At 44.0% G+C, this 125,834-nt stretch overlaps 8 protein-coding genes and 2 long non-coding RNA genes across 17 annotated transcripts; 1 reads left to right on the top strand and 9 right to left on the bottom strand.

The window, feature by feature from the left end:
- Window positions 1-7,499: 7,499 nt before the first annotated feature.
- LOC135445029 (uncharacterized) lies at window positions 7,500-15,630 on the bottom strand. Its single transcript, XR_010439436.1, has 3 exons — window positions 15,576-15,630; window positions 14,126-14,226; window positions 7,500-7,644 (listed from the first exon to the last, which is right to left on the bottom strand). It is a non-coding gene; the product is annotated as an uncharacterized LOC135445029 (long non-coding RNA).
- Window positions 15,631-31,027: 15,397 nt separating this feature from the next.
- DTD1 (D-aminoacyl-tRNA deacylase 1) lies at window positions 31,028-43,603 on the bottom strand. Of its 2 annotated transcripts, none has more exons than XM_064707060.1 (6): window positions 43,492-43,603; window positions 41,775-41,865; window positions 39,632-39,867; window positions 35,570-35,667; window positions 33,012-33,177; window positions 31,028-31,644 (listed from the first exon to the last, which is right to left on the bottom strand). In XM_064707060.1, the coding sequence occupies exons 1-5, from the start codon at window positions 43,532-43,534 to the stop codon at window positions 33,022-33,024; spliced, it is 624 nt and encodes a 207-aa protein (XP_064563130.1). In that variant the 5' UTR covers window positions 43,535-43,603; the 3' UTR covers window positions 31,028-31,644; window positions 33,012-33,021. The 2 variants fall into 2 exon arrangements, with proteins under 2 accessions (XP_064563130.1, XP_064563129.1); XM_064707059.1 differs by having other exon boundaries at window positions 33,001-33,177.
- A 984-nt stretch (window positions 43,604-44,587) lies between these two features.
- Window positions 44,588-45,966, bottom strand: SMIM26 (small integral membrane protein 26). Its single transcript, XM_064707061.1, has 2 exons — window positions 45,822-45,966; window positions 44,588-45,074 (listed from the first exon to the last, which is right to left on the bottom strand). The coding sequence occupies exons 1-2, from the start codon at window positions 45,943-45,945 to the stop codon at window positions 44,893-44,895; spliced, it is 306 nt and encodes a 101-aa protein (XP_064563131.1). The 5' UTR covers window positions 45,946-45,966; the 3' UTR covers window positions 44,588-44,892.
- Window positions 45,967-46,276: 310 nt separating this feature from the next.
- SEC23B (SEC23 homolog B, COPII coat complex component) lies at window positions 46,277-61,297 on the bottom strand. Of its 2 annotated transcripts, none has more exons than XM_064709408.1 (20): window positions 61,165-61,297; window positions 59,147-59,382; window positions 58,098-58,155; window positions 57,442-57,528; window positions 57,025-57,261; window positions 56,592-56,677; window positions 56,004-56,148; window positions 55,321-55,479; window positions 54,548-54,663; window positions 53,514-53,637; window positions 53,024-53,104; window positions 52,619-52,708; window positions 52,272-52,378; window positions 51,988-52,141; window positions 50,198-50,275; window positions 49,743-49,904; window positions 49,429-49,515; window positions 47,891-48,046; window positions 47,034-47,099; window positions 46,277-46,531 (listed from the first exon to the last, which is right to left on the bottom strand). In XM_064709408.1, exons 2-20 carry the CDS (start codon window positions 59,365-59,367, stop codon window positions 46,442-46,444), a joined length of 2,304 nt encoding a protein of 767 aa, XP_064565478.1. In that variant the 5' UTR covers window positions 59,368-59,382; window positions 61,165-61,297; the 3' UTR covers window positions 46,277-46,441. The 2 variants fall into 2 exon arrangements, with proteins under 2 accessions (XP_064565478.1, XP_064565479.1); XM_064709409.1 differs by lacking the exon at window positions 61,165-61,297 and adding an exon at window positions 61,060-61,102.
- A 4,788-nt stretch (window positions 61,298-66,085) lies between these two features.
- Window positions 66,086-73,123, bottom strand: POLR3F (RNA polymerase III subunit F). The gene is made up of 9 exons (XM_064709429.1): window positions 72,975-73,123; window positions 72,454-72,571; window positions 71,502-71,569; window positions 71,287-71,354; window positions 70,899-71,011; window positions 70,270-70,413; window positions 68,252-68,359; window positions 67,337-67,528; window positions 66,086-66,805 (listed from the first exon to the last, which is right to left on the bottom strand). Exons 1-9 carry the CDS (start codon window positions 73,028-73,030, stop codon window positions 66,728-66,730), a joined length of 945 nt encoding a protein of 314 aa, XP_064565499.1. The 5' UTR covers window positions 73,031-73,123; the 3' UTR covers window positions 66,086-66,727.
- Window positions 73,124-73,135: 12 nt separating this feature from the next.
- On the top strand, window positions 73,136-96,459 carry DZANK1 (double zinc ribbon and ankyrin repeat domains 1). Of its 5 annotated transcripts, none has more exons than XM_064709424.1 (21): window positions 73,136-73,192; window positions 75,658-75,782; window positions 76,411-76,564; window positions 77,631-77,748; window positions 78,038-78,134; window positions 78,879-78,991; window positions 79,549-79,634; window positions 80,913-81,030; window positions 82,006-82,119; window positions 83,070-83,162; window positions 85,109-85,231; window positions 85,953-86,114; window positions 86,734-86,962; window positions 90,386-90,489; window positions 91,650-91,721; window positions 92,628-92,724; window positions 93,522-93,610; window positions 94,673-94,753; window positions 95,285-95,412; window positions 95,758-95,832; window positions 95,980-96,459. In XM_064709424.1, exons 2-21 carry the CDS (start codon window positions 75,674-75,676, stop codon window positions 96,098-96,100), a joined length of 2,283 nt encoding a protein of 760 aa, XP_064565494.1. In that variant the 5' UTR covers window positions 73,136-73,192; window positions 75,658-75,673; the 3' UTR covers window positions 96,101-96,459. The 5 variants fall into 5 exon arrangements, 4 of the variants coding, with proteins under 4 accessions (XP_064565494.1, XP_064565496.1, XP_064565497.1 ...); XM_064709425.1 differs by lacking the exon at window positions 73,136-73,192 and adding an exon at window positions 74,999-75,085; XR_010439650.1 differs by lacking the exon at window positions 95,285-95,412.
- On the bottom strand, window positions 79,273-87,697 carry LOC135446033 (uncharacterized). The gene is made up of 3 exons (XR_010439651.1): window positions 87,653-87,697; window positions 80,069-80,227; window positions 79,273-79,717 (listed from the first exon to the last, which is right to left on the bottom strand). It is a non-coding gene; the product is annotated as an uncharacterized LOC135446033 (long non-coding RNA).
- A 113-nt stretch (window positions 96,460-96,572) lies between the features above and the next one.
- BIRC5 (baculoviral IAP repeat containing 5) lies at window positions 96,573-98,139 on the bottom strand. The gene is made up of 4 exons (XM_064709431.1): window positions 97,927-98,139; window positions 97,726-97,835; window positions 97,473-97,590; window positions 96,573-97,248 (listed from the first exon to the last, which is right to left on the bottom strand). The coding sequence occupies exons 1-4, from the start codon at window positions 98,038-98,040 to the stop codon at window positions 97,168-97,170; spliced, it is 423 nt and encodes a 140-aa protein (XP_064565501.1). The 5' UTR covers window positions 98,041-98,139; the 3' UTR covers window positions 96,573-97,167.
- A 701-nt stretch (window positions 98,140-98,840) lies between these two features.
- KAT14 (lysine acetyltransferase 14) lies at window positions 98,841-117,596 on the bottom strand. 2 transcript variants are annotated; one of them, XM_064709423.1, is made up of 10 exons: window positions 117,117-117,596; window positions 115,415-115,533; window positions 112,778-112,899; window positions 110,953-111,134; window positions 110,031-110,447; window positions 107,552-108,123; window positions 106,951-107,087; window positions 106,270-106,445; window positions 103,044-103,234; window positions 98,841-100,592 (listed from the first exon to the last, which is right to left on the bottom strand). In XM_064709423.1, the coding sequence occupies exons 1-10, from the start codon at window positions 117,370-117,372 to the stop codon at window positions 100,419-100,421; spliced, it is 2,346 nt and encodes a 781-aa protein (XP_064565493.1). In that variant the 5' UTR covers window positions 117,373-117,596; the 3' UTR covers window positions 98,841-100,418. The 2 variants fall into 2 exon arrangements, with proteins under 2 accessions (XP_064565493.1, XP_064565492.1); XM_064709422.1 differs by having other exon boundaries at window positions 110,031-110,450.
- A 32-nt stretch (window positions 117,597-117,628) lies between these two features.
- On the bottom strand, window positions 117,629-120,879 carry LOC135446032 (protein PET117 homolog, mitochondrial). The gene is made up of 2 exons (XM_064709432.1): window positions 120,738-120,879; window positions 117,629-117,780 (listed from the first exon to the last, which is right to left on the bottom strand). The coding sequence occupies exons 1-2, from the start codon at window positions 120,831-120,833 to the stop codon at window positions 117,631-117,633; spliced, it is 246 nt and encodes an 81-aa protein (XP_064565502.1). The 5' UTR covers window positions 120,834-120,879; the 3' UTR covers window positions 117,629-117,630.
- Between the last annotated feature and the right edge of the window lie 4,955 nt (window positions 120,880-125,834).

Consider the following 125,834-nt stretch of genomic DNA (forward strand, 5'->3'; position numbering starts at 1 on the left):
TTATATAGATTATATCCGCCATTATACAGTAAATATTTTATTGTATTTTTTTCTGCATTTTTCCGCCAGCATCCCTAATTTCTACATATTTAAAATTCAAACCAAGACATTGAGCAGTGAGCTTCAGAAAGCAAATACAGCCCTGGTACAGCTTTCCCTTCCTATTATTCGGGATTCAGAAATTATTCACATTAAAATTTTCTTGTGAGTGCTGAAGTCAGGGGACAAAATGCCAGCAGGCAGTTTACAGAAGCTGTTACCTCTGAAAGCCAGATAAACAACAGGATGTCTGTCCTGTGCTGAAGCTGCTCTGGGTGAGGGTTAACTGCACAGCAGCAAAGGATGGCCAACAAAAGCAAAATTTAAAAATTAAAATAAAAAAACCAAACCAAAACAAAACCCCAAAAAATAAAACAAACAAAAAGAAACACTGAAAGAAAAAGCTACAGGCCCCAAAATACATCTTCCCTGTACAAGGTATAAGACACAGGTGCATTTGCTAACATAGTTTTGTCCCATGACTCACCTATAAAGGGGTCTGCAGAGATCAATTATTCTTCATTCTGTTTCCATCCTAAAACTGGGGAGATTCCTTCCCTGCACCCCTCCTCCCCCAGCCTTCTCTAGCATAAGCTGCCAAGAAAATAAACCTTACCCCTTAAATTGGTATTTTCAGCAGGTATTTCAGATTAGACAGGACCTTGGCTTTTGGTGACCTCCTGGACTGTCAATAAGGCTTCTAATTAATCAATCAATCACTAATCCATGTAACCTGAACAGCAAGAGGAGCTCATTTGCTCTCCCTGCCCTCCCCAGAGGTATCCTGAGCAATAACCCTGCGCTCCCTGAGAAAGGAGTGGGGACCAGGCTTCACACTGAGATAAGGCTCCACATTAAATTAGAGCTCAGGGATTTGGTGCTAAACTGTCTCATCACTTGGTGGCTTAACTGACCTGAGAGCCTCAGCTTTCTGGGCTCAGAGATAAATGGCTTTAAATGCTTCACCCAAATTCCCTTCCCAGCATCCCAGGGCACATTTCACTGGCATCACCTGCTTTTTCAGCTACCTCAGCTAGAAACTGGATAGTGCACTTAGCCCAGTACAGTCTGCAGCAAATGACCAACATTACAGTGTCAGAGCATCTTCTCTTTATTACTTCCATCAGAAAATGATGGCTTTTGCTCTGAAATTGCAGAGGAGTAGCCAAGGCCCAGCATAGTGCTGTAAGTTACGTCTCTTTGGAGTAGAAACAGCTTTCTTCTGTTATTATTTCCAAACATCCTGTCACATCCTGCAGTGTTCAGGAGTGAAGTTCCACTCCATTGGTGCAGGACTCTTGGATGTTGCTGAGGCTTTTCAAGCAGAGGATCAGCACTACCTCACTCCTGCTTGAAAAACATCAGATTTGCCCCAATCTGCAGAGGCAGCAGAGCTCAGCCAGCAGAACCCAGGAGCATTGAATCCACAGGGCTGACACAGGTGCAAACAAAGCCCCTTTCAATAAGTGGGAAATGATGCTGGCAATTGATTTACAGACACAAACAGGACGGGGCTGCTATTAAGATTGTCTTGTGCAATTTATTTTTCAGCATCAGTTTCATTACATGATTATGATAATGGAAAGATGCTAACAGCTCAGAAATCTAGGAAGCAGGCTGGAAAACTTAATATTACAGCACACTTTATAACCTCTAAGCTAATTACATGCAGCAAAAGCACATTGACAGTAGTTCTGTCCAATCACCATAAGCACACGTAGCTTTGGTTAAAACAATGCTTGCTTATTTTTGAATGCAATACCTATTTATAAGAGACAACACACAGAGCACTATTCATAAGTTTAACCTTCTTAATATCTTGCTAGATAAACTTTTTGCAACTTAGAAAGCCTATACAAGCACTAATACACAGCTTTTATTGTTCTATTCACCCATGTCTTTTCTACAGCTTAAATAATTTTTCTGCTGCTTTAGCACTGTTCACAATTCTGCTGTATCTGAGGCCTGACTTTTGCAGTTTTCCTAAAACCCTCTGATTTTATGGATTCCCGCAGGAAATGGGAGAAATTGGAGGAAATTGGGTGCCAGCACTCCTCAGAGTGGGGAGCTCAGCTGACTTGGGGATGCCCAGTGCAAATGTAGCTCTGAGCACTGTGAGCAGCCAGGGCTGAGCGCTGCAGGCAGAAATAATGGCTGGCCTAAAAATATGGGGTGGGGAAAAAAAAAATAAGAGGGTGGTGGACACACCAAATATATCAACAAAGTCAGCAAAAATAAACTGTCTCTATGAAAGCACAGTGGTTAAAATCACTCCCAGCTGGGCTCCTGGGCTGTTGGATGGCAGAGGAAGAAGAGAGGATGTGCTGGCACTGCTACACATCTGCATGCAGAGCAGGGAACCCTCTAAAGGTGGTTTGTGGGGAAGTCTGAGCACAACCCTCTCCAGGGATAAATGTCCATGTATTCCTGCAAAAATACAGGCAAACAAGGCCAGAGGAATTCCAGGCCAAGGCCTCCAAGCACAGCTGGAGATCCCAGACAGGGCTGCACTGGCACAGCTCCTGCAGATTTACACAGCATGTGAAGAAAAAGTGGGATTTCTGCAACACACAGGGTGAGAGCTGTCAGAGCTGAGATTTACCACTGCAAACCCATTTTCCCTTCTGTTAAGGCACTAAGCATGGTGCTATTTCAGGCAAGCATCCCAAAGATAATACTTTTTGTTCCAGTGTGTATTACTTCTCTCATGTCTATTTTGCATTTCTAATGAAAGATCTGATCATTGCTTAGCTGAGCAAACCCTGATATCTTTTTCACTGGGGACTTGCTTGGATATATTCAATCCAATCCATGGTGCAAACATGTTCCCAAAGCCAATGATTTCTAGAGCAGCAAGGAGGAGAACAAAAGGAAACTGGGTGAAACAGCAGAGCACAGAATGCTGATCATGACTGTGAAAAACACCAATCGTTGTTTTTAAAATTTTAAAAGTTTAATAGGAATAAAATGGTTATAAAAATAGTAATATAATTAGAGTAATAATAATTTGGACAATTTGGATTAGGACAATATGAGACAATAAAAACAAAGAGTTACAGACAGTCCGGGTACCTTTTTCTGGGCAGCAGAAACCCGAAAAAGGACCCACGTTAACAGAGGATTAACCCTTAAAAGCAACAGCCTGTTGCATATTCATACACCTCACACATGATGCATAAATTCCATTCAAACACAGGATTCTGCCTGGTCAGTGTCGGCTTCTTCCTCTGAATCCTGACAGCGCCTTCAGGGCTGAGCGAGGTGGGAAGAAATTCATTTCTTCTGATAATGGAGCAATAAATTCTCTTTCTCTGAAAGATTCAGGTGTCCTGGGGCTGCTATCTCGATGCAAGTCCTCTCTTTAAAAAAAGTATCTTACACAGCATAGTTTCTATTTCAACATTATGTTATAACCCAAAACTATATTTAACACACTACTTAAGGGAATTAACACAGCATAACTTTCTAACATAACACATATAATATACATTTTAATATTTGCCAAAAGCCAATCATAAAGTACACATTTTTCACACGATGCCCTGGGGGTGGAAGGATTTTTCCTGCGGCCATCCCAGCGCTGGTACTGACAGGGAACCCCCATCCCTCTTCTCCTGATGGCTGACTGATCCCCCATGGCTGTTTGTGGATTTTCCAGCGTGGGAAGAGCTCCCCCAGGCTGCCGCTGCCCTGGGAGCACCCGGGGAAGGAAGAAGAGCCCTGCCGGCCCTGGGAGCCCCGCTGCTGGCCGAAGCCACGCCATGGCTTTAATTTCTGTGAAAAATGCGGATTTTATGATCGACTTTTCGCAAATATTGAAATGAATATTATATGTGTTATGTTAGAAAGTTATGCTCTATTTATTCTCTTAAGTAGTGTGTTAAATACTGTTTTAGGTTATAACACAATATTGAAATAGAAACTATGCTATGTAAGATACTTTTTTTAAAGAGAGGACTGGCACCAAGATAGCAGCCCCAGGACACTTGAATCTTTCAGAGAAAAAGAATTTATTGCTCTCTTATCGAGTTCTTCCTGCCTCGCTCAGCCCTGTAGGTGCTGTCAGGATTCAGAGGAAGAAGCTGACACTGACCAGACAGAATCCTGTGTTTGAATGGAATTTACGCATAATGGATGAGGTGTATGAATATGCAAAAGGCTGTTGCTTTTAAGGGTTAATCCTCTGTTAACCTGTGTCCTTTTACAGGCTTATTTTGCCCAGAAAGAGGTACCTGGACTGTCCATAACTCTTTGTTTTTATTGTCCCATGTTGTCCTAATCTCAATTGTCCAAATTTTTATTACTCCAATTATATTACTGTTTTTATAACCATTTTATTCCTATTAAACTTTTAAAATTTTAAAACCAAGTGATTGGCGTTTTTCACAATTTCTCTTTACCTTCCTCAGGCTTCTTTCAAGCTGCCAGGGATCTGCTGCTCCTCCCAGGCTCAGAATTGCCTCTCTCCTTCTGCCTTCCTGGATGTTTGCCATTGCTGGTTTGCAGCTCTCCTTTCCCTCTTCAGCTCCCCCAGCCCTTTCTCCCTGTTCTGTTTGTCAAGAGGAAATAATGAGTTATTCAGACACACACAAAAATCTATACATCTTCTGGATTAAATAAACACCAGGTCGTGTTTGACTCTTTATATATATATCCTGAACTTGCTGTCTCTTTAACATGGTATCCTAGGCAACCTGAATTATCACATTGGAGATACAACTATCCCAGCTTTTCTTCTTTTAATATAAAGATTAACCTTTGCACATCATCTGAAATTTTAAGAAAGTTCATAACCTGATTATGCCTAAACTCCATGAATTATTCATTTGTCTGGTAGTAAGTGAGATCAGATTTAATTACATTTGAGAGACATCTTCTAAAGAATTAAATGTTGAAATCCTCGTTTGTTGCAGCCTTAAACACAACACTGGCCTTTAAATGAGCACACATACACATGGCATTAGCTAAAAAGTTACATTAAAATTAGTTAAAAAGTTAAATTAAAAATACACCAATACCTCATACAACTAAACAATAGGCATGTTTACTTGTTTGTATATTAAACCAAACACAACTTTATCTCCTTTACTGAATATTAAACCAACAATAAATTAATACTACATTATGTAGAATGTGGCTGTGAGTCATATACAATATATATACCATGGGAGATCAATTTCTTAAACAGCTGTAGGCTGATATCAGCCATCAAAAAACAAGTATCAATAACAAAGTCAGAGCCTCTTGACATATTTGGCATGCCTAAATTCAAATTCAAAAGAGAGACTTTAATTGTAATCAATATTAGTTGTCTGTGCAAGCACTTTACAGAACAATTTTACTCTGAAACACTGATGAAAAGAATCTTACATGAGCAATAATAATAATAATATAAATGCTTCCACCCTTTCAAAGAAATTCATTACCAAAACCCAAGATATAATCAAGGTTTTCATCCCAACAGAATTTATTTTAAGGCCTGACACACCCCTGCATCTCATATACATCTCAATTTATACACATGTGTAACCCAGAAGATTTTGGTGTAGCCATTCCCCAATAAAACTAGAACTATATCCCAGTTAAGCCGCCCCATCATTTCTCTGTATTGAGAGCTTTAATTTTGGGGTTTATTTTATTTGGGACTGCTAATGCAAATCCAAATTTCCTGACAGCAAATTTCCTCTTGTTTGTAGGGCCTGGTGCACAGGCTGTTTCCCTTGGCAGCCAAAAAGGAGACACAGCCACATCACCTTATCCCTCACCCCCACAGCCTGAGATGAGACTTGGCAGGGGAAGAATTTGCACTGCCTCTCTTTTTCTGCCTGAAAGTTGATGACACAGATTTTTATTTTTTTTCCTACAGTATTTCAAGCCCTACTGAGAACAACCCTATTTAAAAGGCTGCCTCTTAAAGTGTGTCATTCCCAAGCCAAAAAGAGAGGTTGGTTTTACTTGTATTTCCTTTGATTTTCCTGGGTTTTTTTGCTTTGTTTAGCTCTGCTCTTTGCAAATGGAAATCAGCAGACCCTGCATGCCTGGGGACTGGGTTTGTGTGGGCAGGTTTTGGCTGTGGGGTGGGTACAGGAGTGCCGTGTCTGGCATCCATCCCACTGCAATCTGAAACTCTCCCTGGATATTTGCCATTCCCAAGGCACACTGAAAGGATCTGGAGAGCAAGCTCAGCACCCAATTCCTTCAAGCACCTCCCTTTGTCCAAATTTACACCTGCACTTGGAAAAACCCATTGGATTGCGAATCAAACATAACATTTAGTGACATAGAAAGGATAAGGCTTCCCAAGCCAGCAGCAGCCCCTGAACCTGCCATAACCAATGTGAACACACCAAAATCACCTGTTGTGGGTGGTTTATCCCAGGCTCCAATATAAAGTTTAAATGTGTGTGGCTGCAAAACCAGGACAGACCCTGAAAATTGCTCCCCTTCTCCTACCCAGCATCTTTTTTAAGCCCACAAAGCTTTACACATAAAATAATTTTCAAATCTACCCTGGTGGCTTTTTCCCTATGAGATGCCTTCTTGTGGTTTGCTCCTCATCGCAAGGCAGCTAAATGGATAACATTACATTTGAATACTTTAATACACAACATCTTATTGGTTAGTGAAATATTAATGAGTCCTCAATGCATCCTTATGTAACAACTGTAGGTGTCTAGACTGTCTGCTTACTTCAAAACTGCTATGCTGCATAAATTTAGGTTTTCTGTTACTTTTCCAAATGCATCATTTTCTTATGGGAACTCCTTGCCTCTGATAAATAAAAAGGCTTTATGGATGATTTTTTTCACATAGCAGCACTCTGAGCCCAGGGGTCTTTGAGTCCAAAGTCTTGCAGGGATCCACAGGAGGATTTCAGGATGCACAAAGATTACCCTGACTCCTGCAGTACCCCTGCTCCAGACATCTTTTATGAAAATCCTTTCCTTAGGATTTTTATCTCCTGAGAAGCTGAGAGGCCTCAGGAACAAAATGTAAACATTGATTATCTGCTGCTGTGGAATGCAACAGGTGCATCTGTGATTGGCCCATGTTGGATGTTTGTAATTAATGGCCAATCACAGTCAGCTGGCTCAGACAGAGAGCTGAGCCATAAGCCTTTGTTATCATTGTTTGCTATTCTATTCTTAGCTAGCCTTCTGATGAAACCTCTTCTTCTATTCTTTTAGTATAGTTTTAATGTAATATATATGATAAAATAATAAATCAAGCCTTCTGAAACATGAAGTCAGATCCTCATGTCTTCTCTCATCCAAGAACCCCTGTGAACACCATCACATACCCCAATAAATGTTATGTTCCCTCCTTTCACAAATCAGGATATTGCATTATATAAACATGCACTTTCAGAGGCCACAACTCAAACACACATTTAGCTAGGCACTCCAGCAACAAATTTATCACAAGCTAAAATCCCAGGGGTCTTACATTCATGCCTCAATGGGACTTAAAACATGTGCTTGGTGCTGAATCCATAACAGGCCTGGCAGAACTGAGACGGGTTCAGACATGGGCAGGGATGGCTCTCCCAAGCTGTGGGAGCTGCAGCTTTTCCCTGCTGACATCAGGGGGGGGCAAGAGAGGCACCTGCAGAGAAATTGTATGATTAGAGCCAGAACGTGCAGCAGAGCAAGAGTTTCACTCTGGTTTGGGGTTTGTTTTTCTTGCTTAAAGCAGATCAGTTTCTCTGGGTCTGGATTGAAGGCATTTGAGATGGTATTTCATGTTCTGACTCAGGTGTTTATTATTTCTTATCAGTAAAACAGTCTCACTACTGTGAGTTCAGCAGCAAGGCACAAAATGGCCAACAATCCCTTGTGACAAGGTCTTTTAAGATTAAACCATCCAGTTAAGGAAGGACACCCAGATTATTCTCCCTTTTAACCCAATAACTGATCCCAAAGACCTGCAATGGGGACTTTTCCACCCAATTACAAAATGCCACCCAAACCCATGAAGAAGAAGCATGAAGTAGAAACTCAGGATGACACCGTGTGCCCTCCATCTTGCTTCCATCCACAACACACTAAAAATCCCAAAATCTAAATTTCTCACCAAGTGATCCATCTACACTACTCTCTATAATCTATTTCACACTTTAGTGGGTTCTAGTCTATATTGAAGTCTGGGAAACTTTCTCCATGAGTGAGGGTCAAAGTCAGTGCTCCCCTGGGAGTCAGGGCACCCCAGAGCAGACAGAGAAATGTTCCCAGTGCCCTGGGTTTCCACACATATGGGAAATTTTGAATTTTCACATTTATCTGTTCAAAAAGACTCTCCACTTGCTTGGTGTCTCATTCCCAGTCCTTAATTATCCCAAATCCCAAGGTGTATTATTTTTCAGTGCACATAACACACACAATACATGAAAATTGTAAACAAATTTTCTGAGATTTTGACAGCAAAGAGCATCAAGTCTGTTAATCACCCTAGGACAAGAAAGGCTAAAAACCACCTACAAGACTTTAGAAGCCAAGGTGCTGCTTACATGTTCTGAAGGAAGAGTAGCTCTGAGATCTTTCAGTTAGCTTTTTCTGCTAAGAAAAGCTAAACCAGAGGCATTTCTTGCCACCTTGCAGGGGCAGTTTTCTTCTGTGAGCAGCTGCCCTGCTCCCTCAAGCTCCCTGTGCAGAGGATGCTCTGGTTTTGTGCATCCTTACCACTATAAAATTAAGATATGTACAACAAGGAGCACAGGGCAGACTCCTTCAAACTCAGTGCCTGCTTAGTGAAGAAATCCTCTCCTGGTTTTAAAGCATGGGATTGTTACCCTGGGGAGGCTTTTGACACCTTGAAAAGTCAGTTTATTGATGTCACCTGAAAATGGACAAAAAAATATAAAATGGGAGGCTCCTGACTCTATGATTTGTACAAGATCAAGCGGCCAGAAATAGTAAAGACTATCTCCTCTTCAAAAACACTCTCAAGCTGATGAAATTCAAGTATTTGAAAGCACTGACCAGAGCTGAGAGCAGAAAATTATGTCTAAAATTGTGCCTTTATGAGCCCACAAAAATCAATAGGATCCTGCCCATGTTTAGCTCAGAGCCTGGAAGATGGATTACCTTCCTGGGAGTGATCCTTCACAACAGAGCTGCCTGAGCAAAGCAAAGGGAGGAGTTATTTCCCCAGCAGATGTGTTCCCTGGCCAAATGCCCTGAGCTGCTCTCTCCTGCCACGCAGGCACAGCTGCCCTGTTTTCCAAAAACTTCCTGCAGGTGTGGGGGCTGCAGGTGAGCAGTTCTCACCCTGACCCTGAAAAGCTTTCCTCCTCTAAAAATACAAAAAGTCGAGATTAAAAAAAAATAATTAAAAAAAAATAACCCAGCATTTAGGAAGAAAATGGATAAGAGGAGTGAAAGGGATGCACAGCCATTCTCCTCAGTCTTTTGCCCTCCCCTCTGAGCAGCTGCTAATTTTTTCTGCAAACACTGTTATTCTGTGAGCAGTGCTGAGCTCCTCACTGTCTCTAGAATTAGAAGAGCTCACAGAAGTCACCTGGAGTTCATGCTGCTGGTTTTTAATCCCCTCTGATCTATTTCAGAGCCCCTGGTCGTGGTGCCATGAAAGTCACTCAAGCTTTGAGTTCACTTTTGTTGTATTTCCCCTGTGGATGGGTGGGAGCCCTGCTGAGGAGAGACCTGGAATGAACTCTGAGTGGCAATCCCTGAATTTTAACAGGGCTGAGTTCACTCAGGCTCTTCAGAAGCACCTTTCTGTATGGCAAACAATCCTGCAGAATTCAGAGGCTTCAGCTGAGCCCTCCCCAGAACTGGACATGTGGTATTTGCAGGGGGCCCCAGGATGAGGTGAGATGAGTGAATCTGACCCCATGTTCTTAGAAGGCTAATATATTATATAATATATATTAGATTATATATATACCATTATATATACCATATTGTATATATTATATATTATGTATAGTATATATAGTATATACAGCATATATTATATATATTACAGTATATAATATATAGTATACTATATTATATATTATAGCATATTATATTATATAATAGATAGTATATCATAGTATAAAATAGTATAAAATAATATTATAGTTTAAAATATAGTATAAAATAATATAATATAGTATACTATATTATAGTATATTATTTTATATTTTATATATTATATTATATTTTATATATTATATTATACTATACTAAAACTATACTAAAGAATAGAGAAAGGATACAGACAGAAGGCTTAACAAGAATGATAATGAAAAACTCGTGACTGCTTCCAGAGTCCTGACACAGCTGGCTGTGGTTCGTCATTAATTAAAAACAATTCACATGTTGGATAAGCAATCTCCAGACCACATTCCAAAGCAGCAAAACACAGGAGAAGCAATCAGATAATTACTGTTTTCATTTTTCTCTGAAGCTTCTCAGCTTCCCAGGAGAAGAAATCCCAGAAAAGGGATTTTTCAGAAAATATGACTGTGACATGGACACACTCCTTTCTTCAGTCCCTCCCTATCTCCACAGATTTGCACTCACTTTGTTTTGCACAATGCAGTTTGAGCACCACAAGTGAGGGCCCTGCCAGCCTTTCAATTTGGAGAATATCCTGTTGTCACCTGTCAGGACTCAGCTTTGAAGACACTGGAGATGGCAAACAAGAAAAAAGTGAAGACTCTGCTTCAGTTCAGAAACCTGGTCCAGCCCCAAATTCACTGACACAAACCACCTTTTGTAGGAAGAGGGCTGGAAACTGAAAAAAAGCCCTGAGGATGCTCACAAGGATTAACAACAGACTCAGGTGGAGAGGTGAAGGTGCTCAAAGGTGTTTCAGTAGGAACAGATTCAGCTTTTTGTTGGCTCCACAAGGCTGATATCATTCTTTGTGACATTGGGCTGGGAGTTTTATTCACACCTCCTGCCAATTCCTGTTATGCATGTTAGTTTTGGTTGCCTCTGGTTGGGTGTCTTGTTGATGTCACTTCTTTTCTGCAGTGCTCTGCCTGGAAGCATTTGGTTGGAAACTCAGCTTCTAAAAGCAAAACAACCTGAGAAGGTCGATCCAGGAGACACAGATCCACAACATGCAGAGGAGCAATGCAGAATTTTCCCCTGTCTTAAGGTGAATTTAAATACCTTGAGGGGGATGTTGTGAGCCAGCAAAACCACATGGGCAGAATATGAATAAAACCAAAAATAAAACTGCTCCTGTCACCAGTGGTGCAATAGCAATTAGGGACTGGGAAAGAGCATAAGGGGAAGTTTTAGAGTCATTCACTGGAGACATTAGGACAATATTATCCTAATCTTCAATTATAATGTCTTCCTTAATGACTGAGGCAGTGAGATCAAATGTTTTAGCACATTCTTAGCAATAATAGTGGGATTTCTTATGGTAGCCTCTAAAAAGCACTAAAACCTATTGCACTTTTGTAGTTTGGATGTTGTTTTCAAACAAAAAAAGGCAGCAGCTTCCCAAATGTAAACCTTAGCTCCAGCCTACTCCCCTAATGATCTGCATTCAGCTTTTTCCATTGATTCTACAAAACAACATCATTCAGTCACACCAGCAGTCAGAAAACATGAATAAAAGTTTTTAAAGTGATGTTTGTTTCACTCAGTTCAATCCTAATACTCAGATGTTTTACAGAATCTTTGGTGTTCTAAAATGAAAGTCTTGCCTTGGACTGCAGCAGAATTCAGCTTCTTGGGAAACAAACTCTTCCATTGAACATTTGCTATCTCCTTTCATAATATGAAACATGTCTTTGAAGACAACTGCATACACATCAAGTCCCTAAACAGTTCTTTTAAGGCACAAAAGAAGCTGGGGGTTGCACAGAAACTTTTAGATTTGTTATCAAACTTTAAAGTGTTGTCCAGCTCAAAAGTGATACATAATAAAAAGATGAGAGAGATCCTTTTGTCTTTCCTCTAAAAACACAGCCTTCTCTTCCTAAAAAAGCTCCAAGCTGAGAAGAAAATAAACTCATTCTTACAAGGATGATGGTGAGCAAAGTAACAGCTGCCAGAAGACAGCATCTCCTAGAAGCAAAACTTTTTAATTTTACAATATTGCAGGGTTCCAAAGAAATAGCTTTTCTAAAAAAAAAAAAAATTCATTATGTCACCTTTTACTCCCATATAGGTGGAGAAAAAAAAATCTGATTTCTGTTACAAAGGAGACACAATGGGCAGTAAATTCAGTGTGCCAGGGGCAGATGTCAGCTGGAGGTGTGAACACCAGTTCTTGAACTTGCCAGCACGAACACTCCACTTTTAATTTCCCATGCTCAGCCAAGGGATGAGCTCAGCTCAGCCCAAGCTCTGAGTCCTGGTGGGGTGGGAAAGGCTCAATCTCAGCAGAGCAGCTGCCCTCCCTACCTGCTGCTGCTTCAGCAAATGAAAAAGGGAAAAATTGGGGCTTTTCCTTTCCCTCCCTCCCTTTGGGTTTGGTCTCTGGAAGCTGAGCCTGCTGTGCAGAGACAGAGATGCTCACCTGCTGTAATTTCAGTGAATCTACCAAGGATGCTTCCCAAAAGCCTGGGCAATTCACATCCTTGCTTCTCCTCAAACATCTTCCTTAAAAATGTTAGTGATAGGCTCACTGTCACAGCTTCTGTGCAGAGGCAGGCAACTTGCATACACACAAAAACAATGGAAGGAGGTAATCATGTTTTTACATATGTAAAGTTTCAAATGGAAGTGGAAACAAAGAAAGAACTGTAATTAAATTTCCCCAGGCAACCCCCTTTGTCATTCCAAAAAAACTTACGCCAATTAATACTAGATATAACATTCCAAAGAAGTTCTAATAACATTAACACAGTTTTATCACCCTTCAAAGAAGAATTTTGTTAGATGTGAGGCAGTACTGAAGGCACAAGTTTTCAAGAACAATATATATAATGCATCATACTAAATCTTTTCTGGAGGGTGGCATTTGAAGACAAAGAGCCACTGAATCTTTTCCTTTTGGCTGACCTGGTTTTGATTATAGAATTGAAGCTGCAAATATTTATTATGATAATTTCTGCATTTTAGTTGCTACCAAGTGCTAAGATAGCAGGGTATATATAACACTTTGCTATAAATACAAATCAAATTCCAAAGTAATAAACAAAGTCAGTGGGATATTGCCTGGAAAAATGTAATCAAATAATACTCATTATCATCCCCCAAATTTTCTAAGAGGCTGAACACATCACATTAGGAAGGTGCAGTTTTCATTGACATTCCCTGGGTTTTCCCACGTGAACTCCTCTCCCCAGTTCCCAGAGTGACTCCCAGCTCCTTCTGGGTACCAGAGGTGGTCTCTAAAATCAAGACCATGGCACCATCTCCCAGTTTTCCCTCATTTAAGCTTGGAGCTGTGCTGGGAGCACAGGTTGATGTGTGTGCTCTCAGCATCACCTTGCCACACGTGCTGGGGCTCGTGTGACAGCATCTCAGAGCATTCAGCATGAGGCACACACATCACTTGTAGACACATATCAAAAATACCTCCTTTAATCATGATATGTATAAAATAAACACATTCAAATACCTTTTTTTTTCCCAGAGGTAACAGTTTCTGCCCCTCCCTGGGTTCTGGGTAATTCCAGTTGGTTATTTGATGTTCTGTTGCTATTGGGTAGGAGCACAAAGAGCTGTTTCCCACTTAGGTTCTGGGAATTGGGGCATGCAGAGGGGTTTTTGCCAACTTTACCCCTCACCAAAGGGACTGCTGGCAGCCCAGGCACCTTCCCCTACAGAGCCTGAAAGGTTTTGCTCCTCATCTGGAGGGAATCCCTCCCAGCTCATCACCTCCAAAATCAAATTAAGGGCATCCTTATCCACAGGGTAAATCCCACACAGCCAAACAGGCTCCTCTAAAATTTTGACACAAAATTTTGCACACAACAGCACTAAAATAATAAAGGAAACAATGCACAGACAGCTGTGCTATTTTTTAACAAATCCTTACCCAGCTTATATCCTAAGGACAATAAACCATCAAAAGCAATTCTAAAGTCAATTTGACAGCATCACCCTTGCTAATGCAATCAGATATCCCTCTGTTTCTTTTTGAAAGGAACTTAGGCTGGAAGGAAGTGTACCTGCTTTCCAAGGGGAATGCCTCAGCCTCAGGCAGCACCTTCCTCTGCAGAATTTTGCTCTCCCACTCCTAATTCCAGGCTCTCCTGCTACCAGGGAGGCACTTTTGGAGAAGAGGAGAGAAAAAAACCCTCAGATTAAGCATATTTAGCTTTTGGGATTTTGCTGGAGTTTTTTTTAATACAGAGCTAACAAGCATTTCAAAGTCTCCTTCCAACAGAGATTGCATTTGTACATATTCAGGAATTGGTCTAAAACTTACATTTCAGATTTTTAGAGTGTGTGAAGAACTTTTAATGATGGCTTGATTCGGGAACACTGTGGGTATGATCAACTTTTATGGTGTAATGTAAGATAAAAAGCCATGTCATTCCTGCCTAGATCTACAAACATTCCTGAATTTCCTCCTGAATGGGAAATGAAATGTGCTAAGTGAAAGAAAAAAAAATTAAAATATCAAACCAAAAATCTTTACTAATTTTCTATTTTCCAATAGATTTGTGTGAAAGGTTCTCCTGTGCACACTCCACCGTAGTTTTTTTAAATGGTTTCCCCTTTCCACGTTATGGGACTTCATGTTTGATTTCGACCAGAAGAAAATAACTTTTTAAGCGATGGCCAAAAAAATATACAGGGGAGAATCCCAAAAGCCCAGCTCTCTTTAGGAAAATGCTGGTTTTGTTTTGTCTCTGTTAACTGGTAAACTGCAAAAAACACAACAAGGTCTCATAAACATTTTTAAAAGTTAAATTTAGCTAAAAAAAATTTTACTGAAATACATTTGCCATCTCAATGGTATTGGAAATATAAATCAATATTTAAAACTATGTAAATCTTAAAATCCTGCATTTTTCATGGAACTGAATAATAATTTTATTGACATTATAAAGCTGAAATTATTTTGGTAAAAGCTTATAAATATGGAAGTTTAAGCATCTTTTCATGCATAAAAAACCAGAAGAAAACACAAATATGCCAAAATTTTAAATAAAAGCTTAATTCTATCAGGCCTTGTTAAGAGCTACACATTGCCACACAATTACTCCTGGTGATAAAATACCGAAATCAGACTGGAATTTTTGCCCTGTTGTTTTGTCTCACACAATCTCTAACAGAACCCATTTCCTTCTCTCCTGACCTTTGCTTTCATCTCCTGTACCTTCAGACCTCTTTCTGTGCATTTGAATAATGCATTTCTATGCATTATCCTTGTTGCTTAACCAAAGCTAGGGTCTAACACAAGATGCTTGATATAGGAATAGAGAAAAGATGCTTTTCTTCAGGGTGGTAATAAGTAATTTCTTCTATATGGCTTTCTTCCTATAGAGAGGGAACCAACTGAATATTTTGAAATTGAATTTTACTGAATTTAGCCTTCACACACTCACTTCTTTATTTCAGATTTTCCATAACCCTCACTAAACCCGATCCCAGTAATTAATTACCACACACCATCCTTTGAAAGCACACATTGGACCAGCCAGGCAAGAGGTTTGGAGATTAGCAGCCCTTATTTAAATAAGCAACACAGCTTTATCTGCTTACCAGGTGCCCTGCACAGTAAATTCACTGAATTAAAGCCACCTGACAGCAGATAAGGCAGCTGATCCTCGTGCTGCTCGTGGGCTTCTAGTGCATTACTGAGGAATCATCCAAATAAACTTCTGCTGTTACAAGGAGCATCCTAAATTACTCCAGAGCAGGGGGGTTGCATGTTTCAGGAGGATTTTAATTAAACCTAGGGACAGACAACACCGTGCCCACCTGCTTAGATTTCACCTTCAAGCTGTGCCACGTGAAATAAAGCCCTGGATCTCCAATACAGGGAGTGTCCTAATGCTGGGAGCTGGTTTAGGATTTGCATCCAGCTGAGCAGCCTTGCCTTCGTGCACAGCATGGCACACAGAGAAAGTCAGCCAGGATTTCTCACCAACCCGCCCTTCCTGAATGGAACCCAGCTAATTAAGAGTCAATTTGATTCAATTACAGCAGCAAGGCAAGTTCCCAGAAGACACAGATGAGGCTGATAAGGCCTTTTGGAAGCACAGAATCCAGACTGCAATTATGTTTTACAAGGCTCCCCTTCAAAGGGCTGGGCTTCCCACAGGAGAGGTCTCAGCAACGGGGGCTTGGCTCTTGCAGGTGGCCCCAGCCCCACACAACACCCAGGTATGAAATAAATACTGCCACCAGTATTAGCAATTCCAGGTAACTTCAAATATCTGGAGCCACTAATTATCTGGGAGATGTTATGGAACAACTAAATTTTAATTTTATTTTTTTTCTCATGACTGGGATTGCTTTGAAAAGGAGTATTTCTTATTCAGTAATATTCTCCTAACAACGTGTGCTTCAGCACTGATTTACATCTCTGACTGACTGTGTAAATTGCACTGCTCACAGGGGCTCAGGTGCCCCTAACACCCTGTTTTCCATTATTCTGAGTAGCCAAGCAATAAATGTGTTTTAATTGGAACCAGGAACACATATTTGATATGACCAGCAGCCCCTTTTGCAGTGGTGCTGGGTGCCCATGGTTTGCATTTAGATCCAGGCTTCCCTGGAGTGCAGAGGTGAGCATGTGAGCTGCAGCTAAAATTAATATTTCCTCCTTCTGAACACTGAGATATTGAAGCAGAAAAAATAATCTCATTCCATGCCTCACCCCTCTGACCTGCATCCTCCCCAGCTAACAAGGATGGGGGAGAGACACCCTGCTACTCATTTATTGATGCTGCTCAGAGATTCCAAACTTCATATTGTTGCAGAAGTTGCAAAGGCTGGTTTTGATTTAAAGAAATCAAAAACATTTCTGGCCCTGGCAACTTTGCCAGCCCATCTTTCACTCCTGAAGGGTTTGTGGAAAAGCCTCATCAGCCTGGTGAGAGCCCTCAGTCTGACACACAGCTTCAATGACAGCCCAGCCAAAGATCCCCTTTTTTTTAAGGGTTAAGATCAAGCATCTCCTCGTTATTTTGCAGTTTTAAACATTTTTTTGTCTGTATTAAATATATTTTCTCCTAAATGCTGCCAGTCATGTGCAAGTCATGGGATTCCAGGGTGAATTACTCTGCAGTAACATCCCAAGCAACCTTCCCAAAATCCACACCTGTGACATGTGACAACTCCTTTCTGTGTACTGAAGAATTACCCTACCTTCAAGGAATAGCATTTTCAAGATTTGGGGCTGTATAGTTCTCCAGACCAGCACAATGTCCTCACCCTGTAATTAAGTTAATAATAAAATATCTAAAAATTTAATCCTTTGGTGTTCATTGTTTCTGCTGCACTATTAAAACTGCACTAAAATAACATAATACAGAGGAGAATCACCTTCTCCATGTAGAGGACTCAGTGGTTTAATTCACATGCCAATAATCTTCCTCAGCTGACAGACTGTTGGGTTCATACAGACACATATTATTAGAGGCATATTCCCTGCTAATAATAAAAAAAATATGTGAGAAGTGGAGCTGTAAATCATATTCATGGCTCATTACTATCCACAGTCCTACTTAAGTGTTACATGTGGTTTTCTACTCCTCCTCCAAACAGTTCTGGACACCTGCTTGCAACTAGAATTAGATTGAAAACTCTGAAATTTGACATTGCAATGTCCAAAAGTACAACAAAACCTGTAAAACTGTATCTGATGATAAATCAGTGAAAGTCTGAAAACCCACGCTAAAGCAATGATAACCATCACCAAGGGCTGGGAACATTCTTAACTTCTCCAGCTTTGCACACTGAGCAGCAACAAACATGTAATTCAAAATTATCCTCCCATTCCTGAGCTGCTCCTTTATCCTGGATTGTTTTTATTTTATTTCAGGGACTTGTGTACCCCTAAAATAAGTTGGGGTTTTTTCCCCTGAAAAAAATGCTAGAGAACTGACACAGCCCCATTTTTCCCCACACACATTACAAACAGAAATCAGAAAAAAAATGCAGTATATTCAGAACTGTAAATATAACCTGAAAAATTGGTGGTGGAACAAATTAGACAAATTTAATTTCATTTTTCACATTTGCTCATTTAGCCAATAAGCAGAAATGGAACTCAAATGAGCTTATTAGAACCACTAAGTCAATACATTTCTGTCCTGGAAATGGGTCATGTGTCTCACTTATGAAGAGTTATTAAATAGAAACCTTTCTCAAAAAATTCTCTTAACAGATTCCCTTCCCAAACAGAACAAATGAACTCATAAATAGGCACAATATTCATAATGCCTAAAGAATTATTGCTGTTGTAGTCTCAATGCATTCGTTTAGTGCATTCCAACTCCATTAGCATTCAGACTGCCTTTACAGCTGGCAGGACAGGGCAGGAAAAAAATCACCTAACAATGGAAAAACTATACAAAATGTCATTCAGAATGTGGCATTACATGAAAATGGGGTGGGAGACTCCAAGACTACCTGACACAAAGCTTGGGGCATGGAATTTCATCCAACATCCATGTTGGAACAGGCCAGAATTCCGATGGGCTTTACCTATGTGCCCATTTTCAGCCCCTTCAAGGCCAACAGGAAAAAAGAAATCATTCTCATAAAGAAAATATAATTAAAGGATTCAGGGCACAACTCAATTTTTTTTTTCACTAAATTTTTACTGCAATAATCATAAGTTTTTTGCTTTTTTCTGTCACTTTATCCCCCAAAGCAAAACTAATTTGTCTTAAAGGATCACACAGTGCTGGTTTCCAACTCTGTGGTCTGGACTAAAAATCAAAAACAAACCCCCTCCCTGAATTCTAGTGGGTTCCATGCCAAACAAATTCTTTACAACATTGCTGTTAGGGACAGGACAAAATATTTCAGAGATGAAAACAAAGGTGTAGCCAGCGATGAGACAAAAGCCAAGCACATCCCACTCCCTTCAGGAGGCACAGCAGTAGAAATCACAGCTAAACTTATCAGTACCTGATTTCTTACCCCCAGAATTAAGGCACTTTATTTTAAATACACTCACTACATCCACTGACACTGAAATGTGGAAGTTTCTGCAAATCAGAAGAGGCACTCACTTGTGCAAAGCAGCCAGGATTAATGTTAAATTTACCATCTGATGATGTTTAAGGAGCACTTAGAACATCATTCTCTCTGTGTGTTCATGAGAAAATGCTGGTTTACTTATTAATTAGAATTTCATCTGATGGGTATAAATGGTAATTTGAAGCTGTAGGAACTTTTAGGCCTAGGCCTGGGATGGAATGGTCTGAGTATGTGGGGAGTAACAATTTGGGGCACACAGATCTTGCCTATAAAATTCCCGATTAACAAGGGGCTTTAGTTCTGATTTACACCATAGGTGGTGAGCACAGAATTAGAAAAAAAATCCTTATTTACCTTCACCTTAAAGAGAATGTGTAAAACATTCTTGCTGATACAAATCAAGATATAAATCAATATATAAAAAACACTTGGAAATTGTCAGGTCCCCAAAAAGCAATCGCTGAAAAGAAGGAGAAGCCCTTAAAATCACAGAATCATTAAGGTTGGAGAAAATCTCCAAGACCACCAAGCCCAATCTTTGACCAAACACCACCCTGGCAATTAAACCACAGCACTGAATGTCACATCCAGTATTTTATTAAACATTTCCAGGAATGGTGACTCCACCACTGTGGTGTTGTGAGGTTGCCAGGATGAGAGATGAGAATTTGACTCCATATTCTCAGAAGGATGATTTATATTATATTATATTATATTATATTATATTATATTATATTATATTATATTATATTATATTATATTATATTATATCTAAAGAAAGAGAAGGATGCATCAGAAGGCTACACACAAATGAATACTAAAAACCCATGACAGACTCAGAGAGTCCAACACAGCTGGCTGTGATTGGCCATTAATTAAAAACAATTCACATGTTTGGATAAACAATCTCCAGACCACGTTCCAGAGCAGTAAAACATGGAGAAACTGAGACTTCTCATCTTCCCAGGAGAAGAAATCCTGGTGAAGGGATTTTTCAGAAAATATCATAGTGACCCACCACACCTCCCTGGGCAGCCCATTCCAATGCTCGACAACACTTTCCATGAGCAAATATTCCCTGATGCTTAACCTGAACCACCCCTGGTGCATCTTGAGGCTGTGTCCCCTTGTCCTGGCTGTCTGGAAGAAGAGGACAGCCCACACCTTCCTTCCATGGATTAGAGCCTCCTTTTCTCCAGGATGAACGCCCCCAGCCTCTCCTCATAGGATTTATCTCTAGATCCTTCACCAGCTTTGTTGTCCTTCTCTGGACATGCTCCAGTGTCTCAAAATCCTGTTAAAATAGCAGAAATCCAACTACAGTTTTGGGTTGGTGGGCTGCATTTCTGGAGTTTATATAAGCACATGTCTGCGGGGGAAAAAACAAATAAACAAACAAAAAAACCCCAACCTACTGTTAGAAGTGTTTAAATGTAAAATTCAAAGTACTGGCAGCCAAAGCAAGAAGCAAGGAATTTACCAGAAATAGTTTGTGAAAGTTAAGAACCATCTGTTGGAAGCAGTCTTGTAACTCCAAGGAGTCTCTAAGGTACCAAAGAAGGCTTAGGTTTCACTGCAAGATCAATGAAGAATTAAAAGAAAATACAAGTGTAAGCAGAACTGTCCAGAAATCACCTGAAGTGAAGTTCTCCTGATGCAGCATTTCTCCTCCTTCAGTTTTGCTTCCAGGAGCATCTCCTGCTGCCAGCTGGAGCTGCTGCAGGGGTTCTGGCATCACAGGCTCTTGTCAAACACTTCTAAATTCAAGGGCCAAATAAAAGGGGGAGGAAAAATGAAAATAATAATAACCCATGTCATTTTCCCCATTTTTTTGTCCAAACATGTGTCTTGTATAACACAAGGAGCATTATCAGCTGGGGATGGTTGAAGATTCCCCACTTCCCACATAATTTAAGCTCTCATGGACCTAGTAGCAGAGATTAAAAAGGCAAATCTTGCAGCTGAGGCAAGGGGTTATTCTCATCTGATAAGACTTCTAGACACTGCCTGTGAGGTCCCCAGGACGAGGTGAGAGATGAGAATTTGACTCCATGCTCTCAGAAGGCTGATTTATTATTCTATTCTATTCTATTCTATTCTATTCTATTCTATTCTATTCTATTCTATTCTATTCTATTCTATTCTATTCTATTCTATTCTATTCTATTCTACTAAAGAAAGAGAAAGTATTCATCAGAAAACCTAGCAAGAATGACAATAAAATCTCATGACTGACTCCTCAGAGTCCAACACAGCTGGCCATGATTGGACATTAAGAAAAATCAATTCACATGGAACCAATCAAACATTCACCTGTGGGTAAACAATGTCCAAGCCACATTCCAAAGCAGCAAACACAGGGAGCAGCAATCCTTGAAAACAATGTTTATTAAATATGAAAACAATAATTATTGTTTTCATTCCTCTCTGAGGCTTCTCAGCTTCCCAGGAGAAAATCCTGGGCAAAGAGGATTTTTCAGAAAATATCATGGTGACACACTGCAGGCTTTCCCAGAGAGACCAATAAAGAGTTATCACATGGCCACATCATGAAATGAGATGCTGCAAACTTCACTGTGCCCTGCAGCCCTCAAGGAGACAGATTTGGGGTGAAGGAAGAAGTAAAACTACTCCTGCATGTCACAGATATCTTTTATGAAAAATATTTTCTTTAGGATTTTTTCCTCCTGAGAAGCTGGGAGGCCTCAGGAACAAAATGTAAACATTGATTATCTGCTGCTGTGGAATGCAACAGGTGCATCTGTGATTGGCCCATGTTGGATGTTTGTAATTAATGGCCAATCACAGCCCAGCTGGCTTGGACACAGGGCCCAAGCCACAAACCTTTGCTATCATTCTTTCTTTTTTTATTCTTAGCTAGCTTTCTGATGAATTTTTTTCTTCTATTCTTTTAGTATAGTTTTAATATCATATGTATCATAAAATAATAAATTAGCCTTGTGAAACATGGAGTCAGATCTACGTCTCTTCTTTTATTTTCGGACTTCTGTGAATACTGTCACACCTGCAGGCTCTCTCTCCAGTTTTTGTGAGGCTTGTACAGCAGCACCTAAAGAGCCTAAATATATTCCATATATTCCACTTTGTTACTGAAAAGGCTGTTCAAGATTTCAGCAAACAGGGTTTTTATGGGTGAGAACACAGGTCTAGACAAAAACCCCATAAAATATTATTGCACTTAGTTTTATTAGACAGTAAATATTTTTATTCTTTTTGAAAATTGGATAAGATGAGGTGAACTGAAGCCAGTGGTCCCAAGAAATGAGCAGTTCCACTTGAGGAAAATACCCATGCTAAGCATCACATCACAGGAGAATCCAGCAAGGGCAGAAGTAAATTGTCTCTGAGTGAGGATTTTGACAATCAAATCAGTCTGGAAAAACAGAAGCACACACAATTTAGCACACCCTGTGAAGCAGAAACCTGCTGGGCCTGCTCATGTCTAAACTTTAAGGTAACTTCAAGGTTGATCTTAATAAGAAAATATTAAATATCCCTGGTTGGACATGACAGATTGTTGAGGGTAACCCAAAATGTTACTGTGTTCCACAGTTCTTTGTGTCCAAAATTGTTACTGGCTCTTCAAAACCCTGCAGGACACAGATGCATGTGTGTGTGTGTATATGTATATATATATTATTTTATTATATTATATTATATTATATTATATTATATTATATTATATTATATTATATTATATTATATTATATTATATTATATTATATTATATTATATATTACATATTGTCATGGTTTGAGCCTGGCACAGAGCCAGTGCCCCCATGAAAATGCCCTCACCCTGGTGTCTGCTGTGAGATGTGACCAGGAATAAGCAAAACAGGCTCCAGCTTAAACATAAAGAACACTTTATTACCTAAACTACAGGAGAATAGGGAAAAACTATAAGGAAAAGGAAAAAAAAATTGAAAACCTTACAAAAAAAACCACTTTCCTCCTCCCCACTACCTGAATTTCCCAATCCGATACATTCTCCCAAATCACCAACTGCCCAGCCTGGCACCACACTTTAGTATACTCAAACTTCAGTTCATGAAGAGGAGAGGAGTCCTTCTTGTTCCATAGGCTTCCCCTGGAAACACGCTGAAACCTCGTGTGCTTCCAATGTCACTCGGCACCGCCCGGAAAAGTCCTTTTGCCGCTTGTGACATCTTCCTTCCATGCCCAGTGCTCTCACCACCGTGCATGGACCAGAGCTGCTTTTAGGGTTGTCTTTTAAGGATGCCTTGTCTCACTCCAAAAAGGCACAGTCTCTGCTTTGGGACATTTGTCTCCCCCATATTTTTCCAACCCCCTGGGGCCGAGGGGTCCTCACGATGAACCCTCCTGGTTCTGAGGCACTGCTTCCCCCCAAGTGCAGTCTCTGTGTCACAGGAACAAACTGAGTCCATGGCCACAAGAAAAGTCCAGCCAAAAGGCCACTCCAAATCATCTCTCCCCATTCAATCATCTCCACATTCTTCGGGCCAGGTCCTTGTCTCATCTCATCTCCTATCTCCCTTCTTATTCAGCTTCGAGGAGGATTAGCATTTTTGCAAGGCCCCAATCATGAAAGAAAGGGGTTAAAACTTTCAGTCTCTGTCTGTCCCGGAGCTGCGGCACTCCCACACACGCTGCCGCTCCGGCCGGGCACTCTTCCCCCCTCCCTTCTCCTCCTGGGCCGGCTGCTATCACATTCGGTGTCGCCGGCTCTCCTCTCTCCCTCCTGGGGAGGGGGGGGGGGGAATGGCTGCCCGAGGGCTGACTCCCTGGGCTCTTCCACCCTTCCATCTTCGAAGGCCTTCTCACCCCCATCTCTGTCCAGGCCCCAGGCCTACCGCATGGCAGCCCCTCCCCTGCCCAGCAGCAGCGGCTGGACAGGGGAGGGAGAACTGACCTCTTCGCCTCGACGTCCCAAGAGAGCCTCCCAGGGCCAGAGCCCTGCTTTTAACCCCTGTGTATTCTCGGAGGTGTGTCCAAACCCCACTGGCTACACCCGGTGCCAGTATCAAACTCCGAACATCCATTGGTTTGACCACAGCATCCCGGAATTCCCACTTCTTCCTGGTCAAACCACCACACATATATTTATATAGATGACATATGCATACATATGAAGTGTCACTTTTATAGTGCCACTTCACAAATTTTATTTAGTTTATATACATACATATGTATATTTTATTTATTCATTTATTTATTAATATATATTTATATATGTATATATGCATTTTCCAGCAAGACCTGGCTTGAAGGAGAAAAGCTGGCAAATCTCAAACCAATCAGAAGGACAAATGCTGTATGAAACCCTGTTGCTTTGAGGACACAAAATACCTACATTCAGTAATCCAAGCTGGTTTGACAAATTTTTGACAAATTTCCTGAATGCAAAGAGCTGCTGCAGTTTCTCCAGCATCTCTGGATTTCCTCATCAGAAACATAATTTTCAGTTTATTTAAATTATTCCTATGTCATCCCACATTCATGAACTAAACCTCACTTCACCCAGATGCTGTTGATGTAAGAAAACTGGATTAAGTGAATCTGATGACCACACTGGTGAGCTGGAGGTGAAAACCATCATCACATAAATAATGCCATGGCCCCAGAGGTCTTCCTCAGCATCTTCTGCACATTCTGAATGGGGGAGCAGGAGCAGAATCTGTCTGGGACTGTGTGGCACAAAGGTCAGGATGTTTGTGCCCTTCCTCATTGCTCCTGTTTGCAGGAGTCACCAGCCCCCTGATTTTTGGCCTCTGTGGGAAACACCCTGCAGCAGGTCCAAAGTAAATCTGTGGTTTGGTGTAAAACAGACTTAGCAGGAGCAGCAGAGAGGGGACAGTGGATGGACCTCAGAGCTCACACATCACACTTCAGATCCTGGAGATGGCCAGGAAATATTGTCCCACACCAATGGAACAGACCAGAAGGATGCAAACTAGCCATGGCCCAAATTCCTGCATTTCTCTTCACAGAGAAGGCACAACTTCCCAAGAATATTTCTGGGTTTCGCATTCTCTGAACCTCAGAGAAAGAAAAAATAATTCTTATCTCATTTACTGCTCCTGTGTTGTTCACAAGTGGCATGCAATGTAGAAGATTGTTTACCTGATGGAATTGATAACTGGATTCTGATGTGAGTGTTTTGATTCATTGACCAATTGAATCCAGGTGTGTGTGTTAGGACTGTCACTGACAGTCACAAGATGCTGTGCAGAGAAGTGCAGTTGAGTGCTTGGCAGATTCAGTTTAGATGTAATGTAATATAATGTAATATAATATAGAATAATATAGTATAATAAAGTAATTAATTAGCATTCTGATAAGACGGAGTCCTCCTCATCATTCCTCCTGGATGTCAGGCAAAAATATCACTGATGATATCACAGATATCATCTGTACATTTAGAGATGAACAGATGATCAGCCTATGGGCTCCACTTCAGAGCTCCACAGATTACAGGTCAATGTATTTTATATTTTATTTACAACAGCATGGCAACACCATTCTGGTGCATTTCATTAATCTCCTGTGGCATTTGCACTTGGTAATGCTGGGCATGCTGCCATCAGTGCAGAAACATCCAGTTCACACCTGAAGCATCTTTTACAGGGTTTACTCCAAGGAAAAAACCTCACAGATACCACTCAAGCTTCCAGTTGTTCCCCTTCTCCCTTAGTCCCCATTTCCCCACTGGGACCTCAAAGGGATTCATGCCTGCACAGGCAAACAGGTTTTTTTCCTTCTCAGCATCTTTTACTTTATTTTTACATCCTTGTAAACATTTCCAAAACCAAAACAAAGCCCACTTTGCCAGCTGTGCTGGAAATTGGGCTTATGGAAGAGCCCCAGGGGGATGGGTCCATTTTTCAGCATGGGGTTACAATGGACAGAGGAGCAGGAGCTGATCAGCTTGATGTGAGGAAAGAAGGGATGCTGGAAGGCAAGATAAAATGTGCTCAAAAGCAGTGCATCTGGCACCTTCCTGAGGACACACAAGGCAGAAACAGGAATTGAATGTATTCTGTGTTTATCTTTACAAACACATGTATTTCAGGTAGGAAATAACAGGGGAAAAAAATGGCGAGTGACCTGGCATTGATATGCAAAAACATTTCTGCCTTGTCTGGGGCAGATTGGAGCATCACCAACACCAGTGCCCACATCAGGAGCAGCACAGCTTCTGACATCCTGCTCACCCTGGGAGATTCCTGGAGCTGGCACAGGTGAAATACAAGTGCAAACACATCAACACAGAGCGCAGCTCCAACACCAAACAAGATTTGAAGTTAGGGGGTTGTAGCCAAAACTTCTGGGCTATTTTGAAATCTTTTTTCCTAAAACATGTTGGATTTTTCCTAAAACATGTTGAATACAAATGAAACAGTTTCAGTTTTAATGTCAGCACTTCTATCTTTGCAAGAATACACTATGCTGCTCTTCAAGATGGTTTTCTTATCAGCATGTGGCTGCATATAACTCCATGGACTTCTCAACAATGCCTCCTATTAAAAAGAGACATTAGCCTGAATCTAAATACTCTGATCAATTTTCTTTATGGATTTTAGTCCATAATACATTCTATTTCACTGTAATTATTTGCAGGAACATTCTGGCTAGCTCAGTATACTGTCACCACTGGAGCATAATGGAAAAAATAGGATTTGTCCTACCATCAGAAATATTGCTAATCAGTTTTATAGAAGAACAACATGGATTTCCCCAAAACACAGGTGGGGAAATGGAAATTTATTCATAAAATGTTTTGTTAGATGTGTTAAAAATCCATGAATGTTAAACTAATTGGAATAAAATAGTTTTTCACCTCCCTCTTTTCCCCTGAAACACAGAGGCAGTTTTGCAGCAGGCACACAACAACTTGATGGTTGTAGTGGATGCTTCAACTTATGAAGTATTGGCTATATTCCAATAAATTCCCTAAAACTTAAAGTTTTCATTGTTATTCCTTTTAATCCATAAGAAACATCTGCATTACTACACCCTCCCTCCCATTCCATCAAGTCCTCACTATGTATTAGCATAACATAAACCATTCTAGCAGGTTCAGGGGGTTTGTTCAGGTTTCTTTTCTAAGGATGTTTATCAACCTCTTGGAAATTTTCCACACTGGCCAAGAGTAGAAAAGTCTTTGCCTGGGCACCACAACCTTGTTGCCATGCTGTTCCACTTCCTAAAGCACTCCAGGGAATGCTGCCTGGCTGATTGCTCTTTGTGCCTGCCTCAGGGACAGCAAACAGCACTGTGAGACCCTGACACAACAATCAACTCTCTATAGGGAGAAATATTCCAGCTGGCTGCCCTTTTGAAACTGAAACTTCCCCCTGAAACTACAGCTTTTAGAATGTTAATATTCCAGGACTGACAACCACTGTGTTTGCTCTTTACATTCCTGTCTTGTGCCCCCCTAACCCCAAACTGTCACAGACATCTTTTATGAAAAATCCTTTCCTTGGGATTTTTTCTCCTGAGAAGCTGAGAAGCCTCAGAGGAAAAGAAAAACAATAATTATCTGCTGCTGTGGAATGCAACAGGTGCATCTTTGATTGGTACATTTGGTTAATTTTAATTAATGGCCAATCACAGTCCAGCTGTCTCAGACTCTCTGAGAGTCACAACCTTTTTTATGATTCCACTTCTTTCCTTGCTAGCCTTCTGATGAAATCCTTTCTTCTATTCTTTTAGTATATAGTTTTAATATATCATTTTCTTTTCATATAATATATATCATAAAATAATAAATCAGCCTTCTGAAACATGGAGTCAAGATTCTCATCTCTTCCCCCATCCTGGGACCCCTGTGAACACCACCACACAAAACAAACAAAGGGAAGCAATTAGAGAGAACTTCTTTGGAGCTATCATGAGATAGAAATAAAAATCCACAGTAAAACAAACAGTGTGTGACTTCTGAGGAGCAAGAACACCTCAAAGAAACAAACTCATGCCAGAATGAAGACAGATTCATTCATACTTATATCAAATACACTCTGAAGTAACAGCAGTGTCAATTATCACTGGAATGGTAATTTTTCTTTAGGGAAGGAGGCTTTAATGAAAACCACCTTAATCCACTGTAATGGTTTTCAGTTTCTTAGGTTCTGCTGACACCAGGTGGCACAAAGGGAAATAGTCTCAAAGCAATAAACACCTCTGGTCCTGCTGCTGATCTCATCTCACCTTCTCTGAGTCAAGATGTGCCATTTCTGTTACTACAACACCAAAACACTCAAAGTTCTGTCAGAGATGCCTTGGAAGGCTTTCACAGGTTAATAACATCTGCCCTATGAACTGTTCACCCCCACGTGCTCCAAGCTTTTGCATACAGTTGTGTTAGTGCAGAAGGGTTGGTAAAAAGATATATATATGCTCTATACAGCCAGAGGCTTTTCAACCACCCTTATAAAATGAGTCCCAGTTCTTAACAGGAAAAAGATTCACCATCATAGCTCATCTGGCACTGGTCAACATCACCCAGACAAGCTAAACACAAGAGGAAAAAACACTTTTGCATGAATAGCAAGGTACTGTCTTACACAAAGTGTAAGTCTCCTCTTCTTAAGTCATGACTGAGGCCCGTTCCCCACACACCTATGTGTTGGCAATATAATTATTAAATCAATAATAATTTTTGGGCCTGGAAATACAAGGAGCAGCTCTAAAATATTGTGGGTATGAGGTTAAACTCACAAAGAACAAAAACATAATCAGATACTGCTGGCTGCAAATGCTGAAGTGTTTATTAAATCAGAGGAACTCTCAGAAGGGCATTTCTGAGAACGCTGTGGCACTGCTCAGGATGGACTGGCACCCAGAGAAGAGCAGACACTTCACACCAGCTCAAAAGCTGCTTGGGGAGGTCTGTGTGCCCTTTGCTGGGCAGGTACTGAAAGGAAGAAACTCCACTAGTCAGAGTAGGGGTGCTCCATGAATGAGCATCTCTGTAAACAAGAACATTTTTAATTAATTGTCTACACTAGTTTCTACACTATAACCTTAGTCACTGGGTACTTACATCAACAGTCATGTTATTTTGACTTTGGTTACTGCATTTACATCATAAATAAAAAACTCTGATCATTTTTCCAGCTTTGTAGAAACATCACTTATTCTGACTGTTCCATTCTTAAAATCCTATTTTTCAAACTATCATAGCCCCTAGGGCCAGTATCTGAATGGAGATGTTGGAAAAACACCTGCAAAAGTTTTTTAGTGTTATAATAATTGTATTTTCTGGTTTTTAGCAGTCCATGACAATTAGCAGCACATTTCCAATGGAGGAGTCTTCTGTTGAGAAAACATTTTTTCCTAAGAAATATCAAGCAAAGGAACAAGATACAGGAATTCATGTGTCCTGGCTTTTGCTGGCAGCTCTCTACAAGCAGAAAAATCCATGGATAAATATCCAATTTCAAAGCCATGTGACTGCACTTGGAAAAGTGGCCTTGCCCAAGTTTGACTGGCAGCAGAGTAAGATAGTAACTTTTGTTAAAGTAAACAGTACTTTTAAATGAAATGGGCTTGGCTGGGTGGTGGTTTTTTTGAAACTAATTGTGATGCTTAAAAATAATCTGGGCACAGGAGAACAGGAAGCATCTGTCCCAAACACACAGCTTTTCCTTATATTACATATAATGGAAGTGGCATTCACATTCTCCGAAGGAGAGAGAGACATCATTCTCTCTCTCAGGGTTTTTCCTGGAGAAGAACAGAGAGAAGAAGAGAAAACAATTCTTATCTCTACTTGCAGCTCCTGTTGGTTTTGCACATGTGGAATGTGTTAGGAAGATTGTTTACCTGAAGTGATTTGTCCATTGGATTCTGCTGAGGATTGTTTTGTTTCCTTGGCCAATTGGCTCAAAGCTGTGTCCTGGCTGTCTGGAGACAGTCACGGGTTTTTCTTCAGTACCCTTTTAGTATTCTTTAGTATAGTATAGTATAGTATCTCTTTAATATAGTACAATGTAATGTAATACAGTCTTAATAAAGCAATTATTCAGCATTCTGACTCAATGGAGTCAGATGCCAATCATTCCCTGGTCAGGGGCACCCTGGATTTGATAATGGTCAGATGGGAAATTATGTCATTCTTAAAGGCAAGCAAGTGTAACACTTCCACCTATCCTGCCCACACACCATTCCTGTTCAAATGCCAGTTGTACAGCTTGCCAAATCTTTACTTGAGCTTCATGGCTTTTAAAAAACCATGTCAGGGCGCAGCTCTAAATCTCCTGCCTTGGTTGACTGGTATTTTACAATACAAGCAGCCTACAAGTTAAACAATAAAAACCACAGTGGTTACATGACGTGCAGCATTGTAACTGTGATGTGCATTTGGATCAAAAGCTCTCAGCAGTGAGTTATCCCTACAATCAGGAGGAGAGCTCTGCATCCTGGCTATGATGGCAGTCACAGCAGGTGCCCAGGGCAGACTGGAAGGGCAAGGCAGACCTGGAGAACAGCAAATACAAAAGGTGCCATCACCTCTGAAAGAAGTCAAAGTGTAACAACCTGCAGTCTTTCATTTCCCCTGAAGCTTCCTTGGTAATTTTGCAGCTTCTTCTCAGCTCTTGCTGTTTGCTGGCAGCTTCCAAATGCTCCCCAGGATGTGACAGAAGCGTCTGTCAGCAGCCCTGGGTGCAGTAGGTGGAGCAGCTGTGTGGCATTTTGGTAGCCACCACAAAATAAATGACTTAGATGTGTCAGAAACAGCAAAGATTTCAGGTTCAAGATTTCAGCAGCCTGATTTCCAATCTTCCAAAGGTGGGTGAGTTAAAGCAATAGGTGTTTCTTGGCCTACAACTTTATCTCTGTGTCCCCCACTTCGTTACACCCACTCAGGGAGTGCAATACACAAACACCAACAGGCACTCAGCTGGCATCATTTGTTTAATAAAGTTTTTTTCTGGTTTTAAAAAAGTTTACAAGACAGATGTGTTCCACATGATAAACAACTAGAGGCCGATCTTCTCTTGTAATAACTTAATCCATGCAGAAAGACTGGACTGCCTAACCTGATGTCAGGCAGTAGCTAACAATTTACCAAAATATGCACAGATCTGCACACACTGCAATGGAAACAGGTAGCACATGACACCACGGAGTGAGAATCAATACACAAGCCTGCTCAGAGAATTTTCAGAATTCAAGTGTAAGTTTAAGGAAAAACCCTGATTTATTCTTTAAATGGAGCTTATGTACTGAGAGTGAAATGCTCTGCTACAACCTGCCCACAGCCACCCTTTGCTCAGCAGTCGTGTGAGAACGCAAACACAGAAATGTCACAAGTCCTTTTCACTACTGACACTACACATTAACAACTGGATCTGATAGCATTGCTTTGGTTGGTTCAATACAGAATGAAAGGTTTTCTAATGGCTCAGCTCTGCTTTCCCATCTTCCATCCTTCTCCAAAGTGGTTGAAGAGTGTTGCTGAGGCCAGTGTTGGGTCTTTCTTCAAGAATTCAGTGTAGCTTTTGTGTAAGAAACTGTGGAAGGCAAAAAACAGGAACATTATTGTAGGTAGAGCAGAAATACTGCAGGATTCCTTCAAATCCCATTGAGAAAAAAAAATTTACTTATTGTCACAGCACGAAAACTAATGCTAGGTTATCTGTATACAACATTTTAGAGATGTTCAGCTCCTTAAAAATCCAAATGTTATTGGAAAGACTGGACTGACCCAATATTTCCAATAACACTGCAAACCCTCTAAAATGTCCTTATTTCAACACACAACCCAGAAACAGTGTGGGGGAAAACCCTGTAGAGAACAGAAATCATCACCCAATGTCTGACCACCTGGGAAATTCATGGATTTAAAAAAGAAAAAAAAAAAAGAAGGAACTTTGTGAGCAATGAATGATGCTGATTTGTATAAATCACCAGCAGACTAAACTCTGGGGACAGGAAAATGAGAGAAAGGTTAAACTTTAACTTTGCAAAGCTGTTAATAATTAAACTGCACAGCCAGCTCAGGGCTTCAGTGTGCAGAGGAGGATAATAACACTTTCTTGAGAGCTTGGACACATTTGAAAAGTCCAAATCAGCAATGTAACTTTCTGGGAGCAGGGAGAGGGAGGGAAGATAATGAAAGCTGTGTCCTGAAGGCTTAAAGCTGACTGGAAGAGTATGATAAACACATATCTACATAGGCAGATAATCCATGACAAAGGATTCAGGTCTGTATTCAGCCTAATTCCATTCACTGATGTCTGGGCATGTCCTGGAGGTTGAGTGCCTGAAGGCAGAGAAGATCTCCTGCTGCTGAGGCAAGTTTGGCTCTCAATGCCTGCCCTAATGTCCTTATTAGATGGTGGAGGTCTATGAGACAGCCTGTGACTAATTCATCCTGGGAAAGAGCAAAACTGAGCAGGGGCAGGTAAGAACCATGAAAGGAAGCTGCAGTTCTGCAGTTCTGGAGCTGTTTTCCGTCTCCATTGCTAGGGACTGTGCTGTGTTTGGGCTGTCCCAGAGTGAGCTCCCTGCTAGGTGAGGACAGACAGAAATACAACCCTGTGTCTCTGTGTATCTGAAGAACACAAGGCAGGATTCTGAGTTCAGTCACTGCTGTATTATCAGATCAAACTTTCAGATTTCCTGAGCCAACATGGAAACAGTCACAGCTGGGCCAGACCCACAACTCCAGCCAGGCTGGGAAAAGCTTTTCACCCACCCCAACACTCTGGTGTGTGACTGCAGATGAGAGCAGAGGTTGTAAAATTTACAAAACAGCAAGATTATAAAATTTCACCTTCCGGCACTTCTAATGCCACTCTCTGCATGTGCTGCTTCAGTAAAAGAGGCAGGGGGCCAAGCATTCCAGAGGAGAGGAGAAGCCAAACCTGAGGCCTGCCTTGGATGAGCTAAGGCTCCCTTTCCGAGGACACATCTCCTTCTGCTCCACTGCTGGCACTGGGGTCATCCTTGTTTCTGGGGACATTTCTTTCTCTACTGGACTCAGAGGGCACCTTGGTTCTGGTCTTCTCTTTCCTTTGTTGCTGTTTTTCAAGTTTTGTCAACTGTTCACAAAGTAAGGAAAAAAATACATCATGTAATAAAACGATTTCAGAAGTCCATTTCTAAAAAATTGTAAATGTGAGCATTTGTATAAAACTTGCAACTTAGATTCACAACATCAATACATGTATCAACAAAACAAAAAAGAAAGAAAAATAACCCTGAAGGCTGAGATTTTCAAAAGTTTAAAAGAGACAGTGAATTATCACCATAAGATAATATGATCACCCCAAGTATAAAAGAGAAGTGATTTATTTATACCCCTCAGCACAAGTAATACAAAAAATACATTTGGATTGACTAATCCAAATGTATTTTTACTAATTACATTGCAAATGACTTACAAAGTTCTGATTTCCAATTACAAACACAGACAATTGCTCAGACAAAATGAGATATTTCACTGTCACATCCAATGACATAAAAGAGCTATTCATCAGCAATTATTTGTCTAATCTCTTCCTGCTAACATCACATTAAACACTGCAGGATGGTTCAGCTATCTCTTCTTGCTAAAGCTGAAAGCTCAAGTATAAAAACCACACCATCCCTAAGCCTTACTTCCCATGCTACAAACAAATCAACAGATTTTTGTCAGCAGAAAAAGAATGCAATGGGCAGGGAAGAGGAAAGAGAACAACAATTTAAATTGGCTCTCCCTCATCACACTTTGCAGGATGGATGTCTTGACCCCACCTCCTCTTGGAATTTTTATCAGCTGAACACTGCTGGGACCAGGAGTGGAGCTATATTCATTCTTTTCTGTCTCTTTCTTCTTCTAATTCCCTCTCCTCTGAGTTTTGAGCAACTTAACATTGGACAGATTTGGAGTTTGTGAAGCTGAATGGGTTAAGCCAATGCTTTGTGAAATGTTTTGTGTTAACTGGATGCTGCTCTAAATTTTTGCCGAAGCTGTCTGATTTTCTGAAGGTTGCCAGTGAAGTTTTTGTTGGTTTGACTTCTTGATAATATCCTGTTGAAATTTCTCAGGAACATGAAAGAACACTAAGCCCTTTTAAGAGGCTTGTCAAGGGAGTTTTGGGCCTTACACTGCCAGAGAAAGTTTAAAAACCAGCATCCTTCCCTGCCTTCAGCCCAAGTTGTGGCCACCAGGAAGATGTTGTCAGATGGGTAAAGCAGGCAGCCTTGAACTGGGAAGGCAAAACCCTTAAACAAGTCAATATTCCCCAAGAAAGAAATGAAACCCTGCAGAATCCTGCATACTTTGGTAATTCCTTGGTTATTTTACACCTACACACTGGGCAGCAATTCTCACTCCAAAAACAGAGCTGCTGCTGCTAATTATGCATGGTTTGGCCTGAAAACTCTTTGGGCTAAAACTGAGGTTACAGAAAGAAAGACTAGAGACAGAAGTAGATTTTTCAGGGGCTAAAACATGACACAAGAATCCAGAAAAGAATTTGAAGAAAATGAAACCAACTTCAAACCAAGCTTCTTAAGGCAACACAGGGCACTTGTATCCACTCATTCATAGTTGGAGGACTTGTTGAGAAGGATGATGTGAGGGACAGCTTTACTAAAATCTAGAAAAACTAAATCCACCACCTTCCCTTCCTTCACTTGGCAGGTGACCTTATGTTAGAAGAGCATTAAATCAGTCAGACAAGACTTTCCCTTTTGAATCCATGTTGACTGTGCACTGTCCTTTAAATGCCTTTCAGGAGCACCCAGCATGATTTCTCCACAATTTTTCCAGGCACTGAGGTTAGATTAACAGGCCTGTAGTTTCCTGATTCTTCCCTCCTGCCCTTTTTATAAACTGCAGTAACCATTTCACCAAGGTTAAGTGAAGCATTATACAAATAAGGCTGGTGTGGCCTTGCTGAGGCACGGCAATCCTTCCCCCTTTTCTCTCAGCCTGGAAAAGCTGGCCACTGCTGTGTTTAGAGGATGAGGAAGCCTCAGCACTGCGTTTGGTTTTCAGCACAGCTTGTGCTGTTCCTCAGCAGAGTTAGCTCACTCTCCTGTCCAGTCCAGACTTAAATTTGGGACTGAAATTCATAATTTCCTTGTTTCTGACAGAGAGGCACCTCTTCATCTCCATCCAGTCATCCACATGGCAAGAAACTTCACTAAAGGCATGGGGGGTAGTCCAGACTAATTAAAAACATTGTTAATGAGTCATGATTAAACAACAGCTTTAATGAGGAGGAGGAATAAACTGTGGAAAGCTGTTCTGCATTACACACACACAACCTTTCAAGAGGCCAGGGAACTGAAGAAAACAATGCAATTATTTGTCTGTTCAGAGGCTGCACAGGAAGGGCAAGGTCCTTGTACCTGATGGAAGCTGTACTGCTTCACAACAGGAATGCTACAAATTTGCAGAGGATACACATCAGCCTTTCCAGACAGACCTTAGGAGCCACTTACTTGTTTAGGATCAACAGTGGCTGCTGGGGACTCCAGTTCTATTGTTACAGGACCATCATTCTGGATGTGGACCTGCATGTAGGCACCAAACTTGCCATCTGAAAAGGGAAAAGACAACAAGTGCTCAGAGCCCTTGGGAGGATAACACACACCAAAGTTTTTACCAAAAGTGATATCAAAAACAAGTAAAAAATACATAAAAGGGCAGCTAACTGCAGAAAGCTACTAAGAAAAAAAGAGTGTATGTGCACCCAGGTATGTAGCTTGACATTCAGAGAAGATAAATACACAGCTAAGTAGAGAAACATGCACAAAACAAACCAAGTCTACAGGTAAGCAGGGTATCCACAGTTCAGGATGGGCAGGATGGTTCTCAGTGACAGGAAATGACATTTTAAAGGCTCTAACAGCTCCAGTCCAACTGACCACTTGATGTTTTGAAGAAACTTTATATTTAGCCAAAAGGTAAGAAAACCAGGACCCTACTCTGAAGCATTTGACAACTGAATACCGTAGAGCAGAGGACACCAGGGTGCAGCTCAACTCCTGTGATATTCACATTCTCTGAAAAATCCCTTCACCCAGGATTTTTCTCCTGGGAAGCTGAGAAGCCTCAGAGAAAAAGGAAAACAATTATTATCTCATTTGCTTCTCCTCTGTTTTGCTCCTTTGGAATGTATTTGGAGATTGTTTACTCACAGGTGATTGTTTCATTGGATTCTGCTGTGAGTTGTTTTCACTCATTGGCCAATCAGGGCCAAGCTGTGTTGGGACTCTGGAGAGAGTCACAAGTTTTCATTATTATCCTTTTAGCATTCTGTAAGTATCCTTTCGGTATTCTTTAGGATAGTATAGTATTCTTTAATATAGTATCATAAAATAATAAATTAGCCTTCTGAGGACATGGAGTCAGAATCATCTTTCCTTCTTTCATCAGGGAAATACACCAGAAATATGATCATTTCCAATCTGCCACAGCCATTTCTACATTCCTGCTGGTAACCTAGGCTGGTCTTTGAGAGTTACACAACCCTGTGACCACAAAACCCAGTCAGAACTAATGCATCTTTCTTTAACAAAATAATAAACAAAGAATATTATCTTAAATTTTATTTATGGGAGCACAACTTTTCAAATTGCTCTCTACAATCTTCCCATCCCTCTGCTGTACTTCACTTATAAAAAGGGTTGGTCTTTTCCATTTCCCATTCATGTGTAAGGACCTAAAAAAAAACGTAAACTCCACAAGCCCTTTTTTTCCAAAAGGCTGATAAAGTGGTAAAATAAACCCCCAAGTTTACCACAACACTCAAAGTACTCCCATGTCAGAAGCACTTTCTATCTTGTTTTGGCACCAGAACTACTGTCAAGGAACATCTTTCTGTAACAATTCCCTCCCATTCTCCTCACACATTTAAATTTCTAGTTACTCTCTTCATCCTTCCCCACTTTTAAGACTTCTGGACTGATCAATTCATCTTGCAGCATCTTCTGCAATAAAATAGGATCCTAGAAGTATTATTAAAGTGACAAGTCCATTCTGCTGGACACCCAGCTTCCAAATTCCTTGCCTCTAAAAGCCCAGCACACATGCCTTCCTCAGATGGAATATCTGCACCTGACATGAGTCAGAGGAGCCACATCTGAGCCATACAGACTTGAAAAAAAGGCATCATTTACTTCCAGAATATTTTTGTACATGTTTCAAGCCTTATGACCTAGAAATTTCACACTGGTTTTATACTTCTAAGCTTGTCTACTTGGAAAGTTATTCTTAATTAACCTCATGTGAACACTGTTGCTCCAGATAAGAGCACTTATTCTGAAATGACAACACTCACAAAGGGAATTAATCAGGGAGAATAACTGAGCTTTCAACTTGTACCAAACCTTAATCTGAGATAAACTCTTCCTTGTGGAACAATCCTCTCATATTTACTCAGATATTACTACTAAGGGAGTAAGACATTTCACACTCCTTGCCATGTTAATCTTTACTACCTCAGAAGAATAAATCCACGTTCAAGACAGAGAGCAAAGGCCCTGCAACATAAGGAGGAACCTTGGTAGGTCTGATATTTGGGTATTAGCTTACAACAAGAGTGCTCAGGCCTGCAGACACCAGCTCTGCTCCCCAGAGGGGAGAGGGATGTTGAAGAACACAAGAAATAACTGAAGAACAACAGGCAAAGGCTTCTGATGCAGCCTTTTATTTCCTACATGTGCTGACCTGGGTACCATGGCTGTGAAGCTTCTCCAAGATTTCATTTGCCAAGTGTCCCACTGCTCTTGGTGTGGAAGAATGGTTTGTGCCTCTCTTTGGGAACACTTCCCACTCTGAGCTCCTGGCTGGCAAGCTCCAGGCACACCAGGGAGCAGACAGGAGCTACCTGCCCAGCACCTACAACTCCCAACAGCCAAATTCTCTACAGGAACCAGAAAACACAAGGCTCTCAGGAGACAGGACAAGACCTTCATTGATCTGTCTTTGCCTCAGCTACACAAATTCCACTTTCAGTGATTAAATTACTCCTCTAAAATGCATTACGCTATTTGTAGAATCAAAAGGGAAGGGCACCTACAGCAATCCAGAGAATCAAACTCTAATCTCCCAATAACTACAACTGTTGTGTGTGTGCCTGTGTGCATGCAGGGGCAATGTGAGTACAGGTTTTCCAGACAGCAAAGAAGCAAAAAAAAAAAAAAAAAACCCACTGGCAAAGCAATTGGCACAGCAGAAACTTCAACCTAAGAGAATCTTAACAGACTTGGGTGCAACACACCATAACTGGCACAGCTTAATAAGAAAGCAAAATCACAAACTGACAGGTAGCTCCAGTGCTGCCAGCAGTTTTAAATTCATGTGTTATCTGACACAATAGCACTCCTGGGTTTCCAAATCTGTGCTTTTAACACTGAAAGAAAAAATGCAGAAGTGAAAGCTCATTTTGCAGAAAGCACTGGCAAAAAAAGTGCCAAAATAAAGGCACTTAATATTCATTTCAGATACACAACTGCTATTCACTGAGAGAATTAATTCAAAAAGCTGCTTTCAAAATATGAAGTGATTGAAGGGGTATTAGAAGTGCATTCCTTATCAGGAACATATGGTGGAAGAACATATCAAGCTAGAAAAGCTTGAAAAATTGACATTTTTGGACATGGGGACATGTGTGCATTTCACTGTGCCTCCTTGGAAAGCACTGGAATAATTATCCTAACCTAGAGTCAATAGAAAAATTAGCCTCTGAATCTTTCCTCAGCTTTTTTTTATTTTTTTCCTCATTAGGAAAGTAAGGCCAACCACTACCTATTAGCAGACACCATTTAAAAAATAATCTTTTCTAGAAACTTGTCTTCTGTCAAGTGTAGCAAAAAATCAAATCTGAATATGAAAATGGACAGAAAGTACTCAGCAAACCAAAGAGATTGAGTGTGGACAGAGCACAAATTAAGAGGAAAGCCAGGTATTTTCTGATAAAGAGAAAACTGTTCCACACATGACACAGAGTTGAGGAAAGAGAATCTAAACCAAAACCTGTTCTCAAGTAGCACATTACACCTCCCACTGTCACAATTCCAAGTAACAGGATGTGGAAGTGACAGATGGAACTGTGCTGTCCATCACACACTGGTGACACCTTAGAGCCTAAGGTCTAAGGTCACTAAACACACTTCTCAGAAAAAAATGCTTCTCTTGGGTTAATCTATTTCTACAGCACAAAACATCCAACCTTTGAGGGAGCCTGACCACAGAGCTTGTTCTCATGGCTGCAGCCTCTCTGGGCTGCTCATGTTGTGCAGCCAAAACGAACACAACATCTACATGCCATGGAACACAACATCTACATGTCATGGAACAAAACATCTACATGTCATCCAGAGAAAGGCTTGGATAGATGAAGACTGGAGAAATCACCCTGACAGGCTCTAGTAAAAATATTGTTAACATCCCTTCAGCTACAGAAAATCTCAGAATAAAGAAAGCAACAGTGAGGAAAGGACACACACAAGGAGTGTGCACTGGTCACAGCAAGGACCTTACCAACCTTCTGTCCTTACCTTTAATAAGCTCTGGTTTGTAGGCTTTTCTTAGCTGCTCTAGGAAGTTGTTATAAAAAGACTCAGCCTGCTCTGTGGGCATTGCCATGTGATAGTCAGGCTTGTTTCCCTTCAGGATGCACTGGAGAGTGAACTGGCTCACACACAACACCTCATACTGTTTATCCATCACACTTTTGGACCAGTGCTTCCCACTTTCATCTTCGAAGACTCGCAAGTTCAAGATCTTCCGAACCCTGGGAGGAGGAGAAGATAATTAATTCCTAAATTGTCCCCTGCAGGATCAACAGGTATCATAAAGAATGAGATAACAGATGCATATTCAGCCTGCCTCCACATAACAAGATAACCCTCTGCCCCTTGATTCCCAGCCATGGGAATCTCATCACATTAGGCAGAGCCCTTACACAAATGTCAGGTCATTAATCCACACCATCATTTCAGAGTGTGGCACCAGGACAGAATAACTGCATGTTCCACAGCAACATAAAGATGGCACAGGAAGGAAGGGAGCTCACTCTTTACTATCTGCTTTGATGTGTCACAACATTATTGAACGTGTGAACAGCTTTGGGAATTTGAATCCTCCCACCAGACCAGGAAATCACACTCAGTAGGAAATGAGATCATCCTAAACTGTGTTTAAAACTGTGGGGTTTTGTTTCCAATCATGATTCCAATCATGATTCATTATATACTCCTCCTGCTTTGTCACTTCCTAGCACTATTTCCAGACCAGGCCCCATAAGCCAGATGACGACAACACTTTTTCATCAGGATGAGAGGAGGAATCCAAGGAACAGGAGAGAACTGCAGCTGGCAGCAAAGTGGTTTGAATTTTGGGCTGATTTTCTTGAGATAGGGGACAGAACTGACTGGCTCAACACAAAAAGGGGACTTTCACAAGTGGATCCTGAAAAGCAGCAGGAAACTGCAACCCAGTCCATGTCAGGACTGCATCCAAGCCACTCTCCTGTCTTTGGTTTCTTCTTCTGGCTTCTCCACACCTGCAGCATATCAAGTACAAAGGGTTTCAACAGCCCTCAGCCAGGCATTTTGCACTGCACCAGAGGTGAGGCAGTGAGAGCAAGACAAAGCTGAGACTTTGTTGTGGTCCAGCTTCAGGGTTTTGCCATCACTAGGGCACAGTCACAAGAATATCCTTGCCAATTTGTGTGTGTCAACAGCAAACAAAATTAACTCCCGAATGAAGTGGATTGTTGAAAGCATCCACTGGAAGGCCCCAGCAGAAGGCTTAAACCATCACCACTGCTCTGTTTTCTTCATAGAGGTGTTTGTTGATTCATTTACAGGATTACTAAAGTTTCCTTTAATAGGACCTGAAAAGCCTGGTTAAGCTGCTTTCTCTCACTCCCTTTGCCCAGATGCTGGCTTCCTGCCCTTCCTGTCCCAGCCATCCCAACAACCTGGTGCTGAGAGCATGGCAGCCACAGATCTCCTGCCTGCAAAATTCAGGAGCAGCTTCTACATCCACCCAGGCAGGGATGGGAAGTGATGGCAGAGCAGGTGTTACACACTGAGGGAACCAATGGAGAATGTGAAAACAAAAACCCCTTCTTCTTGACATCAATCAGCTCCATTACCTGTTTCTTTTTTGCCTTTGCAAGGACTGAGGTCAGCCCTAGAGCAATAACCAGCCTAAAAAGAGACAGAAGAAGCCCCTGGAGAGCTCTCCCTTGCATGTGTTTGCTGGCTGAATCCCAATATTCTGTGGCCATGGAGCAGATGGCCAGAGCCAGTCCTCCAGGCTGCCAAAACTGATTCCTGTTTGCAGACAAGCAACTGACAAGACTATCCTGCCTTTAGGAAGAACAAAACTCATGTGCAAGCTAAAAGGAGAGTCTGAGGATGCTCATAAATCCCATCATTGAAGGATGGATTTCTTTTGGACTCAAAAAGGATTTAAAAGTCTGCTCTTGATAAAAAACACATAGCAGAAAATGGGACCAGATTTTTCTCAATGGAACATCAAGAGAAAACTTGTATTCAAGGTAAAATCTGAAGAGAACTAACAGGCAAACCTGAATTTCCCAACAGGAATAGCTGATTTGTTTGGCTACTGCACAGGTGTCAGCAATGCACAAACAGAAGAGTACAAGGCAAAAGGAAGGGAGTGACTTACATGTGCTCCAGCTCTCTTTGTGTATCTTCCAAAGAAATACCCAGCAGCACACAGAGGCCTCGTCCTATTGAACTGATTTGTTCACCACCCACTGAAAAAGCAGAGAGGGAAAAGAAAAATCAGGCTAAATGCACTGTCTTGTTTTATGGCACGAGTAAGGACTGGTTTCAGCAGTGCAACCACTAAAGGAAACAGCATTCTAAACCCTGTTTCCTCTGTCTTAAGTTTGTAGATTTGAAAGATCACACAGAAGCATTCTTTCAAAAGTTTTCCAATGCCAGCACTTCTTTATCAGATTGGGTTGCTTACTCCACCATTTAAAAACACTGTATGAAGATTTTTATACTACAATTGCATCAGTTGTCCTAAACAGAAAGGTGGTAAAACTCTCCCCAATCCTTGAAAAATTATCCACCTGGTTGATGCCACCAAGTGCACTCAATTTCTCTACTCCACCATTCCCTTCATACTTTGCCATTATTTTGAGCAGGTGATTTCTACCTGAGTCCTCACAGATTTCTTGAAATATAACTTTCAACAACCTGCAAATTAGACCCTTCTAATTGGGAAAAAAGCCCTTAATGACATTTACAATAAAACACAAAAACAGGTAGTGTTTTCCTAAGAAATGCCTTAAACTATCTTAATGTAATTAAGTTATCTTAATGTGCCTCACCCTGCAATGACTGTGGTAAGAATAAATGTGGTCTTAAAACTGAGATAAGCACCAATTACCCAGCTGCTAAAATTGCATCCAGGTTCATGACTGGGACAAAAAGCTGCAAACATCCCACAAAATGAAAGGAGATCAGGACTCCAGTGAAAGCTGAAAGTGGCTGGATCAGGGTATGAGTCGTCCAGTCCCAAAATTTGTCCTGCTAAGTACAGCAGTGTCCACCAAACTCTTCAACAGCCAGGAACTCTCCCCAGTTTCAACTCAATAGTTGAAACTCCCCCCAGAAGAGGTGCAAACCAGTGCAATAGCAGGGATATTCCACCAGGACACACCATTCCTGAAGGAACCCAGGCGAGCAGTGCCTGGCAGGGCAGCTGGGACAGCACCACTGACACACACACAGGCAGTGCAAAAAGATGATCCGGGCTGCACTGCCAACATGCCTGCCGTGCACGGAGGTGACTGGGACTGCAGTGCCAGGGAGAGGGACAGCGGGATGGCACTGCCACCACAGAAACAGCAAAGCACGGCCGTGCCAGGGCAGCCCCGCTAACACAGCGCCCAGGCGGTGTCACGGCACCACAGCACCGAGCCTGCCGGAGCCCAGGAAGCGTTCGGACAATGCTCCCGGCACACGGGGTGACTCTCGGGGATGTCCCGTGCAGGGCTAACAGCTGGACTCCACGATCGCTGTGGGTCTCTTCCAACTCGGAACACTGTGCGATTCCGTGAGCACAAGCGAAGCAAGACGACTGCGACTGTGCTGCCGACACAAAGGCGCTGGAGGAGGCGATGGCAGCTGTGTGCCAGCCCACGCCCGCCCGGCAAGGGGGCACACGGAGCTCCACACATGTGCACACACACACACACACGTACCCGCGGGGCCGGGTCCCTGGGAGAGCCGCAAGCGAGCGGACCCACGGCAACCCCACGCGGGGGGACAGGGCGAGGGGAGCGCCCGCAACACCCACAGCCAGCCCCGCACACAGACACCGCCCGGCCGGCCCGGCCCCCGCAGCTCCGCGCTCGGGACACACTGACCTGTGACGCTGGCCTGGGCCACCCGCTGCACGATCGCCTTCATGGCGCAGCGCAGCGCGGCCGGCGCCGAGCGGGGACAGCGGCGGCGCCCGGCAGTGGCAGCGGCGGCCGCGACCCGCGCACAGCGCCCCCCGGCGCACGGGAGGTGCCGCTGCAGCCCCGGCAGCGCCGCGACGGGGGATTCCATGGGACAGGGACAGGTGCGCGTCCAGGTGCTTGGCCTTCCTCTTATTCCTTTAATTCCCTCTCCCTCTTATTCCTCTTTATCCCCTTCCTGTGGGGATTTGGGGGTGCCTTCCAAAAAAGGAATATGCACGTAAGCAGATTGGCATCCGCTATTGGGACCCAGCAGGGTGCCCATAAAAATGAGTGGCTGGGAAAAGGAGGTGGTGGCTGTAAGGAGCTGAGGAGCCCATGTGGAAAGGTGGGGCCGTAGGTGCACGGGCTGGGTGGGGCTTGGGTTGTAAAAGCTCCTACAGAATCAAAGGTGTGGGCTGCAAGGGCAGGGACACTTTGCACCAGGCCAGGATGCTCAAGGTTATCCAAAACCTGCCCCTGAGCACTTCCACAGCTGGGGAATCCACAGCCTCCCCAGGCAGCCTGTTCCAGTGCCTCAGCACTGTCACAGTCAAGAACTTCTTCCTAATATCAAAACTAAATTTCCCCTCTTTTTATTTGTACCACCTCCCCCTTGTAGTATCACCACAGTTCCTGATGAAGATTCCTTCTCCCTGCAGCATCCCTGCAGGGCCCCCTTCAGCAATTGGAAGGATCTGGAAGCTGAGGTGTGTGGGCTGAGGAGATGGAGACAGCTTTCCAAACAGCAAGATGGGAAACCTCAGATCCCCTTCTGGGCAGGGCAAGATGTGTCCCAACAGGGCTGTAGGGAGAGCCCCAACAGAAACAGGGAAGGTGATGTCCATAAGGACCAGGGAAAATCCTACAGAATGAACATTAGTTCTGGCCACAGAGTTCAGGGACAGTACCCTACAAGGGGACAGCGTGTGCACGGATCAGGAAAACCCTAAAGAACAAGAGCCTGGAGCAGAACATTCAGTAAGTTTTTAGCTTACAGAAACATCTCCACACTTGTAACTCATCTCTCATGAGCTTTTATTTGAAGGACCATTAAGAACTCTGGTAACCAAGACATTAAACTATATTCCTTCCCATTTACTCATGGTTCCTGAAGTATCCATTTCAGAGCTGCCCAGCTGAGGAGCCACCCCAGGTACAGCCTGGATCACCTGGGTTTGTCCTGCTGGGAAAGCACCTTCACACCAGCAGGGCAGAGCTGCTGTTCCAGCAAAGCAAGGGACAGTTTTCCAGCAGTGCTCTGGTGCCAGGCACTGGGATGATGTTCTCACAGGTCCAGCACAATGTTCTGAACTTCTGTGCAGCTCACTTCTCAGAAGGAGGGCCATCATCAGGGACAAAGAATGACACCATACGCCTGAGCAGCCGAGTAAGGGGAGGCTGAACCTCTTTGTATGTTATTTCTGTTGTCACTGTCAATCCAAAAGGATATTCCTTAGTGTGTACTTCCTTGCGGGGTTGGCTTGCCTCAGGATCATTTTCATTCTCTAAGGAATAGAAAGGATGGTAAGGGAGGGAAGACAAAAAAGAGCACAACAATAAAAATGTTTTATCCCTTTATCATGGCAGCCATGTATTCTTTTTGCTTTTCCTTCCATTCTGAGGACCAGATAGCAAAGATAACCATAGCCAGAAAAACTGATTTAATGGGGTAGATCAGATACCTGCCCTGGTACTGGACAATTCTCAGTACTACAGTAGCAGTAACAACAGGATTCCCAGGCTACCCACATCAAAACTAGCCAAGCAGCCCAGTGCGAATACCCATTAATTCCACTGTGTGACCACCCTCTCAGTAAAGAAATGCTTCCAACCTAATTCTCCGGCAGCACAGCTTCAAACCATTCCCACAGCGCAAATAAAACCAAAAGCTTGGGAAGAGCCTAGGGCCCGTTCCCGCGACTTGAGATATAGCACAAGCTTCTCCCATCATCACGGGATGCATCTCCCCTCAGGAGGGACACCCGGCTCACTCAGCCGGCAGCCTCACAGTCCGAAGTGCCCCGAGGGGCGGGCTGGCAACACTCAGCGTCACTTTCCCCGGCCGGGAAGCGGTGGGAGCGGGACTGCGGAATCCCAGGGGATCCCCCTCAGCCAGGAGAGCCCCGGAGCCGCCCGCGGCCGAGCTCTCCCTCACGCAAGCCCCGCCCCGGACATGACGCGCGCCGAACGGGCTCTCCCTCAGCGAGACCTCCCCAGCCCCCGGAGGTGACTGCAGGCCCCGCTGCCGGTACCGGTGCCGGTGTCGCCTTTCTCCATGCGGCCGTAGTAGATGAGAGCGCCCAGCGTGGTCCAGGCGCCCAGCGAATAGACCAGCGCGGCCCTGGCGTTCCACAGGGCGGCGCGCGCCGGCTTCATGGCCGCCCGCCCGGAAGCCCCGCCCCCAAAAGGGGCACGCGCCGAGGGGCGGGGCATGCGCAGGGGGCGGGGCAAAAGGAGCCAAGGGCCGCCCATGGCAGCGACAGCGGGGTTTGGGGACAACGCTATGGAACAGTGCTCCTACCCCGTTTTGTTTTTCATTAATACAGCTCCCCACTTGCTGGGAGACCTCTTAAGAACTCTTAAAAGAGAATTCTTAAAAGTTAGGCTAAAGCTGTCAAAATCTCTGTTGGCTAAGACACCTTTCAACTCTAATTAGGATGTGTGGAAAACGCAGAGTGAACAGAATATAGACAAACGGCAATACAAATAAATTAGAAGGGAGAAGTAAAAAACTCTCCCTGAATGTTTATTTCGTGTAACAGTTAAAATCCTTAGTTTAAAAGAGAGGAAAGGAAATGTAAATGAATTGGTCCACTTCTGTCATCAACACGATCCATGTAAATCTGCTGCTGCTGCTGCTCAGTGTGATCAGTCACGATGCACTAGAGACTGCCAGCTTTTTCAGGTGGTCCATGAACACCTGGAGACTCACATCATCTGTCAGGATTGGAGCTCCTGATTCCTGCAGAAAAAACAAAGAAATAACAAGCCTAAAATACTGCTGCTAACACAGGGGATGAACTGAAAGCAAATCAAATGTCTGAATTCATTGCCTGCCAAAACCTTTTTCTCCTGCAAAACCCAGATGCCACTCTTTGGCAACAGCACTGACATTATCCTCTCATACAATCTGAACTGCTGCAGGGAAGTCTCTTCTTATAAAGCACTGGGAATTTTGCTGCCCAAAGGTAAGCAAAGAGGATAAAAAAGTCTAATATTCTCAGCTAAATTAGATCTACATGTATCCATATGCCAGTTGCCTTTTCCAGAATAATAAAAATGCATGACATCCAGGCTTGAAAACTCCATTCTGATCATCCAGTGCTACCATGATAAACAACCAAAGACAAATGTAATGATGTTTGCGGCCCCTTGGTGAGACAGGATGGCCACTGCACACACACAAAAGTGTCCATGTGTATTTTACAGCATTCCCAAACATGAGCACCTCCTGCATTGCTTACCTGGCCCCAGGCATAGAGGTTATTGTGGGTCTGAGAAGGATTCACTTTAGACAGGAGGAACCGGGCCTGTAAAGACAAAAGAGGAAGAGTTTGGTAAAATGAGAGCCCTGTCTGCTCCTTCAGGCTTCATCCCACTCTAGATGCATGACCAGCAATGTTCCTCTGCTTTTGCAAGGTACTAATTTAACTTAAGCAGGTTTCAAGCCCGGAAATCCCTGCTCCACAGAGTTTGTCTCCCAGGGGCACTGAGTGCCCTGCTCCAGCAGGCTGTGCCCAGCTGGCAGCTCTGATTCCATGGCACAGGAAACACCAGCACTGCTCTTCTCCCCCTGCCACATCTGCTCTTCCAAAAAGGGCTCAGTGCAAGACCAGTGTAACAGGGTCACATCAAAAATCAACACCAAATCTTTGGTTTGGAGCATCAGTTCCTGCCCCTTCACTGCTACAGGTACAGTATACTGCAACTCCAGGAAGAGTGAAAATAAGAACAGTTTTATATCCTCATTCAGTGTTTGAGAGTGAAGATACAGATGGTCAGTCATTCAGCATTACTGTCCTAGCAAGCTAACTACAGACACATAGCCAAATAATTTATTTCCCACCTTTCTACTGGGGAATAAAAACATATTTAAGTTGGCTTTCCCATTTTTTCCACTCTCAGATTTCATAACCATATCCAGCAAGTGATCAGCCTATTAAAAGACAGAGTTGTAGCAAAAGCTGATAAGAAAATATGTAAGCTCTGTACTTTGAAGAGCTAAACTGTGTTTGACTACCAGAACCATCCTTTCAGAAAAGAAAAATGAGCCATTTGCTCTAGGCAGCAACAGAAAGAGTTCCTCCAGAAAGTTCCTTACCTGACTGCCCCCGTGCTCAGTGTGGATGTAACGTGGCATTGGGAATCTGGTCTGCAGGATTTCCTGGGCATCATCCAGTGGGGCTTGCAGGAGGTGCTTAAAGTTTTCATATTCAGGCATGTCTTGGTAGCCAGCTTTCTGCCACTGGGCAATAGTCTATTGATGGGACAGGGAGGAAAGGAAAATGGAGCAGAGATGTCTACAAGCCTCCCCTTTTTACCCTGAGAATGCTACATGTGCTTCTGCTGAGGGGCAAACACACCTTCACTGCTGTGCCTACAACATTGCTTTCTGTCCCTGAATTTAAGGCACCCCACACAAAACCTGGCAGCAATTTGTGCAGTGCCAGAGCAGTTTGTTGAAAATCTTCAATATGCTTCAGCCTGTGCCAACACAGAAATGAAGCACTTATAAATCACTGACTTTTTGAATCTGGCTTGGCCTTACATGCACCATATGTCTGCACCAATTCCTTTGTACATACACAGGTCAGACACACAGCTCTTCCCTTGTCTGAATTTTACCCACCTGCTGAGTGTCTTGCTCTGCAACAGAAAGAAATTCCTTAAGAGAATTCCAGAAGATTTTTAGAAAGGGACAGTATCTAAGCATTTCCCTCAGTCATGAGAGAAGGAACAGCAGCTTTCAAAAACATCCAGTATTTAGAACTGGAAAACTGCCTGATTTCTTGAAGAGTCTCAGTACCTAAGTATGAAAACCCTGCAAGAAAAAGTCTGTCACTCCTCTGAAAATACTTGCAACTCTGTTAAAGTATGTATCATCTTGTAACTCTGCTTTGCTTCATTTCCAGTTTCTCTGACCTTTTCCAGGCATGGTAAGGGACCCCCTTCATGGCCAAGCCAACACAACAGCTGCTATGATATCTGGTCTGTTTGAGCTAGGTCTCATAAGCTCTTGGAGATTTATATCACACCCAAGACAGCTCAGCTACCTTAGAAGGCATAAAATCAGCAGGATGGCTTCTGTGGTAGTGTTAGAAATAGAAAAGATTTATAAAAGGCAAAATAACAAAATGCTTCACAGAGAAAAACTAAGCCAGGTTCTTGCTCCTGGTAAAACACCTCACAAAAGTAATTGGCTCCTTTATTGTCTTCTTCTTCTAGTAAATTGCTTAGGTGGAACTTTTTGGCTCCTGTCCAATTAGTTATCCTTAAGTTTGAGGTGAAGTCCCCCAAGTCCTATGAGGTGTATTTTTACCTAATTGAGGAAAGAAACTTCTAGGCTTTTTTCCCTTTTAAGGAGACAAAAGATAGTTTTATCACTCCATCAACAGAGAGCACATTAGTGCTGTACTGCTACTTGGTGCAGAACATATCTTAGTGACTCCAGTATTATTTTTACTCTGACAGTGATGGAATTGTATTCCAACAAGCAGCATGTACATGACATGGTCATGATGCTGTGTGGGCTTTGCAAGGAGTTAGTTTGTTAATATTTCATACTAGCAGCAAAGCTGGCTGCATGCATGGCAGGAGGGAAGGAACACAAAAAGTGAGAGAGAGTGTGTTTCACCATACCTCACCAAGGTAGATCACTATCTGGAAGAAAGTATCCATCAGGAGGATTCTGTCAGGAAGAATACTGCTGCTGTCCAAAAGCACTGGCTGGGGAAAACAAAGAACAAAGTCAGGCACCCCTAAGCTCTCAGATCTCAGGATGTCAGAGAGCAATTTCTATGCCCATCCAAGTGTAATTTGATATGATCTTGAATAAAAATATCTTGTCCTTTAATTATTTTTTTTTAATCTACAAGGGCCTTTTGGCTGAAATAGTGTTACTTCAACTCATTATTTTGAGTTGATTGAGCTCTTCCTGGAAAACACAGACTCACCTCAGGAGGCCCATGGAAAGAATAGGCATAAAGGATGGGCTGGATCATAATGAGGGACTGGGTCAGGTCCTGCCTGGCAAAGTGGTGCCGGTAATAGGAAGACTCATCCGGGCTGTTATTGAAGACCTGCAGGAACGGGGAGCGGCGCAGGTGGAAGATGAACTGCAGCAGAAAGGGGAGTGAGACAACAAATGTCAGCCAAAGTGCCAAAACATCTCAACCCAATTCCAGTATTTTTGAACAGCAAATTCTTTGGGGAAAAGTCTGCCCCTTAGTAACTCCTCAGACTTCTTCCCTTACCAATCTCTTGGAGTCTGAACTACAGGACGGGTCCATTACATTAAAAAAGCATCTGTTCCTCCCCTCCTGAATCTGATAAACAGTGCCAGATGTTTCATCCACTCCCACTCACCCCTGCACATTTTTCCCATGGCTGTGGGAAGTGACATTCTTACCTGAGGATACAAAGAAAATGATTCTGACAGCCTAAAGGAGTTGGGATCATCTTTGTTGTACTGTCCAAATTTCTGACACTGTTGGAAGCAAAATGGGTACTTTGGTTATCTCTTTTTTCTATTTTTTTCCCTTTTTTAATAGAATTTACATCTCTTTTTCTAAAGGGTGTTCTGTTAATTTTTAAACAATCAAGGTATGAACCTGACAAGAACAAGTACTACAGTATTTACAGGCTATTTTTCTTTAAGTCAGTGGTTTTTCTGTCTTACTGGAATGAGAATGAAGACTTAATCTATTTTCATATATATATATACATTCATAAAGTCTAGATTTGAAATTATCCAAGAATGAAAGAAATGGTGCCTCTACAGCACTACCCTTTCTTTTTCCATTAATTCAGGGCTATTACGCCTAAACTGGTCTGCAACCTATGGAACACTTCTTGCAGAACAGCAGATAAGTATTTCACCATTTCATTGAAAATAAGTATCAGTGGTTTTAGGAATTAAACTCTAAATGATCCCACAGTCATTGCAGCAAACAGTTTTCCCCTGTTTGTGCTTGTGCTCCAATCTCTATTTGACTGGCCCTGGTTTTTTAGGGTCTGCTGTGCCAACCCCACATGGGTGTTTGGACAAGACCATCACTGATTTAGACAATTTGGGCTTGTGAAATTCAAAGCAAGAGACATTGTGAGGTTGCAGAATTAATTCAGATTACTATCCTGAACTTGCCCATATCTGAATGCTGTGTCCTGTTGTGGGCTCTCCAGTGCAAGACAAACATGGAAATGGTCTAGCAAATACAAACAAACTGGCCTAGCACAGGCCACCAAGTTAGTCAGGGGTTGGAGCATCTTATGAAGAAAATGAAGCTGAAGAAGCTGGGTTTGTTCAGCCTGGTGAAGAGTGAGATCAGGGAGTCAATTTGCTGTCTACCTGACTGGTAACTGGGGTGTCACAGACATCTTTTTCACTAAAAATCCTTTCTTTAGGATTTTCCCTTCTGGGAAGCTGAGACCCCAGAAAAAGAATGCAAACAATGGTTATCTGCTGCTGCGGAATGTAACAGGTGGATTTTTGATTGGGCCATCTTGAATGTTTATAATTAATGGCCAATCAAGGACCGAGCTATCTTGGACAGAGTCTGAGAGAGCTGCCTTTTGTTATTCTATTCTTTTCTATTCTTAGCTTAGCTAGCTTCAGAGAGAATCGTTTCCTTTCTATTTCTTTTTAGTATAGTTATAATGTAATATCTATATCATAAAATAATAAATCAAGCCTTCTGAACATGGAGTCAACATTCACATCTCTTCCCTCATCCAAGAACCCCTGTGAACACTGTCACACTGGGGAAATGGAAATTCTGATTAAGAGATAGAGGCAGGGAAGAAAAAAAACAACAACCGAACAACAGTGACTGTGACCAGACATTGGAACAGGCTGTCCAGAGAAGTGTAAGAAATCCCACCTTTGGAAATTTCAAAACACAACTGAAAAGACTTGGAGCAAGCTGCTCTAACTTTAGAACTGGTCCTTTAAGCAGGAGGGTTGAACCAGTGACCATCCCACCTGCATTATTCCATGTTTCACTATCCCTTATTCAATCCCTTTCAGCATGGCGGGATGTTCACTTATCCCATCCTAAATTTGCTGATCCCACTGGGTTCTGAGTTATTCCACGCTACAGCGACGTCACCATGATCCGAGCACAAACAAAAGTGAATCACAAAAATTTCACTGAAATCACTGAAATCAAAAATGCCCCCAAGCTCAGGTGTTGGCCTTACCAGCCTGATGAGCTGCCTGTCCAGCCAACGCAGAACATCAGGTCCCTCCTCAGACTCAGCCCTGTACACTCCCAGCCGTGCCATCAGCACCGCAGCCGCCTCCTGGTCAAACGCGGCCTCGATGTGCTGGAGCTGAGTCTGTGCATCTGCCCAGCTGCAGAGTGAGCAAAGGGTTAATGCCACATGCATCCACGGGTGCCAATGCAGCAAAAAGCCAGGAATCCCAGCACAGATGGGAGCTGAAGCTGCTGCCACTCTGCAGAGCGCTGGCACGGGGTACTCACTTTCTGGCTATGGTGGTGACACGAATGCGCTTCTGCGTGCTGGAGTGTTGGTAGTGGGTGACAAACTGCACTGCCCCCCTGCCTCCCTGAGGGATGGGTGCATTGTGCTGCAAATGAAACACAAGCACAGACTTCAAAACATGATTTCCAGAACTCTTCCCAGCTGTAACAAGCCCCCACAACACACAAAAGAAATAGACACACACAAAAAAATTCTGAAATTATTTCCACATCACAGAACTGCTGCTTTGCAACCATCCACCTGCTACACAGGGGGTGCCACAGCATTATCTAGACCTGTAAGAAGTGAAAAAGATGATTTAAAAAAAAAAAAAAACAGGACTTACCTGATTTACCACTTCAAAGTAAATGGCCAGAGTTGTACTGGGATCCAGACTACAGATTTTCCATTGAGATGTCCCTCCAATTCCAAGTTCCTGCACAGAGTCAAAAAGAAAGCAGCAATTTTCCTCTAGCAGCAGGAAAGGCAAGCTTATGTTAAATTCTGATCAGATGTACAAGTAATGGCAGGCCTTCTAGAGTGCTTATCTTTTGGGTGTGAATGAAGTTACTGAAGGCCATACAGTTAAAAGAAGCCTTAGGAAGCAAGAATTTAGTCTAAGAAAGACTGTCATTTCCTAGGGAAGTTTCCTGGAAAACTCTGATATTCTGATTCAACTGTAGGTCTAGACTGAAACTTTCCATTGTATATTTATTTCTTTATTAAAGATTTTTCCATGTCAGAAACTTACATTTTCAGACACACATGGCCCTTTAGCATTCAGGGATATGCATGGTCCAATGGCTCCTGCAATTTTCAGCTCCCTGGAGGTCTTGAACAAGGTAAAAAAAAAAAAAGTTTGCATTTTTTTTTTTTAATGAAGTCAGTCAAATAGAATACACACAGTCTAAATGAGTTGCTCAGCTTTAATGAGATGGTATTTTCCCAGACCACCCACTGCTACAATTAGTGAATCTGCAGAACCACATTTTAATAATGAAGACATATTTATAGGGATGAAACTGTGTGAAATGTTCCTTGTTGAGTGAGGAGAGGCTGCTTTAAATAAAACATAAACAAACCAAACAAATAAAACAAAAAACCCACACAACAACAACAACAAAATTACTAAGCTTCCAAATAAATATCTTCTCCCAAAGAAGCACTACATCTTACCTCAAACATGTAGACATTCCTACACCCCAAACATCCCAGAAACTGCAATCAAACTCATCTCTCACCTTCACATCCAGATTTGCACCAAAAGCCATCCGAAATTCCCCATTGTAGCCCTTGCTAAATACCCTCTGGAAGGTCTGCTTGAAGAGAGAAGTGTTGAAGGAGTCTCCCATCACCATGTGTCCTCTGGGAAAGAAAAAACAAGGGAACTGAAGCAGTTGGGAACTAGAAGCACAAAGGATACATCCCTGAACCTCTGACACATGCAAACACATGCAGTTACAGCTTTAGAGCATGCCTTTGCATAGGCAGGATTCATACCAGGGAGTGCAGATTCATGGGTGCCTCCTACAAAGCCACACGGGTTAGTGCTCCACCTTTGTCAGATTCCTTTCTCAACTCTGTTTCTTGCCATTGCTTCCTTCAAAACGTTTGTGTTTCAACCCTGGAAAGCTCTTTGCTCAGGCTGCTTTCCCTGAGCAGGGCTGGAGCCACCCACACCACACCAGAAGGTGCTGGGCCTCCCCTAAGTGCCCTGGCAAACCCAGGCCTGACCAGATGCAGCTCAGTCACACATCCACAGGGTCAAACAGTCTCTCTTCTCCTTGCTGAGCACTGAGGGGTTATTTGCAAACACCTTGCACTTGCAGTAAGACATGCCAAGTCCCCAAAAGGCTTGGGTTAGCACACAGCCTTCCTCAGAGAGATCATTTCTAGCAGTATGGGACAGAGACATTTATCCCTTAAGACATGTCACTTAAAACTGGGCCCAGGGAAGTCAAGAATCTCTGGAGAAAGCATAAGCGAGCTGTTAAGCAGAGAAAATCTGGCCCACACAAGGAAAGCTTCTACCCACCATTGAGTTTTCTAACAGCAGTGCTAATTCACATGCTGCTTTGAGACTCCAGAAATGTGGACTGGGATCAGGTGAGGCTTGCCATATAATTCCTGGCAAATTCAAACCACAGTTTAGAACAGAACGATAAAAACCCTTCTGCCCTGCCAGCACACCTAATTGCTTCCTGAACTATTCTCCCCCTCCAGAAAACCCCCAAAAAGCAGGTGGCAGCTGTGTGCTGCCCTGCTGTGAACATACCCAGTGAGGTTTGCACAGCACTTCATCTCCAGCAGTCCTGTCTGGTCCAGGGCACAGGCGTAGATGTCGATGCAGTGCCCGTTGGCCGCAGAGCGGTGGGCCAGGGTCTCGTAGTGCTGGGAACACACACTGGGGTTAGGAGGCTGCAAAGGGCAACTTCTGCTGTCCCCACCTCAGGCCAGCACAAGGGACACATGGGACAACCACCAGGGCTGTGGTAGCTAAAGAGATGTTGGCTGCAGCACACTGCTCCCTTCTAGGATGAGGGATGCATTTGGATGAGCCTGAGTTTATTGTCTCAAATATAAACATAAATGACAAGGGATCATCTAGTCTGTGATGACTTGCTGGGAACCCAAAGATAGTTAAGAGAACAGGTGTCATCCTGCTTTTCTCTAAGCTGTCAGGCACATTTCACATCTGACATTTTTTTCTATTTTAATGAAAGAAGACAAAGGAGGCTTTCTGGAAACAACCAGTTCTTGGGAGATTTGTTCCTCTCCAAGAGGAGATACAATGATGGGGATGAACAAACTCTCCACCCACCACCAGCTAAGAAACAACACTGAAATACTTTCTTCTCTGAGAAGGCACAAGACCATGATGGAGAACTAACTAGGAGGAAGCTTTTTTACCCTTCCCTTAACCATCCTCATAATTTAGTGTACACAAAGACACAGATTATTTCAAGGACAACCATGCAACCCACAAAGTGTTCTGACACAACATTCAGTTTCAGCTTTTAAACACACCCATCAAGCCCTAGTACCTACTTTGGTGGCCTTCTTCATGAACCTTGCATTGTCCTTCTCTATGTCATGCCAGGAACGGATGGGGGTTTTCAGCTCATCTCCCACCACCATGCCTGGCCCCTGTGTTGGTGGCCCACCTGTGAACAGCATTATTCTGGCCCCTGTGTTTGGAAATGTGCCCTAAAATAAAAACAAAGACTTATATCAAAAATGGGGAGGAGGGGGAAAAAAAGGGGAAACTGATTAAAAAGCAACAATGCTTTCTTTAGAGAAGGATGTGCACGTGCTCCTGCAATGTCAGTGGGGACCTGTCCCTGCTAGAGGCCACCTCAATAAACAGTGATGCACTTCCTGACAGTCACAGCACTCAGATAAACTTTAAACTCAAACCATATCAAGCTTCATGTCTTCAAAACAGGAAACAGGCAGTTTCTGTTCTCTTTACTTATACCTTAGATAATACTTAGAAAAATCCAGTACTTAGCATCACCTCTTGTGTAGCAACACACACAAGAATCAGAAACCTTTAAACACCTGCAAATTTTACCATTTAGATGGTACTTTCCAGCTCACTCTACATTAGCTGGTGCTGGCACAGCTCAAATGTCAGCAGTGACAAATTGCAGCTCTGCACCCCACTGTAACCCAGCTGCACTCATGTGCTTACTTTGGCCTGCTCATCCCAAACAGCAGATTAGAAGTACCTCCAACAAGCCAACTGCAATGGAAAGAGCCACTCCAGTAGAACGCAGGGGTCTCTTTCCCTGGGTCACTGGCCATGGGTCCCTCTGCAGCTCTCCAAGCAGATCTGTTAAATTCATGTCAATCTTATGCACAGGCTGTAGGAACCTGCAAAAATATAAATACAGTGTTTTCCGGCTTCTAAGTGTGGAGAAGAAAAAACTGCCTCTGTTGTTTGCCAGACACATAAATTGCACTGAGACAATAACCAGAAACAAAGAGACATGTAGCAGGTTGTCTTCTTATATGCAAACTTTCCAAGATAACAAGCCTATGCAAAATAAAAAATTTGATCAAAGCAAGACATCAGGAACTGACAAGAAGGCAAAGTCACATAAAGAACAGGAAAGAAGTTCAAAGGTGAGTCTGCTGAAAGGCATGAGAGCTACCACTGAAAAAGAGAAAACTGTGTTCAATGGAGGTAAATAACTGTGACAAGACAATACCATTTAAATCTTCCTTCCCCTCCTGGGAAACCCAGGGTTAGAAGCATGACCTACAGTTATAAAGGGGCATAAAACATCTGCCCTGCTGCGTGTTGTGAAGCTTACCTGCTGGAAATAACAGGCTGCTCTGGAGTTTGAAGAGGTCTTCCCTGTTGCATGGGGACAGCTGGCCTTGAAAGCCCAAGCATATCCTAAGAACAGTAAAGAGGAAGCAGAGATTTACTATTCAAACACTAAACATATCACTTGTATTATTATTTCATATACCCTAAGGCCTGCAATACTGCAGCATTAAATATATTTAAATCTATAAAATTATTAATCTTTGTACCGCCATTAGGAATGGATCATGGGTCCAGTATGTGAGATACACAAACTCAATTCTGAACAAGCTTCCAAGACATTTCCAAAGGCAAAAAGGACAGATACTGGGAGGGCAACAGGCTCTCAGCTGAGAGCACCAAGCCCTCCTTTCTCCCAGAGAGCCCAACAGAGCTGGGGGGTACAAGCCCCCGGCCTGAGGGAAGGCAGAGCACACCTGGATTTGCTTGGCTGTCAGGTCCTTGGTGCCCCGGAACACGTAGCTCTTGGAAATCCCTTCACAGCTCAGCTCGTGAACCTGGACCATCCTGCCAAAAGTGATGAGCCCCACCAGGGCATCAGGGGGCAGCAGGCTCAGGGACATCTGCAGGGACTCCTTCAGGGCCTGCAAATCCTCCTCCTCCAAGCACGTGTCCACAACATACAGGAAGATCAGCGGCGTCTGCGGACCTCGCTGACGGGGGAAGAAATGACATTTCATAAAGCCTCCAGCCAAGGAATAAAATGAGCTCCTTCTTAAGCACCTTGCAGACATGGTATTTATTTGTATTATCCTAGGAATATTTTACACATATATCATTTGTCACAAATAAGACAATTCTGGGAGCTCCAGACTTGCCTGTGGTTCATTTACCTGCACTATGTATTCAATGGTTGAAAACTGAGGCATAAGCTCTGCTGGCTGATTGACTTCAGAAATGCCAGCATATGCTGGGGGGAACTGAAAAAGAGAACAAAAAATTAGGACAAGGAAGCTGCAGGGCAAAAATGTAGGGCTCTCTTCTGCAGCACAGAGCCTGCCCTGCTGATGATGTGGTTATTCAACTTTTTATTTACTGCCACTGCACCAATCTGATTAATTCATTACAAGAAACCCACAGTGCTTTTCCTAAGCACAGACAACAAGTGGCCAGCAGGATGGACTCAATCCGGTGTAAATAAAAGGTAAGGCTACAGCAGCAACAATGCAGTAGTTGAAATTCTTTTAGCCATAGTTTCTGATGGCAAAAGTCTACTCAAATCTAATGAATTCCATAATCTGCAGGAATATTAAATATCAGATGCAAAAAACACACTGAGATACATGGAACAAAAAAGCATTTTTATCTCCTTGCTGGGATCTGCATGCCAGTAAAACCACTGACAGTATGTCAGACTGTACACTAGCCTGGGGGTTCAGCAAGAGAAGCAGGCCAAGGGAAGGGATTTAGAGAAGCAGAATTTATGTTTCATGTCCAGGGACATGAAATAGTGTTCACTGAAAAGGTGGAAGTGCTCTTTCCAACTCACCTGGTTTCTCTGAAAACAGAAGTTACAAGCCCAAAGCTTGGCCCGATAGTCAACTTGGCTGCAAGGGAAAGATGAGGCATTGGTGTCACTTCAGGAACAATTTCACAGCAATTAATTCATTAATCCCTGCTGATTCACAGCACTGAGGAAGAAACAGACACTCCAGCTTGAACAGCAAGTGTTTCAGGGACCAGACTCTTGTTCTATTATTAGGAAGTTCATTAGATAATCCAGCCCTGCCATTTCCAGGCTTGTCAGCATGAGAGACCACTGCCAGCTCTCTGAAGCTCAGCCCTTGGCAGACACAGACTTGGGTCTAATCATTCTTTCACTGCACTTAGGCTCATCTCATGTCCTATTGTTTGTGCAGCTGTAGCACACAAGTGCTCCAGGGTCAGAGCAGCAGGAGCCATCCACCCAGATCTTGTGCAAACACAGAACAAACAGGCTGTTCCCTGGCCCACAGAGTTTACTCTCCTCAGCCCAGTATAACATCCTGCTAGTGCAGGATGCCACGTTCTCCTTCATGGCTTTGATCTCATTTCACTTCCTCTTACTGGCATTCCCGGCTTTTTCTCAGCCCAACACCACGCTCTGAGCATGGTGATCATCACATGATCTTTGGATTGAGATATTCCTCTAAAATTACTTCATTATGCTCACACTGGAACTGACCTACAAGCAGCAGGATGTGTAGCAAGCAGGAAAACAAGTGAACATCAGAGTCCAGAGCACTCAAATCATTAGATTTGAGTATACCATTATAATGGGCATCTTTGTCTATTATGAGGTTTGTCATTCAGCATTAAATTCTCTGGGATGCTGACAGGACTCTCTGTCTTAACAGCCTCCCTCAAAGATCCTCCTGTGCCCTCTGCTCTTGCCAGCTCTAGTAACAGGCATGTTGATGTATGGATTTTAACAAGCCCACCACATCTAAATCAAAGAGGCTGCCAAGCACGGGGCAGAGACAAAGGGCAATAAGGAAGCAGTGAAGCCCAGATGAAAATCAGGTCCCCTTCCAACATCCCCATACGAGCATCTCCTACCAGAGAGGGTTGAGCACAGCTTTGCAGGTGGGCCTGCTGCAGAGCACTGGCTCATACTGCACGGGGGGCAGGTCCAGGCGCTCCTTCAGCGGGGTCAGCAGACAGGCCAGGGGCACAACCATCCTGGTGGCCTCCAGCCTGCTGGAGGGCCACACGTTCCAGCTGAAGCGCACCCCGTCGCGCTCCTCGTTCTGCTGGATGAACTCCAGGTACGTCGCCATGGCCCCCAGAAGCTCCTGAAGGACAGAAAAATGCACATTCAGGTCATTGGTGTGGGCAACAGACCTGCAAAGGAGCTCAGCACATCAGCTACAGGTGAGGGCACAAGGCACTGCAGGACAAACCAACACAGCACAATGCATTAATCCCATCATCAACTAAACCACGTGACTCCATTAATCTCTTCTGTCCAGTGCTCTCATCAACGTTACAGCCAATTAAACCACCAGCAAATCCAACAAAGAAACGAGGAAAGCCGACACTCAAAGGCAGAATGCAAGAGGTTGTTTTTTTTTTTTTCTTATGATTCACTTTTAACATCTCAAAATCAGCCTCAAGGCAATCCTGCCTGACTGGGTCAGTAAAGGAAAACAGGCCAGATTTGCAACACGTCCTGGAGCCTTCAGCTGAAATGCTGCAGCGAGAAAAGGAGGCCAAGTCTGACACCAAACCAGCCACAAATGTCACCAAGCTGCCAGCCTGACCTGCTTACAAAGGGAAGGGAGTACATGACAAAATATCAAAAAACACCCACTCTGCATGGCATCATTGTCCCACTGTAAGGAAGGAACTGAGAGTCCAGAAGACTTCAGAAAACATCAAGAAGGAATATCCCCAACACAACAGGAGTCATTCTCTGTGTTGTCTCACTAAACTCTTCAAAATAAGGCATAAACAAGAGCTTCCAGGCCATCACTACTTTTGATTTCTCTGAGAAAGGCAAGGACAAGCTTACCAAAACACTTACTTGTCAAACCCAGACCACAGAAACACCACACAGCACTAGCAGCAACTCAGAGAGCCAAAAGCAGCAGCTCCACAACCTGCTTCAGACAAGGAAACTCAGAGGTTCACCTACAGCTGCAGATGCTCCAGGATTACCTTACTCCTGGTCCTCACTGCAGGTGGGATATTCAGGAGGGCCACACACATGAAAAATCAGAGGCAACACCTCCCCTCAGAGGAGGGGAAGTTTTGGTGTAATATTTTCCTACAGAACTCCAAATTCACTGACATTTTCCTCTATGCTATTAAGGATGTAAATCAAGCTTAGGTAGAATTGCCCCATGTTTCCATCCCCTCATTGGACGGACAAACAGAAGGGTTCACAACACAAACAGGTCTGTCAAGGTGAAACTCAGAGCTGAGTCTGCCTGTAAAAGACCCCGCACACCACAACAGCAATACACACATTTGACAGCTCAGGCATGCAGCACAGCCACAGGGTGAATTTACTCCATGTTTCTCCAGCTGCAGCCCAGCATCACTTCCCTGCCCCAGGCAGAGCCCTGACTGCCAAGCTGGGTTTGCCATGAGTCGGGGCCCTGCTTTGGGGTCAGGACAGGTGTAATGGCCCAGCTGGTGTGCTTGGCATGGCTATGGGGGCCACCACAGACCCCAGTGCAGCCATAGGTGCCACCTCCGCCCCCAGACCACTGATCCCCAGCACGACCATAGGGGACCCTCCGCAGGGGACACGCCTGACCCCAGCCCTGCCCTGGGGGACAATGCCGATGCCCAGCCTGGCCGAAGCGAACAGCGCCGAACCCCTGCTGCTCTGTGGGGCACTGCTGACCCCATGAAAGCACCGGGCCAGGGGACACCGCTGACCACGCTCCACACCCCTTCAGGGAACACCACTGACCACCCTCACAGGGGACGCCCCCTTCCCCCTCACAGGGGCCGTCACTGACCGCCTGACACCGCCTGGGTCGCTCAGGGGCACAGACCCCCCCATCTCCATTCCCATTCCCGTTCCCGTTCCCATTCCCATCCCGTCGGAGCCCCGCCGCTCCCACCTGCCCGCGCCGCTCGCGCCGCTCCCTCCCGGCACGCCCCGCGCGCCCGGCAAGGCCAGCTCAGCGGTACGCGCTGCCCGCCGCCAACATGGCGGCCGCGGCGGCACGCCCGCTGAGGCTCCGCCGCCATCTTAGCTGAGGGCACGCCGCGCCGCCCTTCAAAAGGAGGGGAGAGGCGTGCCCCTACCAAACTTAGCGGGGCGGCAGCGGAGCTTATCTTGGCTAAAGGCGGCAGGGTCCGCCTTGGAATGGCGACGGACGGGGTTACCCGCCCAAGTGTGGGATGCGGTGCCGCGTTCCTTCCCTGGCACGGCATGAGGGAAGCAGCTCTGCCCTCACGGGGCTCGGCTGCTTGGGAGCGCGCTGTCCTGTTCAGCCGGGAGCACAGAACTTCCTGGTGTGAAAAATGCGTATTTTATGATTGGCTTTTCGCAAATATTGAAATGAATATTATATGTGTTGTGTTAGAAATTTACGCTGTATTATTTTTCTTAATTAGTGTGCTAAATACAGTTTTAGGTTATAATAAAATGTTAAAATAGAAACGATGCTATGTAAGATACTTTTTCAAAAAAGGACTCACAGCGAGATAGCAGCCACAGGACACCTAAATCTTTCAGAGAAAGAGAATTTATTGCTCTCTTATCAGAAAAAATTATAATTCTAACGGCTTGAAGACGCTGTTAGGATTATGAGGAAGAAGTTGATGATGACCAGACAGAATCCTGTGTTTGAATGGAATTTATGCATCATGGATGAGGTGTATGAATGTGCAACAGGCTGTTGCTTTTAAGGATTAATCCTCTGTTAACGTGGGTCCTTTTTCGGGCTTATTTTGCCCAGAAAGAGGTACCCGGTCTGTCCATAACTCTTTATTTCTATTGTCTTATATTGTCCTAATTCAAATTGTCCAAATTATTATTACTCTAATTGTATTACTATTTTTATAACCATTTTATTCCTATTAAACTTTTTAAAATTTTAAAAACAAGTGATTTCCTGGTTTCTTTCTTTTAAATGCAACAGAAATCTGTGTTTGGAATGTGCAGAGTACAGTTCCAGGTCCAAAACAAAGCAAAATGAAATGCTGTCTGAGGTGAACATTAGTTCATACTAATAGTAGCATACCACTGATGTGTGTATGCTAAAGTGTGTAAAATTCAAACTACTAGTATTGCTAACGTTGTCAGGTGTAGGATGAACATTCTCAGCCCAGGACTGGCTTTCCAAGTAGGAGGCAAAGCAAATTTGCTTTTCTGAAGTTGTCTGTTTGTTTACAGCTTCCTCCCACTGCCACATCTCAGCAGCAAAGTGTCTTACCAGGAACCAGGGCTTCAAGGCCACAGTGCCCCCCCTGCAAACATTAGATTAACTAAAATATTGAGCAACTATTTTGAGTTTGTGTCCTGTTTTGGACTTTTAGAGTTAATTTTCCTCCCTCAGAGCTGGTTTAGTGCTGCATTTTTTGATTTAGGATTAGGAAGATGTTGATAACACCCTGATAATTCAGTTCTTGCTGAGCAATTCTTATGCTAAGTCAAGGATTTTTCAGGTTCTTCCTGCCAGCTAGGAAGCTGGGGCTGCACAATAATTTGGAAGGGGACAAAGGCAGGACAACTGATCCCTAGTGGCTCAAGGGATATTCTTTTTCCTTATCATATGCTGAACAATAAAACTGGGGGAGAGTTGGCTGCTGGTTTGCAGCCCACTGCTCTGGCACTCCTTGGGCAATGGTCAGCAGAGGGGGAGCAGCTGTATTGTTCATTACATGATTTATATAATCTTTTACCACTATTTCCCCCTCCTTTTCTGCCCTGTTAAACTGTCTTCATGTGAATCTACAAGCTTTACTTTTTTTTTACAATTGTCTCTCCCATCCCACTGGGAAGGAAGTAAGGGAACATCTGTGTGGTGTTTACCTGTCTGCTGGGTTAAACCAAAGCAGTTTGGAAGAGGAGCACAATCTTAAAGCTCTGTGTCTGTGGAACAAATAACCCAAATAAAAGCTTTCCCAAAAGCATTTCCTGAAAGAAGCACAAGCTTGCTCCAAAAGTGGGAGAAAGGAGAACACCACAGGCTGCCTATACAAGCCTAAACTTGGTTTGTGTTTAACAGCTGAAAGAGAAGAGAGCTTTGAGCTCTGGTTCCTGTCCTCCCCATTCCTCCTGCAGAGTGAGCAAAGTGCAATGACCAAGTTTCTCATGGTGGAAGTGAATATTTTCAACGAGAACATGGACACCATCTATGGAGCTTTGAGTCTCCTCCAAGCTGCAAGCTAAGCTGGGCTCAGTGTGCCTGAGGAGGGCCCAGCCATGCATTTCTCACAGGTGAAATGGCAGAAAGTCCCAGCCAAGCAGAGCAAGAGGAGGGAAAGGTGGTCTGTGTGTGGCAGAGGACAGCTCTGTTTGAGGTGTCTGTACCCTCTTTCAAAGCATCAAGTGTTTAGCAACAATAGGAGACCCAGACTCCACTCACTACAGTTTCTTCCCAAAATCTGGGAAAGATTCTCTGCATGTGGAGGCAAAAAAGAAACCAGTTTGGCTTAAGACCGAGCTTTTTCCCTGTTGGAGCCATCCCAGGAAGAGACAGGAGATGGTGCTCTAACAGCACCAGAGGAAGAACAATTACCATCACACCTCCAGCGGCTCAGTTACTATCAGAGTAAAAATACAAAAACCGCAGCCAAACAACCAAACCCAGGGAAAAACTGAACAGCCACTCAGCCACGGGGAAAATGTTTTCACTACCAAAGCTTCAAGTTTGCCATTCAACCTCATGTTTTAAACTTTGGAGTGTAGAAGCTGCACATGCCAGGCAATAGCTGCCAGCTGCGCACTGTCAGTTCTCAGTGCAGCCAGCTACCATGGTCAGTGTTTGTCTTGGAATTAAAACACAATTTTGCCCTCGATCCCGTGTGGCATCTGGGTGTGCCCACCCTCCAGCTGGTTACTACTAGTGAGGCAAGCACTCAAAAGAGGCTCATGGGCTGACAGCAGGATCAGGGCTCATGAAAACAAGGATGAGCTCTCTCCAGCTCAGGAGGGATCTCATGGTCCTAGAGCAGATGAACTCTGACCTCATGCATGAGGCTTGTGAAAACAAATGAGCAGATCATGCTTCCTATTTGTCATCCATGTTTTAAGGGATAATTCAGCTTTCTACACATAAGTGTTTTCATATTGAGTACTCCCTCAAAACATTACATTTCATACCAGTTTGGAATAGGGACAGCTTTGCCAAGGAGAAGATAGACAAAGCTCAGGACACTATTAATGCTACCTTTTAGCATTTACTCCCTTTTCAGATAAGAATGTCAGGCTGATAGATCAGCCATGTTCATGAAGAACCAGAGTGACAGAAAGATCACTCCTCTGATTCATATAGAAATAGACAGATTGCTATCTGTAAGAAACTAAATTGAAATTGCTTTTCCCTTATAGGCACTTTTCCCCAAATCTGAGAAGCCTTGTTACAGCTTCAATGCTAAGAACTTTCAGATACCAAAAAGGTCATCTAAGCCAGATAAACTCAATGCCAAAATTTAAAGAGCTTAATAAACCATCTATCTACTTCCTAAAGCTGTTCACTGAGGAGAAGCTTTCTCTCCCTTTTCTTATTGCCAATGAATGTGATTACAGAGCATAAAGTGACATACCTGCATGATAAAGCCTTGCTGTTTCCCTGGAAGTTATCTCCTAGCTGCAGTGGAGCACAAACATGGTGTTATCTCTGCAGCAGCAGGCTCAGGACCCCATTGTGTCAGGTCCCCTTTGAAGACAGGAAGACAAAGACAACCCAACCCCACACCTCAATGAAATTACCTTGGGTGGAATAAAGGGTGTCTGATCCAAGGCTCCTTCCAGGGAAGAGAGCAGCGTTTTCCCCTTGGCTTCTCTGTGCTGAGTGGTTAAAGGGGGCAGAGGAAGAACAAAGCTCCAATCATTTCACCCCACATCTCTTTCCTCAGAGCCCTTCAGCCTCTGTAGATATGCACCCCTTTCACCTGGAGACAACACTGCAGCAGCAGGAGAGCCTGCTGGCAGTGCTCACTTCACTGGGACAATCACAGCCCCTCCATGGACTTTCCAGCTTATCAGTGCTCATTGTTTGCTCCAGTACACACCTAACTGCTCCCACACAAGGAGCCTTTCTCTCTGCATCCATACCCTCCCTGCATGGGACAGGAACCATGGGAGGGTTTTTATTCTTTGTACAGCACCCTCATTAGCCTCTGTCCTCCATCCATGCTGTAAGAAGGGAAATGAAAATCAAGCAAGATTTGAATGGATCACTTTCATATGTGATCCAGACTGCTTTTAGAAAGTGCAAATTCCTGGACAATATTGAAAATTCTGATGTAAAAGCCCTTATTACCTTTATGAGGTAAACTGATCCAAAATCTACGTTAACCCTCTGTCAGGGTACCTAGGATGCTGCTAACAGCCACAGAGGTGCTTTCCCACCACCCTCCCAACACACTGCCCAGAGGGCTTATTTTGAGCCAGGCACATTTGAAAATAGCCAGATGCAGCAAGCCCTGTGTTGTGTTGACCCCCTGATTGCTCCCCAGTGCTGGGAGACCATTGTGAAGGTACTGAGTAATTGTGGAGAGGTCCAGCCTGGCCAGAGGCAGCTGAAGACACAGGCAGCAAGTGGTGCAGGGGTTTGCAGCCTGTGCACAGTCCCTGTGCACCCCACCCTGCCTCTAATGTGTAATTCCACCCCTCTGCAACTCTGGATGCTGGAATCCATAAAAATTTTCTCTGTTTCATCAGGCCAGAGCAACCCTTTCTCTTGTGGAGAACATATCTTCCCAGAACATCTCTACTCAAAATTTCAGTGGAGACATCCAGGTATGTGACACAGCTGCAGAAAACACCACCAGAAATTGGATGATGAAGGAATAAATACAGCAGGCAGCAATACAGGAAATGAAGCACAGAGTACATAAGAAAAATCAGAGGTTTAATGATAAATAAGCAGGTAAGAAAGATAATAAAGAACCATATATATATAAAGAACCAGTAAGTGTTTGACATATTCAGATTCTGAAAATGACATATTCAGAAACTTTCCCACCTCAGATTCATAGTCTTCAATTAGATGGAATCTGTCGTGGGAGAAAAGTGTCAGCTTTAGAAGTTAAGGATCCATCCTTAGCATTAATGTGAAAGCAAAATTTGGGATCTCATTCTTGGTACCACTTGTTACAAGTTTTTCTGATCAGCTGTGAGGGACTGATAAATGTTAAGACTAAAATGTCTCAACCTTGTTTGAACTTTATTTTGAACTGTTGCTTAGAAATCTGTTTTATTAACCACCTTCATTGCCATCTCCAGTTTTGACTGAAGAATGGATCTACATTTCCACTTCAGCCTTGATCTTCAGCACTGACTCCACTTCCAGTCCACTCCCAGGAGAGCTCACACAACTGCCACATGGCTGCTTTGTCACTCCATGTCCTGAAGTTGCTTACAAATTTACAAGTCCGCTTTTAAAAAAAGCAACGTGTTTTGTCACTTTGGCTGTGAAGGATGAATCCAGTTTACAGTTTCCTTTCACTTTAAAACTCCAACCATTCTGTCATATAAATGCAGTTTGATGGAGAAATCTCACCACCTTCATGACAATCATCAAAAACCTGCAAAAGAAAGCTCTGTGTCAGCAGAGTAATTGCTTCCAGTTGGATGGTGCTTGCTGTGTGTAACATGTTTTCTGCTTTTTCCCAGTAGATCAGCATTAGTCTAACAGAGGCCAAAACCTAGGAAGTTTTATGGCAACTCTGAAGGAGAAGAGAAAAACAGATCCCACCACAAAGGGACATGTTGGCAGGTTTTACCTACAGGAAGGTAAAGGAAACTTGAGAGGAGAGACCAAAAGCCAGACAGAAATAATTTACCTTGGTATAAACACAGATCAGAAACACAATGACATGATTTGGAACAGGCTACACTTGACAGCATCTTCATATAGAGTCCAGTAAAGAGACAGGCTGGGAGTGGGGAACACCTGGCAGAGCAGATGTTCAGACCAAAAACAGGACCTGTTCCTCACAGGCAGCTTTGAAGCACAGCTGGCTCAGCCCTGAGCTTGCCCTGTGCCATGTGGGCACTGCAGGCCTGTGTTCAAGAGCTGCATGCGCCACTAATGATACACAGAATTAATTACTCACAGGGCAGAGTCCACAGGGTGTCCTGACCAATCCAGTGGGCTGGATGAGAGGACTGACAGCTCTGTACAGCCTCATCTGCCCATCCACGCTGCCCACTGTCCCCTCCTTGGCAGCAATGATGGTCATCTCCACTTTGCCATCATAGATCAGAGTGTTCAAAATGGTCTCAATGTCTTCCATGGACAACTCTACCTAGGACACAATTTGTGAAATAGATGTTAGGAAAGATGTGCCAGTGAGTCCTGCAAACAGGAAAGGAGCAAACACCATGAGTACCAAATCCACAGAGTTCTAACCTAGCCCAGAAAAAGACACCAGTCCCACTGGGAACGTTATGGAGTTGTGCAGGTGCAAAAAGAAAAGGAATTCTAATACCTCCTACCTCCTGAGCATTTCTGATTTGCACTAGCCTTGGTCTTACCAAAAAGAACTTCCCTGTGCACCTGAGATGCCTCCATCAGCCCAGCACAATACAGTTCCAGTTTTGCAGGAAAACAATTGTGAAAGAAGAAAAAGACAAGACTGCTAAAGCTATACTTGTCGATATACCCAGTAATGGCAGGATATTTTTCCCTCCCCTAAAATTCCTTGAAGTGCATATGTAAACTTAAGAGAAATTATGAAATCTAAACCAGCTGAGACAGTTCACGAGGATGTGAATGCTAATTCTTTTACACATTTCTGAAAACCCATGTTTTCAAAAACACCTTTTTGAAAACCCACAAGCTATCCTGCTATGCCAGGCAGTACCAATGACCCTCCCCAAAAAGCAATGAAGCCACAAAGCTCACCCCCACTACACAAGCTGTGGGGTGCTGAAACCCTTATGAGACCTGCAGCAAGTTTGCAGTAGCCAGCTCCTAGAGCTCATCATGCATGACAATTTGAACAGCAGTGAGATGAATCTGTTCTGACCTTACTGATGCCCAGCTCACAGATGTATTTCCACACCTCATGGGATGAGGCAAACGAGCTGTTCCTCTGTATCATGGGGTTCTGCTTGCTGTCTCGAGCTGCCTCTGCCTGAGAAAAAGCAAAGTTTAGTCAGAGTCAGCACTCACTGCCATGAACCTCCTTTGTGGCTCAGTTTCAGGCAGACTCAAAAACAAAACTTGTTTTCCATTTCTGGGACATGTATAGCATTTAAAACCACTTAAACTGGTGTGTGTGTGAGACAATGCAGTGCACAAGCAAATATAATTTTATAATAAATGACATAAAATTTACACTGTAATTCAGATTAATATGAAGGAATACCAGCATCTGGCATTTTCTTGACCAAAAAAAAAAAGGTTCTGCTGTACCTAGAGCCAATTAAAAACATATTGTAATAGAACAGACAAATGCTAGGATCTGCAGACATATTTAATGAACCAAGGACAATTTAGACTGGGGCACTTGTCTTCTAGGCAGAGCTACCTGACTGACTGCTGCCTTACACCCTCTCTGAAATGAGATGTTCTGCAGAAACCACAGTGATTTTTCCTAGATTTTTTGGTCCTGTGGTCTTTGCTGCCTGGTTTGTGTCTTAGTTTAAGACAATTATATGGGGTGCAGACTTCAAAATGCATAATCTCCTTCCACCAATAAGAGACAAAATGGAAGAAGTCAGAAGTGAAAAGATAGCAAATAAAAGATAACAGACTCCGTGGTTCCAGAGGTCCACAAACAACAATCAGAGGGGGACAGGGACAAAACAAAATCTGGACAAACAATTTTTGGCCAAAAGGCTCCAATGCTGCCAAAAACACTGGAAAAAAATTCCTGACAATTTGCAGATCTGCCCCTTCCTCAACAAACAAATGGCAGGCAGCTGCAAAATCATGGAGAGAGCCTCTGACTCCTCCTCAGCTGGAAAAGGTATTGCAAAATTCCCTCTGGAGCAGGTCTGGACTGCAAAATGCAGCTTCTTGGGTGTGAAAAATGCATATTTTAGACTGGCTTTTCGCAAATATTGAAATGAATACTATATATGTTATGTTAGAAAGTTATAATGTATTCATTTTCTTAAGTCGTGTATTAAATACAGTTTTAGGTTATAACATAACGTTAAAATAGAAACTATGCTGTGTAAGATAATTTTTTTAAAGAGAGGACTCGCACTGAGATAGCAGCCCCAGGACACCTAAATCTTTCAGAGAAAGAGAATTTATTGCTCTCTTATCAGGAGAAATGAACTTCTTCCTGCCTTGCTCAGCCCTGAAGGCGCTGTCAGGATTCAGAGGAAGAAGCTGACACTGACCAGACAGAATCCTGTGTTTGAATGGAATTGATGCATCATGGATGAGGTGTATGAATGTGCAACAGGCTGTTGCTTTTAAGGGTTAATCCTCTGTTAACTGTGTCCTTTTCCAGGCTTATTTTGCCCAGAAAGAGGTACCCAGACTGTCCATAACTCTTTGTTTCTGTTGTCTCATATTGTCCTAAATCCTAATTGTCCAAATTATTATTACTCTAATTATATTGCTATTTTTATAACCATTTTATTCCTATTAAACTTTTAAAAATTTTAAATACAAGTAATTGGCATTTTTCACATCGGGTATGACTTGAAGACCTGTCCCACAGGCAATCCCCTCAGGCACCCAGGGAGAACAAAGGCATTTCCTTCATGTCCATTTCTGTTTTTATAGGGATCCTGCACCCCTCCCTTCCAGGATAAAACACACAAGTTCCCCTTTCCCGGGTTGCTGGGTCTTAGGAATACACAATTTTGGATCACCTAGGACAATTTGTCATTGGACATCAGAGATAAAAGGCTTCCCCTCTTGTCCAGGGTGTAAAAATATCCATCCTTAAATACAACACCATCACACCTACTGTGACAAAAATAATAGCCCAGTAGGGATTTGCCAATCTAGCTGCAGTAATGGCCAACAACTATGGAAAACTTAAGCCTTGCCTGGCACCTGGCAGGTGACTTTGGCACTCACCTTGCTCTGCAGAAACTTAAAGCACTGCTGATTTAACACCTCCACAAACTCAGACTCGAAGTCCTGGTCGCTGTACCAGGCCCCTCCAGTGACGGAGCGGTCGGGCTGCAGGTTGTACAGCATGTAGACTTTCTTCTTGGATGCCTGGGGGAGGGAAAGGTTCAGCTCTCAACAACATTTCCCTTCCTTATGAAGGAAGGGACATATAAGCAGATAATCTGCAAAAGAATCTTATTACTCTTATTGTTTGACTCTCAGAGATAAAAGAGAAGATCAACCCATTTCGATTCCTAATCATTTTATAACAGACCAGATGAAGCCAGCATCTGTCACATGAACACAAAAAAGCTACTGCTTTGCTGTGCCCAACTTCTCTACCCCCACCTGCTTTAGCAGACCCAGTGAGAACCAGGTAACTGCAGACAGACAGCAAGAAGCTGACCTGTGGACCTCAGCTGATCTCTTGCACCTCAAACCTGAACACTGAAAGGCAGAGTCAAACACTGGTGCACAGTCAAATAGAAAACTCATTTTGCCTCCAGCTTTCTCTGCCCCCAGGCCCCTGTTAAGAGCATTCAAACCACACAGCAGATGTTTGAAATTGTTTAAAAATGTCACAAAATACTCACTGCCACAGATTTAACTGCTTTGATTAATTTCTTGCTTTCCAAGTTTTTCAGTATCTTGTTGATCTCTGTTAAAGGCAGATTGCTTTTGTACCTAATGTCCCTGCTCCAAATACCTGTTCAAAAACAGAGAATTGAACAGAAATAAATAGAAGAAACCATTTGTTTCCATGCATACCAACCAAAAGTCACACCAGAACACTGCTTGGGTTGCTTGCCTGCCACTCCCAGCAAAAGGGAAGGAATGGACAGAAGGGATTGGGGGAAAGCAAGCAGGTATGGGGCATTAGATTTTGTATTTGTATTGCCTGGGCAAGCATTTGTGACTTTGGACAGGAATGGTCCCATAAGCAAACAGAGTTAGTACCATTCACAATGATAATTTAAGTACCTTTGTTGCCTGCATCCTCTATGATTTGGTAAACCAGCTTCTCTTGATTGTCAGAACCTTTCATTTTACTGTCAAAACAAGACAGACAACAGGATATTTTTAAAAGGTCCAAAATTTGAAAGAAGTTAGATTTCTTTTAAACAAGAATTGAAGTTCTATTTGTTTTAAACAAGAATTGTGTTCCCAACACACCTCCCCAGCAGACACAGGCTTACCTTGCATTTTGGGAATCTTTGATCCTGTACAGGAGACCTGCACTGCTCCTTAGAAGGTCCAGCTGCCCCTACGAGAGATGGGCACAATGCATTATTTACTTCCTTTCAAACTGCTTGTTTCAGAAGGTGTTTTAGAAGAATATTCTGAAATTCTAAAATAAAAACCTGGTTTCATGTCAACTAAATTGAGAAAAATCAAAACTAACATTTCTAACTGGAAACAATGACAGCCTTGAGGGTGTTTTTTTCCCCTGACAAATTTCCACTTATCATCAGCTGTCAGAAATAACAAATAAATAAATAAATAAGTTATAAATAAATAAATAAGTTATAAATAAATAAATAAGTTCCTGACCCTTTCCACAACATCTACACAATTCCTATTATTTCTCCTGACTTTGCCATGGCTGACAAGGGACATCCAGTTCTGGTACACTTTGCTCTCAGTTCCCACCAAAGCACTCATTTGCACAGAAACCCAGAAATCACAGTGGAGCTCTGGAACAATTCCAAGTTCCAGCAACAAAATTCTGCTTTTTACTAAGTGGCCATCACTGGAAAGCTGCCAAATCTGATGGGCAGTGATTCTTAGAAGCAAATTACTGGCAAAGAGATTGTTCTGCTGTGCATGCTTGTGGCCAGGCAAAGTCCTTATTTCTTATTTTGAAGAGGAAAGCAACTGGACAAGCCTAATTAATTAATATTCACTCTCATTGCCAGCTGATCCTTTCCTGCAGTTACAGCCTTGATTCTTACAGATTTGGCAGGTTCCTGTGTGCCTTCAGAGCAATCCACAAGCTTGGGATTTCATGGGGGGTTCAGAGAACACCCCCACCTATGAGAAAAGGGCTCACATCCCTCCTTTTCTCTACAGCTAATTAACTCTCCATCCCTAATGAGCCTTGTGGTTAGGAATGTGCTGAGGAGGATGAGGAAGGTGGGCTGTCCCTACCATGGAGAGCAGCCTGTTGATGGCCACAGCTCTCTGCTGGGCTTCCATGTGAGGCATGTCATTCTGGATCACCTGGTCCGTGATGCCATGGGGGAACTGGTGGCACAGCTCAAGGATCCTGCAGGAGGAGAGAAGCAACTTTAAAACTCGTGTTCTGCTCCATCCAAACAGCACTGGAGTCAGGATGGGAGAGAGCGACAGGGGCAACTCGGGGGAAAAGTACCCATCAATTGCTTCTTCAGCTCGGCACCTGTGCACCATTTTCCTTTCCAAGACCAGAAAAACTCTGGGACAGCCGAAAGTGACCTGACCCAACCCTCAGTGCCCTCTAAGCACGAAACGCTCAGTGTGCCCAACCACCCTCTCCTTCAGCATCATTTTCCTCATTAACACTCGTGCGTCGAACCACCTCCCTCAGGCCTTGAACGACGCGACCCCGCCACGCCTGCTGCCCTCGGCCCCAGAACCCTTCGTGGCCTCCACACAGCCACCCCATGCCCGCCTGCGGGCGTCCGCAGCACCTGCTCTCGATGTCCATGGGATCCGGCACCTCGGGCTTCACCTTCACCTCCGCCATGGCGCGGCTGGCCCCGGCGCGGGGAGATGACGTCAGAAATGCGCGACGGAGAGGGCGGGCGGTGTCGGTTGCCTGGCAACGGCCAATGTGGGGCGGGAGCGGCGTCCTTGGAAACGGAACGGGATCCAGAGGGATTGACCGGGATCGAGCGGGATCCAGAGGGTGAGCAGGAGCCGGACAGCCGCGATGGAGCAGGGCAGGGTGTGGGGGTCGCGCCCTGGAAAGGGCTGAGGTGCCGGTAGGGCCGTTCCCGTTCCAGGGATGCGATCCCAAAAGGCCGGAGGGAGCCTATGGAGTGTTAGTTGTTGGGTTTTTTGGGTTTGGATTGAAAGCACTTGAGACAGTAATTTGTGTTCGGATTCAGGTGTTTATTATTTCTTATCAGTAAAAGTCTCATTACGGTGAGTTTGGCAGCTTTTTATTAGAAGGCACAAAGTGGCCAATTATTGTAGTGGTGATAACAGGGGTCCCAGAGAGAAGAGATGAGGATCTGACTCCATGTTTAGCAGGCTGGTTTATTATTTTATTATATATATTATATTAAAACTATACTAAAGGATTTCATCAGAAGGCTAGCAAGGAAAGGGAAAGAATAGAATGAATAACAAAATCCTGTGACTGACGAGAGAGAGACACTGCTGGACTGTGATTGGCCATTAATTAAAAACAACCACATGAGACCAATCACAGATGCACCTGTTGCATTCCACAGCAGCAGATAATTATTGTTTAGATTTTGTTCCTGAAGCCTCTCAGCTTCTCAGGAGAAAAAATCCTAAGGAAAGTTTGTCACAGGCATGTTTCATGAAAAATCCTATCTGTTGTTACAAGATCTTTTAAGAATAACTATCCAATTAAGAGCTGACACCTAGATTATTTTCCTTCTTAACCTAATAACTTGTTATAAATGAATACTCCAATTAATAATTAAGGAAATTTATTAAATTATCAAATATAAATTTGGAAAAAGCCACAAGCGAGTTGACTCTGAGCCAGGCGATCAGTGTTGAGGAGACTCAGGATTTGGTCTCTATTGCACCAAAGTCCCTGTGAGTCTCTGAAATGTCATTTCAAAGAGATCTGTTTTATACAGTCCTTTGGGCTCTGGTAGGGGGCTCTTCTATAGCATATTTTAACATATTATTGTAGTTTATCTTTTTTGCTGCTGTGTTTCCTGGAAGCAGTGGATAATTCCTGGAATCCTGTCAGGTGAAAACTTCCTGGCATGAACTTCTGATGATGCCCACCAAATGCCTTCTGCTGGGGTCTTGTCAGACAAAAAAATCCCTTGAAATGTACATCTTTGAAATATTCCTGGCGACAGTGTCCTCCTGGTGTTTGAATCTCCCATTCCTTATTTGTCCGACACTGGCTTGGTACACAAGATGCTGTGATTTTAATTTCCTTTAGCACAAATTATTGTATAACATAAATCACATAACTGATCTTAAAGAGCCCACAATGTGGACTTTTTTGCCCAATTACAAAATGCCACCCAAACCCATGAAGAAGAAGAAGGAAGAAGAAACATGAAGAAGAAACCCAGGATCACATCCTGTGCCCTCCATCTTGCTTCCATCCACAACATACTAAAAATCCCAAAACCTAAATTTCTCACACAAGTGATACACCCACACTGCTCTCTATAATCTATTTCACACTTTTGTGGATTCTGGTCTATTCTGGAGTTTAGGAAACTTTCTCCATGAATGAGGGTCAAAGTCAGTGCTCTCCTGGGGGTCAGGGCACCCCAGAGCAGACAGAGGAATATTCCCTGTGCACTGGGTTTCCCCAGGAGCCCGCTGTAGCTTTGGGATGCCAAGAGCTGCTGGGAACATCAGGGAAAGGCTGAACGCCCCCTCGGGTCAGGGACAGAGCTGATCCGCCCATGGTTGGTGGGTGGGGTCAGAGGATGGACCAGGCTGGGCTCAGTGGTGCCCAAAAATGGGGCAGGAGGTAACAGAGAGAATCTGGGGCACGGGAAGTTCCAGGCTTCCAGGGGAAAAGTTCACCCTCAGCCTGTAAATGAGCACTGGGACAGATTGCCCTGAGAGGGTAGGGAGTGTCCCTGGGACACTGGAGGGTTGGTGACAGAACCAAATCCTTGTAGCCCAGACGTGTTTCCTGGCCCTGAGCATCAATTCCCAAGATCTGGAGTGTATATTATATCTTTGTTTTGTAAAATGTCATCATATCCAAATGCATTTTTGCATTCTTGAATGACATGATGTGATAATGACTCTGTACATCAGGATAAATCAGGTTTGGCACCTGTTTCACGGATATATTCTGAATTCACATGATAACTGGCATAAGCTTAAGAAATAGCTGGTTTTCTTTAGTATTTTCCACTTATTCAGGTGGCCATAGTGGGATGAGGCTGGTTTCACATCTGACATGGTCAGGGTGGAGATTCCTGTCCCTTACTCCTTCCATGTGTCACTGACATGAGGTGCTGCAGCTGTTCTAGCTCAAACACACACAGTCACAGTCACAGCATGGTTTAAAGAATCCAGTGTTCTCTCTTCAAGAGAAACAAAGACAAGAAGTCATGCTGAAAGACTGTATTTCTCAGTGCATTCTTCTTTTTAGGAAAATGATTGCCTTTTTACTTTTCTGTTTTAAAGATCACTGCTGGAAAAAATGACAGCTGGCTCTGTCTCAGCTCCTCAGATCTTCCCACTTCGAATCCCACCTCCTGGGAAAGCTCAGCGGGAAATAGACACAAATACTCTCATAGAAATAAAATCAGGTATGAACAAGGTTTTAACCCCACCTCAAACCTGTACTTATGTGTCCATTTGAAATATTTGGCCTTTATACTTTTTTCACATTTAATCATGATTTTTGGAGTGTGCATTTAAGGAACTTATAAAATTGACCAGCAGATTTGATGCACCAAATATACTTGCATGTAATTTTATGCATCCAAACAATATTACTGACATAAAAGTTATATGTGTTAGCAGTCTTAATTGCTTCCAAGGCCAAACTTTTAAGCTGTTGCATTTGGCTTTGACTACAAAAACGGTTCCTGAAAGAATCATGTACCAGGCTCACTCCCAACAATTGTCATTACAATTTTTGAATTGTCACCTTTTGCTGTGGCAGAAAATACCCTTTCTTTCATTGGAATGGACAAGCTGCTGCAATGTTTGCAAGCAAAATCATTTCACAGACACTTTGCTGTCAGAAATATTGCTTACAATGAAATTGCTTTTGTTGGGTAACTGATATTTCATGGGAGAAACAGTTTTGATCCCAAACATCCAGTCACTTATGGACCTGTTTATTTCCTTTATGTGAGAAAAATCAAGAACAGTACTTTGTTTTCCCAAGGTTCCCACAGTATGAGGAATTAATTTTTCTGTTTCTTTCAGATACACCTGAGGCCTCTATTTATTACACTTTAGATGGAAGTAAACCAGAAGTCAGTAGGAAACCTGGCTATGGGCCTTATAACACCTTGGAGTATAAGGGTCCTATCATGTTACCAGAGGGGAGAATAATGGTCAAAGCCCTGGCAGTTACAAAGTGAGTATCCTGTTTCGGTTTATTTTAGTTCTGTTTTAGCAAGGGACTGTGTTGTTTAAGCACTCCATACCCTGCAGGTGAGAGATGAGCCTTTCCCCAGGCACTTTGCAATCTAAATGATCCTCATGAATAGCACTGACTTGGCTTTCTCAGGATAATTTTTATCCATTAGAATGGATATCCATGTTTTGTGTGGCTGGATAATCTCTTGGGTGTTATCTCCTGGACTCTGGGTGTCCACTGATGTCAGAGGCTGTGGGTGAGGAGCTGATGTACTGTCCTGAGAGCTCCTCCTTTGGAGTGTGACCATCAGAAACACCAGAGAAACCAGGCTGGTGTTTTTGGGGTCATCCAGTGGTTCTGTGGATTATTAGAAGCTGGTCTTCCCAGGAATTTGCTTCATTTCTCCCAAGGGATCACAGAATGCTGAACCTCACAGCTTAAGTACAATGTTGGGTGAAGCAAAAATACAATACATTGAAAGAAAACTGAATTTTGCTGCACAGCCAGTGAGTTTGTCCAAACTAACTTCATGCTTAGAGAGAGGACACATCAATTCTCTGTCTGTACTGTGTTACATTATCTTTTATTTCCAAGGGAGCAGGAACTTCCACTCCACTTGGAGATTTGTGTTTGCTGTTCCCTGTTAGCAGCACCTGCAGCCAACCTGTGCTTGTGTCTGCATGTGTCTGCACTGCAATACAACAAAATTATTTAACACACAAAACCTAGGCCTAGATTTATTTTCTTGCCATCACTGCCTGGATTAACACTTGTTTCCAGACTGTTTATACTAAGACATTTTCAGAGATTCACGATAATAACAATAAATCATGCAAGACTGGTTTGGACATTTACAGCAATTTCAATCCACTGCTGTAATTTAATAGGCATTAAAGAATGGCAGTGGTTTTATCAAATAAATATTGCTCAGGATCCTACTGCAATGATGACTGGCAAGGTTGGAGGGGATGTTCCACCTAATAAACCACATCCATGAGAGATTTTCTTGTTGCAGCACACAGGTCTGTGGCAGGTTCTTAGCTTTGTGAATATTGATTTTCAGGGACTACAGGGAGAGTTCAATTGTGACAAAGATGTTTGTGGTAGAGTACCAGCAACCAAACTTCCTTTTCCCTGTTGAAGATGATGACAAGAATTTCCTTAAAGATATGGCCCCATTGGTAAGTTTTGGAAATTGTAACCGCTTGTGTGAGTATAAAATGTTTTATATATGATATTATTTAGATATTAAGCTCTGACTGCCAGTTTTATTCACATATCTTATTTTCTCTTTTTGCCCATCTTTGCTGATTTGATCCTTTTTGTAATATTAAAATTAAGCTTTTAAAATACTTGCATTGAAAATAAATACCTTAAGGATGTACTTTTAAATTTTTAACAACTATAGCAGGAGAGGATTAGAGCAAAAGCAAAAGTTTTGTTTGAAATTCAAATGGAATTACATTTTAGAATAAGGAAGGTGGAACATTTACTACAAAACCTAAGAAGAATAGACTGAATGTGGAAATCAAGCCTGCCTGGGATGAAACATCCCAAGACCTTCAAGGTACAGTATCACTTCATAAAACTGAGATAGCAGAAAATAGCATAGAGTTTTCCTCTTGTATAACTTGTAAAATGTGGGTAATTTCAAAACCCTCTCAGAAGACAGAACATTCTCTGGAAATTCCAGTTTGGATTGCTCAACACTGCAAATAGAGAACAAAATTTACCTTCCATACATTTCACATGACTTCTTAAAACATATTAAAATGTCATTCATTTCTCAGCAACACAACAAGGCCCTGTCTGTACTTCCCTTTGTGCAGAAGATGCTGTTAAATTGATGGGATTGCAAATCCTTTACAGAATGTTACTGATGTTTGCTTGCAGTAAGATTCCAAAATAAATACACTGAACAGAAATGAAGACTTCACCCAGATTTTCTCTGCAGATAAAGTCTCTTATTCCATGGCAACAGCAATGGGACTGTTTTAGAGCCAGTAATTGTATTAATGTTTACTCATTAATTTACTCTTAGGAGCTGGGTTTTTTTTAGCATGCAGGAAGGAAGAAAACTGTAAATAAATTAAAACACATAAGTCAGCTCAGTCAGAGAGGTGTGGGGTTTCTTCTAGTTTCATTTCCTGTAATTCCATGCAGCTTATTTGAACCCAAAATGTGGAGGCCAAATATGTTTTTACTTATGCTAAAGTAGAGTATGTAACATTCCTGTTCAGATATATATTAACTGAAGCATGAAGTGGGTGACAGTGGAATAACAGGATTGTCATTTTAATCTTGGAAACAGACAGAAAGCCTTCTCACAGATCCCCTCAAGGGCCTCAGCTCCTTGCCAGTGGTTTGGGAGCCACAGAGCACAGAGAGGAATCCACCTCAGCACAGCAAATGGAGTCACTGCAGGTGAGCAAAGGGGTAAGCTGAAGAAAACTTTGCAAGATTGTCATCAGGACAGAGGTCTAAAAAAAAAAGGAGGTGAAGATTTGTGATCTCTCTCAGCTATTAATGCCTTTGCCTGGATTCTACAGTCCTGATTTAAATGGAATGGTAATGATGCACTAGAACAGGAATGCCCAAAGCAGGACACAGTTGTCAGCATGGATAAAACCAGGCAAAGGAAATCAATACTGACTGCATTCCTACTAATTCTTTTCTAATAAATTCCTGAATCTGCAGTTGGCAAATATTTACTGCTGTTTGTTGGCAAGTTAATATTTAAAACTCAATATTCAGTAATGCTGTGGTGGAAGTACATATAGCAAGGCATTGATTTATTTTTAGTGGAAGAAGCCATGGGTTCTTAATTCAGCTAAGGGGGAATCAAGAATGGTAGATACTCTTCAAAGCCCTGCACTTCAGTGCAGTTTATTTCAAATTGCATCACTAGCTGATTTTTCTATCTTTCCATGCATTTTGCAAATATTTCTTTACTAAAGCATAAAGAATTGCCTCTATTTCAGTTTGCAAGTTCCTCTACAGTGACTGTCCAGAAAAGTTTAGTGAGCACACACATGTCAAGGATCCAGAGTGAAACAGATTTCCTTAAGTAAGTGGCTTCTCCTTTCAACATACTTGTCCTTTGGAAAATATCTCATCCTTCTGCAACCAAGCTGATAATCCTGTGGGCTTCTATAAAAATAAGGAAGGCAAAGACAGACATTGGGTCATAGCTGCAGAGCATCATCTAGATAGGACTTTGAAAGTTCTGTTTCTTAAATGTAGTTTTCAACTGTCAGTTATCAGCTGTCTTATCATCCCTTAAAAAAAAAAAAACTCCTAACACCCATAGGATCAGAGAATAAACTGTCTTTTCAAATTATAGTACGCCCTCAGTGCTGTAGGTGAGCGCTGCTCACTGGAGTAGTCTCACAGAACATTAATGCTTATCAGGATTGAAAAAGTTCTGTGATCTACATCAGTGGTTCCCCGTGGTGCAGCAGTGAGGCCTGACACAGACTGCCTGTCAGGACACCTGCTTACCTCCAATCATGAGGAGCAAAGTATGAAACTCCATAGTAGCCAGACTGTCAGAACCCAGGACATCCCTCTGGCTGTTCTGGATGGCTCCTGAATGGCCCCTGCCAGGGGGCTCAGAGACCTTGGCACAGAGCCCAAGACCCCTGTGCCTTTGATTTTGACCTATGGAAAAAATTACCAACCTTATATGAGGATTTACAAGCCACAAAATTTTAAGTAGAATGATAGTTAGTTTGTCACAGGGTGAAAAGTAGAATTTTGGGGTTTTTTAAATGGGGGCTCGGGGTCCCAAGATGGAGGAATTTGGTTGTGCCTTGTCCTTTTTTCTCCTTTTTCCTAGCCTTCATCTTCTGGGTGATGGTGGCACCTTTGGATTGGTCTAACATAGGTGATAGGTATTGGGAAATTATTGTAAATAATGTACACACAGTTTTTAGTATAAAAAGATAACACCACCCTGAAGGTGGTCAGTGTGCCACTGACTGACCTGCTGAATGGACCTCAGCAGGCCAGGGAAAGAATATTATACATAACAGCAAATAAACAACCTTGAAAACCAGAACAGAAGAATCCTGACTCCTTCTTCAGCTGCTGGGCTGGGAAAAGAGACTCTGACACATCTTGGGGTCATCATAACCACAGAGACCCCCAAGACCAGACAGCTTTCTACCTTGCAAAGCTGTTTGGAGTTCAGAACTCCATATCATGGATGTTAGGGCATGGTGTGGTGTTCCACCACAACTCAGAAATCAGAGGCCTAAGTCCTGCCATAGCCAATTGCAGATTATTCATTATTATGCAGCAGTGCAATACTAAACCCAGCTCAGCCAGTTTGCTTTATTTTCAGATGTGCACATTGTTCTGCCCCTCGCCTGTCTGAGCCCTTGGCTCACTTCTGCCAGAAATGTGGATCTCCTGTCCCCCCTGTGCCATTCCAGCGCTTCCCAGTCCCCGAAGGAACACAGGTCAGCAAAACATCCCAGCAATGCACACATCATCCTTGCAAACATGACAGCAATGCACACATCATCCTTGCAAACATTACAGCAGTCCACACATCATTATCCTTGCAAAGAACAGCAGCCTCTGCAAGCTACACAGTCAGTGCTGGCAAACCTGTTACCTACTCACACTTTCATTTCAAAGTTCTGCTCTAATTGCTTTGTTCTGCTCAACACCTTTAGCACTGGACCCCATGAAATTCTACAACAATGGGTGAAATTGATTTTTTCAAGGGCCAAGTATTCTAATAAGGAAAACAAAGAAAAAGTAAGTTATTTGCCTATGTCAGGAAACACTACCAGACCTGAAACTTCAAATGGTGACATGTGTGAGCATATGCACCAAGTTTTTGGAGTGGTGTGTGTAACTGTCTTCCCTGAGCTCTTCCCAAGAGATCATAACCTGATCTAACACATCAGTGGTGTGTTTCCCTTCCTGTATCATCAGAAAGTTGCCTGGTCTGGGAAATGCTGTAGTTTTAAGTAATGACTGAGATTCACCACCTTCTTAGATTAGGTTCATAATTAGGAGAATTTCAGTTACCTGTATGAAGTGGGTTACAGTGGAATAACAGGATTATAATTTCTTGGAAACAGAAAGAAATTCTCACAGAGAACAGAAAGAAAGCCTTCTCACAGGTCCCCTCAAGAACCACAGCACCTTGCCAGTCCTACTATATTTATAGTACCATTTTCATTTTATTGAAAATTTCCTTAACACCTTTCTGACATTCTGTTTCCAGATGTCTTAATATTTTCTCAGTATGTTCCTTTGATCTTTAAGGTTGAGTATCAGCATCAGTTTCTGTCAACTGCTGTGTTTCCAGTGACCTTGCTGCTGATGTAGGCTGCAGCTAGGAAAATACTGAAATCTCATGTTAACCTTAATGATCTCATTGTGGTCCTTAACATAACTGTGAGATGTGGCTTTTCCTTCAGATGGCACCATGCCTTGAATGCAGACATCTTGTGCCAATGAATACACCCACTTGCATTATCTGTGAGGCACCAATAGCTCCACAGCTGCAGCCCCAAACCAACATCTGCATTAAGGTAATTGAGAATAAGTAAAACAAATAATGATTTAACTCCTGGCATGTATTTTTCTAACAGATTACTTCTGTTAGAAATATTTTGCTCCAACTTGGCTTTGTATTATTACATTATGGACAGCTTTAAGAGTTAGTGAGATTTAAAACAGCTTGAATGGAAAAAGGGGTTAAGGATTCCCCAGTACAAGAAAGACATGGACATACTTCCCTTGAGAAGGAAGGAGCAGCAGAGGCAATATGTGATGAGTTGACCTTAACCCCCATTTCCCTGTGCTGCTGAGGAGGGCAGGAGACAGAGAATCAGGAGGAAAATTAAGTCCAGGAAAGAAGGAGGAGTGGGGGAAAGGTGTTTTTTGAGATTTGGTTTGATTCCTTATTTTCCTACTCTGATTTGACTAGTAATAAATTCAGTAACTTGCCCAAGATGAGTCTGTTTTTCCCCTGACAGTGATCAGTGAGTCATCTCTCCCTGCTCTTAAACTCATGAGCCTTTCATTATATTTTCTCTTTTCTGTCCAACTGAGGGGAATAATACGACAGCTTTGGTGGGTACCTGGTCTTCAGCCAGGGTCAAATCACCACCAGAGGTCTTTTAAGGCACCTCACAGTACTATGGTATTATATTATTGTTAGTAATTGTCTATGCACATTCTGGGCTGTCTGGTTTTTGTGAGGATAGTGACTCAGCAAACTGAAACCAGAGTATACAAAGACCTGGAGATACTGATACTGAATCTCCTGAAGAAACTAAAGCATAACTTTAAAAAAATAGTCCCCATGTGATGAGAGGCAACATGGCCTAACTAAAGTGTGAAACAGCCCAGACTTGAAGGATATCCTCTATCTGCAGGGCTGGATAGCCACAGCATTTTGTAATATCAAGTCTTTGTATTTTTGTTTCCAAACAGTTTTCAAATACTCTGTGAAATGTGTTTTCTCTCTGTTTAAAAGGGCAAAGTCATTTGTCAGGTGTGTGGCACAGGAAATCCTCTTCACCATAAGCACTGTGCAACTTGTGAGAGCAAACTGCCTGAAGTACAGATGGTAAGGTTTCAATCACACGGGGTGAATCAAAACATAGTACAACATCCTTTATCTCTGGAAAACTGAAGTCATGTCCCCATGTCACCAAAGCAGAGATTCTCTCCCCAATGTCACATTTAAGCCCAGTCCTCCCACAGAAGCTCCACCACAAATGCCCAATTAAAATGAGTGTCTCATGTACCTTCAAGTTTCTGACATGGAAATCAGGATTGTGAATGCCCTTGAGAAAGCTCAGAAAGCTCTTAGCAAATGGGTAGTCTTGACTCCAAGAGAGTCATGTTTGTGTTCAGATTACTTTCAATTGCATTAGAAAAGTTGAGTATATACATCAGGAACAACATTCACACTGATTTCAGTTATTTTCTGAAAATAGAATAGGCTTTTGCATTATTTTTCATATCTCCACTTTTACATTATTTTTCTTATCTCTACTTGCTGCTTCTCCTACATGCATACAGCTAGCATGCTTGTATTTGGCTGTGACTCTGCACAGAGGTGAGAAAAGCACTGAAATATTACCCCTAAAATGCTCTGTTTCAACTCCCCATTTAGCTTGGTTTCTTAGAAGAATTTTATTTTCAGTTCTGAAAAAACCTTGTATGAAAAACATCTGGTACATTTCACTTCTCCATGTTGTGGTAAATACAAAAAATGATATAACAATAATGGTTTGCAAGTTAAAATCTTCTAATTATAATGATTAACATCCTGAGTTCTAAAACTGTCCATAGCTAGAGGCAAAAGTCTCTTGTATAGCCACATGAGTGTGATTTCAAAGTGAATTTCAGTAGGATTCTGCACTTAGCTAAGATAAATGTATGTTTGGCTGCTTCAGTGAATGCAGAAATGTGTGTAATAGTTAGGCATGTGATTCAAATGTGAGACCTGTAGTAGCTGAGAAAGTTAAATGCTTACTAAGAATTATTAATAATTCTTAATCAGAAAATCTAATAATAATGATGAATTAGTGATGAGTATTTTTAATAATAGCAATAATGCTGATATTATTAATGGCTATTAAATAATTTATATTTAGAACATACTTAGACATGTGCTTTTCTAAATTTTATTTTCCAACTGAACCCCCTAATTACGTTGTTCAACTTGCAATGCAGGCCACAGATTAAAACAGGGCTATTTTGTGTCTGCTTACTTGCTGTTATGGTGTAATCAAAATAATTTTCCTTGGCTTCTGTCCCCTATCCATATTCCTGACTTGTAGAGAAAATAAACTGCATAGGCCTTAAGGCAAAACCTAACAAAACATTTTAAGTGCTATTTGTCCTAGCTGGGATCTGTACTTAAGCTCTGGAAGTTTCAGATGAAAAACCTGTTTTGCTTACTCATATAAGTTAATTGTAGAAAAGTTGGGTAATATATAATTTGCACAAGGCAAAAGAGTGCAAAAATATATTTATGCAGCAAATTCCAAACTGTGAGGAAACTCTTTGCCTGAACACATTCTCCCTGCCATACTACTAAAGAGAGAGGCACAAGGAAAATTGTGTGTTGGATTTGGAAATGCAAGTTTGTCAGTACAGAAGCCTCCATCTTAATTTCATATGTGCTTATACATATAAATACATATGTATTCAAATGCTTATACACATTTGGAAATGCAAGGCTGTCAATAGAGAAGCCTCCATCTTAATTTCTTATGTGCCTATTAATAAATACTCAGTTTAAAAGCACACCATTGATAAGGTTATTTTTTAGTGCTAGTTCTGCTAAAAATATTTTCAAATTAATTAATGCTACATTTTACTGTGTTTTTGTAATGAAAATTATAGGTTAGATCCAAGTGACTCTGAACTGCAGAAATTCCTTTAGGCTGAATATTACTTTATGTTGCCAGAAGAGCTTACTTTGCTCTTTCCCTTTGATAGGCTTGTGGACTTTCCTTCATGAGGAGGATTTTGTGCCTAATGCTTGTTTTGTTTAACCAGCCCACGTTTGGAGGAGACTGGTGCCCATCTCTGCAGGGCCAGCCAGGGCAGACGGCTCGGTGCTCCAAGTGCGGCAGTGTGAACCGGAGCGACGCCCGCTTCTGTGCCTGGTGTGGGGCCAAGGCACGTGCTCCTGCTGCCTCTGGGACACATCTGGGGCTGCTTCTCTGCTGCAGTGCCACACTGCTCTGTGCTAAGCTCCTGCCAGTCACTAAACACTGTTAGCATCCAGATACTTGCTTAGAGCAGAGAGGATTGGGTATGGAAAAATGAACGGCTTAGGTGATGTCCTGACCGCACATCAGTCTGTGACCCCAGGGTTTAGAGCTGCAAACAAATTATCGTGGGTCAACAAGCACCAGGTCATTGCATCAGCTAAGATGCAACAGCCCTGTGCTCAGGCAAAGTAGCTTAACCATCAAAGGTTAAAGTACAGGCTGACCCAATGCAAGTTTTCCCATAACAGCTCTGGGCTATAATCACCTATACAGGCAATTACCAGATATGAGATGATGCATGCAATTGTTTTGACTGAAAGCCTCCTTAACTTCAGTAAGGACAAGTACTTAACTGCTGCTCAGTAGTTACAATCAAGGTAAACAATTTCCCCTTGTGCAGTGCTTCTACCTAAGATCACACTTAAGGAGAATTTATTCTCTGTGAGCTGAATGCACATAAAATTTGAAACACTCCCCTATATGCATAAATAACCATTATTCCTGTACTGTACTAGGGCACTCAGGGTGGCACTTTACTTCCTTTTAATTCATTCCTCTGCCCTTATCATTCCTGAGTCATTCATCCTATGCCGCTCCAGTGACAAATGTTGCATTGAACTTTCCAGCCTGGACCTCCTCCATCCTACTTTGCTTGTTCCAAGTGTGGGACCAGCAACCAGCCCTATGCTCGCTTCTGTGTGTCCTGTGGTGTGTACATAGAGCCCCCATCCAGACAAAGCTCTCCTGGCACTCCCATGGACCGTGGGGACCTCCTGGCATCCTCCCAGGTAGGACACAGAGTGTTACAAAGCCAGGTTTGAACTCAGTGAGAGGCTGCTCCACTGGGGGGTGGATCAGCACAGCTCCATTCCTTGGGAATGGGAATTCCATTTCCTTGGGACAAAGCTGAGGGCTGGGAGCACAAGGAAGGCAAAAATGTTTTTCTTTCTGCTAAAAAGCAGCCTCAGCCCAAGGCCTCGATCCAGCCTTTGTAAATGGCACAGTGAGAAACAGTCAGCCATTCAAAAGTCTTAGCTCTTCAAGTAGTTTTATCTTATTGGCTGTGAATTATTTGTGCTCTGCTGATACAAGGTATTCTTTCACACAAATGTAGTAGTTGTTTTTAAACTGTTTTAAGAAAGAGCCCAATACCTAACAAGGCCAGCTTTTGCCCTACAAAACCATACACATTCCCTGGCAATTGTGAAGAATTTGGATTTTGCTTGAATATTTGTGATAAGTTGCATTGTTGTTACAGACTGGTAATTAAAATTTAAAAATTGTCAGTTATTCTTCCTGCTAGCTTTTTCATTCCCTTACAATTTGGTGTTCTGGTTAGTTATGCTTGTAAGCCATTGAATTATATCTATGTTACTTATATTTTCTCTTCTCCTCAACCACCCACAGGCAAAACTATTACAGGCTCAAGTTGCCTGGCAAACTTGTCCTGTTTCCTTGCCCAAATCAAGGGCAGAACTAACAGAAAGAGAAGATAAAGGAACCCAAACCATTGGACTTTTTTACCCATCCAGCAAACTGTTGGAAAAGAAGGAGCTTGAGCTGATTTCACAAAAAGAAAAGATGGAAAAGATGAGTGATCACAAGCCTCTCCTGACAGCCATTAGTCCTGGAAAAGGTTAGAAGTTCTGATTTCATGATTTCTAAACAATTTATGACCTTGCTTTTTTTCTTGAAAATATTATAATGCATGGAATGTGGCATCAGTAGGACACTGATTTACATATTTACAAGTCTGTTTCCACCAGTCACTTGTAAATGATTGCCTTAGAATTCAATCACTGACCTCCACCAATAGCTAAAATAAAACCATCAGCAATATCAAAACTGGGGCTTCTGAGCCCTGTGCAACCTTACTAAATTGGTAGCACATTGGTCTCTTCAGATGCCACAAGACTGGAGGCAGGCGGCCTGTATGGGAATCGGAAACCACTGAACAGCTTCCAGTTCCCAGCAGCCTCCCCAGCCCCTGCCATGTGGGCTTCAGGCAGAGATGTGATGGCACCTGCAGGGATAGTGATAAAACTCTGAGACATAGGGGGTCAGAGCTCTTGAAAGTATGATGAAGCTCATCTACATGAGGAACTTGCTTGGAGTGCTATTGTGAAATAAATGATAGAAGCCTCAGAAGCAAAGAAAGCTAAATTAGAGGAAGGGATTCTTAGTAGGATTATGAAAACATCACTCATTGAAGAGTCTTTCCTCTCCCAGACTACAGTAGGAGCAGTATCACTAGTGCAGAGAACTTTCATTCACAGTGAGTTTTGTGGTCACTTTGTGTTGTCATCTTATTGTAAATCTCCCATACCTTCTTGGTGATGTCTTATGGGCAACCCCTCACAGCACAGGCAACAAACTCCAGCTTACTCCTCACCCAGCTCACCCACTCTTTTGTAGCACTCATCATTATTGGACACAGCTGTGGCCTGTTAAGGGCAGGAATGTTCCTAATCTCTGGTGACTAGTGCAGCTGCAACTCCTCAGGTGTGAGATTACCTTCTGCACTATTCTCTTATATTCTATCCCTCCACAACTTTGTTCTTTGTGGAGTCACTTGGCTGTTTGCTGTCATTAAATGCTTTGCCATTTTTAGAGGTTTTAGTTTTATGATCCTGAGAAATCTTCAGCTTTCTGGATCCCAAACCCTTGAAGACAGTCCATTATTATTAATTAGGGACCTAATAAATGGCTCAGTGGGCAAAATTGTCTTTAACCTCACTCCAGCTGGGCAATCCATAGGATGAGTTAATTTTAAATCATTACAGCACCTCCTGGTTTAGAGGAGCAGTTACTCTTTTGGATCCACTTTCTCATCTATCTCTCTTCAGCACTCAGATGATAACTCCTTAGGCTGTTACCAGAATTAATTTGCTATTGGGTAGTAAAAGTTGCTAATGGATGTTAGAAATTCCTCTTTTGACTGTGTCTGTATTCAGATGGACTCTGATTCTTAAAATAATCACTGGGGAAATCTGTTTTCCTTCTCTCTTCCACTGAAATGTGACATGTTCTCTTAGGCATCACTGTAGGAAATACTTGACTCAACATGCCAGGGAGCTTAATTTAGTCAGAGATAAAACAGGATTGGCCCCTAATAGAGCCAAGAAAAAAGCAAAGTCACAGTGAATATTTGTATATCTCTGTCAGAAGTACAGCTCTTGATTTGTGAGTGAGAACTGCTGTCACTGGGAAAGGTTGGGCAGAAATTCTGAGCTGCTTTTGAATTATTTTCTCTTTTATCCACTTAGCAGAGGTAATTTTGTTGAAGTTGCACTGTGTAATGTATTCTCCTTTAGATCCTGCCAAGGACTGAGGAATTTATTTCATTCCATAAATCAATAAATGTCTCTTACAGTCAGTTCATGCTGAGTTTTATACATGGCTTGAAACTATTTGTATCAACAAGACCATGCACTATCACCCAGGAAAATCTTGTTTATTTATGTCAAATATGACAATTATTTCTTCAATCAAAATAGGATCAGACGTTTGATATTCAAGTTTTTAAATACAAGCAATGAAGTAAAATGGTGGAGGTTATTGTTTCTTGACCATATCAGCTATTAACTAACCTTCCTTTCATGTGTGAAGATTAAAAAAAATATTAGAGTTAAGAAAGGGGCAAACAACAGAAGTACCAAAACACTAATCCTCTGGTGTATACTGTATTTCTTTTATTGCTGTACCTTCAGTCTGTTTTGAACAGGAATCAAGACATTTACCAGGTAAACTTTACAAAGAACTTCCCTTTTCTACTCTAACAAAGGTTAAATCAGTGTGATATAGGTATAATGAGATCTAATAGAACATCAACCATGCAAGAATATGTTCCTGACCATCTGGATTTTTTCAAATAAAATCTGGGGATCTGGGCTACTTATAAACCACTTTATTGCAAATAATACTGACTTCTATGGAGAGATCACTCAGCAAGTAGTCTGTTTTAGATGTTTTAAATAATGCTTTCAGCTTGTATGGTTTTGGGAACAATTTGTGTTGTTCTTTGGATCCTTCTTTTTCTATTCATTTAAAGCTGCTTAACAAGTAAGATTTGTTGGTTTAGTTTGTCATAGCATCATTTGTCAATCTTGAGTCTTCCAAGCACAAAACTCCTTGTGCCCTTGCTTTGTCTTGTAAAAGCCAGAGCAGCACTTTGCTTCTGGCGTGGTCTCTTTGCACTGTTTTAAGCTCCACTTAACATGAAGGAAAGGATAAGGTCAGAGCAGCTGCATTGTGTAAGCTAAATGAGGTTACCAAGCCTACACAGTTTATTTACAACAAAATAAAAAAGAAAATCAGACAGATCCTGAAAACAATCAGTTAAAAATGAGAACAAGTCCATTTGGTTTTTTTCTCTGATGAAAACAAAATGTAGCTCTGGAGTTGCCTGGACAGGAGGTGCCAAAGCTCTAAATGGCTTAAGATGAGTTTTTAATCCAGGCACATTCATCCCCGCATGTTTTGTGCCCTCTATCAGGATAAAGGAATGCTGACTCTCTCCCAGCAATCCTGACAGGCAAAAGAGCAGGAATGCTTAAGCTTTTAATATGCTCTTACATATAGAATTGAAAGGAATTAATTTGGAGGATAATTTACACAGACCAAAATGTTGTGTATCCTGAGTTTCTGTGTTTGCAGTTTTCAGATTTGGATTATTGTTCCCTGTCAGTTATCCAAAATAAACTAAAAATCAGTTCAACACCACATAGTTGCTTAATTGTAATATTTTACTTTTTTCTTTTCTTATGATCTGGAATGTGAGATTTTTCCCTTCACACAGACCAGTTTTGGCTCCTAAGGATCATTCCAAGACGTGGCTTTGTTGTGAATAGAGGATCCACAAGGATGAATTATAACTACAGATAAAACAGTGTTCCACCTGGCTTTTTAGGGCATAACTTCCTTCTCATTTTCATGATTCAATGAATTTTCTACAGAAATTTTTTTTATCTCAATGAAACTGTGCTATCTTTTAAACCTTCCATTCACCTGACTAGAAGGAATGTTAATCACATTTAAGGATTTTTCTCCCTGTGAACAGGTTACTGGAGAAAACAGCTGGATCATGTTTGTGCTCATTTAAGATGCTATGCCCAGAACAACCCTGAATTCAGAACACTGATTGGAGAACCTCAAATGGGAAAGGTAGGAAGGAGCTTGTGAGTAACATCTTCCTTTGGAGGGTCATGAAAAGATTGTTGTGGCTGCTACACAACCACTGGAAAAGTAAATGTCTCCCTTTTCTTTAGATGTTTACCTGTGTGTTGTTTGTCTTGTTTGGTTGTTCCATTTTCGGTCAGTCTTCTCCTGAAGACTTTTTTCTGCTTTTTTTCCAGTGGCAATTCCTCTTCTCTCACCTAAGAGCTGTAAGGGGAGGGAGAAAGCCTTGCTCAGCTGCTTTTATATAGAAAGAAGGTGGGAACCTTCTAGGACTCCTTTCTAAGGAATAGATACTCCAGCAGATACTTGCTGTCTGATTTCTATATTCACTGAGACCTATTGTCCACCAGGATGTTCAGAAGCTGCTGTGCAACTAGAAGAAAACATCTGCTTAATAGAGTTGAGATACAGTCCATTTCAACTTATTTCCTCTGCTAGAGGATTCAAAAGGATAGGCCTGAAGAATATAAAATTGCCTGGGGAAGGCTATTTCTGCTGCTTCTTGGCCTTGTGTCAGTTTATTGTCTTAAAAGCAGTGCCCCCAGAAGTAACAAATGGTTCAAAGCAGATGCCAACTATCTGGGTTTAATGCTGCTTTTTCAGTTTTTCATGTGGATTAGAAGTATAATCAACCTTACCTCAAAATTCTCAACCAGCTGCAATATAATCTTCATTCCACCTCTTTATAATCCCCTGTGCACTCATTTTTGTATGACTTCCATAGACTTGTTGCCAGCAGTACTGTCTCAAGGACTGATACACAAAGGTACCAAAGTTTTAGTACAGACTGGTGTCACTAAAGCAGCCACCAGTTCTCCTGGACCTGGGAGTCCCAAGAACAACACAGCCTTTTGTGCAGCTACAAAACCTCAGTGGAGAATGACTGAACTTCCATGAAATGCAGCCTTATTATTTGGATTAATTTGGTAATTCAGTTGTTATGAAATTTCCAGTTTCTCAAAACACACCTGCCCCCTTCTCACTGACATGGGAAGTGTTGGTACAATATCACAAGGAGGCAAAGGCCACGTGTGTGATTTTGTGCATTGGCTGCACAAGAAACACCATCAGCAAGAATTATTCTTTCAAGTACTTCTGTGGGGTTTTTTTGCTAAGATATACTAATGGCTCCTCTTTCCTTTTAGATCAACTATGCCACCATCTCTGAAGATGACTGTGAAGTCACTATTACATTGAATTTTGCTGCTGTTTACAAGGTCAGTTCATGGGATGGGGCCTGTTGAGAGGCAGCTGGTCTAAAGCTGTCACTAGAGCAGTGTAATGCTGATAGATTTGAAATTCAGGTCTAAACAAGAAATGCTTTTGTTCAGAGGGTGTTAACTTACCTCTTCAGAGAAAAGAATCTTTTTGTTTCTCTGTTGGAGCTGGATGAACAGGTACCTTTATCTGATTAAGCCAGACTTCATGGTTATGTTGCTATCATCTCATTTTCTTAGTTTGCTATTAGTATTAACTTTTTTCATTCAGCTGATGTTGTTTGATGATTCTAGCACCCCTCAGCTTTTGATCTCAGAACCTGCTTTCCTTCAGCCTGTGAAGTGTGCTCTTAAAAACTAAGCTTAGTAATTCTCAATAGTTTGGAGATAACTTTTGTCAGAGCTCCTGTTAGCTCTATTCAAAATCTGGAATCTCTATCTCAGGAATTACCATGTTCCAAAAATCACAACATACACATTTCCAGCTTTTCAAGATGAAAATCTACCATTTCAAAAATCAAAAATTCAGACTGCATCTCTTGTGTGGAATCTTGGAAAGCTTACCTTGCCATGTGAGGCCTGAAAAACTGAATCACATCATTTGAGAAGTGAAATTTCTCAAGTGGTAGAAACACTTTCATTTGGATGAGAATCTTCATTTCATTAACTGAGGTTGTATCATTTTTTTTTCTAAATCAAAAGAAATACCTAACAGAAGGTTCAGAAAAAATTGCTACATAATTTTGCCTCAAAACAGAGTTCAATTACATATGATAATGTCTTGTGGTAATTTGACACTGCTATTCAAAGCCTATGTATTTTCTCATAGCCAAGTGTTGTGCCACTAAGATTACAGCAGCATTACATGATAATCTTAGTAACTGCCTGCATTTGATGATTCTACAGAATATTCATCCTAACAGAGCAGTGAAGCTCAGCAATGATTATCTGAGGGCTGGAACAGAAGTCACAGATGGACAGGATGGCAGTCAGACTAATTTTGGTGAGATTTTTTCCTCCCTATCTTTACAATAGACCATAAATAGATGAGTCAGGAATACAGAAGTAGTGCTTGGAAGCTTAGAGATCAAGGCAGGCAAACATTCTGTGCCTATTTAAGTTGATCTTTTAAGTTTCAAAAGGTGTCCAAGTTGAGATTTAAGCAGTGTACAGATGCCCTCAAAAACTCCTGGGAACTTCATCCCTGGAGAGCTGAAGAGAGCAATGAACTGCAGCCACAGGTCACAGCTTTTATTATAGCACTAAAACTTTAGATATTTCACATACTCTTTTCAATAGGAACCATAAATATCAATATTATCTCTACATCTGAGCTCTGACAGGAACTGCCAGCTCTGGCACATTTGGCAGAGATGAGAAATTATGAAATACATTCATGTAGGGATGTTGTTTAATTGCAATCTCCCACTGGTGTCAGTAACAGTTCAGCATTTTGGGCATCTCATTTTGGACTTAGGTTTTCATTAAATCAACCAGTTGTAGAGTCAGCATTACAATTCAGGAATTCCTATAACACCATTTGACATAATTCACATGTAAATTTCATCCACTTTGTGCTTCCAGTCTGAGGCTTGGCAAGAGGCAGTCACTGCACTGGGAGCTGTGCAAACCTTTTGTTAAAACCAGTTTGAACTGCAACAAGTATTTCATCACTTTCTCATGTGGAAAACTGATAAATATTGCTTTGATTTTGGATAAATTATTTCCAGATCTCTGCTCCAAGTTCTAGTTAGGATACTGACTTTGCTTTGAATTAACACTTATTTTCATTTCTGGTAGGCAGAGATGATCCTAATGTTTTCCATTCAAGAGGCAAAATAAAGAGAACCAAGTCAAGAACACTTATGGGAAAGGAATCTAGGCTCTCTGTAAGTATCCTCTGCAAAAACAGGAAAAAAAAGATTTAGGGAGCAGCATTAACATGAAGGAGGGCATCCAGGCATTAAAATAGAAAGATTTTAACCCTGACTGGGGGCAGGGGATAAAAGTCCAACTTAATAGAAAACCTGAACATTGGTAACTGACATTTTAGTTCAGAACTGAAAATAACTAATTTGTTTTTCTAAGAGTTTAGATTTTTTTTCTTTCATTTTGAACCTGTTCAATTCTGACATTGCATTAGGCCTGAGGACTCTTGCAGTGATTCTCTTATAGATATTTTTCAGAAGCAACATCAAATGGACGTATTGTCATCTTCCCTTGACTTTACAACATTTAACTCCATTGAGGCCTAGTTTAATTCAAGAACCAAGGATTAACTACCCCTGGAGACCAAATTTCCTGAAAGAACTGTCTATTAAAGGGATTGTCAGTAATGACATGGAAAATTTCAAAAGGGCAATGTACATTAATCTAAGCATGAATCAGTCAGCCAACTCAACGGGTGGGAGAAGATACAGAGCTCTGTGATATGAGTCCAGAGATAAAAAAGTGACTGAGCTTTCAAAATGAGAGAAGGTTGAAAGCTGGGAAGAAATAAAAGGAAAATGTTTTAGGTTTTGTTGTTTGTTTGTTAAGATTTAGTAAACTAATTTCACTGAGGCAAAACATACATATTTTTAAAACAAAATACTTCCACAAGTTGTGGGAACTTCAAACTTTACTCCTAAACATGTTGTCATGTTTAATTTTACTGTGCTGAGCAGATCTTTGTACAGCCCTGGAGAGCTGCATTGCCATAAAGTGAATAATTTGCAGACACACATTGCTGAATGAAGACCTCAGTAGTGAGATATTAGCCAGGGTTACCCAGCATTTGCTCAGGTTCAGAAAAACATTCCCAAAGAAGTCAGGGATTAGTAACTGAGGCTCAGATACATTAAATTCATGCCACTGTGTGCATTTTGCATTTTAATTCGAAGGCAGAATCTGGCCCACCTGCTTGCATTTTCCCTGTGTGCAATGTTCCTGTCTGTTGTGTGTCTCCACAGCCAGAGTCCAGACAGCTGCTGGATGAACTGGGTCAGACTGGGAAAGGAAGAATCTCCTTCATAGAACAGTTGCTCAGTGATGTAAGTAACACTTGCTGAAGTTTCCTTTTTCAACTCTTTGCCTGTCTACTGCATGAATATTAGCCTGGAATGCAACTTCAGCTTTATGATTAGGAGGCAACAGCCTTGCAATACCAGGCTTCAGATTGAAAAAGCATTTTAGAGAAGATAGGGCCTGTTTTACATTTATAGATTATCTCCCCAAATTTCTATTTGGTCAGTGGATAGGGCAGTTTTCTCTGGATTTGTCAAAGCCAAACAAAAAAAAAAAAAATTAGTTTTATAATTTAGGATCAAGTCCTCTGTATAGCAAAGGCAAGCATAATCTCTGTTTCTGCTCTGGGATCTCATTTGGCTACTGTTACACACATTAACTCTGAGCTAGGAGATGACAAACATTTTCAGAAGAAAGCAAAACAACACACTTTGAACCTCTCTCTGTCTTGAGCACGAAGCCCATTTGCCAGCTTAAACTGGCATAACACAAAAGCGAGGTGGAAGCTGAAGAATCTGTGTGGTTTTAGCAGCCCCCTTTGGTGTGCTCTGTTCCAGGGAGCTGACCCCAACTCCCTGAGCCAGGAGGAGCGCCCTGCCCTCACAGTTGCTGTCCTGAACAAGCACACAGGAGCCATCTCCCCTCTGGTGCAGAAAGGGGCTGACATTGACCAGCAGTCAGGGCCGTGAGTTCCCATCCTCTGCCTCGGCTCTTTCAAGTTTTACCAAAAGAAATCACACATGCTCCAGTTTCAGAGAGAGCTAAACCCCATCTCTCCTCCACAAATATGTTGCTTTCAAGGACACTATCCACACTCCCAGTTGCCAGCTTTGAAGATTTCCCATAACTTCTGTTATTAAAGCTGCTGTTGTATTCACTTCCTTCCCCCACCTACTTCAACTTAATAAGATAAACATCACCAAAGCCTGCCACACTTTCTGTGTGTTCTGTACTCTCCTATTCACCTTCCTAAGTTTTATTTGCCAAGTTTCCTTAGGTAGTAAGTGCATTGCTCATTCCTCCTGTGCAGGCACAACAACACAGCTCTCCATGAGGCAGTTCTGCTGGGACTGGAGGGAGAGGAGAGCATCCGGGCCCTGCTAGGGTAGGTACTGTGGCTGCCCCGTGTCCCTGTGGGAAGCAGCATCCAGAAATTCCAAAGTTACTCCACATAAATATTCACCTCCAAGCCACTTCATCACTAAGTGCACTGAATTGAAGCAGTTTAAACCAATGTGTTCTGTATTTACAGCTGCAATGCAAGCGTGCAAAAGAAGAATGCAGCAGGGCACTCAGCGCTGGATTTGGCTGTTGCAGCTGGAGATAACAAGGTTATTTCACTGTTCCAAGTAAGTGGGGATAGAAAGCACTGAACAGACTTATGTGACACAGGAACATTGTTCTCATCAATGTGTTATTACAGCAAAGTTCTTCCCCAAATAAAGTTGAAGGTTCTTTGACTTTGGAAGCACCTGACCACGTGTGTCCAGTTCTGTCTGCAGAATCCACGACCCTGTCTGATCAGCTTGGGCCCTGCAACAGTCAAACAGTTTCTCCAAGATTGCCCCATTCCTTTCCAGCAGTTCAGAGCACAATCCCCCTCTGACTGCACTCTATTCTGCAAATTTTCTTTTCCTTTCCAAGCAAAGGGACAAACCAAACCTTCCCAGGCACAAATGCATTTCAATGTCTCTGAAATGTCTGTAATGCCTGATAAACACTGACACTTGAGCAACAGCACTGCAAGCTGTAACTGATGAGCTTAATTTCCTTTTTGATGTTAAAACTGCAGCCCATTGCAGTAAAGGTCAGAGTCTTGTCCTCCAGAAAATTGAGTAAAGCTACTTTGTTGTTCTGCCTTCAGCTTTTATTTATAAATGCATCAACACAAGGCAGCAGCCAACTACAAACAGAAATTTACAAGAATACCAGGCACACTAAGGTGTGGTATAACTCCAAGTTATAAGCCACAATCCTAAAACCTCAAAGTATTTTTAAAACTCCTTCTCCTTTCTATGTCCCAAAGCATCTAAAAGCATCAGAAAATTCAGTACAAACATGGAAATGCATGTCAGCTGCTATCAGAAATACAAGTTTTGGCACCAGAGCTACAACTATCTTTATGAGACAACAATATCTCCAAGCAGGTGGATTTACAAAAAAAATTAAAAAAAGAAAACAAGTAAACCCACAAATAATAATCCTTTGAAAACCAGCAGGAAAATTAGGAGAATCCTTGCAGAAAAATATTTTGTATGCAGTGCATCAAACCCCAGGTACCTCCCAGACAGAGTGGGAGGAGTGAAGCAGAATTCCCTCTGCTTCTCATGGACAGCCAGTCTGGAAGCAGCCTCAGGAAACACGGCCATTCAGTCACAGGGCAGTGCCACAGCATGTGGACAAGACAAGGTGTCACTGGCAACTATGAAGCTGCAGCAGTCTAGGCCAGATTCTTTATACGACAACGCTGGATCTTGGCTTTATCTTCAACCTTGGTCATCATCTGAGAGACCTCTTTTTTCTGCAAAGAGTAAAAATAATACGATGTTACTGTCTACCACTAAGTGGAGCATCATTCAGCTTCGAGGAGAAAGCAGGATACATCCTGCATAAAGCAGAGAACAAGGAAAGGGAACAGCGGCTGATCCAGCCCGAGCCTGGATACAACAAAGCACTTTACACAAAGCCTTGTGGTAAGGAACTAGCCCGGCCGAACAATTCAAAGGCAAGATGCCGTGTACGTACAAGTGCCTTTCTCGTTCGCATTTTTTCCAGCTTCAGGAACTCCTGCACCGTCAGGTTAGTAGGTTCTTTCTGAAGAGAAAGAAAACCACAGGCCGCAGCGTGTTTTTTGTGCTCCTCCCTGAAAAGAGGCGAAAAGAAAGGGAAAATATAAGAGGAGGCAGCAGCTCCCAAGGAGCCACACGCAGCCGCTCTCGGTCGCCACCAGCGGCTCCCCCGGGCCGGGACAGAGGCCGAGAGATCCCCCGGTACTCACAGCGGGTCATCGTCGGGCTCCCAGCCCTCGAGCTCCTTGAGGCAGTAGAAGCACTGCGCCACGTCGGGGCTGTTCTCGCTGGGGCAGTGCACGAAGCCCGCCGCCGCCATCTGCGGGCACAGGGGAGGCCGTCAGCGCCCGCCCGCCCGCCCGGCCCCGCTCCGCTCCCCTCCCCTCCCGCCGCCCCGGCCCCGCGCTCACCCGCTCGGGCGTGCAGGCGCAGCCCTCGGTGAAGGGCCAGTTGTGGAAGGTGGCGGCGCGGACGGACTGGAAGTAGAGCCGCCACCCCTCGGGCAGCAGCTCCCGGCCCGCCATGGCCCCGTTCAAACGGCTGCGAGCGCGGGGCACGGCGGGAGCGGGGCGGACCCGCCGGCCTCACCGAGCCCTCAGGGCGCCTGCGCAGCCAGGAGAAAGGAAATACTTTCCTTGTGGCAACGAATCGGAGCTCAGGGAAACACCCGGGCTTTGCTGCCCCGTTAGGAAAAGTTCCGCCTTTATTCCCGGGAAAGCCGGGCTTAGTTAAGCGATGCTTGGCTGCTCGGGCAGCGCGGTGTTGGCTCCTCAAGCGCAGCTCGGGTGAGCCAGCAGCCGGGCTCCCGAGGCACCAGAGGGAAGCAGAGGGCTGGGAACACCGTTTGTCTGCTTGTTTCACTACGTACCTTAGAACCTCACCCCTTACAAAGCCATGGCTCCCACCACGAGGATCACCTCACTGCCTTTGAGGATCCGGGGTTAAAGGAGGGACCTGGATAAAACAAGCTGGCGGCAGCTCAGCAGGTGACACAGGGCTGTTATAACAGCCCTGTTACAGTTGTCACTTGGCCATCCCTCAGGGACAAAGCCACAGAGCAATATGGTCCTCGAGATCTTCATAGTCACCTTTGAGAACACAATGCAGAACCATGATCATCTTCAGACTACTTTGTATTTCCTAATTCTGTCTGATAAGGAGGAGCTTGCTAAGGCCTGCCTGCGTGTGCCCATAGGGAAATGAGTTTCTTGCCTTGGTCAGCTGCCCACACACCTCCTCTCAGGGCCATACTGGAGTTTGCTACATTCCAATGAAATAAGATGATGGAGAGACACCTTAACAAACAGTATGACTACAGACAAGCTTTTCCAAGGGAAGGGCTTTAATTCCATTCATAAAGACATATATTTCTTTTCTTTCAAAGTCCAGCTAACTCATAACATTAAGAACATGAAAATTTTCACAGTCATGAAACAGACAGAAATGTGCATGGATGTCTGGGCACACAACCCTTGGCTGGGCAGGTTTTCCTTTCCACCCCCACTGGGTTTTGTGTTGGTGATGATGGACACTGGCTACATTAAAACATACTTTGTGTCCCTTTCTCTTCTGTTACAAAATGAAGACTCCACAAAGGCAATTACTGCTACAGTCAGGTAGCCAGCAGGTACACACAGCAGATTAAGGACAGAGAAGTCACATTTGGTGCGTAGCTCTCTGTAGGATGGATGTAAAAGGACCATCCCAATGGATGTGATCTGTAGTTAAAATGCCCAGCCTGGCCTTTGGTCTGTGCAGCTTTCTGTTCATCTGCACTGAAAGTCAGAGAGAGAAGCTGCTACATTGTGGAAAAGGACAAGAGCCACTAGCAGAGAAAGCATTTGGGGTTGTATTTTTTAATTCTTGGCTATTTCTATTTATTCTTTGCTAGGTGAGCCTAGGTGCTTCCAAGAACTAGATCTGGGCCACCTCTGCCCTCTCCTCCTCCCTCCAAGCAGCGAGCCGACTGCTTCTACAAATCAGCATTTCAAACATCCCCGCTGACTTCTGCTCTGGGCTTCTGCCAGCAGGAGGAGGTGGGTGCTGGAGCCTGTGAGGCTGCTCTGTGGCTAGAGGTGTGCCCAAAGGGCTGATCTGCAGCCCCACAACCACAGAGAGGTGGAAGGATCCCAGAGAGCTGATCTGGCAGCTGTGGTGCCCTGCCTTGCCTAGACATAAACCCACCTGACACCGTTCCTGAACACAAAACACTGCGCGCTAGGAGAACCACACTGAGCACGGGGCAAGGAGGGCAAGGGAAGAGGCAAAACAAAGGTGTTTTCTCTGAGCCTGGCACTTGGGATAACAGGAATCCACACACTCTTCAGTATTTCTGAAACATGGTTCCAGGATTACGGTTCTGGTATGGGCAGAACTTTCCTAATGTTAACATCCAGCTACAGGCACCAATACCTTATTTCCCTTCACAGACTCAAGACAGTTCCTAACAAAGCAATCAAACCACAGAAACACTGAATGGTTTAAGTTTAGGTGTTCATTTTTTGCTAATAAACAAACAGAGACAAAAAACCTGCAACATTTTTTGGACAGGTTTCAAAACTTGAAATCCATGGGGCCCCTCTGAAGTGAGAAACACTTTTTTGTTTGGTATTTTTGTTTGCTAATGAGGCTCTCCAAAGTAACAGTGGCAGGAAAATTCCCCATGAGGAATTTCAATTTTCCAGTGGTTTCAGTGTACCCTAGTTGGCATTTCCAGGCCTCTCCCCTTGGAGCACAGGAACCAATCCTTTTGGATTGCATTTTTCCACTCACTGCTGACATCCAAAGTCCTAGGGATAAACACACCAGCGTGTTGCAGCTCTCCTGTGGCAGCCAACATCCTCCACCAAAAGCTGGGGGAGTTTTTGGATGGATTGGGCTTTTCCCCAGAGCTCTCCTGAGCTCAGCGCCGCAGTCTGAGGAAGAAGGCGTGCTTGCACTCCTTGCTGTCCAAGGGGTAATACTTGTCATAAAAATCCAAAATGTACTCCTCAGTCTTAAATCCAAACTTCTGGTAGAGCAGCATAGCAGGGTTGCTTGCAGAGACGTGAAGGGTGACGTCCTTGCCCATGCAGGTCTGCCAAGGGAGGGGGAGAGGAACAAAAAGGAGATATCACTGCAAGAGAACGAGACAGCCTCTGGGGGAATGCGGAGGTGAGCACACTCATCAGCTCAGGGATCCAAGGTACTGAGGAAATGTGAGAAAAGTCACAGGAGTTACCACACATAGCAACAGCAAAGGGAGGGCAGCTGCTGCTCCTTTGAGCCTTTGTTTCTGGGAAACGTGGATTCTCTGACAATGAAAGGTTTGGGATTATAATTTGTCATCTGCCCATTGTAAATTACTAAAGTAATTGTTAATTAAAAATAATCTTGGTGTACAGCCCTGATCTCAAATACAATGGCCTGAAGAAAAGACAAAAAATGCCAGAGGATCAGGCTCTGCACTCCTCCCTGTCAGCAAACAGAGCTGAGCTCTCTGGGACTGCCTGAGCACCTCTGTGCTGTCATGCTGGAATTCCTGCCTATCCCACCCAGCTCCTCTCCCATCCTTCAGGGCACAGCACTCTTCTCCTGAGAAGGCAGGAAATTCAGTTCAGACAGCAAATAATAGCATGGCTGAAGTTACCTTGAAGATCCTAAATTATTCTAACCAGCAACACTGATTAAGATGCTGAAATAATTTATTTTCTGCTTTCATCGAGTGATTTAATAGCATTCCATGTATATTGAGTGTATAGTAACTCTAAAGTGGGAACAGTAATAACCTCTAGGAAATCTCCAAGATAGTACATTCAAGGGGAAAACTCTCAGGAATTTAAGGAGGGAAGGAAAAAAAGAAATAATTGGAAGCTGTTTTGGGGAAAAGAAAATTTGAATGAGATCATTAAGAAAATGCAGTTTATTCCTCTGGGACAGATGCATGAGAGGATAAATTTTGACACCAAAACCAGCCACTACTATTTGCATCAAACCACTTTCCTGTTAAGTTATGTTGTTCCCAAGAATTCAGCCCCAAACTCAGCACACTGATCCCAAAGTCAGCAACTTACTCTTAATACAAGCAAAGCATCAAAGTGTCTCAAGCTACACAGAGGAGGCTCCAAACCCAAGCAGGCTGCCAAAGTAGCACCTAAAACCTGGAGACTGAGGAACAGAAGGTCACAACCACCACTGTTCCACAGGACTAAACCCCTTCTGCCACTGCCAAAAAGTCAGCAATGGCAAAACAATCCTCATGTGAGCCAAACATACAGTGCTGATCTCTCATTGCTAGTGTGCCTAATCAGAGTCAAATCTCTGAAATCTGCTTGGCTTTTCTCAACAGGGAATTTCATGCAAGAAGGATTAGGTTAATTGATGTGATACATCCTACAGAAAGGTGTGAGGATTTTCTGTGGCTGACTTGCCAACTCCAGCATGGAGAGGGAAGTCTCTGAGAGTCCACCTGCTGGATCCCTGCAAGCCTTGGCTCCTGTTCCCACTGGGTGTTGACATCTCACATCAGCACACTGAGCTGAGGGCAATTTCCTTCAACACTTGACACGGAGCTGTCTGGGAGATGCAAGGGCTGAGTTTAAAGAATATTGATGAGAGGCCTGTGTCAGCACTGCAGAGAGCTGTGCAGGTAGCAGAGTTATCCTCAGGCAGCCCAGGAGCACAAAGTGCTTTTCCAAAGCAGGGATCACTTTCCACAAGGCTCTGCCAGCACTCCCTACCTTGCTTTAGCCAAGAAAGAAAGAGGATAAAACAGTTTCCAATGGTGAGTTTTTGTTAGGGAAGCTCATCTTGACTACAGTGTTTCCCATCAGCAGCTCTGCCAAGAGAGTTCAGGGAGTGGTAAAACTGTGGAGTTGGGCTCTGTAAAGAACATGTATCTTACTCATCTTTACTCACAATTAAGCTGCCTTTCCTGCAATTTAATTCAAGAAAGTCAGTGGAATTAAGGCCACTTGAATAACAGTATTCATTCAGAGATTTAATGAAGTTTAACTCCTTTAGTATCACCCGTTTAGTTAGCTGAGATTAATTTTCCCAAGTATTCCTGTGGAACAAGGCCCATTTTAAACAATGAGGTTGCAAACACTTCATCATGAACTCAGCTGTATTTGAACCAGAGGATAAAAGTGCAAGTGAGTGATTGAGAACAGTAAGTGATTTAATGCATGCAATAAACCTCCAGGTGTAGTCAAGAAAGCTGCAATAATTCTAACTGACCCTGCCCCACTCTTCCCTCATTTCCTCCTTAAACCCCCATTTACAATGTCCCTTGCACACAAACTACTGACCACTGAAGAACACAGAGCTAAGGCCAAAACAGCTGAAGTGTGCAACATCCCTCTAATTCTGAGGGATGACCAGGATGGTTATTTTCCTAAACACATTGTGACTTCCAAAGCAGGAGCTATTCCCTCCCATAAACACTCACAAAAAGGGTTCTTACTCTCCAATATCTGCAGGTGTGCACACAAGGAAGAAGTGAGAGCTGATTCTTTGGCAGATTCAAGGGATGATTTCATTTCATTACCTGGATAAGATGGTAAATCATGAAGGTTGCAATCCCAGCTCTTCTCCACTCAGGGTGCACCAAGAGAAAAGAGATGTAAGCCTCATTGTACTTCACATCTGGCACCATAAAGCCAAAGGCAATGATAACTTTCTTGTAGAGGACAACAACACTGAAGTCTGGATACTGCAGGCACTCTGACAAATCAATTCCTAGGGAGAAAGAGAGAAACAGCAGTTGGAAGCACTGCAAACCAAAATAAAAGTGTGGTTCAAATCCAGGGGTTTAAGGCTTTTTAGAAACACTCAATCCCTTCTTTTTACCTTTCTTTTAAATTTGTGATAGCAAGAGACCACAGCATCATAGAATAGTCCAAGGTCCCTGCTAGAGCAGCCCTCTGTTACTGTAAATTATGAGGCCAAATTTCCCACATTTTGGGAAATCCCAGGGGTCAGGACACCCAGAGTGCAGTGGATGAAACCAGCTGCCTGCTCCTGGTGCCTTCCCTGCCAGGTGAGTATGCAAGGGAAAAGATGATACAACAAAACAGACAAAACAGTATCTGCCTAGCAGGGAAGCTTGCATGGAAATACTAACAAAGCTGATTTCCTTTCAAATGACTCAAGGATGAAACTGAAACTTAACTCTCTTCAGAAGCAGCACGCATGAAACTGGGCTTCAGCTTTGGTACCATTGCCTGCTGTGGTTTCTGTCTGTTTCCTCCACTCTGCAGCTCTTACTGGTGTCTCTTGTGCACTCTCAGCTGGTTATGGAGCTGCACTGTGAACCTGACCACAGCTTCCAACGCTATCAAAACATTTGCTTTTAGCATGCAAATACTCTAATCTGGGGATGAAGCAGCCTCTCAGGCAGTGGTGCTTCTGTGAGTCAGCGGCTGGACTCAGACTGGGAGTTTGTTACCTTGCCTAACATCCTGCTGCTGCAGTCCTAGAGCATCCACACAGCCTGTCAGCACCCAGCAGTGCAGCTCAAGGCACTGAAGACTGACTGCTCGATAATTTGTGTGGACAGACCCTAAATGCGATGCAAGACACAGAGGACATGTGCCAGAAACGTTTGCTTCAGCCTCAAGTTGGCAATTGCAATGTATTTGGAACACAGGGTAACAAAACAGCAGAGTGTGTTTTCCAGTAATCACTCTGATGAGAGGCAAGACTTCAGAAGCAGCAGGCACAGAGAAGTGGGTGAGTTATTTCTTGCTCCAGAGTGAGCAGGGTGGAGCGGGACGTGGGAGGGATCGATTGGCAATAGGGAGCTGTGTTAATTAAGGCAAGGCTGCCCTGCCTGTGGAGTGCCTTGCAGCGTGTCTGGACAGAACGCTCCCTGCCCCAGGCACTGGTGTCTCTGCAGGGGTGCAGTTTTTCCTGTAGGGAGGGAGATGCTCAGCTCAGGATGGTTCACCACTGGAGACACTCCCTGCCAGGGAGAGGTTTCCCGTTAGGGCACCAAGGCACTGACACAAACAACACCTGAGAATCTCTCTACCTGGAAACCTGGCTCTGCCTTGGGAGAGGCAAGAACAGCTCTGAAAGGAAGGGTTTGGAGGCACAGAAGAACTAAGTGCTGGCTTAATGATGCTCACCCAGTTGCATATCCCTGCCTCCCATCCCCAAGCTGTACCAGCTAAACCCTTCGCACCCAGGCTTTACGTCCTGCATCACTTCCTCACTTCCCTCTCCTGCTAAACAGAACCAAGGTGCAACAATCATATCCCAGCATCAGAATTTTATCACCATGGAAAAGATTTGGATTCCTGTTTGGAGACTGACAGGGGTGTCAGCTTTCTGATTTAATGATGAGCAGTTCACAGTTGGGTGGAACACACCCATGCTCCTTATGTTAAATAAAATAGGGCGAGTCCTGAAGAACTTAATGAAGGTGCAAGCCAACTTGGCCAGAACTTCAAATGCATTATCAGGAGAAGGGAGACTATGACAAAGCGGTTCAGCCTCTGCTGGGATTGCAAGAGTCTCTCACAAACTCTCAAACAGCTCGTGAAAGGAAAGGTGTGCCAGGTTATTCCCCCCACACTGTGCAATTTGCATAATGAGAAGCAAAAAGAGCTCCCATCCTGACTGGGGCACATGGGCACTGCTGAACTACAGCCCTGCTGAATCACCACCAGCAAATCAAAACACAAAGCCAGCAGTTACCTGAAATAAAGGTGTGTTCTGTTTGCACTGGCCTTTTCTAAATTAGTCTGCTGCGTTGTTTGCTGATCAGAAGCTGATGCATGCAGCAGATGAACCTCCCTGTTATTATTGCAGAAGAACTAAAGAGTGCAGCCTTGTAACCACCCCCAGAAAGGGTGGACACTGTCCCCAAAGAACCCACAGTTCCAGAAAGGACACAGAAAAACACAGACCTAACCTTTCCCATGGAGGCTTGAAGAAATAAAGGACATCACAGCAGACCCTACAGCTGTAAAAGCAATTCACTGAATCACAGAATAAGCTGAGTTGGAAGGGACCCTCAAGGATCATCCAGTCCAGTTCCTGGCCCTGCACAGGACAGCTGCAAGAATCACACCATGTGCCTGAGAGTGTTATCCAGACTCCTTGGGGGCAGGCTTGGAGCTGTCACCACCGCCCTGGGAAGCCTGTTCCAGTGCCCAACCACCCTCTGGGAGAAGAACCTTTTCCTAATCCCCTACCTAAACCTCCCCAAACAGTTTCAGAGCCATTCCATTGGGTCCTGTAATCACAGAGGAGAGGTTGCTGCCTGCCCCTCTGCTCTCCCTCCTGAGGGAGCTGCAGCCCACAATGAGGTCTCCCCTCAGTCTCCTCCTCTCCATGCTGAACAGACCTCAGCCACTCCTCCTACGACCTCCCAACTTTCACTCCGACATATTTAGCTTATGGCTGTTAGGAAAAACCTTCTCACAGAGTTAATGAACAGTAATCTCTGGTATAAAACTGTTTATTTCAACCCCTGATTCTTGCAAAACATTTCACTGGATGTTAAGTTTAGTTAACTACTAACCTACCTACTACTCCTATTAACACCTATTTTTGTAAGTGCTGTGCTAATTAGGGCCTAATTTCCCAGTTTTATACAATCTCAAGAGACAAAGACACCAAAGCCACGCCTCCACCTCAAATACATTCCTGTAACATCAGATAATGGGTTTCTAAGAACCAGCCAGACACCAACTGAAATAAAATTTGGCCCAAGAACATATTTTTTCACTTCTTTCTTGGAAACCCAAGCACTGGAGGAATCTTACCAGGCCAGAAGAATTCGTGGCACATGGAGTTGATAGTGGGGATGTGATTAGGGCGAACGTAGCAGTAATCAATGGGTGCTTCTGGCTCAGCCTTCCAGTTGAGATCATTCCTGTGTGGATTGGCCCGGATTTCTGCCAGCAGCCTGAGTTTTGGAGGCTTTGTCTCATAATCACGTCTGCCAGGAACGTGAAAAGGAAACACAAAAAGCAAGTGAGCAACAAGAACTGCCACTGCAGCTAAATGGCTACTGCCCATGAAATATCTTCTGACATGCTCAACTTTAGGAAAATAAAGAAGTCTTCCATTCACATGGGGAAGCAGCTCCAGGCTCAGCAAAAACACCCTTGTGCCAGAAGCCAGGACACTTTCCAGCCCCACAGCATGTCCAGCCAGTCTTTCCTTACAGCATGAGCAAGGAAATCACAGCTCTGACCCAAGGGCAGGTGCAACTTGCATTGAATGGCTACAGCAATGCCCTCTCTGCCCTTGCCCCCTCTTGGAGATTCCCCTTCCCAATGCAATCCATTTCACCACTCAGCTAAATCCAACACTATCCCTCCAGGGTTACCATGGTGCACTGGGATGTACTGTGAGAAGGAGTGAGGAGCACTGCCCAAGAAAGGTGTCCTCTCCGTGGGCTGGCGGTGCACAAGCCAAGAGCAAGCTCAGACCCTCTGTACCTGATGTAAGGCTTAAGGACACGGGAGGTGTAAGGGCTGACAATACTGTGGTCTGCCAGCAGCTCCTCCGAGCCTACCAGGCGGTACAGGAACTTGCTTGTCTGCTGCCGGTATCCCTTCGTGGCGGGCAGCATCGTCTGCGTGACAAAAATGCACAACAATTGCAGGGAGGTCAGGCAGAGATTGAACACATGGAGGGAGAGTAATGGCCTCTCAGTGTGACAGGGTGGATGGAGCACGCTGGTCCCACCTCTGGACCCTGCTGAGCACTCCCAAATTTGGTGTCCAAATCTGAAAGTGCTGCAAGTCATCTCCCTCCTATACACATCCACCTGTCTGGATACTTCCAGACCTCCAGCATTTGGGCAGGGCTGGAGTACAAACACAGTGACATTTGTGGTGCTGACACTGACAGATAGCAGTGCTGAACCAGCATGTCCCAAGAAGAAAGGGACTTAGGAGAGCCCCAAGCCAAAATGAGTCTTGTTCACATGAGCCTTTTCACTTTAGGAGTCAGATAACTCAATGTGACACTGCTGGCTGCAGCAAAAGCTTTAAAATAAGCAGTGCCAAAAGCTAACTTAGATTTGGGAACACCCACCTGGTATCTGTCCAAGATCCTGAAGTCCTGGCTAGTAGTTCTGTATGTTGCTTGCCCTACTGGGGACCTGGAGACAGCACCTTCTTTGGCTCCATAAATGCCATCAACCAGGAGCAGTGCAGCATTGACAACCTGGTCCAGGTCAAAGAGTGGGAGCCCTCTCTCCCTCTTGGCCTGCCTGACCAGCAGCTTGCGCCTCAGCCTGCGGGCCTCTGGGGTCATGCTCAGAGCATTGGGACAGGCTTCCAGTCTCTTCAGCAGCAGCTTCTCCTCATAGATGCTAACTGAGGTGTGCTTGGGAGCTCTGGGCTTAGCATCCTTCTCCAGCTGTGACTTGCCCTTGTCTCGTCCTCTCACCTGCAAGGGTGTGTTTGACTCTTCGGGATCTTCACTGTCACCTTCCATCCGTTCTGTTTTTTCTTCTTCACTCTCCACCTCTTGCTTGATCTGCTCAGCTGTCTTCACCTTTTTCCTGCTTGCTATCATGGTGCCAGCACCAGCTGTCCCACTGGGAGGGGGCACATACTCTATTCCTGGGTCTATGACTCCATCTCCTTCCATCTCCTCATCATCTGTAGAACAGATCAAAATAATCGAGGGGAAAGAAAAAATAATTTAAACATCAAAGTCCCATTTCAAAAATGGTTATCACAGCATTTTCTTGCTAAGGAACAATAATGTGGGTTTTCCCAACACATTTCATTTTCTGTGTGCTGCCAGATCTCCTGATTTTGGATGGGAGATGCTGAAAAGAGTCCAATTTCAGGACACAGCATCAATCCTGCTCCTAAAGTGTCTTGTAGTTTGGAGTTTGGAAACAGTGCCCTCCTGAGCTGCAAGCACATGTTCTTTGAGGAACGTTAAGCTGCTGAAACTTCCCAAAGGCTGGGAAATCAAAAAGTGAAGCTGGTGAGCTGTATCTTCAGCCAGCACACCCTCACTATTCCTCCTGTCACCCAGAAGACTGGCTCCTTAAGGAACTAAGGAAATTCAGCCTGCATCACTGCTCTGCAATCTCACTGAAATTTAGCATCCATTAATCAGCACAATCAAACCTATAAAATACTGGGATATTACCATGAGAATAAAATTTCTCCCATGAAAAACATTTGAGACAAAACTGGACTTGCTACATAACAGTGTTATCTGTGTTGCAGTGAAATGCTTATGCTGAGTGGTCCAGCAAGTTGCTGTGTGAAGTCTACCCACTGTTCATTCAGGATCAGAAAACGATCATGGGGGTTTCTTTTGGCCTTAGAAGTTGGTGATAAAACTATGGAAAACTGATGCAGTTCGTTGGTGGGGGGCTCCCTAAGCTGTATGTTTGCTGGTAGCAGCAGGCAGGCAAGGAGATTCCCCACAGCTTCTGAGGGTGCTAATTAGATGAGGGTTTACTGGGGGTCCCACCCAGAAGAGCAGCATGGCTTCTGAGGGAGAAGGGGGAGGGAGAGAGGGAGAGCCTAGGGGGAAAAGGGGCCAAGAGGCTTCTCATCTCCCTCACACAACTTAACAGGGAGATTCAAAGTGGGCACAGAATAAGACTTGGGCCAATGGGATTACGGATACGTGATACTTCAAGGGAGGATCACAGGCTTGGAATAAACTGTACATTTTCGAGGGGTGAGACAGAGCAAACCACTTAACTAAAATGTAACACCACAACTGGACTGTGCGAGCAGCTATCCAGGCTGCAACAGAAAACCAGTCAATTCTCACATGTCAGAACTCAGCACATCCCTCTGGCTGTCCAGAACTGCTGAGGACCCTGCCAGGGGGCTCAGAGACCCTGGCACACAGCCCAGAACACCTGCGGGTTTGATTTTGACCCCTGGAGCAAGTTGCCAACTTTGTATGAGGACCTCAAAGTCACAGAAGTTTAAATAGTATAATAATAAAATTATCATAGAGTGAAAATGTAGATTTTAAGATTTCGGGTATGGGGGTTATGGAGACAAGCTAGAGGAACTTGGGCGTGTCTAGCCTTTCTTCTTGGTCTCCGTTTTCTGCAGTGATGTTGGCACTTTGGGATTGGTTTAGAGTAGAAGTGCACTGTCTAACATAGGTGATAGGTATTGGGAATTAAGTGTAAATATGATATATGTAGTTTGTAGTACAAAAAGACAACACCACCTTGAGGGTGGTCAGAGTGCTTTTGGCTGCCCTGCAGAACAGGCCTTGGCTGGGCAGAAAGAAAATTTTATAGATAAGAATAATAAACAACCTCAAGACCTAAAAAGGAAGAGCTCTGACTCGTTCCTCAGACCCGCGGGCCAAAGCAGAGACACCCTGCACATCTCGGGGCAGCAATTAACAACTGCAACCCGAGACTCACACTCAACTAAGACAACAGAATACTGCCAGTTACTTTCCATCTCATCATGAAAGGATCCTGCACCTCATTGGGAACTTCCTTTTTAAAACATACTCCTAGAAAACCGCACACGGTTCATCACTGAAGGAAACCCATGGCGGCCCTTACCATGGAAGAGCGCCTGAGGCGGCATGACGTCGGGGATGAGATCGGCCTCCGAGAGCAGGCTGGGAGTGGCCGAGTGCGAGGCGGGCGTGCCGGGGGCGGAGAAGTCCAGGGACGGGGATGGAGAGGGGCTGGTCAGGGGCGTGCGGTCGGAGGAGCTCAGCGAGGAGAAGTCGATGACCTCTCCCTTCTCCAGCACGATGTCGGGCCGGCGGCAGCGGCTGCTGAACTTGACAGGAGTGGAGGAGGTGCTGCGGTCCAGGAAGCCGGCTGCCTCCTTCTGGGCTCTCCGAATGTCCTTGGCCTCCTGAGTGCGGGACCTCTTCTCCTTCAGCTCCATAGCCGACTCCACGGGGTTGCGGCTCACGCGCTTCCGAAGGCCTTCCACGGTAATGATGGGATCCAGCGGGGGCTTGGAAGCTGCTGCAGAAGGAGTTTGCTTATTCTGAGCTCCTGCACTCACTGGATTCACACTGTGCAGTCAAAACCACACTGACTACTGAGCTTAAAAGATGGGGTTTTCAAAGTGATCAAGAAATTCACTCTGGGACATGTAGCATTAAGCCAGTGTATGACTAAAACCTCGTTAAAGCCCAAATTTTGTTCCTCCACACAGAGGAGAATTTGCATCTAGTGACAAAAGATAAAAGACATTCCCCAGGGTAAAGAGAAGTGGGGAAATTGTGGATTTCAGCTAAAATAACCCAAAGAAAACCACTCTGCACAAGTCAGCACAATGGAAAAAGGTAATAAAATATAACAGGCCTCTCACTCTACAGTATGTGCCCCATAGTTCAGTCAGCCATTACAGCAGAACACAGCTAAGGAGCTGTCCATGCACACAAACTGGTTTAAACTGAACTTTTCTCACATCTCCCAGCTCTGGCCCAGCAAGGAATCTACACACTACTGGGGATAGAGTTACCTTTTGCCTTCAGTGCAGATGCTGACAGCTTCTCTCCTTCAGGCTTCAGTGTTGGGGGCTTGTTATGAACCAGCTTCCACCATCCTGGTTCTCCAAATTCCTGTGCCCCCGAGCGGAAAAACAAGGGGCTCCCCACAGAGAGACAGCCAGCAACTGTGCTCCACCATGTTGAGGTCTTTTTCCTGTGGTGGGAGAGAGGAAAACAAGGGTTAGGTCCCCACTCACCAGCTGTGCTTCCATCCTGGACAGAGTGTTTCTGCCAGAGGCACTGACACACAATCACTGAACTACTCCTGAAGCACTTTTGTGGCCCCTTGGAGGCAGGGAGCTGTATTTAAGCCTTTCCCTCTGCTGGACAGTGCACTCTTACTGGGCACCTGAGCTTTTTTAGTTCCTTTAGGAACTGGGGACAGGGCTAACTAAGATGTCACTTAGGGAAGAGGTGAGAAGAAACCCTGAAGAATTGCCCTTGTAGCCAATAACTGAGGTACTCCCTTGAACCTGACTCTGGAGTGTCAGGTTCGTGCAACAGAGTTGCCCAGAATCTCAGGATTTCTTGCCTTTGCACACCCCCCACATGCAGAAACTTCTGTGCTTGCCAGGGCTTGGCAGAGCTGGTGTTCCCTCAGGTGCTGCCCTTACACACCTTGAGGGACTGAACCCCAAAGGTGGGGGATCAAACCCAGCTGCTGCAGCTCCACGTCTGAAATGTTGCAGTAAAACTGGATAAGCTGCACTTCAATATGCCAAGGAAGATCTTTGCACTGTTTGTGCTGCTGCACACCCGATTCAGCTGTCTCTGTTCCTTCAGTGGCTTGTCCAGGCAAGTGGGAAGGATGTGTCTGAGGCCAGGAATCACTCTCTGAATTTTAATCAGAGCAAGGAGTGCCCAGTTCCCAGGGCAAGTCTCAAAAGGCAGCAGCAAACCCTGGGAGGCACTGAATGAGGGACAATGGGCCACCAGCTGCCCTCCTGTCAGGGTCCCTGTGGCTCCCAGAGAGGACAAATGCTAACAACATTTCTGAGAACAGAGCAAGGAGGCACAGACAAGCTCTGAAAGCAAAGCCAAGACCAAATCTGGTTAGGAAGAAAGGCCAGATCTTATGACAGAGGAAATCCCTGGGGAAGGAAAGAAGCTGTGAAGTCAATCAAATCTACAACTTCCAAGGATTGCTCAGTTCCTTCCCTGCCTCCACAGCACACACACTAACAGTAAGGCTTGGGTTTGACAGCTTCAGCACATTCAGAATAAATGTGCTGTTCACCTGGAAAATGAAGGCTGCCCTCTACAAGAGGGGCTCCTACTCTGACAGTGTGAAAAACTTTCCAATTGTTTAACACCTACTATGTAAGAGCCATTTCATTATGATCTGAAACAATCTAAAAGGTGAGGTTCAGTTCTTCTTGAAGAATTTGGTCCTTTGGCAAGCTTTGTAGCCAAGGAATTTTGCTGGATCACATTTCTGTCCCTAAATTTGGCAATACAGGATCAGCCCACCCATTGTGACTGTTTAGAAAAACTCAATTCTCTGCAAGTTCATATGCTGCCTAAAGGAAGGTAAGAAATAATCCAAAATACATGCATTTGTATTGCTTTTGTGTGACATTCCTGGGGTTGTTTTTCCCCAGTAAGAAATGCTGATTCTTCCTCAAGGGTACCCCCATGCCTGCATTCAGATTCTCGATATTAAATCCTCCATTTTTATCACTTGTAAGGCTCAACAGAGATGTCACCAAATTAACCAGGATTCTTGTCCATCTGTATAAGAAGCTTTAATTCCTTTGGCTCACCAATCAGACCCTCAGGAAAACATCATGTCTTTACCTGTTCCCTAATAAGAAAGTCCAGTGTTTCTCAATAAAAGCACAAATGTCTTCTTTCCACCTGAAGTACCCCTGGCGGCCCGTTCCTTCCAGAGACAAGTTGTACATTGCCAACATGACAACCTGCAACAGAAAGTGTTGGACACCAGTGAATCCCTTCTGCTTTTTCTGCTGAACAGACCCCCACAGCTGCCACACACACACAGATCTTTGCTCCCTCATAAATATCTTATTTTTGCAACATCTCATAGGCAACTTCTGCAATCCATCTTCTTCCTGGTTTTGTGCTGCCTGTTCTTGTCTTTCTATTGTTAGATGCACATTCTTCCAGAGATTTCTCCATCCCATGGGAATAAGAAGCTGCCTAGTTATGCAGGTTTGTGCTGAGACACAAGAATTGTGCATAAATGAATTGTATAAATGTTGTATAAATGAATTACAGTACAGCTGGGGTCTGAACGTAATGTGGAGGTAGAGAAACAGACTTTCAAATAAATTTAAAATAAAACAGTCACAAGTAATCCTGCTATCCAATACATCAGAAACACTGTGACAATGGTCTTTCACACACTTCACAACCAAATTCACTCTGACCTGTTACATACCCAAACTAAAGGGCAGCTTTGAAAAATATCTCCTTCAAGTAAATCCTAGGTGATCAACTGTTAATTACATTTACTTAATTAATTTCAATTAATTTATTAGAACAGAACTAAAGTCAGCTAGGTTGGGATCATCTTTTAACAATCACACAGCCTCAGTGTGGCACTACTTCCAATAATAACTTGCATTTCACCCTCAGAGGAGTCTGAAATCTGCTTTTCTCAGGAAGATGGGTCTCCTCATAGTGGACCTTGGCTTTCTGGGATGCATTGTCAAAGACAACAAAATGAGGAAACATGGGAGGCTTTAATGTCCCCTTCACCATATCTCTACCTCACAACCCCTATCAGTTTGATAACTAGGATTTTGTGGGTTTTAAAGTCAAGTGGGACAATGTCTCAGGATGTCAAAAATAATTCTCCTTCAACTGGCTAAAGATATGGATCTGTTAAGGCTGCATACTCTGAAAAAAATCCAGAAATCACTGTCCCCATTCTTCCTGCTTCAGGTAAGTTAGTTTGACCATTTCTCTCCATTCCACTTACCCAGAAGCAGCAGCAGCAGCTCTGGCTGCTGGAAGCCCAGGGAAGTGGTCACAGCTTTCCTCCTCACCCATTTTCATTTCGTCTGCCCCTTCCCCATGGCACTCTGAGGAGACCTGGGCAATACCAGCAGCCTTTTCTTTCCCAGTGTGGAACCTGGTGAAACTCTGCCAGCACACAGCCCTGCCTACACCAACTTTTTCCCTGCACCGGCACCACGGGAAAGCAGAGCAGGAGTTACAGTCAGTGTCTCAAATTATCTTACATGACAATAAGGCCAAGTGCCTATGGGTAAGAATCAAGGAAAAGCCAATCAGGCTGATATTTTCAACAGTCTGCCAGCTTGTCCTCAGGACAAGTGGCCTCCTGAGCTGGAAGATGGGGACAGGGAGCAGAATAATAATCCTGTTACTCAGGAGGAAGCAGTTGGTGATATGCTGAGCCTCTTAGATGCTCACAAGTCTATGGGAGCAGATGGGATCCATCCTAGGTGAGGAGGGAGCTGGCAGAAGAGCTCACCAAGCTGCTCTCCATCATTTACCACCAGTCCTGGCTCACCAAGAGGGCACCTGATGGCTGGAGGTTGGCCAGGGTCACAGCCATCCGTAAGAAAGGCTGGAAGGAGGATCCAGGGAGCTCCAGATCAGCCAGCCTGACCTCAGTGCCTGGCAAGGTTATGGAACAGATCATCCTGAGAGCCATCACTTGGCACCTACAGCATGGATTCAGGAGGGGCAGGTGCCCAGATGATCAGCTCAGGCTGGACATTAGGAAGAATTTCTTCACAGAAAGAGTGACTGAGCATTGAGATGGGCTGCCCAGGGAGCTGGTGGAGTCACCATCCCTGCAGGTGTTTAAGGAAACCCTGAATGCTGCACTCAGTGCCATGGTCTGGTTGACAAGGTGGTGCTAAGTCATGGGGTGGATTTGATGATCTCAAAGGCCTTTTCCATCCTAGCTGATCCTGTGATATTCTATGAGAAAGCACACCGTTACAGGCCCAAAGAATGCAAACAGATGTTATTTTGATTGCTCAGGTGTGCAAATGACTGGAACAGTGAATTCCAGCTACTGCACAAGCAGCCAGGTTGGAGCTTTGTACCCAGGGAGCTGGCAAGCTTTCTGTTTCTATGTTGCCACCTCACCAGTTTTACATTTTCTTAGACATAACAAACTGTTCATGCCTAGAAGCCAAATTGCATTTATTTTGCTCTTCCAAACCTGCTTGAAGCCATGAATTCATGAGCAACATAAGGGGAAGAAAAAAAAAGAAAAAGAAAAGGAATGTGGTTTGTATGATTATCTTTCAATTTCCCTGCCAAACGCTGAAGTTCTCATGTGCAGGCAATCCTCAGCTAATTAATTTCTGCAGTTCATGCAAATGCTCCTTTGTTATCAATACCTGATCCTCCCTTTCCAGGTAGCATGTACACAACCACCAACGATTTCAGAAAGTCCCACGGCTGTTCTGATGGCACAAACATTTCACTTACTTGTTGCCATGTTAATCTCAGACGTTCAAATTGCTCTTTCCCATCTTCTGAGCAATCAGAGCAAGTGAATCTGAAAAAGTTATCTCCTTTGAGGTAGCTGAGCTGTTCTCTCAGTTGACCTAAAATGAAAAGGTAAAAATCAATCTTTTTACCCTTTTATAGGAAAAAGTGCTGCAAAGGAAATTTGGATTTCTCCAAGATCAGGTTTGTCTGAACAAAAATGACAGAACTACCTGTAAACCCCCATGCATCCAAAGATACAGGTTTTAATTCCGTGTTTCTGCAGCAGAGGAAAAGGAAATCAGGGCATCTAAACTCACCAGGAGTTAATTTACACAAACATGAACAACTGAAAAATTATACCAGAGGACAGGGAAACAATGTTAAGACTAGAGTGTTTCTGGAAAGTCACACTCCAAACATGTTTCTCTACAGGGATGTCATCTCTTTTACTGTATAATTTTATAATTTTTAACATATGGATACCCTGCTTCCACACTGAAATACAGAATTCAAGTTGCAACTGCATCTGATGGGGGGAAAACCCCTCACACTTGGTAAATGAAGAGAATTTCTAAGAGGCAATTCAATGAAATAAAGTGATTATTTGTCTATTTTATTTTCACATGAGACAACTGAACTCCCTAAAACTGAATTATTAGGAAACAGCACAGTATCTCCCTTTGGCAGCTCATTTATTCTGCACATTTGTATGTGGCTACCGTTGCTTTGCAACTGGCCTTGTCTGCTCCTTGGATTTGTTCCACAGCAACTGCAGAGAGGAGCATGTTTGTAAAATAAAACAAGCTGAGTGTTAAATGAGGTGCTCCATGTGAGATAGCTCATGCTGCCTGTAACTCTGCTTCATTTTTTTCTATTAATAAATTTCAAGTTAATATTTTCCTTTAGTGCATAGTAATTAAATAGTCTGGTGCTGCTTTCATTACATTAACACCTAAACAATCACTAACACGCCTTGAGAGGAGATTTTTACGCTATAAATTTTGGCAAATCCTAAGAAGGCAAAAAGGGCAGCTCTGACATATCTGCGAGGCAGGTGCCACCTAAACGGTTCCTTATTTCTTATTTCTAACCACAAACAAATAAACAGACCCCAAAAAAACCCCAAATCAAATCAAACAACAACAAAAAAACAACCCCAAAGCCAAGGTGTTTAGCAATATCTAAATCTTAAATGTAATAACAGATCAGAAAATCCAGAATTTAGAATATAAAGCTGTCAGTTACAATGCTAACAGCATATACCTTATATCAAGTGCCAGAGGAGAGGCACCAAATTCTGCAGCTTGCTCCTAACACCCCCAGAGCTGGCTGCTGAAGGCTGGGCATGTCTCTAAGCCAACTTAAATTCACATTATTGGGAAAACATTAAGGTTGAGATTTAGCCATATGCTCCACAGATGTGAAAAATCAACAGGAAGGGGGAAAAAGTAACACATGAACTCCTTTCCTCCCCAGAGCTTCACAGCAAGGGTCATTATCTGAGTGAGCAGAGAGGTCAGGTCGCTTGGCCAAGGCCCCTAAACAGCTGCAAGAATCGTGAGGGTGGGCACGTTTCTGAACTTTGATGCATCACCAACCAAGGCAGGACAGGGAGCAGCCCACCAAGATGTGAAACAGGAACACAGCGCAGCACAAACACCTCTCAAACACCACCACGGAGAGCACCACACAGCCTTACTTGCTGGGATCCACTTCTGGCACTTCTCACAGTAATAGGACATCTCCTCCATCCAGGACGTCTCCCCCTCGTCGCTGTTGAGGGAGTCCCCGCTCTGGTCGTGCGACAAATCCACGGAAGCCTGGTCCTCGGACTCCACGATGAGCAGAGTCTCCCCTTCCACCTCGCCCTCCTCCAGCCCCTCGGAGGTGGAGGTCCTGGTGGCCTCATCGTCGTGGCGGCTGAGCAGCCCGCCCATGTGCACGTTGTTGGCCATGCTAGAGGGAGCCTGCCCCACACCGAGCTGCTCCTGCCCAGCCTGGGACGCGGCACGGCCAAGCCCCCACAGTGCGAGTACCAATCACAGATGAAATGGGTTTGTGTCTGCCCTAAAACCGCAGGGGCTGGACTATAATTTATACAAAATAAGCAGTCTTTCACAGGTTACCTCTGTTTGTTACAACACCTGCAAGGAGTGAGATGCAAACGACCTCCAAACGTCTTTAATCAAACCTCTAAGGAGCCAGGCCAGTGCCTAGGGCTGCTGGGAACGCTTTTCCATCAGCGCCTTGTCTCTCTCCTCAATGAGCCGCTTTGTCAGAGCGATCTGCTCCTCCAGCAGGCGAACGTTCTCCTTTTTCTGCTTCTGACGCTCCAGATCTCTGACCACGCCACTCCGCAGCCTCTGGAAACACAAAGGACACAAAGGGTTTGTCACAGCCCGGGGACGCGGATGGGGACCAGCCCCACCCGGGCTCCACCCTCCCGTGAGGGTCTTCCCACAGCAATTTACCGTGGCTGGAATCTTCAGGACATCCAGAATCACTCCACCAATACCCAGAATCACTACACCAAAAACTGCTTTATTTGCACTCGCTGAAGTGATGCTGGTTAGTGATGATGCTTGGGTTTACTAAGTGACAAAGCTATTGAGCAAATAAATGCTCGGAGCCTGGAATTCCCGTGCCATGCAGGATGGATGTGATCTAAAAAATCCCTCTCATCTCTGGCCTAAGTCTTTACCAAATCAGAATGAGCTCCTCAAAACTTCTCTGCTCAGAGGCAATTTTGTGACAAATTGGAAACTATTTTAAGAAAAATTGGCATGTGTCTTCATTTGCTTCTTTCTGCTCATGTCCTAATCTTAAAAAAAACTGCTTATGCCAAACTTGAAACAGCAAAGCACTTGCTTCACAAATATCCCCTTTACCTAAAGTGTTCATTATAAATCATGTAAATATATAACACATAAATAAATAAATACATCGTGTCCAACACAACACCAGCAGCTTTCAACCTGGGGTGCCACCCCTCAATGGGTGGGAAAAGCCCTAAGAAAATCCCTGCTGCTTCTCTCTCTCTTACCCGGACATTTTTACTCACATTGATATTTTGATAATTAGGTGAAAGATCAATAATTTTTTGACCCATTTGAATGATGCCAAAATGCACCTGGAAATAATTTATTTGAAAGCTGACCCTGAAGTCACTTGAGAGGATGTCTGTGACTATTATTCAACAGAGTTTAATTCCTCACCTAGCATGCCAATGACTGCACACTTCAAATCATTTCTCCTGTCAAGATCAAAACAGAAAGGTTTTGTTTAAGAAATAATTTTATCTTGTTAAGAAAATGCACAGCCACACGTGTCTGCCAATAATCAAAACGCTCCAGAAATTAATCTAACAAAACCAGTTCCTTCTCACCAGCTTCCATCAACTGAACTCAGGCTACAAATTACTGTAATTACTGATTACTACAAATCAGTAATTTGAAACTGAATACAAAGTTCATAAACTTATAATTACATTGCTATCAGTTAATAACAATAAAGATATGAGGAGATACAAGGTAACTGATCAACTGCACCAAGAATGTAAATCCCTTTTCCTTCACAAAACACTGCAATCTTTCAGATGGTGGATGCATTCACTTTGAAAATGCACACTTTGCAAAAGACACCTTTAGAATTTGAGTGTCACAAGTGACAAAGACCAGAAATGAGAAAGGTAATCTTCTCATCTTCCTCTGTTCTTGGAAGTTAGCCCTGCTTGTCTTCTGCAGGCATGAAAAGCATGTGCAAGCTCAAAGCACTCTGGGCCTGGCACATCAATTTATAAGAGTCAAACCTTTATTAATCTGCATAAAGATAAACTTGAAATCATCTCTACACCAGGACTGTAAAATATTTATTTCCATTATGTTATCTAAATAGCTGGATCTGTTGAACATGAAGCCACTCCTGCTTGGCTTGGCCATGAAGAATTATAAAAAGAAAATCTCAGATTTAATTTACAAAACATAAGCTTTGAGCCTTGGACCTTCTGAATAGGTATTAGCCTACAATGGGATTTGGGTCAAAAAGATCCATGAGGTTCAGGTGTCCCATGAAACACCCAGGGGTGATGATTATTCTGCACATGTTCAAAGTACAAGTGCCATTAATTGCAGCTGCAATTTAGTTTAGCAGCATTTAGCAGCTATTCCTGCCAGATCCTCAGTGCCTCAAGGCAGGCACACTGAACCAGAGAGCAAACAGCTACAAAAATGTTAGGTGATCCAACAAGCACATCCATCAGCTCTGGAAGTGCAGCTGCCACTCCAGGATCCCAACCATCCTCTCCTTGCTCCTGCCTGTGCCCTTCAGAGTGCTCTCCCACCCCTGCTCACACAAACCTGCCTCTTTCCTTACCCACACCAGCCTTATCTTCCAAATTCCATCCCTCTCAAGCACTGACAGAGACAATCTCTGGAGGGACACAAAGTATAATCCTCTAATTACAGAATGTATCACAAAGCCCAAGCAACAGCCAGCTGGGCTATGGATTGGGAAGTTGAACTCTGGTGCTCTGTACCTTCTGACTGCCTCAGTGTCATTTAGCACAGGCTGTTTCTGTGTGCATTTTCTAAATTTTTTGTATGTAAGTGGGGAAGAATCAGCTGTGTGCCTTCAGGGCCCAAACCAGCACATCACTGCCCACACAGCACAGCTTCACACAACCACACAGCTTCCAGTCCCAGGCAGGGCTGCTCTGCTTCAGGACTTACCATGATCATACCTGACACCTTTTGGCTGTGGGATCCCTGGCACTCAGGCTGCCTGCCAGGAATTCCCTGATTTTTGTAAATACAGCACAGAGAACTGCCCTGTTCAATCACCACGTGGTGCTTCTGACAGGTTGCACTGGCAGAACAAGAGGGGAGCAGGGGCATGGCACAGCACAGGGCTGTCTGTCCTCCAGCAGGCTGCACTTGTGGGACTGAGGAAAAACAGTGGGCACACAAGTGGGACAGCCCAGATAGACATGGGAGAGCCCCGGGAACACTGCCAGAGAAGGAAGGAAGGAATGGAAGGAAGGACGGATAGATGGAGGGAAGGATGGAAGGATGGATGGAGCAGGGACACGTGGGCTCAGGTGCGCGCAGGGGGCGGGGCTTGGCGATGGGCGTGGCTTTTTGTCAGCGGGCGTGGCTCCGCGCTGAGCCCGCAGGTGGGGGCGGGGCCTGCCGGGCCGCCAGGTGAGGGGGCGTGGTCTGAGTAAAGGGGCGTGGCCTGCCCGGCCGGTGGGCGGAGCCGTATTGAGGGCCGGCGCAGGGCCCCGCTTGCCGCCTTCCCCCCGTGGCCCGCGGCGCGCACTCACCTCCAGCTCCCGGCGCTGCTGGATGTGCACGGCCGCCACGATGGCGGCGGAGAGCAGCGCGGAGACGGCCAGCGCCAGGCGGGAGCCCCGCGACATGGCCGGCGGGGCGGCGCGGGGCCGCGGCGGGGAAAGCGCCGGGCGGGCGGGCGGGGGAGCGGGAGAGCGTGAGGCGGCGCGCCCCGCCCCTGCCGAGCGCCGAGCGCAGCGAGCCAGGCCCGGGTAGCCGAGCGCCGATGCGGGGCGGGGCTGGGGGAGCGGCTCCGGGAGATGCCGGTCCGGGACCGGGCAGAAACTCTGACATGGGTGCTAAACTCGCACCCTGATAGCCAGAAACCCTGCCATGGGTGCTAAACTCGCACCCTGCCGGCCAGAAACCCCCAAAATCGGGCCTTTGTTCCCTCAGCGCCGCTGGGGATTTGGTGCCCAGCTGTGCCCGCGTCTCCTGGGACTGCTCCCTGGAGGTTCCCGCCGGCCAACGCGAATAAATGGAATTTTCTTGTGCGTGCAAGAAGCATTTCTGGTTTTGTCGAGTGAAGACAACCAGTCCTGGGTTGTCCTCGCCCAGAAATGCCGAATTGCGTGGGAGAAGCAGCTGGAGAAAGCTGCTCTTTAATTGTTTGGTGTATTCTCATTGTTCAGTGTGTGGCCTTAAGGCCTCGTGTTTGCCAGGTTTTCGTGCTCTGAAGAGAGAATTATTCCATCCCCAGCCCTGCCTGCAGTGGAAGAGGGAAATCAAACACTCGTCAGGCTGATCCCTCCTTATTATAATATTTTTAATCTCTCTGCTGAATGAACATGATTAAAGTGAAAGGTGGAATTAGTGGGGATGATAATATCCAATGGAGTCTCATGGCTGTGCTGTGTTTACTCTGGTTAGGGTTTGTGCTTGTGAGGGGTCCAAGGCCACTGGAGTGCCAGGAACGGGGTCGAGCCTGGTAGATGGGAGCCAGCACAGAACCCCTGGCACTGAGGAAGGGTCCAGCTCCCTCAGCTCTACTCAATCCCATCATTAATCCCTGGAGGGGCTAAAATCCCCAGGGAGCATTCAGGCTGCACTTTCACAATCTGTTTCTGCCCTGGTGGTTCAGGTGTTCCTGTCCCTCCCGTTCTCCCAAGGGCTCAGCTCCCCTGCCCTGACCCTGCTCTTCTCCTTTCCCCTTTTCCATGCTGTGGGGTGAGAGGGGACCTTTCCCAAACCCGGATTAGCAGCTGGTCTGGTTTAAATCCCATTTTCCTTTCTGGGAGCCGGGCTGCAGGGGCAGGGAAGTGTGTGATGGAGGTGGGAGGGCAGGAGCGCCCAGAGGGGATGGATGCGCACCAATGGGGGATGTTTTCCTGCTGGGAAAAACCTTCCCAGCTGCCGGTGGGCAGGAGGACACGAGAGAGGAATTCAGCCCCACAAACACAAGACTGGTGTTAGTCTCCCAAATGCAGAGGCAGGGCATGGGCTCAAGCTGAGGGAGAGGTGGATCAGGAGGGTTTCTCTGCTGGGGAAAGCTGTGCTGTGCCCAGAGCTTTGGTGCCCTCTCTCCCGTGCCTGGTTCCTCCTTATCTTGGAATAGCGGAGCTCACGGAGGTGGGGCCAAGCCGGAAAAGGGTTGGGTCACACCTGAAGGAGACTGGAAAGCTCAAGGCCATTTTTCCCCTGGGCAAACAGCTCAGATCTGGATAATGATCTCGGATAACATCTGCAGTCCATCCTTAGGGGGCATTTCTGTCCTGGATTTCAAAGCAAATACATCTTGTGCAAGCCCCGTGTGCCTCATCCGCCCTCCACGCTCTTTCACAGGCATTTGGCACCCTCTTTGATAGGGCTGCATTGATTGCAGGCCCTGTCTCAGCAAGATTTCCATGTTTATTTCCCTGTTCCAACCGTTCTGGTGGATGAGGAGGAGTTCTGGCCAGGCTTTGGGTCACTCTGAGAGGAGAAGGGGTGGCAGAATCAGCTCAAGCCTGTGTGAACCACCAGAGAATCCAGAAAACGGGCTGCTCACTTGTGCCGAAAGAAAAAGGACTGAAGCCTAAGGAAACCCAGCAAGATGTGGAAGGGGAGGGAGAAAAATGTGAGCACAGCCCATATTTCCAGGTTTGATCCTGAACCACAGCCCCCTCCTGCTCCCTTTGCCCTGTGTAATGTGAGGAGCCAACCTTTTATCAAACAGCAAACTAACAAAAAATAATAATAAAAAATTCAAAAACCATCCTCAAGGCACGTTTTCACAAAGCTTTCTGGGTTTCCCCCAGTGTGTGTCTGTGTGTCTGTCTGTTTCTGTGCTCACACGGAGGATTTTGCACACACCCAGAGCTCTCCACTGGGACACAGGGGCTCGCCTGCCTCAGTGGCAAAGAAGACAAAAAAGCTCCCAAAACCTGATTTCAGCAAATTCTGTTTGCCCTGTGAAGCTGAGCGTGGCCGGGTGTGGGTGTGGGTGCCTGCACGGCCCTGCCAAGCTCTGGGGTAGAGGCAGAGCTGTGCCTGCTGCTGTGAGCATTGATTTTCTCCTTATGGCAGCGCTAATTATAGCAGCAAAAGAGCTAATTGCTGTGTTGTAGGTGCTTTTATCTCACCGTGATACCTTTTCCCCTCCCAGAAACAGAATTATTCCATCCCTCTGCAGCAGGGATGGACCTGCTGTGGTGATGCAGGCACTGATGGCCCAGGTGCAGCCACCCTGGCCCTGCAGGAAATGTTTCTGTAGGATTTTCTGGCAGGGTCTTGTTGTTTGTAATTAAAAATGCATTATGCAGAGGAAAAAATTGTAATGTGTAACTTTTTGTGTCCCTCCTCTGTAATTCAGAGGCTTTTCTGTGCTCAGAAACCCCAAAAGTAGTTTTAATTCATGAAATGTATGTGTTAAAAATGCTTTATTATGACTGGGTCAGCCTCCTTTCTGGGCAGGTGAAGGTGTGCCTGGCTTGGATGAGTTTTATTTTTTGATGGGCATGAATGGAGTGAAATCCCTTGGAACTCATCCCCTCAGCACTTGCACAGAGAGAAGCTCTGTGAACCTGTTCTCACCAGCAATTTGGATGGATTTTGTTGCTCCTCCAATTCAGACAAGCCCCAGGGCCCTCTGATAGTTCTTCCCAGAGGGCTGGAGGGAAGCAAATCTGATTGTCCGGAGATTTGAGTGATGGAATAAAGATAAATTAGCGGGGGAGATGACAGAATCCTTTACGAGCAAGGAGCGCTGAAACTTTCTTTCCATTTGCAGGGCAGCCTGTGAAACAGTTTGAAACAGTTTGAAACAGTTACTTGGGATTTTAAATTCCCCCTGCACTTCCTCCTTCCAGCCGAGAGGGAGGCATGGACAAGGTGCCGTGCTGCTTTTACAGCCGGGCTGGTGTGATTGCAGCCGGGCAGCCAGCCCGGGGTCACCTCCAGCTAAACCAGCTGAGCTGTGGGGCTGCCAGGGGCTACCAACGCCTCATATTGCCCTGCCAGAGGGGGAAAAGGGTCCCCAGACATCCCAAACTCCTTCCCTGGCATCACCAGCATGAGGGAGTGAGGAGAGGGGTCTGGATGTGCCTCCCCACCATATCCCTCCCAGTGGGTGCCTGCCATGGGGAAATCAGGGGGGGATATGGTGGGGAGGGACATCCAGACCCTGTTTTTGGGGTGCTGCAGAGGGTCCCCCACCCAGGGAGTGCAGCCTGGCTCCCTCCTGCAATGCTTCCCCCGGGAGGGGGATGTAAATCAGGCAGAGGCCAAAGTCTGCCTGCTCGGGAGCAGGGAGAGGATGTAACCCCGGCAGTAATCATTATATTGGTGCTAATTGCACAGACCCTTGCCCACGGGAGGGACGTGGGGACGGCGGCAGCGCTGCTGGGAACTCAGGGCAGGGGTGTTGCTGGCTTAGGGCTGGGCTTGTTCTCTCCTGGAAATCATTGCCAAAGGCTCTGGGAGATCAAAACCGCTGTGCAGAGAACCCAAAGTGGTGGCAGGGTAATTCTGCAGCAAGACAGGAGGTGTGTGGGGTCCTGGCCCCCAAAGCAGGGGGAGCTGCACCCCCAGCTCACACCCTGCCAGGGCTCTCCCAGGGGCAGGAGGGGTTCTGGGGCTGCAGCCATGAGAGCAGCAGGGAGAGAAGAGCTCATCTGGGTGTGTGTGGAGGGGCCGGGGGCACCCATGGGTGCTGCAGCCTGCTCTGAGCCCCTAGGCAGCCAAACCAGAGCTGTAAGGAAAGGGACCCAGCTGGGAGCGGCTCCGCTGTGCTCCCGTGGCCATTCCCAGCAGTGTGTGTGTGTGTCTGTGTGTGTGTCTGTATGTCTGTATGTGTGTCTGTGCTCCTCCTGGGCATGTTGGAGCACATGCTCTGCCGTAGCACAGGCAGGACAGGCAGGGACTCCCCAGCAGCAGCGCTGGATCCCCATTGGAAGCAGCCCTGCCCTGGCACCGGGACAAGGAGCAGGAAAAGTGCATCTCTAACCAGGCAGTGCCTGACACAGGGCTGGGGACAACCTGTCCTGTCCTCTGGCCCTGCCTGGGGCCGGTTTGTGGCCGGGCTGGCATCACCAATGCCAATGGCCAAGGCTGTCCTGGTGCTCTTCCTCATCGAGGAGGAGCTGGGAGGAATGCAGCAGGACCAAAAACCCCAGGGAGCTGCAGTGCCAAGGTGCTCGGGCAGGGGTGGCAGCAATGGCACTGTCCCCAAGCACCCAGCTGGGGACAGTTACTCTTTCCTCTCTGCCCTTATAACTTCTTTCTCACTCCAATAATCCTGCAGAAGGAGAGTGATGGCAGGGGCAGCTCCGAGCCCCTCCTGGAGATTTTTGAAATGGTAAAGAAATGCTTGAGCTCGCTCCGCATACAATGGGATTTATGGCAGCCGTCATCCGGCAGGAATGAGGAAGCCTTGGGGGGCCCCAGAGGTGCCATTTGTCCTTGGGGAGGGGACAGGGGATTTTCTACACTCGAGGTTTGAGCTCGGCGGGGGATGGCAGGGATGGCAGGGCCTGTGGGAGGGGGGAAGCACGGCTTATCACGCCGTGCCAGCTGCGGGAAGCGCGGGGTTCAAAGGCACGCTCATTATTTTCAGGAACCTGGAAGGAGACTGACTGAGTCAGCCTCTAGTTGTGGCTCATCCAGCTTTTTTT

The sequence above is a fragment of the Zonotrichia leucophrys genome, chromosome 3 (genome assembly GCF_028769735.1).
Source record: "Zonotrichia leucophrys gambelii isolate GWCS_2022_RI chromosome 3, RI_Zleu_2.0, whole genome shotgun sequence".
Taxonomy (NCBI): domain Eukaryota; kingdom Metazoa; phylum Chordata; class Aves; order Passeriformes; family Passerellidae; genus Zonotrichia; species Zonotrichia leucophrys.

Coding starts and splice junctions, on each gene's coding strand:
- DZANK1 (XM_064709424.1), top strand. CDS start 75,674: ATGACAGCTGGCTCTGTCTCAGCTCCTCAGATCTTCCCACTTCGAATC. Junction 86,963..90,385: donor AGCCATTAGTCCTGGAAAAG/GTTAGAAGTTCT, acceptor CCCTGTGAACAG/GTTACTGGAGAAAACAGCTG. Junction 94,754..95,284: donor TAGAACAGTTGCTCAGTGAT/GTAAGTAACACT, acceptor GCTCTGTTCCAG/GGAGCTGACCCCAACTCCCT.
- BIRC5 (XM_064709431.1), bottom strand. CDS start 98,040: ATGGCGGGCCGGGAGCTGCTGCCCGAGGGGTGGCGGCTCTACTTCCAG. Junction 97,591..97,725: donor GAGCCCGACGATGACCCGCT/GTGAGTACCGGG, acceptor GCCTCTTTTCAG/GGAGGAGCACAAAAAACACG. Junction 97,249..97,472: donor TGCGAACGAGAAAGGCACTT/GTACGTACACGG, acceptor TACTCTTTGCAG/AAAAAAGAGGTCTCTCAGAT.
- SMIM26 (XM_064707061.1), bottom strand. CDS start 45,945: ATGAAGCCGGCGCGCGCCGCCCTGTGGAACGCCAGGGCCGCGCTGGTC. Junction 45,075..45,821: donor GAAAGGCGACACCGGCACCG/GTACCGGCAGCG, acceptor TCTATTCCTTAG/AGAATGAAAATGATCCTGAG.
- LOC135446032 (XM_064709432.1), bottom strand. CDS start 120,833: ATGTCGCGGGGCTCCCGCCTGGCGCTGGCCGTCTCCGCGCTGCTCTCC. Junction 117,781..120,737: donor AGCAGCGCCGGGAGCTGGAG/GTGAGTGCGCGC, acceptor TTGTGTTTCCAG/AGGCTGCGGAGTGGCGTGGT.
- SEC23B (XM_064709408.1), bottom strand. CDS start 59,367: ATGGCGACGTACCTGGAGTTCATCCAGCAGAACGAGGAGCGCGACGGG. Junction 57,262..57,441: donor CCATTGAATACATAGTGCAG/GTAAATGAACCA, acceptor TTCCCCCGTCAG/CGAGGTCCGCAGACGCCGCT. Junction 52,379..52,618: donor ACTTTGAAGTGGTAAATCAG/GTAAGTCCTGTT, acceptor TTTCATTTGCAG/CACAATGCACCCATCCCTCA.
- DTD1 (XM_064707060.1), bottom strand. CDS start 43,534: ATGAAGGCGATCGTGCAGCGGGTGGCCCAGGCCAGCGTCACAG. Junction 35,668..39,631: donor CAAACCAGAGCTTATTAAAG/GTAAGGACAGAA, acceptor TTCCCTTTTCAG/ATGGCAAGTTTGGTGCCTAC. Junction 33,178..35,569: donor CCACTGTTGATCCTAAACAA/GTAAGTGGCTCC, acceptor CTTTGTGAACAG/TTGACAAAACTTGAAAAACA.
- KAT14 (XM_064709422.1), bottom strand. CDS start 117,372: ATGGCCAACAACGTGCACATGGGCGGGCTGCTCAGCCGCCACGACGAT. Junction 110,451..110,952: donor ATCTGCACTGAAGGCAAAAG/GTAACTCTATCC, acceptor CTCCTTCTGCAG/CAGCTTCCAAGCCCCCGCTG. Junction 108,124..110,030: donor GCCTCAGGCGCTCTTCCATG/GTAAGGGCCGCC, acceptor TCTGTTCTACAG/ATGATGAGGAGATGGAAGGA.
- POLR3F (XM_064709429.1), bottom strand. CDS start 73,030: ATGGCGGAGGTGAAGGTGAAGCCCGAGGTGCCGGATCCCATGGACATC. Junction 71,570..72,453: donor TCAACAGGCTGCTCTCCATG/GTAGGGACAGCC, acceptor CATCTCTCGTAG/GGGCAGCTGGACCTTCTAAG. Junction 66,806..67,336: donor CACCCTGTGGACTCTGCCCT/GTGAGTAATTAA, acceptor TTTCTTTTGCAG/GTTTTTGATGATTGTCATGA.